Below are 133,413 nucleotides of genomic sequence, written 5' to 3'. Positions count from 1 at the left end.
ATGTATGGGGTTGCAAGGATCCATCTAAAGGGTAATTTTTTTCTTCCTCTCAAAATGCATGAAAACTTAGAGACTTGACAGGTTTTGATCATGTTGTTATATTTTTATAACCGGTTTTCATTATGGGTACATATCTCTGCTTTGACAGTCTCTCCATAAGGTGCTGCCAATAAGACAGTTCCCTGGATTGGCTGCAAAGCTCGACCATATGTCAGAGGCAAAGCAGACAGGGAAACTGCTGCGAAAAGTGAGATATTTTTGAACGCTCATTCATCATGTTTGACATGTCTGACTCTACACACAGACATGTCATGTCCTTTTTAAGATTAAACATGGTGAACAGAGACATTTTTCTTTATTCTAAAAAAAAGTCTAATTTCCCAAAAAATCAGCCATGCCTTCACTCAAACCACCCCCCAACCAACTCACCCACCCAATCCATTCAAGTGTGGAACAATCTGCATCAAGAGATTTATTATAAATGACAAAACTATGCAATGAAATTACCAATATTTTACAATAACAACAATCATATATATATACACATAGATGTATATGCACTAGTCCTTTAAAACAGTTTTTTAAAATAAATGATGAAGAAGAAAAGTTAGACGTTATTGAACGCCCATTCATCATGTTCACCGACTCAATTTCCAAGTCACATATATCACGTCGGATGAATGTGGAACAATTAAACTTTGTGGCACATTAGTAAGAAAATGTTCCAACAGATCCCACATGGGAAGCCAATATCTTAACTCGCAGATGTACAGAAAAAAGTTTCAACATTTCAATTATTGTAAACTTGTCAAAATGAAGCCCAGCCATAAATCTTCTCTGTAATTATCAATAGATTGAAGGAGCTTTCTCAGTGTGAAAAACATGGAAGCATGATGCATCAATTTTAATGGCATTTCTGAAACAGCAATCAGCAGAGACTAATCAGGGCCTGAGAGATTGAGACCCGCCGTTAATAATCAAACATGGCTGCTGTCCCACTGACTCCATTCTAAAAAGGCTGCTGGAGACGCTTAAGTGTTTCAAAGTGGAGAAACTGGCTGAAATATTTAAAACATGGAAAGCAAGGGTCTACCCCTTAGACTGAGTCACTTTGTCTCAGACACACTGTCCAGTAACCACTGACTGGTGTAACTACAGTTTAAAGATTTCATAAAACCAAAAGGCTTCTGTCGGAATGAATTAATGTCCTGAGAGGCAGAATGGATCGGCCTATCTTACAAAAGCAGAGAAATAAAAATGTCGGGAAAGCTACACAATTACACTGAGGCCCACAGGCACCGAGCGATGACAAAAGCTATCTTTACAGCGCCACCGTCAGCTGCCGTCGTATTAACATTATGGTGAGCTTTATTGTAGCCAAATGCCAGTGTGTCTTTGAACACTAGTAACAGACAAACCGCAACACATTAAATAATATGAGAGAGAGCGAGCAGAAACATCGCCCTTCATCATGTGTGTCCAAGCAGGAGTTTACTCCTCTCTGATTTTCACTGTTCACTTCTCCGGCTGCAGATATGAGCAGCAATCTCCTGACTTTGAAGTCCACTCCAGTGAACTGTGAGGATGTAAAGAGATGGAAATCATTCACACCAACTACAGTAGTCTTACTTTAAAATTAAGGCAACCCTCTGACAAAGTACACTTCATCATTCATTGTGTCTCAGTGGTACTCTGGTCATTGTGCTGCAATTATTTAAAGGGAAAATGTATACACAAAATGTATAATGGACCGATAATGAGTTCAGGAGATTACTTAGAAAGCCTGCTGGGTATAAAAATGTTTTTCAAATTTAATATACTTTGCGTTCTTGTAAATACTAAGACAAAAAAAAGGAAAATTCTCCACAGTGCAATTACAGAATCACCTAAACTATATACCAATGTTATATGGTGGCACCTCTCAAATGAAAGTTGAGAAGCTCAAATAGTTTCATTGTCATTTCTTGTGTTTCCTACAAGAAAGGCAGGAGGAGAGGAGTTCAAGTGACTTCAGTGACCGAAATTTGTTTTCCTCTTTAAGTAATTTGAAGTCTGGTTCACTGGACAGAGCTGGTTTGAGTCTGACATTCCACCGAAAACTCTTTCCAGCAGGGCTCCTTTAAGCTCCTCTTCTCCTCGAGGCTGATTCAATTATTCAATTTCAAATAAAGTATTTCATCATACATCCATGTCCTTCTAAGGACCAGTGCACTCTGATAAAGCTGGGTATATCCTGCATTTTTAACAGCTCAGACAAGAATAGATTTTATGTTTCATTATGGATGATGTTTGTTCCAAAGCAGAAATAATATAGTAAAATAGACCTTATTAAAATGACTGAGGTTCATAAAGGAGATGTCAGGGGAGCTGTGGCTGTCAGATAGCTGCTGAACAGAGATACTCCTGCAGCCAGGCTTAATGGGAGCCTGCATAAACAACAAAACATGGCTGTTGTGTTGGTTGTTAACTGCAAGATAGAAAAGATTTTCCATGCCCCCCTCCTCAAATCAGCCATGGCATCATACGGAGCTAACAGGCTTAACCTGCCCCCCATGGAGCCACTCACCACACAGCGGCCTCACAGACTGCAGGGGCCAAGACATTCACAAATTATGGTAATGACTTACATTTTTCTCACTAGAGAGGCTAACTGGGCTTCATTTAGCAGGAAACCAAACATTTTCAAACACAGCATGAAATGACTTTATGCTACAGCTATGGATGAATTTGGAATTGGGTCCCTGTCTGGTAATTGTGGCCCTTGGTCCTGGCTGTGGGTGTCAGCTTGCTCGCTCAGGGCCTAATGAGTCTCAGTGTGTTGTCGGGTAGCGTAGCTTGGCTCTGCATCCTGGAAAGACCAGCTGATGCACTACATACAAAAACATAAGGCCACAATAACACTAAATGCCACAAAAACATTGAAATGGAGCAACAACTCAAATCTCTACAGGCGTAGGAGGTTTAGAGCTTAGTGCATTTAGAGACCATTTGTGTCCCTGAACAGGGAAACTGAAGGCCTTTTAGAAACATGATACCAGCATCACTGGTCCTTCAGCGACTGTGTTCAGGAGGGCAGCTGAAGAGACGGCCTTTCATAGTTCACTGATCTCTAAAGAGCTCAGGAAGCACAGTGTTTGCTCATGGCCTTTTGCCCCATGTACAGAAGTGTATTATGCTTTTAATAACCTCTGATGCTAAATATTCAGCAGCACATACAAGCAAAGATATCACTGCCACCACAACCCAGAGCAAAAAGGCTGCTGTGGGAATACCAGAGGACGGATTCACTGTTGGTAAAGATAAAAGTTTCTCACTAAGAAGCTTGAACCATGAAAAAATCCATCTTTAATGTCCTTGGGAAAAAAGCTGTCTCAACTGTAAATAAACAGGGATATATATTGTGATTGTTCCTCAAATGTTACTTAATTGTAGGAATAAAAGTAAACACAAGCATCTTTTGTCCAAAAAGAAGCAACATCTCTCAACAGCTCAGTAAATCATGAATTAAGAATCTCATTCATCATGTTGATATCTAAACTGCACACCTGGACTTCCTGAGAGCCGCTCAGATCAATGAGAGACTGGATCTTTATAATGACTGAGGTGCTTTGGTGCCACATCAGAGCTATTAACCCACTGCAGGCTGCAGCAGTTGTCTCTAACAGATAAAGTTTGCTCCTGCTGTGACTGAGTGAATCGAGCTACTTGCGCTCAGTGTACTGCACATACACACAAATCAAATTATGATTTCCTCAACCTGCAGAAGAGCTCTCCTCCCTGCTGAAATGTAATAAATAACAAATGGCCTTGAGCTACAGCATTGTAATTTGCGGACCATAACAACGAGGCATTTATTCTTGTAGCCATTACTAATGGGATAAATACCTCTGGCTAATTTCAAATAAAGTCTCAGGCCAAAGCAGCTCCCCGGGCCAAACAAAACCATGTTTGATATAGAAGGATTATCCTTGATTGAGTTTATTGCAAAGAAGCTTGTGACAAACTGGAGAAATCAGAATACGTCCACAGAGGTAACACATGCCTGACAGTGAGGCTGTGTACTGTAGCTCACACAAACACATTTCACATCTCTGTATATTGGTGCTGATGCTGCTATGTAATCATCCATCTACAGTGACTGCTTATTCTACATATGCAGAGACAATTCTCCATCAGACACAGCGGATGAGCCGAGAAGACCCCTGCTAAACGGCCCCGGCTCTGAGGCAAACGCAACGTGTTACCTCATCGAGTGCAGAGCTGCTGCCTGTTCAGGGAGGACGAGGACTAAAGCCCTTAATCCCCGCCTTGATTCACGATAGCCTGCTAGGTTTTCAAATGTCATCAGTGGGCAAGTGTGTCCTGCTCCTGCTTTACATGGTCAGCCAGTTAACACATTAACAACACCGGGGTACATTAATATAGGAACAGGAACACATGCAGTCAAGCCGGGTGGCTGTGCATCTACTTTAATATAGCAACACACTCGTAAACGGGAATCAGTGCCAAGGCCAGCGAGGATTGACACGTGGTCTGAGAGTTGATGATAAATTGTGCTAAATATGGAGCACAGATTAAATGTGATAATACCACGACTAGTACCAGCCTCATTCTTTCATCAACACTTTCTCACATGGCAGGTAATAAATGAAACATGGAGACAAGAGATTTAGAGTGAAACACTGTCATGGACGAGTGTCAGCAGTAATAAATGGACTGATTCAGCATTCATCAGTGACTGTTCCAGGAAAAGGCACAGTGTTCTTTACAACCAGTGCTCTATTTCACATCCAAGGGTACAGCACTTCACTGTAACAACACATGGGACTTGTGAGGAGGAAGGCTTTGTTGTCTGGAGGATGAGTGTGGGCTACAAGTTATGTTCATGTGCAGAACATAATAATAGGATTTTATAAATACAATAAGGCACACTGCAGAGTTTGTGCACATAAAATAATATAATGTTAATATAGTATGCAGTGATACATTAAAAATATATGGTGTTAAAGTAAGACCACATAACATTGCTTACTATTAGTTTAGCCAATGATTTATTATGCACAGCAGTTAACTCCTAATTTAAGGCTTTATGACATAAATTAGGAGCATTTTTATCCTAAATTAAGTCAAGTTAAATTAGGAGAAATAATCATGTTTTGGTCCAAGCTTGTTGACCTTTATGCAGACAACTACTTCACTATTTTCTACCTTTTTCTGTAGCCTACCTGTTACAAGCTCTGAAACATGAAGTTAGTTTTTTCCCCTCTTTGCAGGAGCGCCTGCGCACAACTTGAGCGCCGTTTGACAGGCTGTGGTCCTCGCAAAGAGGTGGCACTGAAACTGATGATCCTCCTCTCATTCATTCAACACAGGACAGGAGCCCGCCTGCTGTCTAAACTCTCCTGCCTGACACAAAGCATAAATAAGCGGACATGGGAGTGAGCGTGGCGGCTGCTTCCACCTGCGCTTACCTCCCCGGCCGCTCGCTGCTCCGGTCCCCCGGCGTCTGTCCTTGTTTCGCTGCGTCGCTGCTCATGAATGAATGCTTCTTGTATTCCGCAAATAATGCTGTTGCATTTTACAGCAAAATGAAAAGTGTACGCTGGTAGCGGCTGTGTGATGGTGGATAATGTCCTGTCTGTTTACCGCGCTGCACGTTACACAGTGGAGTGTCCAGGATTTATAGCAGGCGTAGCTTTCTGAGCTCCCTGCGCGGCGGAGGATCTGAGATGTAACTGACTGTTTTGACAGACTGGCACGTCGTGTGGTCACTTTTCTCCCGATGCTGCCCCGCCCCTTCCACCGTGATTGGTTCACACAAGCCCCACAGCGCCTCCACCCGTCACTACGAGCAATTAGCGAAATGCACCTGCAGAGCTTTAACATCACAGCACCAGCATGGACCATGAAGCCGTTCTGATGAGCGTTTAGGGGCTCATCAGGGAAACTGTGGGGGTTTGATTGGGTGGTTTTTGCAGGTCCAAATGTGGTGACATTTTTGTTTAATTCTCAAGAGTTCAATTAGAGAATAAACAATTAACCAAAGGCATTCCCATGTGCAGTTATGTGAAATACTGGTTAAAACAATCACAAAAGGCTTTCCAAAGATTGAATTTCAACACAAGGGCAACCACTGATTATTTTTCCATTTTGCTCCTAAAGCACTAAGAGCACTTCTGCATATTCATCCTACCTGGTTTTTAAATGCTGGTAATTACATTCACTTTGCTTCACATACTTCACACACTGTGTGGAGTTTACATGTTCTCCCTGTGCATGCGTGGGTTACTCTAAATTGCCAATAGGTATAGGTGTGAGTGCGAAAGGTTGTCTGTCTCTATGTGTCAACCCTGTGATTGACTGGCGACCAGTCCAGGGTATACCCCGTATTTCGCCCAATAACAGCTGGGAAAGGCTCTAGGTTTTGCTTCATACAATGATAAGGTCAAGGAAACACACGAAGAAAGAATTATGCAAAACTAAATTATGTGTTAAGAAAGGCAGCAATTTGACATGTTACAGTTGGAATAGTTGTAAACTAAATAACTGACAACTGAATTTGATAAAGCAGCTTTGGTTTCAGCGTTTGAAAAGCTCTTATCATGCTAGCCTCTTAGATAAGCTACTAGCAGGACAATTAGCTTAGAAATTAACTCAGGAACCTTCTTAGCCACACGTTTACATACAGTCCAAATCGTCACAACCCCTTCTAAAGCTTTACAGTTTCAGCTTAACCAAACTATTTGTGCTTACCTGGTGAATTATCTTCCTGTCAGTGTTAAAAGATGTAGAGTCCAGTGGGGTCTTCTGGTTTACTGTTGTAATGCTCCTTTGTTGCCCCCTACTGTATGTACCCCTGTTAAAACCACACAGGTGTTTTCACTTCATGTGCTTGATTAGCTCGACTTTTTTAATGCATGTTTGATTGACATCTCTATCAATCACTTGTTATTGGTGCAAACTGTTTAGTGACATCACATTTTTTAATATTTAGCTCCGCCCATCTTTAACCTGAGCATGGGTCCAATCAGGCCAAAATAAATGAAGTGTTAGGTTCGTCTTTTTTGTTGGACTCTGGTTTGGTTTTTGGTCTGCTCTGCTCTGCTCTGCTCTCCCCTTTTCCCTGGTGTGTTACAGGGGGCGTGGCTGACTTCACCTGCAGCAGGCAGACAAGGCACACCTGATCTCAATCAGCTCATCAACCTCCCTCTACTTAAGGTTGGCTTCGACTTCTCTTCGACGCCAGATAATTCCAATTCATTTGGTAGAGCGGACACTCTACACTAGTGAGGTATATTCTCTTTTGTACTTTTTGATTGGTTTTTCCTGACTCTTGTTTGTCCGTGTTGGCAGGTTTTGGTGAGTTGCCTGCCGGCCTTTCGGTCCTCGTGGTGTTACCTCTGGCCGGCGAGTCACCGCAAGCCAGCCTGCCTCCTGTCGCCACAGCTTGCTCTGAACATTTTTTTTTTGTAAATCTGGAAATAAATCTTTTTTTTAAATTTTTTAACCGCTTTCCCGTCTCTGCTTTGGGGTCCAAACGGTACTAGGCTGTAACATGAAGTAAAATGTTCAACATTTCTTTCTGAGATGTGGGAAAATAGAATTACAAACTAATTTGGAAATATTAAGGTTTTATTTAAATAAAGTACTTGTACTACGATTACAATGTAACTTTCCACTACTTGGAATAACATGTTTTCTATGTACTGTTGACTAACATGTAGAGGCGTGTCAGTGCTCACAAGTATAAACATAAAAATCACCTCCAGCTGCATACAAGGTAAGTAAAAGCTCTCCAAGCTGCCTGGGTAAGATAGTTTAATGCTCTCCACTCCTGAGTCATCCAGCGTTTCATCAAAATGTCACACTTGGCAGAAGAGATAGTGGGCCTTATCAGGGGTCAAATTCTATGTCACAGTCATTTCAGGAGTCTTCAGCTGAGCCTCAAAGCCATGGCAGCATGTGAAATGATGTGCAACAGTGTGCACTAATTTATCATAGAGCCTTAATCTGAGCCAGCAGGTACTAGTTTGAATTAAAAAGGATTTTCACATTGTACAATTAAAGCTTCCTATCTGAGATCTTGGTTTTATGGAATGACTCCCTGAAAGGAGAATGAGCATCATGTTCAGTGACAGAGCAATCTCAGCGTGACTGTTTGATGAGAGGCTGACATTCAATAGTGTGACCCAGAAATCAGCAGGAGAGACAGACAGGGATGAGGAGGGTGTGCAGCACAGCTCCACAGTTAATGTTAGCCTTGATGAAGATGCAACAAGATGTGTAAGAAACGTTATGAGCTTAAGCAGATATACTGTAGTTACTTCTTGTCTTCATGAAAGAGTAAAAAATAGACCCCACCCTGGTTTGTAGACTTATATTGACAGTATTGATTTAAGTTGAATAACAGAAAAGGGGAGAGACAACACATTTATCCTGTTAGAGAGAAGTGAAGGAGACAGTGAGTCTGTGTTTATCCATCATGAAATCCATATCTGTCTGGAGATTAAACATCATAGCTTCAGTCTCCAAACCACTTCTCCTGTGCACATCAGTCTGACCACCTAATAGTTTGTGTTTATAAATTATTAATTAGCTGCTGTGATTCTGATCAGCCTTGGAAAAGTAAACGTTACAAAAATAATTGAATCACAGCATAAATGCAGAGTCAAGCAAATAATATACACAGGATGACTCAGCTCATGTGAAGAGATGAGCTTAGAAATGTTTTCAGATATGTAAATGTTGTTAAGGGAGGGCCTCTGGGTGGAGGTTCTTGGCCTGTGTTAAATCATAACGACTTTAATGCTGCTCACTCTCTGAATCTATCAAAGTTTTCTTTCCGTGTCTTTGTTTCAGACAGATTCTTTGATGTTAAATGTCTCTCCTGTCTGACAGGATGTTCCTTATCCTTGAGCTTGTCAGTGAACACAGGTGGTTACCACATGACTAAATGGCTGCCATTCTTGCAGTGATGTTTGAGAGGCTTTTTGTGGATGAAATGTGACTTAAATGGCCAGTCCTATAACAATAAACCCTGTTAATTGATCACAATGTCCCTCAATGCCAGCAGGTGTTTAGGTTTGAGGTGTAACTTGAGAGTAACTACAAATCGTATTGCCTGAAAACCAAAACAATTAACTCGACTGTTTCTGCTGGAGATGATCACAGACTCACTCTAACTGCTGCAGGTGGAGAAAAGCTCTCTTACATTTAACAAGTCTAATTACATCACATCTCTGCAGAGCTGTGGAGACTCAGTAAGGCACAAAACAACCTGTTTCACACAATCATGTCTCCCAGAGACAGACAGTTTAAAGCTTTTGGGGACCACAGGTCAGCTCACTATGACTGAAACTGCTCTGTGATTCTCAGCTGATATCCAGCGGTGTAAGTTACTTCACTAAAGAGAAAATAGTGTTAATTTTCTACATTTTAAGTCCTGCTTATGTTTAACCTGCAAAGTGACAGAGGAAGATTCTGAGAGCCTGTTCAGCAGATATATATAACACCAAACACACTGGCATCGGCATGTGCGGCAGACCGGGAATTGAACCTACGATCAATGCAAGGACTGTAGCCTCTGCATATGGGGCGCCTGGTCTACCAACTGAGCTAAACCAGCACCCTTATTAACACGTTTTCAATGATTGATTGGTTTTACAATTAAACAGACATCTGATTTGTATCACAAATATGGACTTTATTCACAGTATGTTTCTAAAACGACAGAAGGTGGTTTACACATATTTTAAACTAATGATCAGCAGTGAACAAACACAATGTCCGTTACAAACATGAAGGTAATCCTCACAAACATTACGTCCTGTAAAACTGACTCACATCGATTCAGCCCCACAAAGTATTTCCAATAATTGCCGCTTGACGTCGGGTGTTCATAAGAAGAAGCCAATGCTTCATCTGATTCCGACAGTCGGTATAGTTGTCCTAATGTGAGCGATGCCTACAGCAGACACAGATGTCCGTCGACTATACACTATATAAAGCCATGAATGGTTGATCAATGAGTCGAGTCACTCTGGATTGTTGCAATTAGAAAACAATGCCCACAAAAAGCTATTTTAAGTTGTGCACTATCAGAGGGAACAGAGACGGAGAGGATAATTGAGTATTGACAAAAGAGTGTGGAAAGCAAAGACAGCATGCAAGCCCACTCTCCAGTTTACTCTGTCGTCTTGAGGCTCTGATTATGCTGCTTACTGACCACATCATTGGGGAAGCTCTGCATAAAAACAAACATTTTAGTGGTGAAGCAGCTAATTTAATTTGGATGATGTTTCGTGAGTTCTTGCAGCTACTCATGAGGCCTGACAGACTTCTGACTGAATTTACTGTTGTTCAGTGGGAGGAGAAATTTTTTAAAGCACGGGGGGTTTCATGCTTTCTTGGGTGTAAACTGATACTAAATGACTTTTTAAGACTTAATTACCAGATTAATCATGGCCTCTGCTGCACAAGCTTTAAAAGGACAGTGATCTACTACTACTTCAATGCCTCTCTGTTGCTCTGTGCGTTTTGTAACCAAGAGCCAGCCGAGGCCTCGTGGCTGTGAGGAAGACAACAGAGTCCATCTGTTGTGTGTGTGTTTTCTTTGGTGACCTGCCACAAACGCTTCTGCCAGAACACCCAAGGGTGCCCATGTGCACCGCGCTGCGCCTGAGGACGGGCTCACTGAAGCACCTTTATTGTCTACTGGCTCTGTTAGGGAAGGCCTGTGTTCTGCCAAAGCTCAGACACAATAGCAGCGCTGAATGAAGCAGGATTGTTACACAACAATGCCATTAACCTTAACTGGAGCAGCTTGGTGGAACACAGAAAAACTTTCAGCGCTGTGAGACAGAAATGTTGTTCCTCTGAGTTACAGAAAATCTGAACTGATCTCAGGCTGAGTTAACTGAATTGCAGAAAACTTTTATTCCTGCTGAGGAGGAAGTGAAGACATCTTTCTGTGGTTCTGTGCTCTGACCGAAAACTAACACCATTAAACATGTTTTCAGGGTGAAAACACTTTTACTCTGACCAAACAAACATCAATTATTCAGCTCAATCAGAAACACAGTCAGAGATATTTTCAGTGTTTTCCAAGTCTTAAAAAAAGTTTGTGAATGTCAACAGCTTTCAGCGTCAGCCTGACAGATTGTGGAAATGCACAGCACTGACTGCACAGTGTAAACATGAGATGAGTCGTTTTCTGTCAACAGGACAAACAAGCGAGCAGGCCGGGACATGTGGCTGTCTGCAGCTCTGGTTTGGCTCAAACGAGCCTTTAAATCTCTTTCTTTGCATCCAGTGATGACTTCTGTATCTAGAATTTTCTAAATATATAAACATGTATACACCTGATCACATCCTGTCAGAAGCACAGATAGTAATGCAGTTTGTCTGAGGAGTATTGTTTACACTGTGAGGCTGCTCCTGTCAGGTCGTCGACTCAGCAGAAGCTCTTTAATTAGATAAGTTGCTTCAGAGCTCTGCTTTAGCGCATCTTAGCACTAACATACGTACAAAAATAGCATCAACACAAAAGAAAGTAAACTCACATTAAAGGGAGGTCCCCAGCCAAGAGGCTGCATGGCTCAAACAGCTTTATATACTTTCTGGTTAAACTACATTGCTACTAGCCAGCGTCAAGTTCAACAGATTATTCAAGCTCTTCAAATATTAGAGGTATCATTCTTTACATTTAGGAATTAAAATGTACAATGACTATATACTGTGTTTGTCAAAGTTACTCTGACTTTGGCTGGTCTGAAACAAAATATAAAAAACAGAGACCACCGCATCCTCCCCCTTTCCAAAGGTCAACTTGGTACAGTTCAGATCGCCAACACCTGATGGAGCAGGGTGCATTCATGTGCGCATTTCCATGAGAGCAAAGTCCTCAACCAGGAAGGTAACCTCTGAGAGAACTATGATTAGAAACCAAAGCAAACAAGAAAACAAAAACTTCAATGATCACACACTAAATAAAGCAATGTAAGAACTAAAGGGGATCTTAATATTAGCTGATAAATGCATAGCACACAACCACAACCAAATATTCAACTACATTAAACCACAAAGTAGAAAAATAAGTACCTGAAATTTACATTTATTTCCAACACGATAGTGGTAACAAATACATTATATGTGTAAAATACAACATACTTCTACTGACCTATTATTGTAAATGTAGGATACTTGTAACACAGTGTATTTGTATTGTGGTGTTGCTTCTTTTACTGTGGTAACACACCTGAATACTTTTCCACCACTGGGTGTACCTGCCTGCTTTTTAATGTAAAATATGTCCTTTAAAGGGGGCATGTACAAAGATCTGTAAATTAATCTATTCATACTTCAGGGGACGTATTTTCTATATGTCTTCCTATGAAGCCTATAAAGAGGTATTTGCAGGAAAGTAACATATTTATTTAACATATAAAAATATATATAAATAAAGCTCTTTCTGCAACAGTTAATATTCCTTCAGGTTTTCTCACAGCAACATGTTGACGTCCTGCAGGACGACCACAGGTGCTTCTAATAACATTAATAATGTCTCTGTTCTGCTCCAGTGTCTCAGTAAGACATTACTGGGAGCAGGAGCCTGAAACTAAACCAGCTTCAATAATTCATCCATCATTAGTTTAGTCATTAACAACCTTGATATGTACAGTAGGGTTATTATACTGTGCTTAAGGCTGATTTGAACCCTGCTCAGGTTGAAAATGGGCGGAGCTAAACAGGAACACTGTGATGTAACCAAACAAGTGATTGATAGAGACGTTCATCTCTCATCTGTAGAGTCTGTACACTCCCACGCACGCCCAGGAGGAGAGCTAATCAGGCACATTAAGTGAAAACACCTGCGTGAGGGGACCATAGGTAAATTCATTCAGGGGCAATTAAGGAGCATTACAACAATAAAGCAGAAAACTCTGATGGATTCTTCATCGTGTGTCATGACCAGGTGATAATCCACCAGGTACAGTCAGCAGCATGCCGCTCACTTTAGATCATCCTGCTTATTACAGGGCTACTTACTAAAGAAATCAATGATCTGACAGAAAATATTGATTTGAAATCAGTTTTATTGATTTTAAAATGATTTTATTCCTTCTGTTAAAAATATAGTTTGTTAGATTCTACGGTTGGAGCTATATCCATAGCAACGGTTAACTCTTACCCTAGTTACAATGAGCCAACTGAGCTGTTATAAGTGAACATTTCCACAGAGGGTGAAGATAAACAAGGTGAACGGGACCGCACGAATGACCGTGACACCTGATTGAAGTGTTCTGCCTCATCACTGTCACAGTCTATGGACATTTTCTTTTCCATTCACCATCAACACTGTTGTATCCCATAATGTGTTCTATTCAGTGTTTACTTCATGTGCCTCCTTCAATATTGTCTCTCTCAGTAGTCGCCGACAGCCGTCTCTTTTTTCCCACAGTAAACACACAAACGTTAAATTTACAGGACTTCTTTTGACAGATTGAAATGATGACAGTTATTCCTCCAGAGTCTGTTATCAGAGCTGCGTCTCTCACAGTCTGTTCTTCAGAGCAGAGGTGAGACACTCTGCAGGTGAGACACTCTGTAGGTTTCTGCCTGACGATGTCGTGGATCAGGCACTTGGCCTTGGGTGTTAGCATCTCAGGGATGTTGAAGTGGGACCTGCAGATTTTACTGAACAAAGAGCTCAATGTCATGGAAAGGGTAGCGCCCCATGAGGACAGTGTAAAGCATGACGCCCAGTCTCCAGACGTCAGCTGCCTTCCCTGAATAGCTGTCGTTGGCATGGAGGACATCAGGACTGATGTTTGCTGGGCAGCCATGTTTGTCTGACAGGGAGTCATCATGACGTCCAGGATATAAGTGTCCTCGAGGCTCTCCAGCTTCACAAGGCTTCTGGAGACACACAAGAGAAGGAAAACACATTAAACATGACGATCCTGCTTTACTAAACAATGTTCATTTGGTATCATCTGATAATGTCACTAAATGATAATTACATTTATCATCTTTGGATGCCAATGAACACAAAACTAATTACAAAAGACACTAAAGGGGGTCATTTAGTCTGATCGTCGTCTTAGGTGTTTTAGATTAATCACTTTTAGATGTCAGAAGAAGTAGAGCACAACATGCTCTGGGCTTAAGTTTGAGATTTCCTTTCACTGACATGAAAGCTCAGAAAGCATCAATATACAAACAGTCTGATCCTCTTACGTTTAATATATACCCTATAGATATAGGTATATATTTATATATATATATATATGTATAGTTTATAGATACCCTAGAGTGCTGATAATAATGGCTGGTTGTTGAGAGGTCAACCTTTGACCATCACTGTTTGCAGGCTGCTGTTTGGTCAAAGGCTAACAGCAGTATGATAAAACTGAGTCAGGAAGCTAACCCATGTCAAGGAGGCCTGCTCAGGTATCATTTTGAGTCTGTTCTTGTTCCTCTCCTTCTCCATGAGGTCACCATAGTCTTGTGTCACACACTTGGGTTCAAGCCACATTAGGTCCCTGTGTGTCGCTCAGTAGAGCAACTTTGTCTCCTCGTCTCTGCAGCTAGGAGGACTGAAAAGATGTAAGAGGATTCTTGACAGGTTATATAGTCAATGCGACCCAGCACTGTCCTGCAGAACTCACCTACTCTCATTCTTGAAGACAAACTTCCTCAGTTTCAGGTCATGGAGGACCAAGTCCATCATCGTGGCAATGTGTCACAGCCGAGGCTACCTGATTGAGTCTGGCAGCTTCGTCCTCCCACAGCTTCTTGCAGGTGTGAACAAAAGAGTGCATGTGGCTAAAGCTCTTCTTAAAGAACACGTAGGCCCGAGTCTCCTCGAGAAGATCTCCAGGACATGTTGGTGCTGGTCCAGGGAAAAGTAGGCCTCCAGGGACTCCTGGTATCAGCAAATGTCAAATACCTGCAATGATACAGATCTTCAGTTGTGACCCGTGCTTCACTCACATATGTCCTAAATGTAATGCACATATGTTAACATACATATTTAGGATATGTTCTGACATAAAGCACATCCTCACACAAAGCAGAGCTCAGCTGGTGTTTGACATCAAACCCAGTGTGATCTGTTCCCAGCCGCCCTCAGCTGCTCTGAATGTACTTCTTGATGACCACACAGCCGTGTCTGAAGAGCGGACAGGGCAGGGACTGCAGTAGCGTCCACTTGTTGGTGCAGGGGTCAAAGGTCTCCATGTTGCTGAGGGCGGGACCCTCGCTGCTCACTATGCCTCCTGTGGCGTAGATCTTTCCGTCTAGGATCACAGCGCTGCAAGGACAGACAGAGTTTTGTATATTTCAGTTATCTCCATTTAAAAGCCAGAAACCATAAAGGAATAGTTTAATATTTTAGGATCTACAGGTATCCACTTGTAGGTTACATGAAAAGATCTGTCTCTTAAATATGAGGCATCTACTACTACACTCAAGCAGGGATTTTTTTCCTGATACAAAATAAAGCCCCCAGGACTTCTTTTAGACCCTGGTCCCTGCGGTGGAAATAAACTGAGTTACTCCTAAGGTCCCTACTTACTTGGGAAAGCTCCTGCAGTGGAAACAGCTAAAATCACCTCTACAGCAGTAACTGAGAGGAACATGTCTGTGTTCAACAGATAAGTGGGTGAATGCAAGTGTAAGAGGCTTTGATATGAGATATCTGTGACTCACAACAGCAGGAATATTGCCGTTCTTGTTAATTGTGATTAAACAACAAAGCAAGACAGGAGAAAAAATCTCCCTAAACAAGCTGATTGTCTTGCTGGGGGACACGCCTGAGTCTGACATCATTCACACACACAGAGTGAACCAGATCTAGTCCTATTGCCACAAATTCACAACACAGTTGGGACTGAAACAGATTATTACATGAAGCCTAAATCTGTTCAGAGAGAAAGCACAGCTGATCCAAAACAGAGAGCGTGCAGGGCAAAGCCTGGAGCTGCTCCTCCTGATAAACAGAGGGGAGGTGCAGGCCTGCAGAGAGCCGGACGCAGCGGAGGGAGAATATCAGCTCTCCTGCACGACGACCCTGCTAGACTTCATCCTCACACACTGGAGATAGTTCTGTTTCTGAGTGTTTGTGTGTTTTCTCTTCAGCAGCTCCGTGCTGCGTTCACTGTCCTCCGTCCTCTCCTGCATCTCTTCCTCTCTCTCGTCAGACTTAGTTAAATGTAGCAGAACAGCTGCCTGGTGTGTGCTGGTGCAGCTTATCAATAACTCTGACAACATGATTTATGTTACACATTTCACACATTAGATCACTGCCTGTAATTGCTTCCCAAATGTATTTGCTTCTTTCTTTCTTGGCTCCGGCAAAAAAAGCAAAAAGTCATTCAGGCCCTGTAAGCAGTGGGTTCATTATCCAGCAAACTGCACACCTCAGTGGCTCGAGCTGAGTGGTATATTAGGATGTGATTCCACTGTTGTTATTTATCACCATTTATTAGTCATGATGTGTCCACAAATTGTATAAAAGTTATATAAGCTGTATAAAAGAAATGCACGTAGCCACTGTCATGTCATCTACCTGTATGTATTCCACATAAACTTCCATGTGTCTCTCAACAGTGTCTCACCTGCAGAACTGTCGAGAGTGATTCATGTTGGGACCAGCCTTGATGTTGCCTTTGTCTGGGTCATAGATGGTGGTGGCTCGAGCGTAGGCTCCTCCCAGGATGAATATAAAACCGTTTAGACTCACTGCAGGGGCGTATTTGTTATCTAAAGACATGAGAGGAAGAGAAGGAGAGACACAGAGGAGAAGAAGAGGAGAGATATTTGTTAAAGAAAGCACAAAGCTATTGTTTGAATGTCATTATCTCACACAGAAGAAATTTACATTCAGTGTAATGGCATCAATTTGTTTTTATACATTTTCATTTTTCCCCTTCGGTCTCCAGGCTGCATCATCAACATTCATCTTATCATTTTACAGATGTGTCATTCTCAAGACTGCTTTGGAAAAAACAGAGAGAAAACACAGAGTTCATGAATCAGTGTGGCTTTATTGGGTTCTGCTCCACAATATGTTTGAGCTCTGCAGCAATATAAAAGAGTTACCTAAGTCCCAATAATTCACAGTTTCATTACGCCCTCTGACACGTCCATAGATTTACTGAGACAAATATAACAGAAAAAAACACTGTGCATGTGTTGGAAATACATGAGTGAACAGGTGAGATAGTGCAGACTGTATAATTCATCTGATACAGTATACAGCACATGAGGACAACAGAGGCATTGAAGCAGCTCCTCTGTAGAATTATAGATAATGGGAAACTGAATGAAACAGCGGTTTGTGCAGAACGATGCCGTTGGAAACCTGCAGCTTGTGAGCAGCGGCCCTGCTGTGTGGGAAGAAGAAGAGGATTTCTCCTGAGCAGACTGCAGCTGGACACTTTACAAGCAGCATGAATAATGCACCGACAGTTGGCCGGCGTCCTCGCTGTTTGCTGCCACAGTGGACGGACGTCCCTCATTGGAGGCGGGAAACAGGAGAAGTAACGTCTGACGCCTCAATAATGGCTCCTCGTGTTGTAGAACCACCTCCTCCTTTCTCTGGCTGTCCCCCAGCTGCTGAGAGGAGTCGACATGTTTAATGAACAGGTCACCTCTGGAGGAGAGAGGTGCTCCTGCTGCCCCGCACACTGACACTCTGAATGGTGCTTTCACCTTATAACAGTCTTAATAAAAGGAAAAGGGGCCTGATGCATAAAACCCTCTCATCATGATTCATCCTCTGGGACTATAAGTGGCAGATCATCATATCATGGTAATCCTTCCAGAGCTGTTGAGATGTTTCAGTTTAGACCAAAGTGATGGACTTTCTGACCAACAGAAACACAAAACCATCAGAACACAGAAACAGAAACAAATGACTCTCAATGACTTCATGTTTTATATGAAAACAATGCAGTCATTTACACTGAAATCCAGTCTGAGCGTCTGCTGCTCCCTCTGAGGCGTCAGCTTCAGTTTCTGCCCTGAGAAACGAGCTGCTCTGATTGGTCCTCCTCACTTTCTGCCTGACGAGTTCATTTTCTTCTTCTACGTCTTCATCTCATTGACATGCAGCTGCCAGTCTTTCCCAGTATGTGTGTGTGTGTGTGTGTGTGTGTGTGTGTGTGTGTGTGTGTGTGTGTACATGATGTTTTGTGTTTGGTCTCATAAACACAGAACACTCATTTCTCTCTGCTCGGCGCCTGAGCAGAATAATAACAGGACGCTCTCAAAGGAAAAACCTTTCTCTCTTTTCCCCACAGAAACGTTCACCAAATTATTCTGCTTTAACAAACCTGAGATACAGTGAAGGGAGCAAGAGGAGCGTCTGGCTGAAAACTTTCTAATTCTGAGGAGAGCCTCGTTATTCTTTAAGCCTCACAGAGGATTTTGTCTGGATTTGCAGCTCTGAGGTTAAAAACTCAGCCTAAACATCAACTAGTGACCACTTTCTACATAAAACATGAATAATGGAAGGTTTGAACACGTCTGTGGTGATAGAAGAACAGCTGAGCCTGCGGGGCAACACGGGCGGACACAGCCTCTCACACTCTGATAAAACAGCTTAGTCATAGAGTCTGTGCCCCCTCAGGCAGAGGTCAAGGACAGGTAACGAAGACACACACACACACACACACACACACACACACACACACACACACACACACACACACACACACACACACACACACACACACACACACACACACACACACACACACACACACACACACACACACACACACACACACACACACACACACACACACAGCAATGATGCAATCTGTGGCTGCTGTCTAAACAAACACCTTGTTGTTGCCTCACATCCTTTCATATCTGATTCCTGCGGCAACACAGCAGATATCTGATTCTATAAAACAATGAACACACACACACACACACACACACACACACACACACACACACACGCACACACACTCACAAATATATCACAACTCACTGGATTATACCAACCCTGCACACTGTACAGATCCAGATAAGACTGCTCTGTCTGATAAAGTCTCCCAAACAGCAGTCGTCATCACATCGCTGTAAGGAAACGTGCGGTCAGCATCAACAGAAACAAGAGATTCTCCTCTGAAAGATGACCTGTTAGGTATCTATGGAAACATCTTCTCCACCATTCTCACTCCCTCTCTTTCCCCTCCTCTTCCTCTTCCTCCTCCTCCATCATGTCTCTCATGCTGTGCCTGTTTGGCCTGTGTCATTTGTGCGACTCATTGTTCTGCTGTCGATTTTCCGATAGAGCAGTCTGTGCTCAGAGCTTCTGACGCTCGGGTCCTCAGAGCTGACCAGTCGATGGAGACCCATCAGTCAGCAGGAGACGCATTCTGGGTGGAAACTGGAGGGTGCTGGGTGGAGTGTGTGTGTGTTTGCAAATGGGTGTGCCTAAGAGTGATGTGATGTATGTGTGATAGCGAGTCACTTTTTATATGTATTTTTAAAGGGTCATGGATTCTCTCTCTATAAGCTTCTGTCTTAAAGCAATGGGGTCTGAAATTAAAACACTTTTCTTCCAACAGTTTTGATTGTTTTACATGAAAAATGTATTAAGAGTCTTTAGAATCAGTTGTTTCATGATTCGAAATGTAATTTGCTCTGTTGGTATCTGGTCATACACAAGTGCATTAGACAAGGCAGTTTTGGCCTGATGGACTGACACGTTTCCCTCGAGTCATGCAGCGAGCAGGTCAAAAAACAACAATATGCTCAGGCTGAGTGAAGAGTTACAGAAGTTAGGACCACTTTTACTTTTTGAAGTCTGTCATCTGTCATGTTTGTAAAAATGATAATAAGAAGACTGTCTGGTTGATTTAGAGTTACAATGATTTTGTTTAAAAAAACATCCCTCCCTGAAATCCTAAAGTAAATATTTAAAAAACTGAAATATCAAAGAAGCTGAAGTTTATAAAAAAAAAGTGATATACGCTGTGAATCAAAAAAAATGAAGAGGCAAGTTTTAAGGATAATAGAAAATGTATCACACTGCCACAATATGTGTAAGGTGTAATTTCAATTTCATTTCTAAATTCCTCTTGCCTTCATTTTGCTGCGATAGAGGGAGAGAGATATCTTAAACCTTTTGCATTAAGGATATCTGTTTGAACTGACATTTTAAAGAAGCATTGTGGCCTCATATTTACACTGAACAAAAATATATATTTTATAATTATATATATAATTTTTTGTTTTTGCTACCATTTTTCATGAGCTGAACTCAAAGATCTAAGACTTTTTCTATGTACACAAAAGGCCTATTTCTCTCAAATATTGTTCACAAATTTCTCTAAATCTGTGAGCACTTCTCCTTTGCCGAGATAATCCATCCACCTCACAGGTGTGGCATATCAAGATGCTGATTAGACAGCATGATTATTGCACAGGTGTGCCTTAGGCTGGCCACAGTAAAAGGCCACTCTAAAATGTGCAGTTTTATCACACAGCACAATGCCACAGAGGTTTTGAGGGAGCGTGCAATTGGCATGCTGACTGCAGGAATGTCCACCAGTGCTGTTGCCCGTGAATTGAATGTTCATTTCTCTACCATAAGGCGTCTCCAAAGGTGTTTCAAAAAATTTGGCAGTACATCCAACCCGCAGACTACGTGTAACCACATGTATTTGTGTCAGTTGATAAGACAGAGCTGAGAGATTGCGAGAGAAGTGCAAAGAGAGAGAGATGAAGAGGGAGATTAGAGAGGGAGAGCGAAGGAGGGAGGCAGAGTGTTGATCGAGAAGCGCTCCCCACCGGCTCACTAAAATCTTCGCTGGTCGATTTCACAGGAAGCACGAAACCCGTCCATTATCTGTTGGCTGGTTGGCAGTCAGACACAGGCTCATCTACACGCTGACACATGACGGTCTGCCTGTTTGCCTTGGCCCTTTAGACACAGACTCACATAAAAACCTTAGGCACAAACACGTGGAGTAACCTCCAGTCTCATTACACAATTCATGCGTGTGCATGTGTGTGTGCGTGTGCATGTGTATGGTGCCCCTGGGGGATATATATATATGAGGTAAGGAGATGTTGTGTGTGTGTGTGTGTGTCTCTCTACATGTGTGTGTGTCTCCTCTCCCCTCTGCCAGCTGCTCTGCCAGCCCTTTAATACCATTCAGCTTCACCAAACACACACGTTACATCATCATAATGTTGCTCACAGTCGTCTTGCTCTGAAAAGGCACTAATAACAGAGAGCAAGTTTCTGGGCGACAGAGCTGAGGGGAGAGCCTCCACGCTGGAGCTTTAATGACACCAGAACATCTTGTCAGGAAACATTTGAACTCAAACACATTTTTGACCCAGTGTTTCTCTCTGATGCCTGCTGCTCTGAGTGCTGCCTGCAGCAGCAGTGTGCCACAATTTGAGATAATTTCCTTTTTCTGAAAGGCATTTGGACAGCTCTTTGCCCTGAGACTCCATCATGTGCCAACAAGTTAGATGTTGTAATCCTGCATCAAATATTGAATCTCTCACTGTGTGGAAAATGTATAAAAATGAACACAAACAACTTTTTTTTCTGTTGCAGCTTAAAATATATTTGAACAGTTTGAGACATTTGCTTATTAGATTTCTGGAGGAGAGTTGGTAAAAAGGATCTCTATATTTTTTTAAAATATATGGGTACAGCCAGCAGCTGGTTACCTGCCTCAATCATGGCAGGATATATTTTAGTTAAAGACCTGCCTGTGGATAACATCTCTGCACAGGAACACAGCTGTCAGTGTTTTGAGTCACGCTGAGTTGTACACTGTGTGTATTTCCTGCTACCTTGGAGTTCTGGCAGCTTGGTTAAAGTGTTTCTTCTGTTGCTGCGTCCTTCACAGGTCCCCGGTGGCTCCCACTGGAATGTGGCTGCAGGTTTGTGAAGTGAATAACTACAGAGTTTGGCCAATAACACGTCAGAGGGTTTAGACTCACCCACCTACCATTTCAGCTGGTCTCTTCATTACAAAGATAGCATTAACATTGTAAGAGTGGGGATAGTGGAAAATCTGATGAGACGAAACAACAGGAGTGTTGACAGAGTGTGTTCACTCTTTCTCTGATACAAACTCCAATATTAAAGAATATTTCAACCAAATTAGTAGTTGTGATGAGATATGATCATAGATATTCAGCCAACATTTTTTAACCTTTGCTTGTTTTATTTCATAGATGTATAACTGTTGGACATCCTTATAAAGAATTTGGCTTCATCTTCATTGATATAAACTATATACTAACACTATATAAAATTGAACAACAGGTGAAAATGTTATGTCCACACTTGTGCATGAATGAGTCTGAAGGAGATTCTCTGTGTATGAAGTGCAAAGTGAACATGAAGCACCAACAAAAGATTCACCCTCATACAGTCGTCTCCTGTATGACAGGATTTTACCTTGAAATGGCAAACAGGACTTTACGGTTTCAACAGGAGAAGTCAAGCACACGACATGAAGTTGTTCAAGTGGGTAGAATAGTGAGAGAACTGTTGCTAGGCAACCATCAACAATAGTGGAGGCCCAAAAACACCTGTCTTACCTATCATAGGTGATTCAATGAAGCTCCAGGTGTTGCTCTGAGGTACGTAGGACTGGAGGACCCCCGCCGAGCGCCCGGCCTCGTTCACACCTCCGAACACGTAGACCTTCCCTCCGCACACTGTGGCTGCTGCTGAGTGGACCGGCTTAGGAAGAGGAGAGACCGTCTCCCACTGGTTGGTGATGGTGTCGTACCTGGAGAGGAAAAGGGAGATTTTTTAGATCAGATTTTGATGTTACAGTAATTTCAGCGCTGCATGAAGAACAATTAAAAAGCAAAGAGACACAAGAGGAGAAGCAGAGAAGCAGAATCTGCTATAAAGTAAAGTCATGACCCCACTTTCATTTAACAAATCCACTATGAGGAGTCTCTGCATCACTTCTGAAACCTCTAATGATTCATAAACTATGTGAACACTTTGCAGTCAGTCATTTACACCCACACACACCAATAATATACAGAAACACTTCATTTAAAGTTCCCACTGCGCTGGAATCACAGTGAAATGCTGCTTTTGGCTGCAGGGCTGACACATATAATTAGCAGAATGCCAAGACCACCAGGGAAGAGGGAAAAGACCAACCATTACGTACAATGACAGCAATTAAAGCAATTACACAAAGCAACATATGTTGGGAGCTACAAGCCATTAGTCTCTAGAGTTGGGCTGTGTGTCAGCGCCGAGCTTTGGACCTTTCTCACTGAGCCGTCTTTGGCAGAGACTTCAACACCGAGACTAAAACTCAGCCGACCCAAACAGACACAAACAGACGCTGCAGATGAAAGGGCCTGACACAACGTGAACAAGACACACAAGACACTGGCTGATGAGATTGTGTGCTTGTCAGAGGTTAAGTCTGTGTTTTTGAGTACATTTCTTGACTTTTCATTTGTGTGTGTGTTTTGCCTCCTGGCTCCATTAGCGTGGTGTGTCAACAGTGTAATCCTGTGTCCACGGGCCACTGATCAAAGCAGCCGACAGCCTTCCAGCTGGAGAAGGCCTCATTAAAGAGCCACAAACAGATCCTGGATCTGTGAATAAAACTCACATCTATTCAGACTAAAGCGAGCCGTCCTGATCAAGGTAGTCTCTTTGTTATAGACGAAAAACACCTTTACATGAAAAACTGAAGCCAGCGTCCCCCAGGACGACAAGCCGTACACATCAGACGCTTAAAGAAAGAGAAAGTCCCAAACTGTCACTAAAAGAAGTTCTTATTCAAGAATTATTTTTTCCACTGTGACTGAATTGAACAGGTGTTTTTTCTTGTCAGATGCTTTTCTTCTGCAGGCATTCCTCCTGTGGCATTTGAAGTTTGAATGACCGCTGGAAGCGCTGGTTGCATCCACCTTGCTGTGAGAAGGTGGCTACATAAAGTGTGAGACGAGACGGGTGGATTAGCCTTTGGGAAAACTCTCTCTGGGGGTCTGATCATGTTTGTGCATCAGCTGCTGAGGGGAGGGGTTTAAATCAACAGGCAGTCTGAGAGAGAGGTGACACAGAACTCACTGTTGGAAAGGTGGATAAGACACCCAGGTGTGCCAATTAGCCCTGTTTAAACAGACACACACACACCGCTGAGAAAGAAGGACTAACACGTGTTTCACTCTCTGGCAGTTGTAATTACCTCTCAGACCACATCAGGGAGGTTCATAAATGAAGGATCAGACACTGCTGAGTGAAGCTGATTAAGGGATCGACACAAGGCCAACAGGACTCCTGCAAACAGCTGCTCATGATGAGAAGAAACAACTAGAACAAACACAGACTCTTTACCGTTAAAGTGACCTAGAATATGTTCTCTTGCTTTTTCTCAGATCCTCCTTATCAAGAAAATAGGTTGTAATAATTGTAAACACTGCACAGCTCTCATGCAGCTATCAGCAGTTCTGATGAAGAGGAACACGTGCAGGTCAGAAGAAACTCAGTCTCAGACAATCTCAGAGGTCAGGAATCTGATTGTATTCATTACACGTGTGATTCACCATCAAGCATTTAAAATGAAGTGTGACATCAGGACTGACAGTAAGAAGATCCTCAGAGTGGGTGTTTATGGTTTGATTGTATCTCCAGGGCAGAAGAGACGGAGGAAGAAGAGAGGGAGAAAAGAAAACACTGCGTTCATCTCAAAGACAAAGACTATCTCTCCTTTTCTTTCCTCTGAAGCTCTCTGTCAGACACATTTCCATTGTCACTTCATCGTCTGCAGCTCCTGACAGGCTCGCTTCATCACACAGGGACAATCATCTCAGAAATGAGGCTGCAGGGTTACAGTGGAACAAACAACGTAGGATTGTGTTCTTTTATGTAGGAGAGAGACAGAGAGAGAGACGGGTATGAAGGGCAGACACATTGTGAATGAAAGAAAGAGGACAGACCTTCAGATTTGCCTCTGAATCTGTAATCTGGATGAAGAAAAACAAGTGAATGCTGGCAGCAGCACTGCGGCTGACATGTCAACAAATCACAAGTGTAAGTCGACGTCTGCAGGTGGAAGAGCGACCCACGCAGTGAGACTGTGTTGGTGAAAGAAAACCAGCCGATGTTTCTCTGATCTTTGTTCTTAACGACCCGTCTGCTTACAAACATCATGTTTAATAACAACAGGTGAAATTAGACGGTTACCGTGGAAATGTACAGTCACACCTGCCATGTTTGTTTATGTTGACAGCAGATGGATTTGCCGTCTCCACACCTGCTTTCCTGCTCCAGTGAGTGTTTACAGCAGCAGGACAGTATGTATAAGGCATTCACTTCAATTCAACTACAGCGCTCATGTTCATTGTAATGAACAAACATATCAGCCAGTGCTAAAGTGTGACCAGAGACTATATAAGAAGTGGATGCAGCCTTCCTACACACATTTCCACAACAGCAGCTCTGCGACCTTTAAAAAGTGAGTGTGTGCACTGGAATGCAATGATAGTTGGTTTAAACAACACACATTGCATTAATCGCCTGCAGAGAGAAGCTGATGCTCTAGATTTTATCGAGCAGCAAGTCATGCCTTTAAGTTACAAATTCACAGTAATCCCTGCAACTCCCAAGATATCTATCTCACAAACAGGAAGCCTCCCTCTCTATCTCTCATCCTCTTCCTGCTGAAAACATGCAAGCTCAGATGCATGCACGCACTTTAACGTGGATCTCTCAAATTGTGTTCATGTGGGCAAATTTGACTTGTTAGGTAAATAAAAAAGGTCAGTTTGAAACCAAATTAAAGTTTCATATTTAGTTTGATTGCTGAAGCTTGAATTTTTCACATAGATCTGTTCACTGCCATGCCAGCAGTGTAGCTTGAGGAATGGTGATAGCAATCAGTTGGTCCAGTACTCTGCTCAAGACTGCAAAATCTCAACAGCTGTCCTGTCAGCAGTAATGGAATGAGAGGTTGTGATTTGGCTTGAGGAAAACAAGGGCACTACGTGAATCAGCTCCAGCCTGGAGGGCATTCAAAACTATGTGCACAAACATATAGGCATAATTTGCTTACATTAACATTTTTCACTTTTGCCAAGGATGTTCATTAGGAGCCAAATGAGGGGAAATCCCAACAGAATGACATAAAATACTCTAAAGCATCCTGGTAAGAGAAAGAGAAAACTGTCTGCTAAGCTTTAAATTAGAAAGATAATTCAGCTGCACATTTGTAATCCGGCTGATTTTAGAGATTAACCTGCTGACAGTGTCTGTGGATGTTCATGTGAAATGACTCAAGTGTAACTGTGCTTCTTTGCATATTTGTGAAAATCTAATCCAAAAATTGTATTATTGTATTTCTAAAGTGAGGGAGTGAAAGGAAGCTAATGCATGGGTTGTAGTTAAAATATTTCTAATAGTAGCAGCATGGTTTGTTTGTGATGATGTCAGGTACACTGTCTGCTAAGCTTTAATTTTAAAAGATAATTCAGCTGCACATCATCAAACTGACATCAGGTAAACTGACATCATCACTAACATGCAATGGACAAAAGTGAGAGGACAGAGAGAGACAAGGAGACAGAGACGTTACAAGTGAAAATCAACATGGACACTTCATAAGGGTAATGAGGGTGTGTCAGAAGTGTGAGGGTGGTTGGTGGGTGGGTGGAGGGTGGAGGTGGCTTGGGTAGGGTCGGAGGATGAACCGGTGCCTTGACAGCGCAGTAGGAGCCTGAACTGTGAAGTCGGTTGATCCTGAGGAGAAGGGGATTAACTCAGCAGGGGGGCAACCGCCTCTGCAGGTGGGCTCTGGGAGCCTGTTGTCCGCAACCACAGTGTCATACTGCGAGGGCTACTGGGGCCGACTGTCCCAACCATCATAGGTCCCCACCTGAGGCTGTCAATAGAGGGAATCTTCTTCATTATTAGCATCATTGCCCTGCAGATTATTTCCCTACTGCCTCCAAAATAGAGTGCTGTTGGGCAGGAAGCTGAAATGGGCATAGAATAATCACCATGCCTATTTTTTTTGTGTGTTGTACATACAAGAGCTCCGTATGAACATGTAGAGTGTGTGTGTTTAAAATGCATCTGCATTCAGGGAGTAAGAGCTAAAGGTGTATGGTTATTATATGTGTGCTGAGGAAGTTTGAATGGACCACATCGCCCATGATCCTCTCTGTCTGGCTGCCTGGCAGCTTCTACACCTGCAGACAAAGGAGCAGATCCCTGTCAGAGCGTCCTCACACAGCAAACAGGAGACAAACCATTCCTCACCACAACTCAAAGAGCAGCTGGAGCCTCTACTCCATGAGAGCGACGTGGGGTCTCTCCCACCCCTGGTGTCCCACAGAAGGAGACCTCTCTCTGAGTGACTGGCACCCCAGCGTGCAAACCACCCGCAGACATCGAGTAGTTAAGGACATGTCAGTTCATGGAGCAGCCCACAGAAGACTTGAGTGTGTTCAGTGTGAGGCCTGATGAAACCTCAGGCTGGAATCTCCATCTCACTGTACCTTCTTTGTCAAGGTTGAGTTGATGAAATTTCCCAGGAGCAATTCAATGCTCCTTGACAAGCTCTTAGAGGGTATACAATTGGCCTCAAACTAAGCCATCTTTTTTTTTTAAATATCCCATTGTGCTAAAACACCACTTGATGTAAAAAGTAAAACTCAAGGAAGAGATGGAGGAAGGTTGTGTTAAGAGGAGGATGAAGGCATTTCTTCAGTCAGAGCGAGGCTGAACACTCAAGAGGAGCCCAACCATCTTCAGGGCGATGGAGGAAAACAGAAATCTGCACTAGATGATGCCTGAGTAACAGCACATGGCTGTAAAGTGCAGGGAGGCTTATGCAGCAACAACAAATGTGCCAGTTAATGAGCCTGAAAACAACACATGAACAATGCAGCTCTCTCCACAGCTTTTCACAGACACATATATTTATGTTCTACAATCCAAAAGGTCATTTAAAGCCATAAAAAAGCGAGAACATGATGCCAAATTGCTCCTCTCTCCTCCAGACTTGTCAGCAAACAGCAAACATCCCTGATGAGAAAGTTGCTGTACTCAGCGTCATGTTGCTAACAGTCTTCATGCAATATTAACTTGCAGTAGAGCTCATAGGACGCACAAACCTGGGCACACTGTGCAATAAATAAAACAAAACCATCTGTGATTGACACATCATCAGACACCCATGAATCATTCAATATCTGCAATCATATTGGTTTGTCAAAGGATCAACATGCACAGGAGCGAGCGGGCCCAGGGTACCTGACTGCAAGTTAAAGCCTCCGAACTCGACTCGTCCCTAAAACTCTGTCAGTCATTAGTGTGAGAGCGGAGACAGGAACGAGCCCGCTCGCTCCTCTGAGTGTTGATTTGGGCCTCCTGCTGTTCCCAAAGAAAGGATGCATCCAACCAGCTTTGAGACGGCTCTGATTGAAGACATAATTGTGAATGTGGGTGAATTTCATGGTTAGGAGCGTGAAACCCTCAGTGAGATGGACGGAGAGATGAGGGAGTGAGGGAGGCAGGAAGGACTGCAGATTAGGAGTCAGGGTGCTGCGAGGTGAGGAGCCCTGGCTGAAGCTGGCTGATCGGCTGTGTGTGTAAACAATCTCTGCCTCAATCACTCTATGAGCAGAGCAAATCAACTCTGTCTGTCGCAGTCTTTCACGTTGTACCCCAGCCTTCCGATACAATCCTCACCAGCCATCTGTATATCAAACACGGCAGCCATTCACACACACTGACTAATTCCTGAATATTATCAGCTCTCCATGTTACAACTGCCTCCCTGCTGGAGTCTCGACTATCTTTAGAGTTTTGGCCCAACAATGCTGAGCTGCAGCTGAGCCAACTGAGTCTCATAGCACAGACACACCTGCCAAATCCGGTGGTTAGCTACAACATAAAGGATCAGCAGTTAATGGGGCTCATTCATCAAAGCAGCGAGGAACAAATGTGTTCAGAAATGACCTGAAAGAGATCTTGATCATCTTCAACACCTCTGAGATTCATGTAACGATTCCAGCAATGACTCATACACAAACTTCATGGTCTTCTTCAGTTAAAGTCAGAGCAGTTCAGAGTAATTCAGTTAAACAGGAAGTTTCTACTTGGAAAACACTTCACAAAAATCTTCATATCTGTATCTGTATATTACAAGATAAACGATGATGTTAATCTGTCGAGCTCTTGTGAGCTGTAGAGATTGTTGATGATTTAAAGCACCTGTCGTTGAGTTGATTTGACAGAGCAGCTGCCTGCTGTACTAATCTTCCTTCAGCTTTTAAAGTGTTCATTCTTCTAATGAATATTCAGACACAGTGGCATCTATGCATGAATGGTAAATGCTTCAAAGCCGTTACAATGACTGAATAATGTCTGTTAGATAACACTATCTGACTCAAGTGAGTTTACTCTGCAGCTGAGAGTATTGAAAGACGTTCGGGAGCATTAAACTGAAAATAAATCTATAATCTTATATGTATAAAAAAAAAAGCTCAAGTTGTTCTTCTGTAAGAAGTTGGGCTTCATAGTCTGACTACATTGTAACAATGTTTTCTAAAGTTGCCCAAACCTGACTCGCAGCTCTGTTGAACATGGATGTGAGGTCTTGCCTCAGGCTGGATGAAGGATTTATGTGACGTTGTTGTTAGTAGGAGGGATTATTCAGCTGCAAGTGTTGTCTATCTTTTAAAAGGAGCTTCTTTAAGTGGTAGGATTATTGTCCAAAGTAAAGCAAAGGTGCTTTTTGGCTTGAACATGGGATATTAATGCTTGTGAAAGAGTTGGCCTTATTGTATTCATACCATGTTTTTGAAACTATGTTGGAGGCAGACAGCTCTGTTCATACAAATTCAGCCTCCACAAAACTTTCTTGTGAATTATGCATCATGCAGCACATTAGTTTTGCTTCACAGACTCAACAAAAAGAACATGCTCTTTATTGCTGGTGGCCAACAGGCTGACATCTGAATGTTTCAATTGTTCCTAATGTAATAAAGCAGTGAAATATTTTCACAGAACATATTTCAAATACAAAACAGGTTTTATCTGCAGGATGAAAAATATTTCTAACCTTTACAGCTCCTTTGTTCTTCACTTTTAATAAAGTTTAAAGATATTCTTCTCTCCATAAAGATGCATGCAGCTCACACTGAAAGTGTTTCCAGCTGAGTAATCTATAATTCATCAACACAGTCGCTGCTAAAGGCTTTCACAGCAGGTCAACACGTCTCGTCAGGAGAAAAGTTTCACCATCCAAATAACACATTTGAAATGGAAACTGAACCAAAACCATGAATAAAACCTTAGTAATCACTAACAAAAATAATGACAATAATTCCAGTTATACGACTGTCAGGCATAAATTATCCAGTCTGTGACCTCTCTAAAAGCACATCACCTTCAATGTGTTTACGCATTCATTTCTAAGAAATGTAACTCAGACTCAGTTTTGCCTCTCCCACCACAAAGCTGTTTCTGAAAGAGACAAACTAAAAGCCTGGGTTGCTGAGAAACGAGCCCTTTGACCTCTTCGACATTTTGCCCAAACAGCCTGAGAGACCCGTTAGCTTTTAAATGATCAGGCCGCTGAATACGACCCTGACCTTGTGTTACTAATGGTTTGCTTCAGCCCGAGCACCGTGCATTTCCTTCCTCACTATTAGGAGATCAACTATTCTGCTCGGTGTGTGGGTTATTTCTCCCTCACTGTTACAGCCTTTGTAAGTGCAGCACGAGGGCAGTGATACCAAGCAGAGGAGGCCTCTGGCAGTTCTTGGAGAGAGGCAAAGTAGTTTTACAGTGCTGATAACTGAGACAGACACACACATACAAACACATCACACAGTGAAACACTGATTTCTTCAGAGCCCTGATTCCCTCGATGCACCGGCAGCTCTCAAATTAAGCAGCTCAGAGACAGAGGAATCAAATGCGTATCCATTACGGGGCAAATATTCCATCTACCCTTCATAACGACACTGTGTGGCAGCATTATGGGAAATATCTAATTATCCTGTTTCATTTGTGCATTGTTTTGGAGATCAATTGATCTGCTAGGTAATGAGCGGCAGCGGCCTGCTCTAATATACCCAGTAATGTTCTTTTGATTGCTTTGGTTCATCTCGCTCTGCCGTGCAGGAGGAGGAAGCTTCTCTGCTGAAACAAACTCCTCAGACCAGGTTAGAGAAAGAAATGAGGAGCAGAATTACAAAAGTCAAGAGATATGAATCAAACTTTTGAACTAGAACAATCTCTATTCATGTTTATTACCACAAGGAATTAATTGTACTCCATGAGGAAACTGTCTTTGTTTGCTCTGATGCTGAAGAGCTCTAACAAAAAACACAGAAATCAGAAGAAAAGAGGCGGCTGAAAAGGCCAGAGGACGACCTTCACATGAAGTGGATGGAATCAGATACAGTATGCCACTCTGCTCTCTGAAAGCAAATCCTCTCACTCATGGCCCGCTCACAAAGACCAAAGAGGTGCTCTGTCGCTTCACGACAACGCTCACAGCTCACATTTATTCCTCTGCACCTTTCTGCTCTCAAAAATTGCTAACAAAACCATTTGCTCAAACTGGATCGCTCAGCATCCACCTACTTTTGCAGAATCATCTGCACACACTCTCTGAGATGGCTGTCACATCAGTTAGAGCTGTCCTCACTGTTCAGACACCAGCTGGGTGCTGCTGGAGGTGTCTGTTGTTTGGAGACAGGCTGCTGTTGATGTTGTGTGACTCTCACCTCTCCACATGGTCCAGGTTCCCTGACACTCCCAGTCCTCCGATGGTGTACAGCTTTCCGTCGTACACCAGGCTGTTGTGTCTGCAGCGAGCCACCGTCATCCGGGACACCAGACTCCAGTTGTCCAGCAGGGACATGTAGCACCAGACGTCAGCCATCATCACACCTGTCTCAGTGCCACCTGAAAGATAGAAGAAGGATTATTTAAATGGGTATGCCCGGTGATTTTAACGGTGTTTATACTGTAGGAACTTTCCCAGGGAACCAGAAACCTTTAAAAAAAACAGGAACTTAAACAGATAAAACTAAAGAGTCAACCTGCTGTTTGTTTCAGCTCCATTCCAGCTCCCTGTTAGCTGTGCAGTTTGACAGGTAACACCAGCAGTGACTCAGTGACCCTGCTCTGAGTCTGAGGAAGGTTACAGACCGGAGCCTGTTGATCAGCTGACTAGAACACTGATTTCTCCACTGGCTGTCTGACTCCCAGCGAACACATGCAAACCTGTTCCAATGCCCAAACACAAATTTACATTTATATGAAAAGAGGGAGAGGAAAGGTACACGCAGGACAAATCCTGCTGCATTTCCACGCTGCAATGTCAAGGTGTGAGCACCGTGCAGGATTCAGGCACAAATGGAGCGTGGAGAGAGAAATTCAGTCTGTCTCTGGAGAAACAACTTAAAGGTGTCTCATAGAGGGAGTCACAGAGTGCACAGTGTGCCACCATGGAACTAAATCGAATGCAAAACACTGCAGCGACTGTAAAGCCAGAGAGAGAGAAAAAGTCACGTTCAGATAAATGCTCCTCAGAAGGTAAACAGAAGAGACGTTAAGGAATCTTAAAGGTCATCAAAGATACCTGTAGCGCTGAGCATTGACACATTTTCAAACTAACAGATGAGTGAGCTTTGAGGGCGGCAACCTCTAAAACTGTTTCACAAAGGTCACAAGAAGCTGCTGATGATCTGGGCAGGTTCATATCTGTCGGAGAGTGAAAATGTCCTCACTGAGAGATGATGAACATCAAGTGTGGAGACCTTTGTCAGGACTCATTATGAAGAATGTGCCTTGAACAAAAGACATTCTGTGGTTTGCTCTTCTTGATTAACACTTTCAGACACTACTCGGGTTATTTTCTCTTCACCATTAATTACTACTTTGCTGTTTTTTTTCCAGCACAATGCATTCTGGTATATAGAGCTGGGTTTGTGACCTTAAGTTAAACTCCTCTTTTCAAAATGCATTGTGGGATACTTTGAGTCGTTGAGTTGAAGGAGAGATGAAATGTTCCTGATGCAGGAGTAACCTTTCACTACTGCAGTGTGATAAACCCATGACATGGACTGTCCTCCTGCTCTGTGCCACTAAATGACTACAAAAGCTACAGTTGTGCTGCGGTACGTGTAGCTCACCTGACAGGTAGATGTTGTCTCCGGCCGAGATGACACTGAAGAACTCGCGGTCGTAAAAGGGCAGGCTGGCCAGCGGGTACCACTTACTGTTCTGGGGGTTGAAACAGGTGACTGCTGTCAGGGAGCGCTGGTTCATCCCGATCGTCTGACGCCCTCCCACCAGAACTATCACCTCCGCTACACCTGGAGAACAAAGGAGGAGGAGGATGGAGGAGGAGGATGATTGGGGAGGACAAAGGAAGGAAAGAGATGGGAGAAAGCAGCCATCAGGAAACGTTTCCACAAGTTTATAAGAGCCAAGATTTAATCAAAGCCTCTTTGAGATGCCAGAGTGCTGCAGAGACTAACAGGTGTCATGTTTTGTAGCTTGTTGCTTCATATATAAGTATGTTTATATGGCTTTCAAGAAAGAGGTGAACATTTTTATACATTTAATAAAGGCATCCTTTAGAAAAACGTTTCAATTTCCTGACAGGAACCTTGATCGCCTGCGTGAACACTGACTTACACAAGCAGCCACAGATTATAAGTCTGCTGGTTAGAATTCAGAGCGGCCTTGGCTTTCCCTGAGTCAATACGCTTGTCTGGAAATGCAAAACAAAATGCAAAATAGAAAAGTTTCCTCTTGGTCACAGGAAACTACTTAAACAGGAAAGTATAACTCAATTACAAAGACTGATGGTGCTGCCAGTCGTTGTGATGCTGCCCAGCTTTCTGACTCTCTCTTCCTACACATGATACAAGCACTAACCTACACATTCACTCGTCCACACGCTCACTGTGAAACATTCACTGTTTGGACATGAGAGACTCACATAATCAATAAGTGAGGATCAATTTGTGTACGCGTGTTGGTGCAGATGTGTCGTGTCTCAGATAAACACACGAGCTGTGGACCTTGTGTGATTAAGAAGATACTTGATACTCATCCCTGTTACTCCTCACCCGATCTGTTCTTTCAGACACAGACACGCACACACACACACGCACACGCACACACACACACACACACACACGCACACACACACATACGCAGACACACACACACACACACACACACACACACACTCACACTCAGAGCTGCTGATAAAGACACCAGTGATCCAGAACACACACACAGGTTGGCAGGCTGCCACGTGTGTCTCAGGTCCTCTCAGACTTCAGCAGCAGCTCCAGAGAGCGGACAGGACGACAAGCCAGCAGACAGAAATGAGCTGTGTGTAAGCAGCAGGAAGGCGGGCAGAGGGAGGAGAGCCAGGGAGGGAGAGGATGATGGGAGGAGATAGAGACAGAGTGAGAGGAGAGAGAGGAGGGAGAAAGAAGGGGATATGATACAGAGGGAAGAGACGGAGAGCTAATCTTTACACTCTCTGAACCAAGGCTAGACACTGGTTCATCTGGAGTGATCGATAGCACACAGACTCTCTCCTGTCAGAGACATCCGTAGGTGGCTTCTTTCTGTTAAAAAATATATTTCATTGAAAGAAAGAGGGTAAAAAAGGATAAAATCTACAATGGGCTTTGGTGAGGCTGCGCACACAGAGCAGTAAGGACTGTCTCAGACACATCGTGGACACACAGCTTAGACTTAGTGGACAGTTTAAAGCTGGCCGGCTCTTTTACTACAGTAAGGTTTTAAGTATGTGTTCTTTGGAGGGCAAAAAGAAATTGACAGCTCAAGGAGAAATTGTGACAGTGTCACTGCAAAGATGAAGGTCTGGTACCCGAGCCAAGAAAAGGTCTATCATGACAAAATGTGGAAGGTGTAGGAGTCGTGCATGTTGCCGCCCTTTCTGGCAGCAAGTAAAAGATGTTTCAATTTGAGGAGGAGCCTAAAATTTGCCGCGCTGACACCATTCCCATCATGTGCTCATTTTCACATTCAGTCGCAGCTACGGCGGCTGTTCTTAAGAGGAAACAAGCTCTTTGTCTTCCCTCCTCTGAGCCTCCATCCACACATTCACACACACATTAATTATATTGACTTTGTTCTGCTTTTGTTCTTCATGATTAGTTTGCTGCTACTGCTATACGTGTTTGCCTCCATTTCTCTTCATCACTTGTGTTTTTAATGTTTGAATGTTTTCTGCGCCTTTTAGGATTATATTTTTCATCTCTTTTCATCTCCTTTTCTTTCATCACATTAGCTGTTTCAATTTGTTTCTGTGTTTGTGTTAAAGCCAATTTGGAAATATAAACTTCAATTCCATCTTAAAACATGGTGGAGGATGTAGAAATACTAAATTCCCGACCATGTGACAAAGTGTCTAATCAGAACAACTTTGTGCAACAACCTGGTGCACATGTGCAGGTTGTTCTCAGAGCTTTCTGCTTGGTCAGACACGTCAGGGAGAGTCCACATGTGGGTGTTGAGGCTGCTGTGCTGCTCTAACCCCTGAAGCTCTGAACACATTCACAAGCTAACACAACCCAACACCGGCCTGTCAGAACGCAACAACACAGGAGAGCAGCACCGCTGACGGGGAGTCACAGCATCGGATCAGACTGATGTGTGTGTGTGTGTGTATGTGTGAGTTTCAGCTCAGAAACTGCCACTGTTAAACTACGATTATACTTTAATATGAGTACTGTATTTAAATCTTTCTCTATCCCTGCATACAGACTTCACAGAATTTTTTAATGTTGTTTTAGTGCTGCGGTTGACTTGAAGTTGTAGTCCCCTTCCATGTGCTGTATGGAGACAGAGACACAAGAGACAGATACCTCAACACCAGGGCTTTGGGTCTGAGCAAGAGCTGCAGCTCGAGGAGCAGAGTGAGTCAACTTCTCAGGCTCCAGCCAAATAGACCAGCCTCTCCATCTCCCTCCCTCCCTCCCTCCCTCCTTCGCCATCTCTCTCCTCCTCTGCATCTCAGGCTGACAGTAGTCACCAGTCAAAAGGTCAAGCGGACTGAACCTTAGCTTTAGCTGCAGCCCTGCAGACTTTCAGACCAGAGGTTATGTAATCTGGATTTACAGCCTCCATGTAACATTTATGAGTGAGAAAAATGTGTGAGTTTTTGATATTCCTGCAGCTTATCAGTGAAATCTCCAGAACAAATCAAATTCTCTGGTGAACAGCTGCATCCATCCATCTCTCTCTCTCTCTCTCTCTCTCTCTCTCTCTCTCTCTCTCTCTCTCTCTCTCTCTCTCTCTCTCTCTCTCTCTCTCTCTCTCTCTCTCTCTCTCTCTCTCTCTCTCTCTCTCTCTCTCTCTCTCTCTCTCTCTCTCTCTCTCTCTCTCTCTCTCTCTCTCGTTTCTTTCTCCTCCCTCAAATATCATCTCCGACTCCAGAAATAAAATTGTATAAGGGTCTGCTGAAGGGCACTTTGCACATAGAGCAACAGTATTAAAACATTTCTGGCACACTCATCCTGCTTTTCCAGTTTGAGAGGTGAACCACAGAAATATCACGCTGCATTGACTCTTAAAGACAAACCAGGCTGAATAATCACACAGAGCCGGACAATAATCAGTCAAGTCATATATATTCGTGTCAAGTGCTGACAAAAAATAAAGAATGGTTAAGCTTATCATTTCCTTTCCAAACGTGATCACCTGCATAGCAGTTAGTGCCGAGGCTGTGCAGCCAGAGAGGACGATGACAAATAAATCAAATCATTCTGTGGACTGCAGTTGACGAGGAACAGTCGAGGAAACATCGAGGCGGACAGCGAGACAGAGAGTTAATTCCGCAGCCAGAAGCAGTAGGTGTCAGACTTTACTGTTCTCTGAGCTTTAAACTGAGTGATCCGGTATAAGGAAGGATCACACAGATAAAATGTTAGAGCCGAAACTCTGGAGTGAACCTGCTGCATACTCAAACTCTTTTCTCACCCCTGCTGCTGTGTGTGCACTTGTGTGTGTGTGTGTGTGTGTGTGTGTGTGTGCGTGTGTGTGTGTGTAAGCGAAACGGAAACAGTGTGAGCCGAGCTGGACCCCTGTGTCTCCTCGTCATTACAGCTCATTTGTCTGAGAGCTATTCCACTTGGCTGGGTTGAGTTAACAGTTTGCCCTGGCGCTCTCCTCCCTCCTGTGAGCCAAGCTCAGCGTCACATGTGGAGAGGAGGAAATGGGAACGAACACACACGCACACGCGCGCGCACACACTGAGCATGTAACCTTAAACTTTTCTTCCTCCATAAAACACACAAACGCACATATAGATGAAACAAATCAGAGAGCATCTTCTGAGTTGGTTTGTGAGTAAACTCTCAGCACCAGCAGCTGTTTGATCCCCCGGACAGTCTAATGACAGATAATCAGATGCACATCCACACTCTAATTAACCAATTAGCAGCTAGTGAAGACACATACAGTACACAGAACACTGTGGACTCATTATGAGACTCTTTACCCAAGACACTTTTCTGTCCAAATGAGAAGACGGGAGCCTGAGAAACACAAAGTGAAATACCGAGCCTCTGTTTCTGTTCTGAGTTTCTATTTGTTGATCACACACGGCCAATTTCACTGCTGAATGTTTTTGGCTCTGTAATTAGCATCTAATAAAATTAATGGGCGAAGCATCCGCTCAATAAAACGCTCCAGAAAGTAAAATATGTGCCAAGTGAGACGGAGGAGACGTCTCAAAAATTAACTTCATGGAGGTTTATTTCAGACTTTTATGACTCCATCTTTTAACATTAAGAGTTAAGAAAAAACTGAGTCGAATTCCTCGTGTGTGCCCACAAAAAACTGATCCTGAAATTTAAAAGAGCTCAGTCCAAATGTTGTCCAGCATTGTTATGTATATTTAATTTAAACCATTACCTTTGCACAGGAGTGAACCAATGTGGTGACATGAGGACTGATGTAAAAATAGACCATAAAAAAACGGAGATAATACTTAAAGAAATACAGTACAAGAAAGCAGCACAGCAGGATTCTATATAAAGAAAAACCTGAAAAACAAGACAATTAAAGTTTCTGTGGAAACCATCTACCTGGTAAAATTCAGCCGCAACAGAAACAACTTATAAAGAGGACAGCTGATGGAGCAAGAACTCATTAAGATGTTAAACTCAAAAAAGTTAAAGTGATTCCATCTCATTACAGAGTGTATCTTCATAGACCATTAACATTCATAGAAATGCTTCATTTTATCCCTGACATGATAAATGAGCTTAATTTAGCCAAAACATGAAACCAGTAAATTAGCACATAACCATGTTTCCTTGTTTTTATAGCATCATGATATAGTCTACAAATCTGCTCTAATCAGATATCTATATTAACAAAGGATAAAGTTACTTTGTGTAAAAGAGCTCACTTGTGTTTAGGAGACCATAGAGCGTTTAGCATTTAAAGTGACAAATATTTGTTCATGGGAGAGCAGATCCATCTGTTTGCTGAAAGTGTCAATTAGACATCATTTGCTGACATGTTAAGTATGACAACTTCAGATTATGATACGTCAATGTTGTGTTGTGTCACAGGTATATTGGTGTTGATGTATATTCATCCCTGTCTGTTAAATAAAAGGCTATATGAAGCACTTAGCTTAGCCTTAACAAAGACTGTAAATGTGGAAAGCTAGCCATGCTGTTAACCTGCTCCTCTGAGCTCATTCATCTATAAATGTCATATTTGTGCCATTCAGCCAAAAAAGAGAACAAACTACAAGAAGCATATTTACAAAAGATGCAGCTATATATCTGATAGCGGCCATAGTATAAATACATATCATGACTTTTAAATATTGATAGTGGCCTAAATAATTAGTAAAAGTATTGTTGGTCTCTAACAGGGTCCAAAATTTACTATTAGGGCCACATTAAAGAAGAAAAAAAGTAAGATTTCAAGAATAAAGACGTAAATAAACTTGTACTCCATGTACAGTCCATCATCAGAACAGTTTGTCACACTTTTCTTGCTGAAACTGATGCTGAGCTCATATAATGTCACAAATGTCTTTTCAAAAAGAACAAATGATTCTTTGTAAATCCTCATGCGTCTGAATTACAACCAATTAAAGATGGGAAAATATTCACCTAACAAAATTCCCCCAATGTTTGTTTACTGTCAAATAAAGTGTCTGGACAACAGTGTTGGCCAGTAAACTGATCTCTCCATAAAGTGCCATTTGTTAGGCAATTATCTTTATCCTACCAAGCAGAAAATAACCAGAATGGTGAGTTGTGCTGGTGCGAGGCTCATAACACCATGCAGACACTATAATGAGGCAGCTCTTTACAGGGGGAAAGAGGGGGGTCCTGGCCCACCTGAGGAAAATCTAACAGCCAAAGACAATTTACAGACGCCTTCAACTTCCATGATGATTTTTTGAGTTTTACAATGGAAACAAACACAGTCTTCAATGGCTGGATGTCGGTGTGGGTCAGACAGTCAGTGGTTGGCTGGTGGCTTAGAAATCAAGCACAGACCTGACTGTGCTTAGCTGCTGTTAAAAAGTAGTTAGGAGATGTTCATGTGCTGGTTTTGCTGTAACAGAGTTCAGAAGCCCACAAGAAGCCGTTAAGGTCGACCACTTTGTACTTCTCATGGTAACAACAATCAGACTCGTCTCCAGCAGTCATTTGTTTGACTGTGGAAAGAAACAGCAGAGCCGACATTTGGAAATATGACCTGAGTGAGGATTTTAGTGTGTTTAAGTGTTTTCAGCAGCTGTGTGGAAACATGATGGAGCTCTAAATCATTGCTTTCCTGTTGTGGGTTAAAATCAATACGATTGAGTGGCAAGTCAAGTGTGTGTGTGTCTGTGTGTATGTGTACCAGCAGATAGCCTCGGCCGAGTCCTGGGCGTCTGCATCTCCTGCCGCGCGTGGGGCAGCATGTGATAGCGCTTGGCCTCGTTGACCAGATCACGACACGCCTCAGATGATTTGATCAGCTCCTCGTTATCCACCACGTTGAGCAGGTAGGACGGGTGGATGAAGGGAAGACGCACCACCGCCAGAAGCTCCGACAAATTCTGAGAAGGCACACATGAAAGGAGAGAGAGAGAAAGACAGATTAGAGGTTGAAGGTTGAAATGAGTGGTGCTGAAAAAGCAAAAGTAAAGAAACCAAAGCAAACAGTGATAAAACTGTAGACTAAAAACACTGTCAGGGATGATCATTTTACATGAACAACATAAAACGAGACAAAAAAAAACAGTGGATCAGACGCTCACAGCTGGATTTACCTCCAAAGTCATTATAATTCTCCTTGTTTAGCTGAACAATAACATTTTTAATAATATCATAAAGAACACAGTAAAAGCAGCTCTCATGTTTGATAAAAGCCTGGGCTGTTAGAGAGAGGAAACCTGATGTAGTGAGACCATTAGATCAGTTACTGTCAGTGTCAGACTCTCAAAGCTTCAGGTCAACACTCTGGTTGTGTAAGGTTTCCGTTTCTATAAATGTGCAGGATGAAATACTTTGGCAAAGATGAAAGAAAACATCTCTTTATGTACAGAACATGATAGTTGTTTTTTAACAGCTCTAGAGAAGTTCAGTCATTAAAAGTTCTTCATCATTGAACAAGAAGCCACAAATAACAATTTTCAAAGTTTCCAGTAAGATCTGCTCACCATCTAAATTTCATACCTGCATTCGGTTACTCTGTAATGGGAAAAAGAGGCCACATGGGGAAATCTTACAGCTTCCACCTTCTGCTTCTGATTTTTCCTCTTCTCAAATTAAATCCTCAGACAGACAGCTGATGTGTTTCTGCAGCTACATTAAGACCAGTTCTGGTTCATCACAAACTATTCAAGCTGGGAGACGACCCAAAGCAGGATGCTGCAAGAGCATCAGCAAAAGGTTTTAAGGGGTCTTTAGAGGGGAGCACTTCAGCAATGGCTGTGTCATTGTTGTCTGTGCATACATCCATGTGTACTTATACTGTATAGGTGTTCAGACACAAAGGCAGGACAGACTGTTGCCATGGCAACCCTGTGTATAACTCTGCCTGCTTTTTCTTTTGTTTTGTTTTTTTTGTTTCTTTTTTTTTTTTTGAATTGAGTGTATGTGTTGGTCTGCGCCCCCGTGACAGTCTGATCTATGCCGGCAGTAAAAGCTGTAAACAAGCCTGGACAGAGCGGGAGAGGTACGAGGAGTAGGACATAAGGATAAAGAAAAGATGAGGGAACTAAAGTGAACTGAAATGAGAACAAGAAGGGAGAGAGGATGTGACGGCAGTCTGGGAAATCTGCTGATGACATTTCCTCTCGGCTCCGGATCGCTGGGAGCCAAACTCCGTCCTGCAGATGGGACTGTCTGATTCCCTCCTCCATGAACGTACACAGCTTACCCAACAGTTTATCAAACAAACAGCTCAAGACCCTCAGAAACACTGAAGATCGCTCTCAGTGCCTCAGCAAGAAGGTAAAGTCATAGCAAGCGTAAGACATACTGAGATATTCTTCAGGGAAGAGTCTCTGGCTCGGGAGAAGCTACGACTTCCAATTAAAGTCCCCCAAGTGCCCCACTAGTTACTGAGTCATGTCACACTCAAATGAAGGAGATTCCAGCTTCAGGCTGACTGCTCTTACTTTTCTATTTCAAGTTACTTTTCTAGACTGTCATTATGACACTGAATAATTAATGCCAGTAATCTAGTGTGGACAAATGATAAAAACACATATTTCTTACTTCAGTCGTCTGAAATAGGTCCACTACTGACCGTTCTGACCCTCAGAGCTAAATTAAAGCTGTATGTGGGCCAGCTTCAGCCAGGTGGAAATCTTGCTCCTATTTGGAACAGCAGGTGGACAGACTGATTGGATCCATATTTTCCGGCCTCCTCTGCTGTCCAGATAAGGTGGGCTGGAGACTATGTTGATAATTTAATTGCCTATAATTTACAGTCAGCAGGTCAAAAGTTCAAGCCATGATGGACAGACTAAGACACGTGTGAGCTCCGTGCACATGTGTTCTCATGAGCAGTCTTGTCTTGGTGCACTGTAAACCACACTGAGATCAATACTCTGGCACACACACTTTAAAGTAAAGACAAGCATCCTATGGTACCATCTGCAAATCGTTTCTTCACACAAACCCACATCTGTTGTCGGCTCTTTCCGCTTGCCAAATATCTTTAAAACGGCAGTAAATCTACCTCAAAGAGAGACAGCATCTGGTCTCTGCAAACAGGTAAGGAGTGCTGCCATATAAGTATATACCTGAAAAACACACCCACGTACACACATACAGTTAAGAGATCAGTGCATGTGAATGCAGAAAGAGACAGATGGATGCACTTCAGATACGTTAATGCAGCTCTGTTCATCCATCTCCCCCTCTCTCCCTCTATTTTTGAAAAGAAAAATCTCTCATTCTAACCAACTCTCTCTCGCACACTTATATTTCACTTTCTGTCTCACTCTGCACCTCCTTTCCTGCTCCTCGCTCTTCCTCCCACACATGCATATATATCGGATGGAAAAGAGGGGAGAGGTGAATGCTCGCTGCTAATATTCAAATCTAAAGTGTCAGACTGCAGAAAAAAAGGATTCCTGCTTTGTAACAGACATTGAAACTACTTAAGCAGGAAGGAATGTCGATACGGTTTACTCAAGGTTCTTTTTTTGAAGTGAAGAGTTTACGAAAGAAACTTGTTTGATTGTTTTATAAGCTACTTTTTATTTGCTTGCAGTTTTAGTTTTGCACACTGTCCATCATACATTATGCAAAGTATAAGGCAGGTGGATCAATTATTGTACCACCTTGACTAATCCAATGCATTTATGCAAATCTAATTCATGTATAATGTGAGACTTGGCAGTTCACTCTATTTATTCTTTGTGTTGTTAATTACAATGTTGTCTCTATTCAATCACTGTCACTTAGTAAACACACTTAATCATCATGTGTGGGAGGATTCATTTAATGTTTGCTTTGCACAGCTTTCAAATACCCCTGTGTACCTGTGCCTGTAGCTTACCAATCAGTTTAACAGGTTATTGTTCTAAAAACATACTGTATGTAACAGGTGAGTGTATTAGCCATGCTAGCAAAAAGACTAATTTTTTATGACCTGAAATGCTATTTGCACTTTGTACTAACATGGAAAATGCTCATGTCTATGTGTGTAAAACAAACAAGGTAAATGAGAGTCCTACACCACTCAGATGGCCTGAGTGACGTGCCTGCACTCAGCAGTGACAACAGGCAGCACGTATCCGACTCCTCTCCAACAAGCTCTCGAGCGATCACTCTCTCATGCACAGGCAGCACAGGGAATGTGTCCCTGCAGACGAATGGTGTGACCTGTCATTTCCATCTTCTCGCCTCCTCATGCGTGAAATCCTTCTTTGCTTCTAAACAAAGATAGAGACTAAAAAAAGCAACTGTGACAACTGAAAGATATCAAGCCTTCTGTGCATTTAAAGATAACATGCCATGACCTTCGGTTTCATTGTTAATGAGGAGTACAGTGCTTTTTTAACACCTGAAACATATGGAAAGAGTATCCACAAGAGTCTGAGGACAGATGGAGATGCTACTGTTAGTTTGTCTGCCCACACACACTTTTTTCCCATTCTCCCTGGACATGGGTAATTTATGAGGACCCTGTATGCTCTTACACTTGTATTCTGATATGCAACCCTGTAAGCATAGTGTAACTTCACCTCTGTAATGGTTTCTATGTTGCACACAATCACACCAGGTCAACAGTCTCAGTGCCAGTGGTTGCACTTCCTGCAGTCCCATCAGAAAGCATTTATTGCAAGGAAGATGCTGCTGCACAGCTCCAAAAAGTTTTTTGTCCTAACTCGCACACTCACACACATTGAGGCAGGTGGACAGGGTATGTGAATGGGCTGAGCCTGGTGAAAGGCAGGGATAATGTGTCTCACAGGGAGCCTCTCAGATCTGTCAGAGGCAGCAGAGAAGCAGCCGGGAAGCCGACATCGCCTAACATAGATGACAAATGTCCACTGAGCATTTCCCATCCGACTACTGTCAGTGAGGACTAACACCTCTCACTGTGTGTGTATGTGTGTGTGTGTTTTGACTCTTGACTCAGTGCCATGGTGGCATCAAAATAATTATACGAGTGGTCATATCCATTTGCTTTGCTTTGAGCAGATAGGAGTATTTGTCTGCTTAAAATTAGAAATGGGTAATCTGATGCTTCAAAGGCAGCTCTGTATGAACGATAAAAACACACTCACTGACTCACAAGTGTGTGTTCATTGGAGCGCATGCCCATGTTAAGCCTCACAGCGCTCCCAAACCCTCTCAGCTGAAATGACCAGTGCTCAGTGTCCTTTCAGTGTGTGCAGGTTTATGTGTAAAAACACACGTGTGAGCTCCTCAAGAGTATATATCTGTCACAGATCACACTGGTCATAGTCTACAAGTTCATTTTGTCTCACTCCACAAAAGTTTCAGTTTCCCTCTTCAAGCATGATCAATGTGACATAAAGCTCCTGATCCCAAAAACACAATTAACCTTTTCTTTGGGTCCACGATGATGAAAAGTTCCTGTTTTGAACTTGGAGCTTAAAAAGAGAACGACTTAATTAAAAGTGATGTTTGTGGTGAAAGGGTCATTCGTTGTTTTGAAGGTAAATGAATCGTAAAACTGGGAGAAAAACTCAGTTTATATCTTCACACAGCCTCAAAGCATTTCTGTCCTTTGATCAAAATATTTGCTCTGACTGCAGAATGATGACATCATTTGTTCTGGATGATGATTTTTCTCCTCTTAATGAGAGCTGGAGGCTAAAATCCAGCTGGAGGGAGCTGCAAGTGTCCGGGCAGGTCATTGTTGTTTGTGATGAGTGGACAGCGGGTCCTTGCTGATGGCATGGCTGGCCTTTTTTAACTGTCCTTTTAGCTGTTACAGTAGTCGGCCACTTTCCAAAGAGCCAATTAATCAGCCTCTTTTGTCAGGTTGAGTCACCTGGTGAGATAGGATCCTTTCTAAAATGTGTAGAAGTGAGGCCTAATGGAGGTCCTATTCAGGGATTTGGCAGAGCCCGGCCTGTTATAATTGGAGCCATGTGTCTGTGGTCGTCACACTAAAGACTGCTGGCTGAGAGGAAGGACAGGTCTCCGTCCATCAGCACCTTCACAGAGGAAACATTAAGCAGCTTCCAGCCTTTTGTTTATGTAACTAATGGAGCCACTGTCTTTAAGACTGAAATTGTTAACCCATTTGTCTCGCGTCACACAGTTCTGGCCTCCACGTCGCCCATAATAACCTGATCATGGACACCTCGTCGTACCTCGTATCCCGAACATAAAGACACAAGAGGAAACAGTTAGCCTCACTCCGTCCAAAGGTAAAAACAAAATTCACCTGAGATTAAGTGTTTCCTTTTCTTCTAAAGACTCTGTAAATCTACTCCACACTAAACTCCACAATGAGACAAATATAGACGCATGCAGGGCGTCACACCTTCAATGATCTTCAGTCACAGAAAACTGAAGCAGCTCTCTTCCTTCACTCAGTGTCTTTGTGTCTCATCACAAACTATTATTAACGCTCAAACGCTCTCCCTCTGTCTCTAAGCGATGTCCGGGCCTCGTTTCCTGGTGCCATCAGATGTTAGTGACAGCCCAGCAGAGAGAGAAAATTGCATATTATTTACCCAGCGCCTTCAATATGCCACTTTTCCACTCTATAGCCTGCAGCTTACAACTCACAGCACATGCACAGACACACAAGCCTACAGAGACACAAAGATGAATGCAAACGCACACAAACTTAGCTGAAGGCGGAAAGCTTTTCCTCCGCCTGCCTGAGTTTCTCAGCAGTGCTGTGACTTTCTTCCTGACATGTCATTAAAAAGTGTCACAGGTTCTGGGGGAGTGATTTCCTGCTGCTCTCTGACTCCACACGGGCTGAAGGGATGCAGGAGAGGGAGGGTGGGAGTGATGAGCTGATGCTGGACCACGCATGTAAACTGAACCTTCAGGGTCACATAACCTCCTCCTGAGGCATGATGGGAGCAGACTACACTCTCTCTGCTCTCCTCCTCTCCTGTCCTCTCTGCGGGCTGGCTGGTTGTTTTTCTCGGTCACACAGAGATGGGAGATTTGAGCTTGACCGAGAGCTCAATCACATCTCTGCTGCCTGGATGTCATGGCTGAGCACAGAGGACCCATCCGTTAGATATCAGATTAGAACACAGAGGCTCTTTTTCCATTTATTTTCTTCTTTTCTCCATCACTGCTCGCTCCTTTCTGTCCTGCTCTGCTTCTTCCTCTCGCTCCAGCTATCTTCCCGTCTCTCTCTCTCTCTCTCTCTCTCTCTCTCTCTCTCTCTCTCTCTCTCTCTCTCTCTCTCTCTCTCTCTCTCTCTCTCTCTCTCTCTCTCTCTCTCTCTCTCTCTCTCTCTCTCTCTCTCTCTCTCTCTCTCTCTCTCTCTCTCACCTCTGCACCTCTGCACCTCTGCACCTCTCCATCAGAGTGTGAGATTGCAGGAGGTTTTTCATGCAGATGACAGAGATCACATGTTCTCCTGAAGACTGTGCATCAGCCTTGTTGTGAATCGACAGAACGACAGTGTTAAATATCAGGCCACCAACAACTTCCAATTTTAGTCATAAATATGTCATTAAACTTTTATTTGTACTTAGCACCTAATGTCTGCTGCTCAACATCTGTTTTTAATGGTTATCTGTTTTGTGTCTCACTCAATACTTCACTACAGAACACTCAGTAGGCCTGATGGATTTAACCATAATCTCACAGTGCCACATATCAAACTATAACTGCTAAATGTTTCATCCAAAAGGTAAAAAGATCTAATATTGACGTCCCACCTCATTAAAGTTGGTGCCAATAAAGCAGCATTGATTTGGGAGGTCTGCACTGAATGTGATCCAGCTGATACGAGGCAGTTCTTCCTCTCTTGCTGCTTGATGAGGAGTCATTACTCTGAATGAACGACTCCTCCACTGATGGACCGCTGTAATTTATCTGATATTAATCTCATCTCCACTTTAAGCAGCTATAAAATACTTTAAAATCATCAGTTTAAATTCATCGTTTTGTGTCTGAATCCATAAAAATCTCATGACTGAGTTTTTTTACCTGCTGGATGGATATCCGTCTACAGTGAGTCCATTTTCTTTTTCATGGATTTGGGCCGACGCTCTGACCTCGAGGCTTATCGATTCCACGTTTGTTAAAAGTTGACATGCTGTATCTCATTGAGTTACATATCTACAGGAAGAAGCCTTTGATTGTGATGAACAGCCTCCAGGAATAAATCAAACAGCTGCAGTACATTGTGTCACAAACAAATGAAGTGTACCTCTCAGAGCTGACAGGGAGAGTCGATAGAACAAACACACTAATACAGCTCTGCAGAGATACAGTATCTGTACTGTCAGATGTAACAAGGGCTTTACCTCATGAAACACATACATGTGCTCATTTTAAAGTACACTGTAGCATCTGAGCAGAGCAGACACACGCTTCACAAACACAGTCATCAGCTCTCTTTTTATTACCTGCACTCTGGAGTCGGGCTCTTGTTTGACCCATTTGATGACCGTCTCGTAGACCAGCTCCTCAGCCTTGGTGTTGAGACTGTCGTTGGACAGGTAGGACACCAGGTCCTCCTTGGACACACTCAAGATCTCTTCCTGTCCTGCAACCTGGACACAAACAAACTCGTCATTACTCGTCACTGCTCGTCCTCATCACTTGTGAAGAAGCTGTAAAGGTGCCTGTAGGCCTGTTTTTGAGGTTTGGACAGAGCTAAGCTAGCTGTTTTCCTTTGTTTACAGTCTTTACACAAAGCTGAGCTAATGTCTCCTGGTTGTAGTTTCACTTTCATGGTCATTCTTAAGAGTGGTATTGATCTTTTCATCTACAGAAACTCTCAGCAAGAAGCCAAAAGCTGAACTTAAAGAATGAATGAATGGATCGTTGGAAAGATGATAAATCTGTACCCACCTCGGGGAAGTTCTGCAGAGCAAAAGCTTTGGCCATGTTATGGAGCTCGGTGCAACTCATGGCTTCAGCCATAGCCAGCACTCCCAGGCAGTTAGCTGCAGTCAACTGTTTCTCTGCAGTCAGTAAACCAGGTCAGGGACAGACAGAGAGAGGACAGAGAAACCAAAGAGAGAGAGAGAGAGACAGAGACACAGGCAGATTGATTAAGACAGAGAAAAAACATCATCAGACATCCATAAAGAGATCACAGACGTATAAAAGCTAACACAGATAGAAAAAGCAGCTGCAGGCAGCACAGACTCAGAGCCTAACAGGGTGTGTATCTGCCTGACACTAAGAGGCAACAAGTATAAGAACTCAAAACAGCTCAGAGAACAAACAACAGGGAGAATCGATCGCTCACAGCCCAGGCAGGAGGTGCCAGATGTCAGCGAGCGGGATTTGGGACTAGCTGGGCCACTTTAAAGAAGTCCAGTCAGATCTTAGAGTATAATACACAGACACACACACACACATACACACGCATACACACACACACTGCCCTGATAGCCAGGCCAGCAGGGAGAAGACTTGCTGCGGTCTGTGATCTCTTGTAAAAGTGTAGCATTTAAGGTGCTGTGTCTGTAATTCAAGTTTTTTAACACAAAACATCATTTAACACAAGAGAGGGAAATGTTTTGGTCGTGAAGTACACAAACATCTGACACAGTATCAATTTCTCTTCTCTCAAGGACACAACACACACACACCTGTATTTCTCCCCTCAAATCAGCTGAAATGTCACAAATCTTGTTGAGGAAGAATTGATGTCTCACTGGTTATAAAATCTACAAATGGCATCCATGTTTCCTAATTTTCAAAAAACAAATCAATAACGTGCTGCTGGTTCTCTTTTACTTTCTTTCACTGCTTTCCTGCTGCTGACCTTTTAACTAACATGCACTTCCCTTGTGATACAGACACAAAAAACTATTCATCAAAAAGAAAGCCAAACCTGACATTTGCAGCTTTGGGGTGGGTAACCCACTAAAATCTGGAACATGCCCTTTGCTTCATGTGACCCCCTGATGCTCCCGAAAGCCCCCCCCCACCACACACACACTTTCCACACCTTGTCAAAGCATCAGGCCAGACGAGTTGACATTTAAGTGACAATTGTTCCCTGACCCTTTTATAAATGTGCCCCTGTGTTTGGCCCCCGTCAAAGATCAGAGGCACCGTGCCTGACTGAGAGCGTCAGCAGGCAGGATTCTCACACGGCTGCTCGCTTTGGAAACATTTTTCCAGCACAAGATGTTCTGTGAGGTTGTGCAGAATGATGCTGAACAAAAGGGAGACTACGCAGACCTGTAGACGCTGCATGTAGTTGGAAAGGTTGCACAGGAATATCTGATGTATTAAGTTTATAATAAGCATTACATCTTGCTGGTATAAGCAAATAACACTTGAACACACACACACACACACTGCTCCTACCGAGGAAGGAGACGCAGACTTTACAGAAGGTGTTGAACTGGAACTTGTTGGCGGCCTCCAGCAGCGTCTTGGCGTTGGCCGAGTCGATGACCAGCGATCCCGTGTAGACGAACTCGAGCAGCAGCTCCAGCACGTCGGCACTGATGTTGCTCATGTTCAGCTCCAGCACCTTCCCGCTCCTCGTCTCCCCCGACGACCTGAGCAACCAATCAGGGCAGAGAGAGGTGAGTTAGGGATGCTCTGACAGGAGAAGTGAAGAAACAAACAAACAAAAAGAAGAAGAGGAGAGGGACACAGATACAACACGAACACACAAACACAGCTGGGCCAGTACGAGAGTGGGGAGAAAAGAAGAGAATCGTTACACAAGAAGAACTTAAAGTGAAAAAGGGACAGAAACACAACTTTGGATGGTTTCTACTTTTCTATGGAGCGAGCACATTTTAACTATGTTGCTGCATCTGAAACAAAACGTCCTCTCTGAACAAAGATTAAGCAAACACACGTTATTGCTTTGTTTCATGCTTTCCACATGTGTGTCTTCATGTATGCAGAGTTTTAGAGGTGGACATGCATACATGGCAGGGTACATCTGAGCTATCAGACAGAAAACAGAGAGACACAAAGTGACAGCACAGCTCAAACACTGACATGTGACAGAATGTAAAGGATGCTGGTTAAAGCGTGTTGGACTGGAGAGCTCTCGCTGTGTGTGAGTCTACAAGCTGCTGCCATGTGCGTGTTGGATATCAGAGCGGGGTATCCACTCAGACTGGTGTGGTGTAAGAGGTGCCAGGGAGTGCTTGTGTGAGCAAATTAAACAGAATATGATCCTTCGTAATGCAGAGCCTGAGATGTGCAGGGGGAGGGGGGGGGTGTGCTGTCAGAACGGGGCCACGTTGTGACTTCAGCCAATCCTATGTCAGAGATGAGTTCACATTCAGGATCCCCCCGCTGAGGTATGAGAGTTAAATAACAGCTCACCACCCGTGTTTAATGTCCCATGTGAAACAATAATCCACTCAAGGGCAAAATAAATGGAATCAAAGCTCTGCCCCCACGACTATGTCTCTCTTCCTGCAGCTACGGACATCAATATGAAAAGTAGCCTCCATGAAGATGGATGGACGCTGTTTGCTTCTGTCACTCACGTTGGCACACAGATATGGCTCTGTCTGTTTCTGTGTGTGTGTGTGTGTGTGTGTGTGTGTGTGTGTGTGTGTCTTTAATTTTCTGTTGGACCCAGTTTGCTGGATGAGAAGTCCTGACAAACAGTCAGCATTTAGTGAGACACAGACAGCAAAACAAACACGATGAGACAGGTGGATGAAATGTTAGAGTGAAGATGAGAGAGGAGAGGTTGGAGGCAGGGTGAGACGGTCCTTCCACAGGGAGCCAGCAGCCATCCTTCTGAGGGAGGGGTCGGGTTGTTCCATGACTGTGCCTTGGTCTTTTAAATAAGAGATAATCCCACCTCCAACAAAAATCCACCATCACACCTAAACAGAACTTTGTCCCCGCTGCAATACTCATCAGCAGCCTGTAGTGTATGAACTGAGACATTAGTCGTCATGTTAAAGCGACTCAGGAGGTGAGAGGGGAGAAGGACATCCAGAAATAAACTCAAAGACAAGAACATTTGTCTCTGGATGGAAAAACCAACGTAGTGACTCTTTTTCCTCCTGCAAAGCAAAAAGCCACAGAGTGTTATTGGGGGAGGGGGGTAGGTAGTGAGACAGAGAGAGGGGAGGGGGAGTGATGTTCAGGGTGATGGAGGGAGAAGAGAGGTAAAAATAAAAGAAGAGCTGCTCATCAACCTGCTCAATTAGTGCAACAGGAAGCAGCTCGAGTGGCAGCTTGTTTTGTCTGAGCACTTATGTTATGGACTTTTTCCTGAGCTTCTAAAAAGAGGTGGATATTTATGCTGCGTCTGATAGAAGACATGAGTTTAAATAGTGAGATAGGGAGTCAGGGAGGACAGGAGAGATAGAGGAGGAGAGTGAGGAGGAGAGAGGGGAGGGTGAGGGGGGAGAAAAAAGGATGGGCACACTCAGGCAAAGAAATGTGTTTGTGAAAAATGCTCCAGTTATTCAAGAGGAAGTCTGAAAATCAGCAGAGACCGTCAGAATGGTGGTGAGCAGAGGAGGAGAGGAAGGAGGGGAGCTGTAACACACAGCACACACACACACACACACACACACACACACAGCACACACACACACAACACACACACACACACACACACACACACACACACACACACACACACACACACACACACAGTCTTACAAGACCATCTATTCTGTGGAAGTACACACACTACAGAGATATGTGAGGATAATATTGTTTTTTGTTATTGAGGACATTGTGTTCCATCTATAACATCAGGTTTAATAAAGGACACTTTAAGTCTATCTGTTGAAGACAAAAACAAACATAGCGAGAGTCACAAGAGGTAAATGAGAGTAATTTGGGTGAACTGGCCCTTTAAATACAGCGAGTCAGAACAATGTCTTAATTGAAATCTGAGGGGAGTATTACAGAGTCCTGTCTTCCCCTCAGGCTGAGAGGAGCAGCAGAGGGCTGTGCAGTGCACTCAGGGCTCAGCTGCAGTGCTCACACAGGGCTGACACTGTAATGGGCTTTAACACAGCTCTCTACCAGCTCAGAGTCACAACACTCTCTGACTCACACGCAGAGAAAACTCCTGGTCTGACACACAGAGAGGAACAAATGGCATGAAACTGTGGTGCAGAGATGCAGGAGCAATAAATTAAATGCCTGCAGAGCACACTTATTGGAAAACCTCGAGGGGTAAAATGGAATTACAGGAGACGATCTGTCTCTCTGGGTTTTTTTGGCGATAAGTGCGTATATTTAGAGGTGACATTACATCCTTAAAGTATCATGGGATAAGATGGCAGGTTAAATAAACACATCTTGCAGGAGAGGCCTTAATGCTTTAGTGAGTGTTAATAGAGCTGGAGAAAACTGAAGATGAATAAAGAAAATGACCACATTTCTCCAACAAATCTTCATAACTTCCATAATAGTTGCCGTTACGTGCAGATCAATTTCAGCTTTTTGCCAATTAAGTTTATTAATTTCTTAGGTCTAAAGGTGTCATTGGGTTGGTGTGTGTGTTTCTCTTTAATGGCACACACACATAAGTATGCATGCAGTAAAATACGCATAGAAGCTTCACTAAAAGTACATTTGCACACGCACACGCACTGGTTTGTAGGGAGCTGACAGGGGGTCTGAACAGCAGTGAACACCACCGGAACCTCATTTGTGTCTCTCTCTCTTATTTGACCTCATAAAGATGTGGACATGAATGTGAGCCAAGTAGATTCTCAGTTTAATTCCAAGTGTATTAAAAAAGTGACCCGAGCTGCAGACATGACGCTGTAAGTCAATGACAGACAGGCCTTTGGCTCTCTTTGCTCCACTCTGAGCGAGCCTGCATCACTCTCCTGGCTGATGAAACCTCACAGCTACAACTAAAACTGTCTTTTTCTCTGCTCATATAGCTCTCAGCTCTCTGTTGAGCTTCACAGTGGAGGCAACACGGCTGCTGGGCAAAGTGGCAAACTTCCCTGAGGTGTTCCGGTTATGGCTAGCAACTTTCTGTTTGTCTTTGTTTTGCACTTCATTCCTCACAATGCAAACACGAACAAGCAGACACACACTCGCACACACAAACACATGCACACAACAAGACAACTTTGATTCCAGGGGCTTTTAAACAAGCTGAAAACACCTGCAAGGATTTGAAGTAAGGATGAGGACATGAGGGAATTATGGCATTCCCTCTCCGGAAAACAAGGAAGATAAAAATATGTATATTTTCACTATAGGACTTTACACACTCACACTTGTGCACAACCATCTAGAGCCACTTTAAATGTATCTGACGCGCGTGCGCACACACACACACACACACACACACACACACACACACACACACACACACACACACACACACACACACACACACACACACACACACACACACACACACACACACACACACACACACACTGTGGAAGTACTCACACTACCGAGATATTTGAGAATAGGACATCATTCAGATGCAGAGCCTGCACTTTCTGCACTAAAAATGGCTGCATGTTCTGTAACATCATGGATCAGAAACAAACTTAATGTTCTTTACAACAAAAACAAAACAACCCATAAAGACAAAAAATATGGAGTATGAAGGACAGAATACTCGGGGAATTCTTAGATCCACATCAAATGAACAAATGAGTGAAAGGTGGTGTTAACCTGTGAAAGTGGAGCTTCAGTAAGCTGTCTGAGATGTGCTTTTTTGTCCTTTGTTTATGACTCTGAAATGTCTTTTTTATTACACTAACCAGAGTTACTAGCATATGAAAAGGCTGTGTTGCAGCATAAACTGAAGAATTATCAACAGAAAAATAAAGTACCTTTAGAGACTAAAACCCCTGTGCCCACAGAAGACAGCGTGTCTTTGGTGAATTACCACCCAAAGTGTAGAATGTGTGATTCTGTTGTTTTGGCCCTTTGGTGAGTTTTCAAACATCCCCAGTCATGGAACATTTTCACTGCTCATTAAAATGGAAATGAGGTTAAATGGCCCTACATGTGGAGGAAAGGTAATGACCAGGTTTGACCTTTATTCTCTGCTTTCAGATACATTCATTTGAGCGGGAAGAGGAAGGAATGGCTGCTGGCCCTGTGCTAGGAACCAAAGTCTTCACACACCTGCAAGAGAGAGAGGGGAAGGGAAAAGAAGCGACACAAATGCGCCCTATGAAAAGAACAGATTGGATCAACAGCTGGTGGGAGGGGGGAAGAGAAGGCAAACCTTTTGACCAGGTCCTTGAAATACAAGCTGCAGGAAGCTACAACATTTTGGTGGACTTCAAACTCTTTGCCTTCAACAATTATTTTCAGGTCTGTAAACTCTTTGGCTCTGCGCTGCTGGTTCAACTCCTTCAACATCTCTGTAGAACAAGAAGAACAAACAGACAACGCCACATTTGGGTTTAGAAATGTTTCACTCTTCTGTACAAACATGAGCAACAATAACATGACAACAAGAAACAGAACACAATGTTGAAAAGTGCAGATTGTGAGACACAATATTGCTGACAGTCTAAAGAAACAACGTTCATTATCTGATAGAGAAGAAGTGATGTGTGCAGGTCTGATCAAACGTTTCAGCAGATGTAAAATGAGGTATGAATATAAATATGTAACAGAAAAGCGTGCATGTAAAAAAGGAAATAATTAGCTCTTATATTCTATAATGTACTGAGACATATGCAACACCCAAAGCATGCCGTGAATGAGATCAAAAGCTGTCATTATTATGGAAAGACTCTTGAATAAGTGTGTTTGACCTCTGTTAATGTTCACTGCAGAGCGACAGCTTCAATGAAGGGAAGCTGAATGAGATTAAAAAGCGTCTAAAAGAGATGTGGTCTGAAAACAGAGACACTGTCGATGCATTATTCACACTGAAATTAATTCTTTGGATTCTCACAAGCGCCCTACTCAGAGAAGAGTTGACCTTCAAACGTCGCTCAGTGAGAAAACAACTGCTTATCCACAAATCCAAACACCCGCTTCTTTTCTCTCAATCGCTTTTAGAAAATCACATCCTCACCAACACACCCAGCCTTTTCTTCAACTCTGGGAAAAACACACAATCTGTGAAAACATGCTCTGAGCAAGCTGTGTGCTGTTGAAGGCCGCGGTACACAATGAGCTGTATAATGTGGTCCAGCAGCTCCATGTTAGGCCTGGCCTTACTGTAGCGTTGGGTCGGAGGCTCTTGTTTGTCTGTGTCTTAATGAGGCACCATGAGGGGAAGCTAAGAGGGAAAACCAGCGGGAGACGAGCAACTTGTTCTGCAGCCTCAGGAGGGAGAACCAACACTGTAGCTCTGTTAATCTCCTATCGAGAACGCCACTAAAAGAGAACGCTGAGAGATTCAAATGGAGAGCTACAGACACAATAATGTGGATGATTATAGAGGGAGCCAGCTTCCATACTGTCCTCTTAGAATGAACAGATTTTATAGAGACTGCAGGCTGCAGGGGAAACATCTATTTGGCACAAAGCACAGTCTGTGTTAAAGGCACATATTCCCTGCTGGGGAAAGATAAGAAGGAGATACATGATGATTTAGATCAGGAAGGTGGAAAATCCTCCCCTGATCAGCACAAAGGCTTACTTTGCTTTCTTTTAACTTGTCTTGAAACTACTTTCATAATTCTTTGCAAATCTGAACAGAAGCAAAGCGACTCATTTGTTCTCAGGAGTAACAAGCAAGGTGTGCATGTGAGGTGTAAAATACGTATTTTACTCATCAGTCCAGCCATTAAATGTAGGAAAACTGATCAGACTTGTGATTGTATTGGTGATACCTGAAATAAAGGAGTTTGTCTTTATCATCCTGAAAGAGGTCTGTGTTCACGTCAGACTCAAAGCAGAGATTTAATTAACCCAGAATGACTCTCTCCCTCTGTTTGGCTGAAATATGCTCTCATTTAGCTCCTTCCATTCTCCTGACTGACACTGGGAGCTCAGCTCTGAATTCATTCAGCAGATTAAATTATACAGAATAAAGACTCATGACAAATAAGGTGCATTCAGAGGCGTGTTTGGTAAAAGCCTTTTCTCTGAGCGCTGCATCCTTCACAGTTTTTGCATCAATGAATTAATGAGCAGAAAGAAAATGAGCTGGTTATTAAACATGCTGAATACCAAACAGGAGAAAAACACAACAACGGATCCAGTTTTTGACAACATGTCTGTTGTGTTTGGACTCGATGCACAGCAGCATGAGTTAGAGCGAGCCGTACGTACACATGCAAACACAAAGGCTGCGTTTGCCTCGTCTTTCATTCGTCTCTCTCTCAGCTCTCCACATTCCTCTCCACCGCTGCTGCCTGTCAGTCGGCCAGCTATCTGATCACTGTGTGGGCATGGACTGTGAATAGTGAATACACACCAAGTTTGAGTTTGCATTAGTGAATCTTCAGAGACCGACATGGCTCTCACCTCCAATCAGCCACAGCGCATAGCATCCGTTTGCCCCGAGAATAGAGAGAGTGAGAGGGGGAGACAGAGAACTCAGTGTGTCAGCAAACAATGGCCGCCTCCCTCGGAGCCGTGCAGACACACCTGAATGCCTGATGGAAAAGATAATCATGGCCCCCCAGAAAACCTCATCAACACCGGGGACCATGAAACTGCACATGGCGTCCCCATTCTCAGCTTTGGCATGGAGTGTGTGGAGGCACAGCCGTGTTCAATGGGACCACAGCGGCTTTGAAACAGCAGACGTCTCAATACTCTGAAAGAAGAATCTCCTGAGGGGAGTCCACATGGAGGAAACAGTTGTGGGGTTGTTTTGTAGGGAGTAAACAGAAATGCTCATTGGGAATATTGTGCGACAGTTCTGGAGAACATCACGGGCTGTAGACAGTGATTGCGTATGTTAGCGTAGTTTCCTTCCTCTAAGCTGTTCACTATCATACTGAGGGCCTGAGCTGGCTCTTCCTGATTGGTCGACACAGCGCACAGGGGGAATGAAAACAGGGCGACTCTGCTGCTCAGCCTCGTAACTCTACTGGAAAACATCTGAGCGCTGGGGCCAATGGGGTCCTCGGTGAGGTTTCCAGTAACCTATCAGAGCTTATGTGAAGGTGTAGTCGTCTTCTCACTGATCTGTGATCTGGCCGCTGTAAAAGGGCGAGGCAGCATATCATTGGCTGCTGAAATTTGAGCCATTTTACATGGGATGCTGTAGATGCACCATTTTGTGTTTGCGCCCAAATCTAAATGTGATTTTTGTTCATAAACTCAGAATATTTTTTATCAGCTTTGTACAACATGCAGTCAGGAACAAGTCAGGTTAAAAATCTGATTAAATGTTAAAATCGCAGCAGAACACATTGGTACAAGGCAGGGTGGCTTTTAAGATTTTTATTTTACCTTGCCCACAAAATCTCTTTCTGGCGACACACTGTGTCACAATGTGTTTTACATATTTAACCTAACTTCTTAACTATCATCTAAGATGATTAAAAAAGGAAAGCAATCAGTCCACAAAATACAAAATTAAGAGTAAAATGACAAAAAAAAAATTTTTTTAATCAATGTTTGTTTTGTTTTTTTTGTTACAATATGTTTATGCTGGTGTTTATTTTGTCTTTGGTTGATTTTTAACACCTAAATGTTTTTGTTGGTATCATTTTTTGATCAGTTTTTATTTTCATCTGTTTGTTCCCACGTAAAGCACTTTGGGGCAGCATGTTTGTACAAAAGAAGCTATATAAATAAATTAGCTAGCTATTGCACCCTGTGAAAAATACTTGAACAATAAATACAACAAAAATACTCAAAAAGTCTCTGCAGCTCAAGTGAACATCTAATCATCCACTTTTATGTACGACTGGATGACATTGGATGTGTTGCAGCAGAAAGGACTCTGATGGCTTCACTGTGACCTTTTTGTTCTCTTTTAAACTTTCGACAATCAATTCACAGCAACGCTCACAGTTTAACTACCCAGAACAAACCATGCTAGCTGATCAATAACTCCATGTACAACCCTGACACAATGATTTTATTAAGCTTGGACAAAGACTTCAGTGCAACACATTTTATACTGGAACAATGCATGAACATTTTCAACACTATGTATGAAAATGAAATTAATTTTTTGTAAACAAAGAGAAAATATGATAAAACTATTAGGCTGTTTTTTTAAAATCAATTTTCAAATTTCTTACTTTTGCAGTTTGAGAGCAAAACACAAAATGATACAAATTAGGCTACAAAAAATAGAATCGTTAGTTGACTTGAGTTCAATTAATGCTGCGTCTGCATTTGATATAAAGCTAAGCTAATTATCATTAAATGTTAAAGAGAAATATGAATTAAATGCTTTTAATATGTGATATTATATTATATCATATTAGACTGTATTATATTATATTATCATTTGTTCAGGATAAAATTAAAAGATATAAATCATTAAAAGAATTATGCATGTATCGCTTCTTAGATCAAATAATAATTAAATGTTATATTTGTAAAAAAGAAAAAAGAAAAAGAAAATCTAAGAATTTCTTTAACTATGCGACATGATCACTATGATTACTATTAATTTAATGAGAATACATTTGTAAGATAAAAAGAATCAATCTGTTTACAGCTCATATTAAAGCAACACTTTCCCTATACTGAAGCTGATTGGACTGAGGGAGATCAAAATATTCTTCCTCATACAAATGTCTTTTGATGAGTCGGGATGTTTGAGAAATTCCTTTTCAACATGCAGCAGAATAAGGAGAGTGAGCCAGGAGCAGATTCAGAGTAAATGCTCACTAAAGAACTCTTTCCAAGCAGAAAGCTTTCAGTGTTGGACTCCAACTAAAAATGTGTTTCCCCTTTAAATGCCTGATGTGATGCTGTCAGAGGACTGATGAGATGTTCACATGTGAAGTGGAGCACTAATAACCAAGATTATCGGGTTGAATAAATGATCAGATTGTAATTATGAGTTCAGTTGTTTTTTCAAATAATACGCTACATGACAAAAAATCCTTAATGCCTTGTCTGAATGAGATATTTCTGTATTTTGTTAAAATTATATTTGTGTGCTGCTAAACCTTGCTGAGTTAAAACCAGGTCACAAAATCCTCAGATAGCCTCAAAAAGGGGGGAAAATATTTTTGAAACCTGCAAACGTGCAAACGTGTATTTCTGTTATGTATAACTACAAACAGTACAGGTATAATTACAATTGTAAAAAAAAACTACATAAATCCTCAGTGACGTTTTACATGTTTGTGTAGGTTTCAGTTATTTTAGACTTTCATTAGTCTTCATTTTGTTTTGCTCCAAAGTTATTTGTTTAAACCAAGAGAAACAAAAGGAGGGAAACTTCATGGCAATACACAGAAGTCTGAATTCTATTAAATATAATTTGCATTTTTAAATCCCCCTACTCAGCTTCTTCTACTACAGATCACATCTCTATGAAATATAAAACATTTAAAAATATACGCAGTGGGATATTCTTATTACTTTACCTGGTTAATTTTTCTGGCTTACGAAGTTGAAAAAAGCTCACTGGGCCAAACAAAAGTCATGCAATTCTATTTCAAACATATTTATGATATAATAATGTTGTTTATATATGGTGTAATTATTTTTGTATTATTTTATGCCGTTGCTTTGGGAGCTTTATTAAGTTGCTTTACTAAGCATTGAAAGGCCTTCATCTGATGTAATCAAGTCATTTCTATATGAATGGGTTTTATGTGAGATTAGCTCAACAAATTTCCCTCAAATACACTTAACTTTAAATATAATTAGTTTTTTGCATTTATAATGTATTTCTCTGAGCATTTCAAATGTTTGTATTTTTAAAATGTTCCAAAGGAGAATAGAGCACACTGTAAAATCACACTGATTTGTGACCTACAGTATGTGTATGCACAAAATTAACCAAGGATTTTCCACTTTTTAAAACAATTGTTTCATAAGCCATTATTTTTTACAGTGGTGAAAAATCCGGTTTTAAAAGCTTTTACATGTCATGAACACCATCAGGCCAGACATCTAGATGCAATCTTTTAAATCTTTTTTAAATTACACTTTATAAGGATAAAAGCTTACAGATCTTTGTGCAATCCAACCTGGGTTTCTGTGAAACATACCTCTAACAATCACAGCCTCATTCATTCCTGCAGACGTCTCAACAGTTTGAGCGACACCCAGCAAATCAGCTCATCGAGGCATCAGGAGTCCTCGAGGCCCCTCGAGTCTCTCTCTGTCCTGATTTCAGTCTGTAGGGCAGCAGTGGCACCATACAGCCTTATAGAATAGTCCATGATGAGGACGCTTTATATTCCCCCTGCTCCATCTGCTGAGCTGAGCTGCTGCAGCCTCAGCACTGCTGTCAACCAGGCTGGACTGAGCCAGGGGAGGGAACAGGGGACACAGAGAGAGAGAGAGAGAGAGGAGCTTGTGCCCCTCAAAGATGCCGTCTGGGCCTTTGTTGCCTTCTTCAATCAGCATGCCAGAAAAGATCTGCAGCAGCAGAAAGCTCAGCTCTGCTCTGTCCTGTCTGCACACTCTGGACCAAGGGTCAGATGTGAACGTATAGTCGAGGCAAACACAAAAGAAGGCTCAGGGCAGGAGGAAAGGATGTCATGTAATGTTCTCTTGTTATTTGTTTTTGTGTGGAGTAAAAAAAGAGGAGAAATTCTCTCTCTGGTCACGGTGGGTGCAGTGGCGTCCTCATTAACCAGACAGAGGGGACAGAAGGACACGAGTGGTCATACTGTCTCAAACAGGTTTCAGTGAGAGGAGACTCCTGTGGCCAGCAAACAAGAGCACTGTCACATCTTGTGCTGCCTTCAGGTGCTACAAGAAAAAGGAAACACTGCAGACATTTTAAAAAGTGAAGTGGCAAAAGTTGCCTAGGCTTGAATTCCGAAGACAGAAAGTAGGAAAATACAGTATGCACATGCTGGATGTTACAAGTGAGGCTTGTTACAGTTCACAGGAGGTTAAAATGTTCTATTAGTTCCTGAAGCTAACAACATTTAGAGTGTTTTTTTAGGAAACGGTTGCCTAAGAAACTCAATGGGTCTCAACCTGTCCGTGTTATATTAAAGTCTGCATAAGTTATCAGTAAAAATAAGAAAGTAAAACATAGCATTGAAGAAAGAAAAGATGTTTCTCCTGCTGTGGTCTGTTAAAATGTACAGCTCCTGCGCTCATGTGTCAATTTTTCAAAATTTTTTCCGACTCTAGGTTTGTTTCTCATACACTTTTCTCCTCCCTTTATGCAGATAAATGATAACAATAAAACCAAAAATGTGCAAATCTGTCTCCTCTCTTTGCAATCAGTGTGAGTGAGTCTAACCTACAACAGATGCACACCAGGAATAATCCTCCACTAGAATAACTGGGACATGACTTCTGTTGCGAAATAATTCAAAGAGAAGTGTAACGTTTATTCGACTGTGAATATTTTAAACTAAAAAAACAAATCCGGTCATGATGCCTGTTTTCACGTCCAATTAAAATGTTCCAGGAGAACCAGAGGCACTCAGAAGTATTTATTACAACATGGCAGCGTGCTTCTCCTAAAGGGAGTATTAGGGAGTACAGAGGCAACACCTGTCACCTTGTCAGGTCACATGACAGGAACAGAAGGAAGCGAACTCAGTCAGTGAAGATCTCCTCTGTGGCTGTTTTTAAGCTTATTTGTGGACCTGAACAAAATGTGAATGTCAAAATGTTGCCAGCTACCAGATATTATGACTTTATCCAACAACTGATGAAGTTTTTGTGCTCTGTGTCATAAATGTCACATCTCAGTGGTCTGAGCATCAAAGCAGATCCAACATGACATATTTCCCCTCTCGCTCATATGATTCATGAAATGTGAAGTAAACAGTCTGATATTATCCCAACAACACCTTGAAGCCAGCTTCATGTTAATTTGTCAGATTAATTTGGTCACTAATTTATTCTAAATTCCGTCTGTCAGTCTGGTTCTGTCAGCTCGGCATAGATAGTCACCACCTATTGAATAAAGGCTCTGATTGGTGCACCAACGACCAATTGCAATGCTGGCCAGTGACAGCCAATTACACGATGGCATTTACCATAACCAAAGTGAAGAGCTGTGTGACTATATGTCGTGGGTTGCTTATTCATTGTATTAAATGAAGCAATCATTCTCCATGTCAGACCTGAATGTCCAAAAGCTGTATTTACATTTATTGTACAAGAGGCAGCAGCCAAATGTTTCCATAGCAACAGCCTCTGATTGGACCGTTTATTTTTCCAGCAGTGCGATACAATGTGATAGAAATTCTTCCAAAACCAACTTGTTATTCTGATTCATTAAAACACGATGAGTCAGTTTGGTTATCAACTCATTTATCTATATCCACTGTTGGTTTTGGAAGAATTTCTATCACATTGTATAGTACTGCTGGAAAAATAAACTGATTTAGATAAATGAGTTGATAACCAAACTGACTCATCGTGTATTAATGAATCAGAATAACAAAAATGCCTTAAGATAAAGATTCAGTGTCTCTGTGGGATTTATTTTCCTCTGCAATAGTTTCTGATTATAAGTTGGTTTGGAAGCTTAATAAATCCAAAACTTCTTTTTTCTGCTAAGAACTGCTCTTGGGAACTGAGATAAAATGCTTACAGGACTACAGGCCTGAACGATTAAAAAAGCCACTTTTTTCCCCACAGGCTGAGCTTAAGCCTTGAATTTGAGGGTCGGCTTATTTGTCAAAGTGCCAAAGGGGCAAAATGCCAATAAGGATTTGATTTATTTGTTGTAAAAGTTTGTCACATGAAATTTTAAAAGTAGACTGGGTCCCATCACAGATTAGCAAACATTTTGCTGAAGCATTATGCAAGACATCATTGTCAAACTCTGCTCAGAGTTCAGTAATTCATCCACAACACAACAGATGACTTTGCCATTGTGCAGAAACACAAGAGCACTGATGCAGAGAGACACAAGCACAGCAATGCATAAGCAGGAGCAAACACACATGCAAATGTACCTACAAACGCACGCACGCACGCACACACACACACACACACACACACACACAGTTTTAGGTGAGACAATGTCATAGAAGAATAATCCTGATAAAAATGTGTGTTTATGAGAAGTGGCTGGTTTGTGTAGATAACATGCTGTATGCTTGGAGGGGATTTGATGAACTGAGTGGGTGTGCAACACTCCATCCTCCTGTTTCATTAAAATTGCTCAGTTACTATTTTATATAAATTACAGTGAGGGCCAGAGTTCTGCTACATAATAAACCCCAGTGGATAAACAAGGCTAATGAGAGAAATGACTCATCTGGACACAGGTCTTGTGTCTCAGTATGAATGTATCCTTTAAGAAACTACTGACACAAATAATTTCATCTTTTCATTCGTTCTTCCCCTTGAGACAGACTCTGGATGATGAAATGCCAGACTGGATCTTTTATCACCTCAGGCACTGGTAGCAACATTCATATATTGTCTTTTAAAAGTCTCCACACAAACCTAAACTTAACTATCGACCATATCTGTTGGTTTCCTTGGACAGTTTACAGTCAGTAAGCAAAGCACCACCATGACAGGACACATGGTTGTTGTTGGGAGCTGAGCCGATCATTAGACAGACATTAGCAACATGTTAAGTGTTAGGAGGTGTACTGAGCATTTGAGGAGAAAATAAACCTAAGATAAAACAAAGTGCAAACACACAAACATATTAATTCACAGTTTAAAGTTACTTTCTCCTCCGCTGCCTCCAACTGCAGCCTGGAAGAAGCAGCATCAGCTGTCTCAAGCCCTCCTCCACCCTTGGCATTCAGGAAGCAGACACACACTAGTGGTGGAGCAGCGCTGCCAGTGTGTGTGAGAGAGAGAAAGTAGATCTGCTCCCCAGCTTGTGTTCACACCTCGGCTGTGTTTATGAGTTTGGTTTGTGTACATTCTGTACCAGCTTTGCACTCAGAGGATACTCGCCTCTATGGGCTACATTGCCTCCATGTTGATCCTAAACAGCAGGACAACTACACACTCTGACACACACACAGAAAAACAACAACAGCTAATGTCAGCAGTGCAGCCTGAGATAAATGTCACATCTCCCCCTGAAGACAACGTGTGTTTACTGGGTAACTTTGTGAAAGTCACAGCAGCCCGAGCAGAAAGGTTAGTGCTGGGGTTAGCTTGTATGTGGGAGTCTTCTCAGCAGACTGCACACCTGAGATGAGCTGCTGGAGCCTGAGGTGGAGTCAGGCCAGTCATTCTGATAATCACACTTCAGAGCTGCAGCCTCTAGTAGAAATAACACATTCTGTAATTGTCATTGTGTTAAATCTTATTGCTAAAGAAGACTTTGAGTCTTTGAAGCTTACACGGTGCCAAAGATCTTTTGAATGCAATTCAAGTCATTATCATTTGTCTTTGTCACAGAAGAATGATCTGCTCAGCCTGCTGCTCTGCTACAACTCTGAGGAATAAAGAGTTTGTGAAAAGGGTGGAGTTTATTGTGGGAATGCTAAGGTCTCATCGAGTCATTGGTATTTATTTGATTTTCTGAATGCATTTAAAAGTTTAATGACAAAGTGAGACTATCCTCTCAGATAACGAGCACACTGTGAACATCAGCGAGCTAATACTGCTGAACTTCTTCTGGATGTTTCTGCTGAGATGTTGCAGCACGTCTGCTGCTGTTTTGGATCCTGAGTTCTCTCCCTGTTACGATTAAACTTCTCATTAGAGAGAAACATCCACTATTGACTGGCTTCCTGCTAACATCTGCTGTGTTTACACTCAGCCTCATTGAAAATGCATTAGCACTTATTTCATGGCTGATGTGAGGAATAACACATCGACATCTGACTCGTGCTGATTAATCCGTGACATCAGATCGTCTCTGACATGAGGTGCTTGAGATTCAGACACATTTAAGGTGGAACCTCTTTTCACTTTGACACTACTTTACACCCAGATCAATTTGCTCCAACACACCTGAGGGCAGTGAACACCTCATGTAGGCAAATGGCACTGTTCCAGTGTGAGATCTGGGAAAGCATGGGAATTAAACTCGTATTTTCTGTCCCTCTAATTCATCACAGCTCTGGCAGATGAACTATTTGACTTGAGAGTGTTTTCACTTCAGTAGCAGATTATTTAAATGTACAGACATAGATTTTGCATTAAATACTGAGTGCTAGCTCAGACTTTTCTACAATAAGACAAGAGAGAGTCTGATTTGGCTTTTTAGATGAAAACAGCCATCGGAAACTTGGACCAGCTGTCAGAGACAAATTAGCAATCTGGTTAGCCCACTTTGCTAACCAAACTTCCATGCTTAAAAAACAACACATTAAAGAGAACAGCATCAACAGAGTAGAGAAAGAAGGGGTGGAGAGACAAAAGTTAGAGAAGTATGGAACAGGTGGCGAATAAAGTGAGGGAGGAGATACAGAAGATGAAAAAAAGAGAGAGAAGGCAGGAAAAGAAAGCAGAGGCTATAAGTGGGTATGTGTAGCAGGTGGATGTTAGCATGGCAGGGGGGGCTGGAGAGGATGCTCTGCGTGAGAGGAGAGTGAAAGAAATAGACAACTAAAGAAATAATACAGTGAAGAGGACAGGAGTGGGGGAGAAGAGTATAGGGTGAGGAGAGTATATAGGAGGGAGGGAGGTGTGGCAGGGAGCCCAGCGGCTGCACCACTTATATGATGATGCACATAGGAGTCGAGGCTGTCAGGCTCCCGGTCCTGCCACTGAGCTTTATCTTGAAAATCATGGTGATTAATAAAGCCGGAGCTGCATTCAGCATGGATGAGGATTGATGAATCTTAATGAGCTAACCACCATCCCTATTTTAACAATGGGGGGATATAATGTATGGGGCTCCTGACGGGGCTCCTCTCTGGTAAAGTACGATAACGAGGGAGAGAAAGAAGGAGGGTGAGAAGATTGCCTTCTTCGGCTCATGACACGCCGATACGGCACGTCTCATGTTTCTTCCCTTCCTTTCCTTCTATTTTTGCTCCCTCCTGAGAGCCTGAGTCGTACTAGAAACTGTGAAAACATCTCAATGGAAGCTGTTCTTAGAACAACTAAAGAGACAATGTGAGGAAGATGTTCAGCTACATGTTCAGCTACACCTGCACACTCCCTGCTGAAAATGAGATATTTGAGTCAATATCATTAATATGTAGCTCCCATATAAACCCATGTGCCAAGACTATTCATAAGCATATCACTGTGGTACTGCATGAATTCATTTAAGAGAAATACCTGCTCACAGTGAGTCCACAGTGATTGGAATAAATCTCAACCTCATTAATAATTTGCCACATCTGCAGCTCTTGTGGATTCCATATTATAATAAAGCCACTGAGAAAACACTTAAAAATTCATGCATTTCTTATTCAAAGTTAAGCCTGTTTTTGGTTTTCTGCTTTAGCTAATCCTGACGTGGAGCTTTAGGATAATCACTCAGCACAACACCACAGACACTTCAATTAATTTACCACAGATGCTGATCCCAGTCAGCATATTGGAAGTTGAGTTTTTCAAATACAATAGCTTAAAGATTCAGTTTTGTATTTGTGGCGTTGAAAGACTTTTGTGTAATTAGCAGTGCGGATTGGTGGAGATGGTCTGCACTCTATCAAGAGAAGGAGAGACAGAGGGAGAGGGAGAGGAAGGAGAGGGGAGGGTTTAATGAATGTGCTCGCTGTGATTAATGCTCTCAGTGCGGCGATCACAAAGTGGCTGTGCTTTTTTAATAACAGCCTGTCATGCTGGCCTTGTATGCCTAGTGGTTGAATCAAAACAAATATTTATGCATCACTAATAAGACGATAATAAATGTGAGCTTTATTGTAGCTGCTTCACTCTTTAGACGAGGTGAGAGAGATGTAATCTGTGCAACATTTCCAGAAATATAAAGCCATTATAAAGATACATCGTAAACCAGAAAAGCAAATTTCCTAAATTAACTTTTGATAAGTGTCAAGACAAGATGCAGATTTCTCTCTTGAATAAACAGCACCAGCACACACACAACTTTGCCTTGTAAACAGCCACTATCTTATTCATTTTGTCTTTATAATTTCCTTACTTAGGGGTTGCATTATAGCTAACGTGCAAATTACTAATACACTAGTGGACAGTAATTCTGGAGAACAAATATGCTCGGTCCAACAGTAAACAAACCAGAGGCCAGAATTTGAATACGGCCGAGACGGCAGATGAGACGGTGACAGCAGAGGAAAGGTGAACCAGCTCTGGATGTGAGGCCGTGCTGGTCTTGCTGTAACAAACTAACACACTGATATTAAACTAAAAGATCTCAAACTTCAATCTGAATCTCATTCTCTCTAAGACTGCCCTTCATCTGCAACATGTTTAAAGGCTTTTACAAACAAAAATGTTTTCACAATGTGCAGCACAACCACAACGCAGCTACAAACAGACCTCCAGCTGAAAATCAAATCAAAAATATAATTTGAGCGGTCGCTATAGGTGACAGTGGTAACCATTGAAAAACAAACAGGCAAGGAAATGTAGAAATAATAACTTCCAATTGATATTTATGTGTTTTCCAGTCATGATCTGCCTTTAAAAAGTACTCAATCAGGTCTGCAGTGAGCCGGTCCGTCCCTGCTGAGCTCGGCACGAGCTTCTCCTGGCTGATATTCATCAAGACAGACATCGATTGTAACGACTCGGTCAATAGACACACCAACTCCTCTCTCAGCATCTCTCTCTCTCTCTCATCTTCAGCCTCTCTCTTCTTCTCTCGCCTCCCTGTGTCCTACTCTTCTGTTTGTTTATTGTCATTTTAAAACAACAATGCCTGTCATCCTGTAATCCCAAGTTTGACAGAATGTGCTGACAGCTGTGATCGCTGCGGCTCGAGCTGCAGACGTGGAGAGATTATTTAAGAGCTTGAAAGCTCGAAAAGAAGACAATAGAAAAATGAGCGAGGAGTGGGAGGTGTGACAGAAAATTAACAATTGAAAGAAGGTGTGGAGTTTGATTTGTTCACTTTGACAGGCAGCTATGATGAAAAAGCTGCTGTGGATGGAGGAGGCAGATCTCATATCTCAGGAGGTGATGAGGTTAAAGCTGCCCTCAAGCTGCCATGTGGGAATCTTCATACAAACAAACGCATGGCATTTGCACAGAGATATACGAACACACACGCACTATATAATGTAAACAGAAATGCAAAAAAATCTGCACAGACAAACACAGCCATGCAGAGAGGAGCACACAGTTGTTGATGTGCCCACTGATGCAGAGCGGAGACAAATTGCTCCCTTCCAAGGCAAAGCCAAATCAAACACAGAGTCTGATTTCTGTCACTGAGCTGTTTGGCTTTAAGGCTGCAAGGCCGACATCTGACAAGACATGCATGCAGTCACACCCAAGAAGCTGGGCAGGCGTCTAACTGCACACACATTTGTAGACAAACACCGAGAGGCCCCTTGCAGAGCTGGACTACGGCTGAAGAGCTCCGTCAGCTCCTCCAAGATCCAGGACTTCAAAAAGCCACAAAGCCTCATCTGCATATCAGCGCCTGCTAGCATCGTAAGATGTATTCCTTTTTAGCTAAGTAGTGGCTTTAGTGTTTAAACTGTTTGTTGTAAAATCCCTTCTGAAAACCCTCTGACGTGACCCACACGACATCTCACTGTTACAGTCTCTCATGATTTAAACACCCACAAAAAGGGAACAAATTCTCCAAGTTAATGCCTGAATTTGAGGATATTTTGGACGTCTGTCAGGATGATTATTCATCAGTAACTCAATCAAAGTATTCCACGTCAGTGCCTGGTACAGTGTGAGTTGGAGCACCATATTTATTACTTTATTTTGGCTTTAACCTTAGAAGCTCTGGCTACTTTCACCCTGAATGAATGAGTGAATTGTGTGCATGCCAGTAGTATATGAGGGGTTTGTGTGTGGATGCCGTGACTTTATTTGCTGCCTAGTTTGATGCCAGATGTGTGTGTAACTAAAAATCTCTTATCCTCACTTCAGCCATTAGAGGCTGCAGAAACTGAACTCTAACCTGTAGCTGCTTCCTTTCTCTTCACAAACTTAATATAGTTTGTTTTTTGTCTCAGCAGAAGTGCAAACAGCAGGTCTGAGATAAGTGAAACAGAAGTGAGCCAGAATGCAGGTCGCAAGAGCTCACTGTCCAGATTTAAAACAGAATGTGGAAGAGTTAAGAATGCCTTTGACGTCTAGCAGAGGGGGGGAGAAAAGAAATAACGGAAATGGGAACTGTAAGAGAGATAATCAGAAATACAGAGAAGCAGAGACACAGACAGCAGTGAGCAGAGACGGAGGCTCAGGGCCTCGGTCGGGGCTGCATTGTTGTGATTACAGCAGCAAAGTGAAGTGTTCCTGTCAACAAAGTACTTTTCACTGTTCAATCTATTCAAACATTAAAAAGAATACATGAAGATGTGTCATTATAATTCAACTCGAGCTTCTTAGGTGATTTAGGTCAATCATTAATGTATGAAGACAGCCTATTTGAGCACAGAAGCTAAGAAGCTCTCATTCAATAAGACTGGACCAAGCAGAGGAGTCTAATTATCCATTTCCAATTCTACCTGCAGTCTCATTTCAATGTTTCACAGGCAGCCCCCAAAATAATTGCTTTTCTGCAATCTACAAGTTCATTTGCACATTTTATTGATCAAAACGAGTCAGGACAAAGAAAACAATCCAAACCTAAATTAAAAGCTTCATTAAATGTGAAAATTGGTCGGGGGATTGTGAACGTCTGTTTCTGGTGCCCTGCATCATAAACTCCCAAGGTTAAACCAAACACCAATTTACAGCTCGCAGACTCAGACATGAGTCGCAGCTCTGAAGCACCTTCACAAACACAGAGCGAGTCAACAAGGCTTCAAACGATTGAGAGAGAGAGGAGAGGGCAGGGACTGAAAGCTCTTCCTGCCTGGTGTTTAGGAGGCTTTGTGAGCCGTGCAAATACGCGTACTGCAAAGAGAAACCTGACACGCTTCAGAGCACAACAGTACAGAATGATGTTGTGTACTAGCATCAAAACAAAATGTTCTTCTTTCCAAAGAATCCACCTTACAGCAGCAGTATCAGAGGTTGTTTCAGGTGCACCTCCGTTCTCTGCGACCTTGGAGCAGCTTTGAAGTGAATTGGCTCTGGTTGTATTTTAACAGCCCCGTGCTCGACTGTTTGCCGTCTTGTTTATGACTGTTGGCATCTGAAAACTGCTCTGGTACACAGACAGAGAGGGCAGGAGAGGGGACTATATGCTTCATTCAAGCGCAGCCCCACATAAGGGGAGGTCAGAAGAAACAGAGAGCTTAGAGTACATTGATTTAATACCTAACAGCTCCCTTGCTTGGATTCTTCTCTGAGCTCAGGTTACCGGCTGAACAGATCTGCTTTGATTCAGCCTTTAAAAGGAGTCGTGACAGGTTCAATATCTGGTGAGTCTAAGAAACCTGTGAAGAGTGCATCAGCTGAGGCTGTCTGTGCTTACCTTTAGGATGTCCCGGGTCGCTGAACTCGTACTTCCCCATCCCAACTGTCCGCAGCATTTGCAGCCTGTTAGGACCGTCCTGATTGTCTGCAGCTGAGGGCGGAGCCTGTGCTGCTGCTGCCTGTCCATTGGTCAGAGGTAGGGCGGGGGGCTGGATGAGGCCGGGGTGAGAGGTTAAGTGTCCGTTGCCAATCACGCTGTGAGGGTTCGGATGCACCACCTGGTTAGCAGTGAGGGAGGAAGGTGCGACTGTGGGCTGAGTGGAGTGGTACGGAGACTGACTGGGCATGCTCAGAACCATTGAGGGTGGCTGCTGGGTCGACTGTGGCGTCAGCTGGAAGTGGGCGGTCATCAGTGGGTGCTGTAGAAGAACAGGTGTCTGGATGGATGGGGTGACTCCTATGATGGCCGACTGCGTGGTCACGCTGTGGCTGAAGGAGGGCGGCTGGTGGAGGGCGTAGGTGTGGGGCAGGAGGCTGGACTGGCTCACTGCTGCTACTGGTGCAGCCCAGGTCGGACCTAGAGAGGAAAAAACAGAAGGAAGAGTCAAAAGATATCGATTAATCAACTGTATATAAAGCTGTAAGACCATTAAAGCAAAATGTTAAAGTAGATATATCCTGATGGGGTATTTGGTAAGTGCAGACAGGCCAAAAACAGGAGTGCTGATATTCTAAAATCAAATAGAGACAGAAAACTGCAAATTCTTTTGCTACAAGTTGAACAAATGTTTCACTGAATTTGAAAGCATACATGCTGCAGTCAACACTATTATCTGTGTAGGAGTCTGTGTTTACCCAGACACTCTGAGCCAATCATTTCTCTGCCCTGAGGCGCTCAATGCTGAGGCTGTGCTGGTGAAGACAAAGCCATATTGGATTTGACTGCAGCCTCCCTCCTTTATTCATCGGCTCCTACTCCCTCATCTCTAGCTCCCCCTGCCAGGGTCCAAGTCCAAAAATAACCCACTAGTCTACAAAGGGGCCAAAGGCTAAATCTCAGCATGCAAAAAGCTAAAAAGAGTAAAAAAGGAGCTGACATTATTCATTTATTCATTCATTATGCATTCTCCCTGCTGATATAATAGCCAGAGAAGAGACTGATGGAGAGGGAGGGAGAGATAAAGAGAGATGGAGAGAAGAAAAGAAAGAAAGAGAAGAAGACTCTCGAGGAGAGGCCAGTTCTGTTCATAATTCACTCGTCATCTTTACCAACACTGTGTTTCATTTCCCTTCTTTTGTGGCTCATCTTCATAAAATGATCCTGATCAAATGGATAAAAATAATTCTTATTAAGTTTTACAGTTTTAATGCAGAGATGGCAATGATAAGAAATTCTTATTTATTATTTTGTCCTCAAATTCTTTGTTTCTGTCCTTCATAATTTCTTCAATGCTTTAGAAAAACATGCAGCATATAAGAAAAATAATTTCATAATCATGACACAACATTGACCTAAATTCAGAGGCCTGGTCTGCAAAGGTTAATTAATGGAAATAAGTGCATTAATATTTAATGTATTCAAAGGTTGCTTCTGCTGTCTTGTATCTCAGAATGAAGATTTTCAAAAGTGCCACATTCCCTTTTAAAAACTATTTTATTTATTTATTGACTTCACAAATTGCTGAACTCTAAAGAGGCATCAAACTATAAACTAAGAACTATTTTTGCATAAAGAAACTTTGGATGAAACAAAAGTTCTTCTTCAGGGACAAACTTTGTTGAACAAACACAACAGTGAAGTTTCTGTTAAAAAGAGTGTTGATTAATTCTGGCACAGTTGGCAGAGAACTTTGTGGAAACAGTTCAATGAAGTGTGGAGAGGAGCTGGCTTTGCTGCAAACGCCAGTCACAGTTTGGAATAGCGCACACACGCAAATCAATATGCAACGCTATGCTGGGATTCAGAGTGTCATATGTGACAGCGTGCTCGGTCTGTGACATCTCACTCTCCTCACGCTGCACTCTGAGCTGCAGTGTGGCAGTGGGGAAGTTGGGAGGGGGGGCAGGAATTGAAGGCTTACACACAATCAACTGGACCCTCAATGCACAGCAGGAGACTGTGGCCACACTGCAGGGGGTTGCAGTGCTCCGTATAATCCCATCAAAACTGAATCTTTTTCTAATAATGTAAATATATGTGAATTCCAATTACAAGACAAGTTATATATACCTTAGCAGGAGCTGAATCGTTGTCTTGACCATGATGCTTTGCTCCCACTGAGCAGCAGCTGTCTACAATCTGGATTTGTTGAGTTTCCACAGGAGCGAGCTGTGTGCCAGTGTTCTTCTTAAATGAGACACGTTTGTGATGAGCAGGAGGCAGAGGCCAGCGGAGCAATGGAAGGAAATTAACTGCTGTAGGGCAGAGCTATTCTGGGTGAGTTCATTACAATAAGAGTAACAAACTACAACACTGGCTTCACTCCTCAGTGTGCGCTGCAGAACCACTTCTGCTCTTTTTAAAGGGGCAGGAATAGAATAAGGTCGACATCTAAATTAGACCTGGTGGAGATCATTTAGAGGACGTTCAGAGTTTCACTGCATTTAAATTAGACTGAATCAGCTTCAGTTAGTGACAGAATAACATTAACAGGGACGATAAGATGAGAGAAGAGTGGAGAAGGAATCATGAGGGACTGGAGGACTTGTGAAGGTGGATTTGGATTTAAACTTCGCATCATTTTTTTTTTACTTCTTGATATCAAACTGAGATTTCTCTGATTGTGTGCATAATTAAGCTGATTTATGTAAAGATGCTGTTTGTGGATGTTAATTATGCATGATTGTGTGTAAAGTATGCATGTTGTTGAGGTTAGCATGTATTTTATGTAGGCCAAGTCAGCCAAGATGTCTCATTAGCATTGGATGCTGGTGTAGCAGGCCAGAGCCATCTGGGGTGCAGCATGTGTGTGTGCACTATGTACATGCTTATATCTGCCATGTGCAGGCATAGTGATGATGTAAAACTGGTGGAGTAAGAACATGGGTGAATGTGTGTGTTTTAACTTATATTGTGTGTGTGAATCATTACCGCTGGGCTCGCTGTCACGATGCTGCTTGGCAGGGGGCTCATCTGTATCCCAAGGTGTGAGCTGGTTAATGGGTGTCTGTCCCCACCTCACGCCTGGAGCCAGCAGCAGTCCTGGGGTCTGGTTGTCTCCAGGAGACAGACCTGAGACCTGCAGCACACAGAAAACATCACTGATTAGATCGTCTCATGGGGATAAACAAAAAACAAAACAGCCCGTAATATTCAGATCCCATACAGTGCAGCTTACAAACAAGGACCCTTAAATATTTGGTGTAAATATAATATTTAACAGCTTGAATGAAAATCAGAGTCACCAAACCGTTCCTAAGGACTTGAAGTGAGCACTGATGATGGAGTCCGGCATATATATAGCAGTGAGTGCTGATTACAGCCTGTATATAATGGGAAGAGGAGACAAATACATCTTGCTCAAATGTCTCAAGAGTCGTTGTAGAAAGAACAATATTTCTCCTTTTATATACTAATAACAACTAACTTTGTAGTGTTGGATTCATACACATTTGGATCCTTCCTCCTGAGACTGTGGATATCTCAATTTTGCAATGAATTAAACATTGTGTTTAGTCAAGTGAGAAAATATAATTCTGAAAACAAATTCAACAAATAGAGTAAATAGAAAGAAATCCTTTTGCAGGGTTGAGAGAAATGAAAAAAAGGGATTTAAAACAGAAAATGAAAGCGAGGTGACAATGTGTGTGTTTGGGGGTAAAGCCAATGAAACCAAACTAAGCCCGTCTTTGCAGCCGTATCTCTAATATTGTGCTCTGGTAGGGGAGTAAGAAGTGTTATCAGGATGGCCCAGGCTGATGAAAACACAGGGTCAATCACCACTGGACCTTTGAGCAATATTCTCCTCTCCCTCTCTGCAGTTTGGACGTTTGGTCTAACAAGCAGGCAGGGAGAGGCAGAGCCCAGCCTGATTCCCCCGCTCGCCTCAGCCTGCCTCCTGAGTTAATAGAAAAGACCTGGTCACCAGGCCCCTCCTGTGTCCTCCTGGCTGATCCCTCCATCCCTCAGTTCCATTATCCTCCCTGACCCGCCGTTCACTTCATCAAGCTCACTATCATGCATTCAACTGCTGTGTCAACAAACCCTGACAGAGTGCAGGCTGACCAACACGACACAAATACAATCCAAATTATTCGGAACAAATTTCATCATCAATTTGTTGGGTCTTTGTTATGATGTGCGGTATGCGCTGTGAACACAGGAAGTTACAACATCTCCGGTCTTCTTTGGGATAAACATTGATTATTTTTCAATGAGGAGTATCCGTTTGTTGTGCAGTGCTGATGATGTGTCTGCCTCCGGCAGATTAGCGTCCGTTAACACAGACAAACGGACGATTCCTGTTTCTAACGTTTATTTAAAAGCAAACTTAAAAGACTGAAACTCCGTCTATTTTCTCTCTTCTCTGTTTTGTGATGGGCCCATAGCTGGGAAGCGGAGGACAGCAGAGGACAGCGGAGGACAGTGTACCGTGGTAGTAAAGCTGTTCGTAAGCTAACGCAACTCGTAAAGCTAATTTAACGCTAACTCTTGATAAAGCTAATGCCCTGCTTCATTAAACCATCATGAAATAGAGAGAGAGCTGAAATTCGGTCGGAGAGACACTTGGGTGTAACATAACATTATGAAGTTTTTCAACATTTCATGCTATTAGTCAGATACAACCTAAAGTGAATCTTTTATTTTTACACAACAGAAATTTGAGCAATATCTGATTAAATATCTATTAGTTAATTACATTTCCCTCTTACACTCAGTTCATGGCTGCATCCCCAATGTTTTTTTATTGTAGTGGCCTTGTCTGTACTTTCCTTTTTCATGTGAAATTAAGTAAATCATCAAGATATTACCTGAATTACATTATTGATATATTAACATTGCATTGTACAAGAAAATTAGATATATTATATTATATTTTTTGTTTTGAATATAATGGTAGATACTACAATTTTGCTTTTTTGATTTTTATCCGAAAGAAATAATCAACAGATTAATAGATTATCAAAATAGTTGTTAGTTGCAGCCCTATATTGTGCAATTGAATAATCCTTGCAGCTATCCATGGTATTAATGCAGCACAACACCTGCTCTGTAGTAAACAACTTCTCAATAGCAGACATGTTCACTGAGCGTCACTTGATAAATCTATACTGAAAGTTATCCGACAGTTTGTAAGTGCTGGGGGCAAAAGAAAAAAAACATCCCAAGGCAAAGCAGCAAACAGAGTGATGGAGTGAGAGGATGAAGCTGGGTGGAGGAGGGAGACAGGCTGTCAGCTCTTTTTGTCCGGCTCCACCTGTCGACTTCACAAGAGAAAACTGGAATGGTTCACTCAGAGACGCCCTCAGCGCTCAATTCCACCTGAGAGCCCTGGAGACTCTGGGAGGGAAAATTCAGATCGTTTTCAAGCTGAGGAGTTTCTATCTATCGCCCGCTGTTTGTTTTAATGAGCGTTTCTCCTCCTCTGCTCTGTGAGCTTTACTGTATTCCTCTACAGCCATGCTTCACCTTCCCCTCTATACATACAACTCCTCATTAACTCGCAGCATTGACTCTCCTGCTTTCCTTCAGCCCTGCACCTGCCTCATAATATTCCCTCATTAGTACTCCCACCCATTTACACAAAACAGAGACAGAAACAGGAAAAATCTCTTTTTCTGGAGGCAATCCATCTGTCACAATGTCACACATGCAGATACACATGAGCACACACATGCATGCACAGCAAAGCTAGACGGATCTTTCCCTCCTCTCAAACCTCTGAGTGTTGCAGAAATGTCAGAATCAGTGTGTTGAAGAGAGGAAGATAAAATCAAGATGCATCAGGACTAAATATAAACCTGTCCTCCTCTGTGCGGGCAGAGACAGCAGTCCTATTCAGGCTGGTCTATCAGATATTTTCTCAGACACAGCAAACTCTGACATCTGTCACTATGTGTGTTTTACTGTCTCGCAGTAGTAGGCAGCATTACCTCTCACCACTGGCCTCCATCTGCTGTGGGCTCGTATAGGAGGGGCCTCGTGGTGATCCAGGGCTCTGGGCTTTGATTGCTTTGAGTCATCCACAACATCCACATCCAGATAAACAGAACGTGTTTGCTCACAGCTTTGTGTGTGTCTTTGCACTTTGCTTGAGACAGCCCTTGTGTATGTGAGGTATGATTTTGAGGCCCCATCCAGTTTTTCCCCAGAGAAATTATTTTATTGCTCGACTCGGGGAGAAAAAACAAGAGGGATAGAGATGAGTATGTCTATAACATCCAGGTCCCACTGGGGTAAACAATGTTACAGCGCACACTGATCAGATCAACTAACTGCTCTGAGGTTTAATAACAGGTCCGAGTGAAATAAGAGGTGTACTGTAGTGAGAGAAAAGCTTGAAGTGAAAAAAGAGAGAGGTGGGTTGAGGGAAAGTTTGGGTCTTAAATGGAGAAAGGCGCTCACACAAACACACACAGAGCAGGTCAGTAACAACAGCACTGTGAAAAGCTAATCTCACCAAATGTCATTAACACACCTGGCAGACACAATGAGATGGCAGTGTGCAGGGTGCAGGTCAGTGCTACACAGGCTGATTATGTTCTACCTTTTAAGGTTCAGTGTTCCTCTTTACACGAGAGGAAAATAACAGACTGCAGGAGAGGAGGAGGTTTACTGCTGTGCGATCTCACTCTGCTGCTAATCAGGCCTGTTAATGTGCACTTTGTATCCTGATAGGTTGATCACTTCATCTCTTCCACACGGATGAACCAGGATTTCTGCTGGTCCGGTGTTGGAGCTGCCATTACTGTTTCATTTAAATGCATCCGAGAAAGAAAATTCACCTCCACTATCAGTGAGGGGAGATGCACGTACACAAACTTTAAATAACAACAGTCACTGCAGCGCGATATAGTTATGTTGTGTGCAACAGAAAAATAATTTCAAAATCTAATTCCACACCACGAAGCAATCATAAAAAAACTGTATGTGCGAGCGAGGAAATGAAATTCAGCTCCGAATGGTTTTTTCTTCCCTTTGGCCAGGCACGGACAGATACAGAGAGTTTGGCAGAAATGTGGAGGGTGATGGAAATAATGGCTTTCCTCCGAGAAAAGAAACAGAAAGAATGGCAGCGAAGGAAAGAGAGAAAGATTGAGAGGCAGAGTAAGACAAACCCGTCCATCACATCGCCCTTTATCCTCCTCCTGCTCTGCTAAAAGCTCAGACAGAGAGTGGTCTGAATCTGACCAGGAGCGCTAACGAGTGCACAAAAGCACATTTTCTCTCCAACATTATTCACTTACTGTACAGAGGGATCTCTTTTCCATGACAGCGCTGACACCTAACTGTGAAGTGGATTTGTTCTGGACTCCCGTCATAATGGTGCTGAATGCTGGAGCCGGACCATGCGGGCGGCTGTGTCCAATCTGTTAGACTGGAACATAGCAGAGCATCGCACGGGGAAACAAAGAGACGACTGCGCCATTTCTGGCAGCCATCTTAAAGTTGAGTGGTGTGTATTCAGTATGACAGCTGCATACTGAAGAGACAGGAAGGAATCGAGCTATTATTTCTTTTTAATCCATGGCTGTGTCCGAAATCACCCACTACTCACTATAAAGTGCACTATATAGGGTATTCGCCATTTTGTATTGCTGTCCGAATCCTGAGTGAGAATTATTATACTCTATATAGTGGACTCATTGTATCCCACAATGCACTGTGAAAAGTAGTATATAACCAATGGTCACTAACCAAGCAAGATATACCATAATGCATTGCAGCACAAGAGGAGGCAGTAATGCTAACATTAAGCCAGACAGGGGCTAAATGTTTTTATTTCGGCCTGTAGAAATATCAGTTAGTTTATTCTGTTCAGGGAGCGACGACGATGTGGCAAAATTGATTCTGCTGCTGCAGCTGGATGAGACATGTCAGATTCTTCTTAATGGGTTTCTTGTTGTGATGTGTAATTTTATCATAGCTACAATTTACATCAAAAACATATTGATAAATGTATGTCTTGTTTTTAATGTATTTGTTACTTGTTCTTACATTTTGTAGAGCTGTGTTTAAAGAGATGGATATAAACAAATGAAATGTGACGTGAAAATCTGGTTTCATTTTTTTATTAGCACTACAGTATTTTATATTTATGAAGTAGTATTTTATTTTGTGGAAATACGCTCAGTATAATATTAGTTATTACTGAAATTCAGATTTCTTTATTTTTGATCCCAACCGGCCTTGAGCTGCATGTTTTATGTGTGCGACAGCAATGACGTCATCATTGGCGTCCGGCGGTGAGTCTACTTTCTAGTCCACTCCAATCAATTCACTATGTAGTAGGGAGTAGTGAATAAGTGTGTGATTTCGGACACAGCACGAGTCCACTGCACCACCGTTTAAAACGCCTGCCTCGTTCTTAAAGAAATACAGACATTTTAAAACATGTTGTATCCGTAGTCCCCTTCTGCTTTGACGAAATATCACAGTGAAACATGTCAGCCATTACTGGAGGTTGACTCTTCATGACCGACAGTTCACTGTTGACGAAATATCACAGTGAAACATGTCAGCCATTACTGGAGGTTGACTCTTCATGACCGACAGTTGCCATAGCCCTGAGCCATGGGCTTCAGCTCGGTTGTACTCCGCCTCTTTGTCTGTCTCTGGATTAGCCGGCTCTAGCATTTCCAATATGGTGGCCGCCAGCACCACCGCAATTCAGGCTTCAAAACGCTTCTTCAGAAACCAATGGGTGACGTCACTACATCCATTATTTATGCAGTCTATGAGTGCTTCAAGTTCAGAGCTGTGACACTGTCTGAACTAAAGATTTACTGCTCTGTTCACGCATGAATGTTTCTGTCCTTACAGGAGCAGTGAAGGTGATTCATAAAGTCGACATTACAGGACATTTTCCTGTAAGTCGTTTCAGTTTAGAAATTAAGATGTTCACATCAGTTAATGACTGATTTACATTTTGTCCGCTCCTCTCCTGTATTCTGTTTGCTTCACTATAGCCTCACACCTCCACATATTACTCGCCAACACTCCCCCCTCCCCTCTGCACTTATTTCTCCTGAACAGTTACTGCTTATAGGATGTGATGTGGAGGAGATGTTGCCCCTGAGAGGTAATTACTCCACGTGTATTGAGATTTTTAATTAAATTTGGTAGCCCGAGAGTGAAATAAGAACAATTAAATGTCAGCAGATCATCTTTAAGGATTTGCTTTATAGGACTTCTGCTGGACTTGATGTGAACAATGCGAGACCAAAAAAAAGGGGAAAAGATCTGACAATAGAATCCAATACTGGACTCTTGCAGGTCTTAAGCATCTCTCAAGTGCTCAGCAGGTAATTTGATCCTGCTGTTGGAGCTGCAGCTCTGCTCCCCCAGGGTTTGACAGCAGACTGAAAGACTGGTTTATCCCACAAGATGAAGAGGTCAGTGCAGCTTTGTGCTCCTGCAGACACAGGGGGGAGTCTGCACAGCGCTCTGCTTGGGGTAAGATACACACTGGAGAGACATGCTGGGATCATTAGACACTAAAGACTCTTAAACAAAGTTAGAAACAGCCATGAACTCCACTGCGGCAGGTGATAAAACAGACCTTCACTTGTCTGTTTGGAGCCTTTCAGCTGCCTGTGAATGAGCTCCTCTTGATTTCGTCTAAGAAGACACATCGCACACCCTCTGATCAATACAAAGAAGAAACAGAAACCATTAGCAGTTAAATAGTCATTAAATGAAACAATCATGTATATATTATGTTGCCCTGGGCAACAGTATTGCTGAAAATGAGCAGATTTTAAATGTGCAATTCAACAAATGTGTCTTGAAAAGGAAAATTATCTCCCTGAACTGCAACATTTATGTAAATGAGTTCATTTGCAGCAGCTAATGCAGATAGTTTATGAGTTAAGTTTTTATGGACTTGATACAAAAGTCTCTCTTCTTGTCCAGGAGTGTGCACAGCCCCTTTACAGTATCTGAATGAGGTAATGATGCCACAAGAGGCTTCAAACACACCTCTGTTGTACACAGATTCATGTTTCCCTTAAACAACCCTGCACACTGGCTCCCTGTGCACTTCTTGACAGCAGTTTATAATCTGAAATAGTCTGCAGGTTGAGCTGTTGAGTCCCTTGCAGGAACAAGATATAGTTATGGTAGGAAGAGGAGGAAGAAGAGGGAGAAGAAGAGGGAGCAGCTTCCCTCTGAAGCTTATTGAGCTGTCAGGTTTCAGTCCCGATCAGAGAGCAGTGATTTCCTGTCACATATTCCACTGTTTGTGCTTTACATCCGTCTTTGACAGAAGCCCTCTGCATAATGTGGCTGCTTTGGTGGTTATGACCACATCAGGAAGCCCGTCTGCATATTGATCTGTGTTGACGCCGAGCATAGTCCTTTATTTAAATTGATCCATAACAGAGTGTTGCAGGTCTGCTCTCACACTCTGATCTTTAATGGAAACGATCAGACTGCACGATGAGCGAGACACAGCGTCTCAGGTGAGGTGACACAGAGAGAGCTGATTGTGATAATGTGTCTGGATGTGCAGATTTAGTATTTTTCACTTTTGCAGAATGTTCTCTTTGAATTGTGTCGTGCTATATTTTGGAATTAGTCTTTAAGTGACCTTTCCAGCACTCAATTCAGCCCAAAAACTACACAGCTGGGAAGTAATGAATTAAGGGAGCAGGTTCACTTCAAAAAAGTGATGAAATGGATGTGTTAAACTTTTTTGGCATTTACTAAACACAACATTTTGCCGAGTACGGCTGCAAGAAAATTATGTACAGCACAAACATTAATTTAACTAAATTATGCTTTGAATTACCCCAGGACCTGTAACGTGTAAACTGTACAACAGAGGAGCCGCTGCATTTTATTAATCTGAAACAGAAAGAAGACAGATTGTGTTTTCCACCGAGACCAGGCCTCATAATGGAGATACACAGTGTGCATGCAGAGGACACTGCTTGTGAGAACAGTCACAATCTCCTGGCCGTGCCCGGACGTCAGTGAGAGTCATCAGGCTCATTTAAATGAGGTCATTAAGCCGATGAAATGAGACCGTGTATTTGAGTGCAGAGAAAAAAAGGATGAGCTTCCTGTTTCTCATTGGTTCAAAATCTAGTCTGAGTCAAGTACACCATAACTCTGTCTGGAGCTGAGCCTGTGTGAGACATTTAGGCCATGTCTGCACGTACATGGGCATCATTTAAATCTGCCTCCTTCGTTTCCAAAAAAACCCCTGTCTAAACAAGCACAGTTATAAAAATCCCCATTCAAATGAAAACGCAAAAACACAACAGAAACACTGTCATGAGAATGCCACACCAACAGGCAGCGATATAACCCGGTCATGCAAAGAAGAAGAATCGCGGCCAATCAAAAATCTATCCCGACACCTCTGTTCCTCAATACAGTAGATGAGTAACTGTACATAAATGTGTAAAGATGTAAAAATCCTGTTAATCACTGTTTATGTTACGTCCGTCATTTTGCAAGGATTGTCGCCTCATCTGTGACACTTCACAAAGGAGATAACGGCGCACAGCCCAATGTCATGAGCAGCACTTGATAATGCAGCCATTAGGATGATTCAATTAGAGAGTTGTATTTTTCTCCCTAAAACTGATATTATCAAAGCTGAGGAACTTATCCAGGACTTATACCGGTCCAGGATCACTGCAGACCCATCACACTCCGGGCACAAACTGTTAAAACTTCTCCCCTCTGGTAGGCCTTACAAAGCACTGTACACCAAAACATCCAGACACAGGAACAGTGCCTTCCCCAGGCTGTCATTCTGATGAACAGTTAACTTAGTCAAAGTGTTAATTCACATTAAACAACTCCAAAATGAACGGTCATTCACCCACTCTATTCGTTGAAGAAGAGCACTGAAACAGTGACAGGAGCCACAGGACATCAATCACACACAAGTCACGATGACGAAATACACAACAGCGGCACCAGTTTACTCCTCACACAGTGTTCTAAAGGCAAAAGAGGGTCCGCTCCGTATCGCTGACATGAGACGCTCTCTGTCCACACAGAATCATGTGGCTCTATTACACAATGTAAACAATCCACGTGCAGCTGTGCGTTCAATATCAAACTTTCAGCTCCCTGGCGATGTCCCTCCAGCCAGCTGCCACAATATTGTAGTGAAATACATTCATCAATTCATTGATTGTCGCTGTTTATAAAGCTTGTAAAAGGTGCAGATGTCATTTGGTAACAATCGATCGTTTTGAGACGCTTCGTCATTAATAAAGTCCCTTGTGCACACGTGGCTCACGTGCTGGGAGAACTACGTTTTTTGACTTATTTTAACAGACTGCTGATGAAGACAGTCAACAGAGCAGACAGAGAGACAGACAGAAAGGCAGGGGCGGGGCCAGCAGCTGTGCAGAGAACAGAGGTGCAGGTGTGTTGGGGGAGTGAAGCAAAGCAAAGTGATCAGATTAAAGTAGATTGTGAATTAAAATTTAATAAGGTGAAGAAGAGAGTGCAATTAAAGTGTGAATGTTAGAAATAAGCATCTAGAAAGAGGGTAATCCAGACTGAGTAAGTCTACATGTGATGTGCTTCTCACAGAAATCATTGATATATGCGATTGATTAATTAATTACAAAACATGTAATTAATGAGATACATTTTTTGACCTGACAGCAATAAGTCTGATATGATGCATGCGCACATACCTGGTTCAACAAAGCCTTCTACCCCCACTGCTGAAAAAAATCAGAGAGGAAACACTGCCTCACATTTTCATTTGTGTCCCATCATGACACACACATTCCCTCTCTTCCTTTCTCTCTCTCTAAATAACAGGCAGTGACAGACAGTAGCTGCTCCTGGCACAGCAGGCGGAGAACGACACTGAATCAGACAGACATCCACTGTTCTTCCACAAGTGTCAAAACAAATAAAGGTTTAATGAAAAATGGATTCTGTGACATGTTACTGAACCTGTTTCAGACTACCTACTAAAAATTGTCAACCAGTGGTGTAATCCAGCAGATTAATCAAATGTAGTAATCGTAATCTAATTGCTTTCAATCACTTTCAGATTGTTTTGCCTCCAGACTCAGTAAAATATTATGTTGAACAGACAATTTGTTCCTTTCCAACTAGCAGACTAATTTGAGCAGGGACATTATCCTCCTCTTCAAACATTATCAGCTGTGATTTCCCACAAGTATCTCATCTCATTACAGCTGAAATATAGTCTGAAATATAAGTGTTGTTATTACAGCAGGAACACAAACTGTGTGGTCTCTGTTGTTGATGTGAAAGTATTTGTATTTTGTGGCTGCAGAGACTTTTAAATTATTCGTCAGGGATTCTGTGGGGCTTTAAGTTGTCGCTAACTCTGATGGACAGTTGTTCACTTTAGTAAAAAAGAAACTTAAAGACTCAGACATGTACTAGTGACCTGTCCAGGGTGTGCTCCACCTCTCAGAAAGCATGCTGGGACACCCCTCAATGTTCAACAGGATAAGCAGGTACAGAGGAATAACTGGCTGGATGTTATGATACTGGGAAAGTTTTAACTGACCTCAAATCTGTGATATAGCTGATCAAGTTTATTGAGCGGTTTAAAAGCTCTAACTTTTATCTGCAAGCAAAGTAAGAAGCGACTGCAGCAATAAGTTCTCATGCCAACATCATATAAAAAAGCCAAAAGGTTGGACCAACAGACAGACATGAGGGTCACTAAAGCAACACAGAGTAAAAAGATATATCTATTCTGCAGTTCAACAAAATCTGTACTTCAACTTGTTCTTCAGTGGAGACACTGAAACTAAACAGAACGTGGCTGAAGTCCTTCACAGATATCAGCTCAGGGAGGGAGAGGAGCACAGAGTCAATCTGATGATGATTTTGTTTCCAAGTATTTTCATGAAGCCTCTCTTAAGCCTCTTATTGTCTCTTTTGTGCATCCAACTGAAAACATCAGACATTTCAAAGCAAAGTCTGTCACTGTTTGCAGACACATAAAGTGAGAGCTCTTTTGTCCTTCTTGTTCAAATAAGAATGAAGAGTAAACGTCTCACTTTCACCAGCAGTCAGGATTCAGCCTCAGGCAGCTTCTGAGGGCAATCGTCCACAACTCCTCTTTTTGTAGGCACAATTCATTTGCACAAATATGTCTGAGAGGAGAAGCAGCCAAACAGAAAAACACCTCAGCTTCTTTGGTTGCATGTAACTGTTGCTGAGAGCAAACACAGACCTTAATACCAAGTGTGAGAGAAGCTGAGAGAAGTGTCAGACACACTGCAGAGAGACAGGCTGTTTACCTGTGCATCTTAAACGCTCCTCCTCACTCATATCTGATATTCCACATGACACGACTGATGCTTTAAAAGTCTGCATTCACCATCACCTTTCATATAGAGTTAACCTGAAGGTGGAAGCGCTCTGAATGTCAACCCCTCCACATGTGGACCTTTCAAATGTCACCGCTCTTTATTCTGCTGCTGTGGAACATAATAGTGTTTTCTTTTGTCATGAGATTTGCTGAGAGCATTTCCAGTCTTGAAGAGATGAGGATGAGGAGTTAAGCGTCATCTGTGATCCGTCGGTGTCCTGTAACAGCTGTCTCTGGAATCACAACATGCAGTCGCCGCTATCCCATATTACATCTCTGCCACTCAGCGCCGACACATCAGCAAATCAATTTCACACAAGCCCGCTCAGAGGGAGGTGACGCTGACGCAGGAACAAGAATTTTGCTTTAACTAAGACAAGAAGGTGTTTGAAGTGGCTGGAGGGGTAGAGGAAAAAAATGGACTGAAGAATGTATTAAAAACAGTAGAAAAGAAGTGTGATGGAGGGAGATAAAGAGCTGGTGTCATTAACTGGCTAAGAGGTTTCAACTAACGTTAATTTCATCAATGGAGCTGCTACAGAGTGAAGAATAAGTGCCTAAATTTCCAACCCGACAGAGCCTAGGAGACAGACAGACAGAAAGAGAAGAGCGAACCTCACAGACGAATCTGCACTTTGTAAACACAACACAGTGTGTTTGTGTAGTGACGTTAACCGTGGCAGTCTGTGCTCAGAGATCTCTTTGAACTGCTGGGAGAGCAGATGTACAGTACTAGATGACAACACACTTTGCGGCCCTTTTAATATCACACATAACTGCAGAGTCATTGTGACATAAATATAGACGAGGCTCACATCTAATTTTTCACAGAGGAGAGGTATACACCTGATATCCAAAGACTGCTCATTAGATCAAGACGTCAGGCCGACAGATTGGAGCCAGACTAAGAAAACAGCCGATGTCTTCGGGAGGCTGCTTTTCATTCCCCCTCGCACGGAAAACCTAGCTGAAAAAAGAGGAGAACAGACCCCTTCTGGACCATCTTCTCTTCTCCTGCCAGAAATGTGCATGCAGTCTGTTGTAAGGCCCACTGTATTCAGCAGAACCAGATCCCTGAAAGGTCTCCGATTTTGGAATATCGCTGGTTTTCAGGACAATAACCTGTCTATGTGTCGGTTTTATTTTTCAAATCAAACTCTGATGAAGCAGATGCATCAAAACCAGAGACAGAGAGAATAAAGACTTGGCCAGGTTTGCAGAATTCTGACAGACAGGTGGTGGGATGGGTAAATGCAGCGCTCCATTGTTGATACAAAAGGTCAACCAGGATGCAAACCCCGACAGAGAAGACAGAAAGACAGACGCGGGAGGACCCACAGAAGGATACTGATTGAATGAAACAGGTGGAACATCCTGTCACAGAGAGATTGACAACACAGACAACAAAGATAACATGTTCCTGAACCTGCTCTTTGACACTTTCAAAAGATGTTGGAGGATAACGATAACAGGTCAAAGTTGTAGATTAAATCCAAAAAGGCCGTTGCCAATATTTGTTATTGATGTTAAAAAAGATGACCTTGTAACTTTGAGTGTGTGAGAATTCTGATAAATCTGTCATCAGGTTCACGAATCCCATTTTCCATCCATCCCATTTCAAATGCTGATAACAAAAACATGAAGTCTGACACTTCTCTTTTCACAGTGTCTTCCTCTGACAGTTTGACAGTGCAGTCGTCATGACTGAGGTGTCTTTCCTTATGTCTCTCTGTCTGTCTGTCTCACTCTGAATCTCTGTCTGTGATTAGCAATCACTGCAGCACAGCCCGGTCTGATTCAGAGTGGAAAGCTTTAATTCTCCCCACATGGTGACGAGACATCCAGACCCCAATTGCTCCTGGTAAACACACAATCACAGCTTTGCGTTAACACTCAGAAGTTTCCATGTTTCATCTGAAGGATGCTGAGTGCTGCTCTGCTCCCTCGAGGTCCACTGTTTCCTAATGACTCTGTTATGGACGCCTGACAGCACATTTGTTTGTCCAAAAAACAGTTTGATGATGTTTGTGTTCATGGGAAATAAGATTATAACGAATGAATGCATGACTAATGGTGGAAAACAGTGTAGTTTTGATGGTTAGTTCAGTTAAATCAGGTGTTTGAGTCTAACCAGACAAGCTATGACGGTCTTCTTTTGAAACAGTAGGATAACAATAGTACTAGATTGTAAATAAAACTCAGATCAATCCAACCAGAAGCAGAGAAAAGAAGGCACAGTTTACATAGTGACATATTTCATATTTCAGGTCGTCTTTATCTAAACTGACATTTTCCTTGGAAAAAAAACACGGCAGACAGCCGACAGGTTCGTCTCAGCTCAGTGTCAGACAAGCTGACTTTTAGCTCTAAAATATCCCCCAACACACGCACCCACTTAACCACTTACAAAGAACTAAGATGTGCAGCGGACCTCTGGCTCTACGTATTTAAAATTGCATAAGTGTTCAAACAGTGAAAGTCAGGTAAAGAGACTCTTGACTCTCCTACAAAAAGCTTCAGGTTTTACACGAAGGCGTTTGGATAATAAATGAAGCTACGGTGGGAAATTAAGTATTTCTAATCAACCCGTTTGGTCGACTTCTCAGGGAAAATCCTCTGAGGTGGAGTTTAGAGACATTTTCACTGTGAATGTAAATGACACACAGCGAGTGTGTGATAGGACGACAACACATACAGTAGTGGTGATAAATCACATCCAGGCAGCAGAAGATAGTTTACCTCTCTGCTCCTCAGAGGAAAAGAAAAGCAGCTTCTGCTGAGACATTTGAGTGAAGAATTTAAATTTAAGTTAAAATGTCAGGAATAAAAAATAATATCCCTCGACAGTTATACAGAAGCTATAATACAGAAGCCTTTATTATATAATCGGAGTGGATGAATCATCAGTTTATGTCTGCATGAAAATATTTCAAGCTGTGAGGAAATCATTTTTCTTCCAGCTTTGTTCAGTTTTCTTCTTTTCTTCATAATGTAGCAGAGTTTTCTTTAAGACCTAGAGTCATATCAAGCTGTCGATCCACTCTTACTTTAGTTGCCTTAAAAACACTGGATGTTTCAAAGAGAATATATCTCATTGCAACTTGTCGTGCAATAAAGAACGAAAGAAAAAGAAGAATCTCTCACAGGAGTCCTCCTTCTTGTGTGTTTTATTCCTGTATTTGACTGAGTCAGAGTGAGGCCATGACACCTGCTGTGCTCTGATACCATGCTGTGTTGGACACAGTTTGGGCTCTGCTACAATCCACTGTCTAGCTGACCTGCTGAAATCAATAAACAAAAAGTCACAAAGTCTGATTTTGTTTCAACACGAGCTCTATTGATCGGTGCTCTCACTGCTTGGGAAAATGTGATTTCTATTTTTCCTGATGCTGACCTGAGCTGAAAGAAAAACTTTTTGGGATATATAAAAACAACTTCTAGACAGATATGTTTTAAAACATGCCGAGTATTGATATATAATTCAACATACATACTTCTACTGCTTTTAAACATGCATTCGGTAAGAGAGTAACCATTGATTATTATGTAATATCAATAAATTAGGTCTCTACTGGATAACTGCATCAAGATGATTCTGTGTAGCAGACAAGCTGCTGTTTTACCATTTAATGACTGAATTATTCACAACCTCCCTTGAGGCATGTGTCACTATTTAGTTGTTACTTAGAGTTCTGTTGTTCTTTATCTCCCTGGTGCAACGGCTTTTATTTTGCTGATGCATAATTCACAACTTAGGAATTATTTAAGTTAGGCTGCAGATACAGATCCAAGCTTTTATTGTTTCTTCAGAGATTAGCCCTGCAAGCTTGTTGATAGACCTATCCCCTGGCACGAAGGAGCACGAAGGAGCACGGAGAGAGCGCTGCATCTATCGTTCAGACTCTTTGTAACCCGTGACAGCTTTGATGGAAGATGACAGAAAGAGTGAGAGAGCAAGTGAGGACATCTGACAGCTGGGAGGAAGAGACAAAGACAGGCTTCTGTTGAACTGGCCGGCTCTTAAGGCCTCTGTATCATCTCTAAGTGGATATCTCACTCTTGGTATTTTTACCCTTTTACACACAATTCAGCTCTATTGCCTGCACTTACAGAGGACTGCCAAAAGCAAGACAAAGTGAACAGGAAAGTCCCTGATGACAGCTATCAGAGCGGCATCTGGGGAAGGATCTGCATTACATCTGCTTCACACACACACACACACACACACACACACACACACACACACACACACACACACACACACACACTTTACCTTTAAACAACTGTGCCCTGACATGCGAGGCGATGCACTTAATTGCTGTGGCAGCCATTGAATGATGACAATGGCCACAGTGGGAGTTGGTGAGACTTTGTTGGGTGTGTGTAATTATTCAGACACACAAAAGGAGGGGCCGACGCGGTGCCAGAGCAGATTTACTATGTCTGTGGTCAGTGCATTCAGCAGGGTATCTAATGATGTGTACTTACAGGCTGAATAACCAGAGCATTGTTTACCTCTGCTCTGAGAGCGCAGGCCCCACCAAGAGCAAGAAGGAGCCGGGGAGAGAAAAAAGCCCACATGGATCTGCTGAAGTTCAAATTAAAGCAAATGATCTGATAGAGAGGACGAGTGCTGAGAGGAAGATGAATGGTACTCATTCGAATCTCGATTCAAACCGATTCCCGATTCACAATCAATTCCCTATTAGCTACAAAGGGGTGATTATTTCAGGATTTACTCCAGTCTGCTGTGTGCTAAGAAAACCGCAGTGGCAAATTATTATATGACTTTAAAGCCCAGTGAAATCTGTTCCAAGATTATACTGCTTTTATTTTTGATACAATAATGTAAATACACAAAGGCAAACCTTAGACAAAAGAAGTATTATATTTTTGATTAACTTGCAAAATAAAACATTCTTAAAACAAGTTCAAGTTATGTGAAATAAGAAATACTTGAAGTTAAATAAGGCCAGCTATTTATCAGAAACTTGCCATTTAAAATCATATTTTTACAAAAATAACTGTCATGTCTCTCATTTTCCTGTAGTTAAATTTTTGTCTCGTTCTTTCATGTTTTGTCATTTCCTGTTTTATTTTGAAAGTAACCCTGTCTCCCTCTTGTTTCAGATCACTTTACTTCCTGCCCCTGTGTTCCCCGCGTCTGGTGATTGTCTGGCCCCTCCCTAATCGGTTTCACCTGTCATTCCCTTCCTCGTGTTCAAATAGTGGCGTCTACCTTTGTCCTGTGCCAGTTCGTAATTGTCTCAATGTCAGTCGACCCAGCATTTCCCTTAATCCATGTTCCATGTTCCTGTTCCAAGCAAGGTCTGTGAGAGTTCTAACCAAGATAGACTATTTTGTTCTTGCAAATTTTGTCAGCTTAGAGATTTTCTTTGTTGGAATAATTAGTCAGGTTTTCCTCTGTTTAGAGTGATTTTCAGTTCTTTATTTGATTAAGGTATTTTGGTTTCTGAATTAGAGTTTTCCTCCGTTAAGAGTGATTTCTAGTTCTTTATTTGATTATTTTGTTTTTGAGTTTTTGTTCTTTTTATGAGAGATTTTCGGTTTAATAGTAGTCAGGTTTGATGTCAGGGTAAGTTCAGGTTATCATTATATTTTCATTGTCTTTGGTTTATGTGATTTAATTGTAAATAAATATTTTATATTTACTTTGATATCTAGTCTGGTGTCATGCATTTGGGTTCTCATCTGTCTAGGCAGATCGTTGCAATGACTCTGTTAAACTCGACAGCTCTTTGAGACATCGATTTTCAGCTTGTGTGGGCAACTGCAGATTCACATTCACAGCTGCGTGACTTTGTATACAAGATTTGAGCTGCCAGGCATTCGCGATGTAGTGAGCGGTGAATGTCACGAATGACTGGGTGGCTCAAGAGGTCCACGCATCACAGGTAAGAGCTATTCTGTGGGTGTTGGTCAAAGCTTCCTCCGTACATTACCGATGCCAAGAAGCTAGCTAACGTTAGCAGCGACACTGACTAGCCAGGACTGACACGCTCCTTGCTGGAACTGTGTACAACTGAAGCTGGAAATGGTGCACAGCAAACAGTGCATGCAGCTGGTTTGCCGTGCGCAAACTGGCTTATGTTGAACATTAACTTAGGACAAAATGTACTGTAGTGGTCAGACATTTATTAGGCTGCACTTTTTAGGATTATTTTTTCCTCTTTCTTTTGTTCTATATTGATGCGGTTCATCGTCTGTTTGCTTGTTAGGAAACGCACCACCTCTAACCATCACTTCTGACAGCAGCAACCATCTGGGGTGAGGTCATTTACATAATGAAAGAAGAAAATTACCAAGAAGGCAAAGTCAGGACGAGACTGACATTTGGCACAGAGAGGAAATGGAGATGGAAGGAAAATGGTTTGGCAAGAATGGGGCATTGAACAGAGAGAGAGAGAGAGAGAGAGAGAGCAACAGAACTGGAGAAAGAGATATAGGCTGTTCAGGAGGCAGCAAAGGGAGTGAGAGAGAGAGAGAGAGAGAGGGACAAAGAGAGACAGAGAGAGAGCTGAGGGGCTTGAAGAGCTGAGACAGCTGAACCATGGGGACGAGCGTGCCAGTGAGCTGGACGGTGCAGAAACATTTGGTGAAAGTGAGAGAGGAGGAAGCTGAAAGCCTGAACAGCAGGAGAAAGTTGGAGATTATGTCCAGTTGGAGAGTTTTTACAGATCCAAAGTTGAAACAGGCAGAGACAAAGACGAGAAAGAAAGTTGAGAGAACAGGAGGAAACACTGAGAGGTTTCCAACACGAGTCAGAGAGAAGCAGGTGTTGCTGAATCTAACTGAACGAGGCTCTTACCTTGGCCGAGGACGGAGCCACCGATCCTGCTGTCGTGATGCCCCGCTTGACCGCTATGTCGCCGCTCGATGTTGTAACGGCAACTGTAACCGGGGCGGGGAGGAGGGAGGGGATGACCGGGAGGGGGAGCAGCCCCGGACGTTTGTTGCCATTGACAACGGTGGAGGTACAGCTGTGAATGGCTCCTCCATTGTGGAGGCCAGAAGGACGGATGTCTCTCCGCTCCCAGGGTCCCCGGTAGTCCCTCTCAAAGCGGTGGTGGTGGCGTGACATCACTTCCTCTTCCTCTCAGAGGGAACAACGAAGGTAGGCCTGCAGGAGACAGAAAGAAGAACAGTATAGGTCAAGTGGATTTTTTGTTATTATTGAGGCTGCAAATGTGGGCAGTGTTTCAAAGACAGCAAGAGGCAGCAGGACAAACATGAGGAGCCAACATGTTGACGTTAATGTGTAAGTGCTCACAGCATCTGGTCCCAACTGACATGAACACACTGCTGCTCATTTGTTGCTTTCATTCCTTTTCTCTCAGTCATTAACGAGAGCTGCGACAAGAGGGAGAGAAACGAGCACTGCTAAGCAGGTCTATAAAAACACAATCAGTGTCAAAATTTTAAGGAGCTAAATGTGTCATGTGAGGCCTCTTCGCTCAACAACGAGAGGCTACAACAAAGCAGCAGAGTTAGACACAAACAGGTACATGCTCAGGTAAGTGTTCCTGAGGACAGCGCAGCAGCATGACCTCGAGGTCAAAACTCATTCATTTGAACAGACAAATAATCCTGAAGTTACGGCTCATCTAATTTAATTAAATCACATGGCCCTTGAAGTGCATGTGAGGGTTCTCCCCTTTTTCCAGCAGAGGAAGCTGTGATGGGCAAAGAGGCGACAGTGAGCTGGAGTTACATCAGTATGGGGTACAGCTGCTATTGTGTATCATGAGCAGTGGATCACTCTATATTATATCATAAATCAAAGCGGTGCAGGATCTGAGCAGTGAAATCCAACACTGAGGGGATTGTAGCTCATTCTCCTCACCAAAGGCATGTTAAGTTTCCTGAGCCCTCGATAACAGATGAGATGAATAAACAACCTTTAACCAGGTTCAGCAAAATCCCAAGGTCTGTGAGGAGAGAATGACAGCAGATGATAGGTCTTTATTCTGCATGCTGGTGTCTGTCACGCTGCTTCTTGCCTCACAGAGGAGCGGAGGCCTTGGAATGCAGACATCTCTGTGTGCAGCTCTGTTTGTGTGAGTTGTACAAAAGCAGCGCATTCTACAAGCGAATAGCAGTGTGCAGGTAATGTTTTGTAAGATTTAATGAGAGCACACATACAAAACTCCAGCATAGTATGTGAGGGTTTGTCTTCACACATTGTATTCCCTCTCTCACCTTCGATCATTTCTCTCTCTATGTATTGGGAAAGCGGTCATGTATAGGCTTGTACAGTTGGTCTGCACTAAAAAAAAAACAAATCATGATTAAGTTGGGTAAAGTGTTAGTGTTGCCTTATCATGTCCTTTCCCATGAGCTCTCAATGCATCAAAACTGCACTCCTCATAACAAGAATCCACTACAATATGAGAATTTCAATACAGGAATAAAAACTATCCCTCTGCTCTTAGGATATTGAAGGCAGGGCAACTTTTCCACCTTGGCCTCACGAATCTGTCTCTGCTGGTTAGCGTCCAGAGAGCCACCAGATTACACAATGCCCTGACAGGTTGACCTTCACTTAACTCTCTGACCGCTGGGCCTCTCCATGAATTTTATTGACTTGTTTCAATCTCATCTTCTCAACTGACTTTGGTCCCCTTTAAAGTGCTGCTAAATAAGTAATGGGGTGTCTCATCTGCTCTGGCTGGCCAGTAGCTGGATGGGTTACAGTAAAGGGAGATTAATGGATGGGCAGATGGAGAGAAACGTATGAGATAAATGGAAGCACCCGACCTGCCGGTGATGGGACCCAGTGACATATAATGTCAATGCACAACTGGACAGCAGAGACGGTCTATGTTGATTTAAGGTGCAGTGAAAGATACAAGTGGACTGATCATCCTTCTACTGTTTCCCATTCATCTGTTTTCATACTTGACAGATAAAAGATATCAGGAAAATCTCTGCCTGACAGTGAGGAGGAAGACAGCTCCCTACAGATGGATGCATTACTCACAGAATGCACATTTATTACTGTTGGAAATTATCAAGCTGAACTATCTGAGCTTCAGCATAATTAAGGATTTTGTTCATGAGATGCTTGTTGTCCACCATCTGTTATAGTTGACACTACTGTAGCAACTAACTCCACCAATTTAGGAAATGAAAGAAGTTATTTCTCCTAATTAAAAGAGTGTAGTCAGATTTCTGAGACTCATTGGGGGGTTTTGTGGCCTTGAAGTCAAGCTGATTTTTTAACCAATTAGCCTCCTACAACTCTGTCATTGCATCTCTGGGTTTTTCTGCAGCCTGAACAATTACACATATTTTAAAAGCCCAGAGTTTTGTACAAAGCTGGTAAGAGTGACCTGGGAGTATTTTTACAAGCTGTTTTACTCATTTTGAATAAAAAGCAACTTCTGGTGCTTCACTTGGCATGATTCACTTCCTTGTCACACTCACTGGTCAGGGCTGAGACACCGACAATCTGGCAGGTAGATATGACTGTCTGTAATTAAAGTAACTGCAGCAATCAGCTGATGAGTTGTCCTCTCGCCAACAGGCCGAGGCTGTTCTCACCTCGTCTTCTTTCCTACAGTCTTCTGAATTCTCTGACCGTGCTGATGCCAAAGCAAATGCAGCACAAACCCGCTACAATCAATTCACTCATTTTAATCTTCATTGACCACAAAGAGCTGCACATTAGTCCTGATGCAGTGAGGCTTCTTGCTCTCCCTCGATCTGCGTCTCTGTTTAAAGACATCTTTCATGTTGTTTGAATTTCACATGAGGGGGTAATGATCTGTGTTAAGTCGTAGCCTGTGATAAACCTGTGACATGCGGCCAAGAAGCACCGAAATCGTGCATTTGTCCGTGTAAACGCACACTAATCTGCCGGAGGAGGACACATCATCAGCATTGCACAACAAACGGATACTCCTCATTGAAAAATAATTCATGTTAATCCCAGAGGAGACCTGAGACGGCGTAATTTCCTGTAATTCATCACGTGAACTACACAAGTCGCGGCATGGCTTGCTGCCCCAGTGATGTTTTCACAGCGCATGCCATGCATGATAACAAAGACCCAACTAATCGATGATGAAATTTGTTGACTATTTTAATCATCGATTTTAATCGATAAGTTGTTGCAGCACTAGCTATGACTGTAGCATGGAAAGACATTACTGAGCAAAACATACACTGGCTGTTTACTGCAGAGCTAAATTATAAGGTTGCTGGAAGACTATATATTTGTAGAAACAAAGAAAGTTGAAGAAACAAAAAAGGATGAGACAGAGGAGGTAAATAGTGTGTGTGGGGGAGCCTTCTGAGCGGAACAATAACTTACAGGTATTGTAAAATCAGGGCTGGCGGGACGTCAGTAAAACAAAAAAGGCAAAACGGCTCTCTGGAGGAAGAGCAGCTTTATACTTTTTCTACAGACATTTTTCATCAGGTCGTCCCTCCAAAACATTCAAGTAGAGCAAAGTGCTTTATGGAGCCATTTTTATTTGCCCTGTAAAGTTTCATTCAAAAGATGCTGATGGAAATAAGTGAATTGTAAAGAAAACAAACATATAATTCAAAAATAATCAAAATGTATTTTTATGCACAATTCAACATATTGCCTATAATACAGATCCAATAATTTAACAAGATTGCTATAGTTTTGCATCTTTTCCCTGTTTATGTGTTCTTCATAGATGCAGCTGACATCGGCTCACACTCTCCCCCCCTCTACACCTCGTTCCCTCTGAAACCCGAGCACAGAGCGATGGGTTAGGAGGTGATGCTATTTCATTCGTTCCCTCAGGCCCTTCACTTTGATAAAGGTTGCATACCTCTGGGCATTTTTCAGAACATTTCCCGCTCTCTCCTGACACTTCCACCTTACAGCCCCCTGTCCCCTCTCTCAGAGCGCCCTTTCCCTCCGGCACAGAGCAGTTTACTGAGCGTGACACAGCAAGCCGGTTGGATAATCCCAGCGGGACTGAAGCACCATTAGGAAAAAGACGCCACTTAAATGCCAAACTATATTACTGACTCCTCCTGCTCACCGTCTCTTTCTCACAGAGGGCACCTGGTACCACATCTCTTCAAGAATGTATTGAGACCAATGACTGTATATATAGATAGACGACGCAAGCTGTATTTGTCAACAGAGCTGTCAATCATTTTGACAGCATCAAATAACTCATTAAAATTAAACTTGTCAGAAAAATTAACACTTGGACGTAAATCAGAATGATAATGACTAGCTATAATGAAGCTTCTAAAAAATCAATGCCGTTTTAGAGGCATATTTCTTTCATTTTCTAAACAAATATTCAAATCAGATCAAACAAGCAGTTATGTTGACAGCTTTCAATTCAATTTCAATTTGAATTTTTATTTCGGTTCATTTTCAATAGACAAAACAAAATACCAACATAGAAAATTCAATAACAGAAGCATCTAGGGCTGGGTTTAAACAATCGATTTTTCCGATTCGAATCGATTCTCATTTAAATGACCCAATATCGATCATAAATCCCGAGATCAAGCTTAAAAAATATGTAAAAACGTGTCTGATCACTCACATTTCTGAGCGCTCCTGAACACAGCCCGACTCAGCACATTCCCTCGAAACACGGCAGTGAGGGAGACATGCCTGGACTTGTTTACTACAGCTACTACGGAGACATCAGTGATCACAGACGTACTCTTTTTATCGTGTGTGCGTCCATGAATATGTAAGTTAGTTTTGCACTGATGTTTATGTTACACTCTGTTAGCGTCGGCTTTGGCTGCAAGTGTATTTTCGGCATGTTGTTATACAGTATGCCTTTCACTATAACTCTCGCGTGGCTTTGTTCTTCGCGCTATGAGATCTCGTGGCCAGATCTCGCGCAAGTTGAAGCCCAGTTTGTTTAATCAAAACGATGAGCCAGATGTACAGACTAAAAATCTGAACTGGAAAAAAAATGCTTATAAGCTGACTAATTCACTAAATTGTTAATATTGTGTTGACTGCTGTGGTCATGATAAAAAGTACATGATGTAACTTCTTTGGGGTTAATTCTTATTGTAAACATTACACATTTTGATAATGCACCAGGTTAGAGGTGCACTGATATTGTAACTGAAATACCCCCAACACAAATCGAATCAGATCGAGAAATCCATATCGATACCCAGCAGTAGAAGCGTCAACAGTTAACCTTTGGGTAGGAGAAAGCGGGCAGCTAAATTATGCAAATGTCTGTCAATTTAATGAATCAGAGGCAGAGAATTAGCAGCCTGTTAGTCTCTCTTAGACCCACAAATGCTGCTAATACAGATGAAGGGCTGCAGCCTCATTTCATTATCGCTGCTCTGAAAAAGAGAGGAAGGAGGAAGAGAGAGGGAGAGAGAAATGAGAGATCAGGAGATAGAGACAAATGTAGGTGAAAACATAGGATCCATTCAGAGCTCTATCAAGTCCAAATATCAAATTAGCCAAATGAATGGTACAAGATTAACCATAGTGTGCATCGGGGACAGGGACATGAATGAGGCAAAGAGAGAGAGATAGAGAGAGGGGAGAGGCTGCGAGGGCGTGTTAGGAATGTAAGGGATCACAGAGTATTTCAATAATCGATGGAGCATGAAGTAAAGACAGAAATAAAGAGACAGAGGAGCAGGATATCACAGTTCATTAGTCATTGCTGGTGACAACTAGAGACTGTAGCAGGAAGATTGTCACTGGGTCTTAATCAGATGAGAAACGATGGAACGCCAGTCGTTAATTCCAGCACCAACATAGTGTCTATTGTCTGCCTCTGAAGGGGCTTATCGCAATCTCTCCACCTCCGACTGCTGCTGCTCCTCCTGCTGCAACGCCAGCAAACAAGCTGCCAGCCGACTCACCAGGAGACTCTAAAGAGCTGAGGAGAAACTAAATCTCCCTGTCTGCAAAGTCTCACTCTTTTATACTTTTCTCTCTCAAAACTCTACTCCCTCTGTTCTCTATCTCTTCCTCTCCACACATTCACACAAAGTAAAATACATGTAATAATACAGCCTTTGGTGCTACACTGAAGCATCTCTGAGGCAGAAACCAGGAAATCAATAAAGTATGCTAACCAGAAATGCAAACACACAGATAATAAAATGTCCTCCTCTCTCTTCTTCTTGCTTTCTCTTGTACACAAACACAAATAAATACTGCAGCACCTCCTTAAAAAGCTCATCTCCTCCATGTTCTCCTCTCACAGGGTCTGTTCCTGTCAGAACCACGGCCCAAAACTCTCAGTCAGCCAGCTCAGCTTGGGACAGCCTTTCCCACTCAAACAGCTTCCCCTGCCTGGCTGGAAGTGTGTTTACTGTGTTTGTAGCACTACGCTGCACTACCTGCATCATTCACCACAGCACAAACTAATACTATACGGCCAGCGCGCGGCTGCAGAGTGTAAGCTCTGTGTAAATTCTGTCTGCAGCTCTGTTTGGGGGCATGTGCTGGTGTGCATCCTTCTTGGTTCTCTGTGCAGGGGTCAGACGGAGAGTGAAGGTTTTAATAAAAGAGGAGGAACTTTACAGACAGAATAAAGAAGGTGGCTCATGTGGGGTCACACAAAACTCATATAGTGTATTTGATCAATTTTCTTAAATCTTTGATGATGCATTTTACATTATCAGTTTTATAAACACACATACAGTCTACATGCACACACATATGGCCACGCACATGCAAGAAACTTGCACATAACCCAAGGCTGTCCATAACACATGTAAGCTCACATTACATGTTTGAACCAATGACTGCAGATAACGATGGACGACGCGTCTCCATCTGCTCTCATTGTACGAAAGTGATGCGAAAGTGATAGCCACTTCCGCTAACCAAAACACTTAACTTACAGGAAAAAACAGCAAGGATCCCACTCGCCAGCCTATTTAACAGCAGAACAGCTTCTTGTATTGGTCTGAAGTTAACATTCATAGATGTGGAAACTTCAATGCCTGTAGTGATTGTTTTAGTTCTTGAGTTTGTTTAGACTCCTCTCGCCGTTCCTCCTCTACTCTGCTAAGATGGAACAGATCAGCTGCAGGAGCCGGATTTGTCAACACCTTTATATTTTTTGTTGCATTTCTTTTTGTATCAGGTGAGTGCAATAAACATTTATATTGAGAAAGAAAAGTTGTCAGAGAATCGTGATCTCAATTCTAAGCAAGAAAATCATGACTCTCATTTTACCCAGAATCGTCCAGCCCTATTATATACAGCAGGCTTGGAGAGGATCTTGAGTTGTCAGGTGTGCAAGTAAGTAAGGTTGACTCACTGTTTTAAATAAAGTTTCAAAGAGGTTATAAATGTGGCCATTACACTTTGCAAATGGTGGATACAGTAAGTCTTCTAATATGAATAAACTCCTGGTATGTAACTGCAGCATTCCCACTCAAACGTATACTTTCAATATGAATCATGTTTCCAATTATAGATTCAGCACTTTGCCCAGAGGGGGGAAATGAGGAGAACTTAAGTGAGGCTCTTCCATCAGCATCAGCAGCTTTAAATACTTTATTTCCAAAATGTCTAAAGTGCATTTGGCTGAGAGGGCTGTACAATCAGAAATACATGTTAAATGTATTAATATATGCAGTAAACAAAACCTCCCATCAAAAACAAGGGAGAGATTGAATTGGGTTTTTCCTGAGAGCAAAATGTAATTACTAAAGCTGCTTATGACAAAATAAATAAATAAGGCAGTAAAAGAGTGTTTGACTGACAAGATGAGTAATTCCCTGCCGGGGTTATGGCATCAACTGACTGTCTCTCCTCTGGACTTCACTGAGTAGCTTTTTTTCCACGGAGGGCTCCTTTCTGTCCAGATACAACTCATGGCCACAGCTGAAAGGTCACTCAGTCCCACTGTGGAGTCTAATTACCATGTATTAAACAGCCTGACCCCTCCTCATTTGCATCCACCTCCGTTCTTCCCCTGCTGTTTTATCTGCTCAGAAGCTTTTGGAAAAAGATGAAACTCGGTGATTCACGTGGCGCTCTCCAATGGAAGGTGAGCTCAGGACATCATTTATTGCTGCTTCTTTCCGATGCAGATGCAGTGCATCCATAGAGTGTATAAAAGAAGTGGACCTAGCTTTGATTTCAATATTTTGGCATTGCAGTCTTGGTATTTTGGAGCAATCAGTGACCATATTTGGACTTTTCAAATTGGCTTCACTTAAGGCACCAAGACACGATGTCCACTTCAGTCTATGATGATGATGTATTAACTTCACTGTTATATTACCACACAGGCCATAGACAAAGTAACCTGCGTCAGCAACATCAGCTACTAAAACAATTAGTTTATCCAACCAATTATGTCCAAACTGCTGAGACAGGTCAAAATACAGTGAGGGGTGGAGCCGTGGGGACGAGGTGGAGGTGGTTAGCTGCTATAATGAAGAGTAAATTCACACGGCACATCACAGAGCCAGGAGCCATCTTCAGGGCAATAATGCAACAATGAAGTTCTATCAGAGTTTAGCACAGCCTACATGAGAAAACAAAACTAAGCGCAGAACTACAGTAAATATGAATGAAAGAGTATTGATTGTGGCACTGTACAGTCCACAGCTCTGTTGAGTTCACTGGGGCGCTCCAGTGTCTCTTATTGTTCAGAGAGCTGAATACGAGCTTTGATGGAGCAAAACTCTGAGGCTGGCACTGACACCAGAGCAGCAGAGTGGAAACTACAAGAGCTCCCTTTAAAATCCCAGAATCACTTCGACCAAATGAAAATATACACACTGTTCTACATTATTACTCGTCACACTGAAGCAATAAGTGGGAGAGATTTACAACAGGCAGAGTAATACCTGCTAATGTTCCTGCGCTCCATGGGGAACATTTCAGCCTGAAATCTCCCTGTAAAGGAGCCTCTACATTTCCACATGACTGCAGTTAGTGGAGCAGATTGGATTTAATCAAACATAGCACAGAGGTGAGGCTGAAACACTGACAATTCAGAGTTTGAATACAAGTGAGAAAGACATACAAGTTTAAGCTCTCACTAACTGGTGTTAGTTTATCTAACTCAAGCATCTCATGATCATTTCTCCAAATGACAGTGAAATATTATCACAGGCTCAGGGATTGACGTTACCTCTGAATACTGAACCCTATCAGCTTCTTGCAGTTATAGCCTGGCTCTGCAGCGTACTCCTAGGAAACTCTCATTTCCCCTGAAACATACTGACATTTAAAAAGCTGCACATCTTAGCTTTGCTATGCACGCTTTTTATTTTCCTCCACAATTTTCACACGTAAGCACAATATGTTGAAATACTAATAAATGCTGCCATTTTTCTTGCACGTCTGTGGAGCCTCAAAGGGATTCTTGTGTTAATTAAAGCTGTTACAGTCGCTGCCCTTTGACTGGACAGCAACTATTGTGGCAGCAGAGACGGCAAATAAAGAAGAGGGCTTTTCTTGTGTAGCACATTCTCTAACAGTCTGATGAAAGGTGGTTCACAGCCTCCATTATCTTTGTGACGGTTTATGAATATCTCAGGAGATGAAAGAAATAAGGCTTGAGGGAGCAGCAGATGGAAAAATTCCATCATGTCTCAAGAGGAACAAACACTGAATCTCTCTGGCACTTTGGCTCTCTGAAGTACACAGGGCAAGCACAGGCGCAGATACACACACCATTTTCAATTTGCAATCATACCCAGAATGCTGAACTCTCCATGTTCGCCTCCACTGTCCTTTGGATTTAGCATCACAGTATCACACTGCCATAAAAGCCAAATTCTCTGTGACATAGTGGAGATTGTTCTGTCCAAAATGCAATCAGCCAAAGCCGCCTCAAGTGCTGATGAATTACTGTGGCTCAGGGAAAGACAATGACTCGTCTTTTTTTGCCTCCGTTGACTGACAAACAACTTGGGGTGTTTTCCAATTCAAGAAAATCTATCCGTTGGAATTATTAAGATAATAGAGGACTGACACTGTTTAAGGGGCAGAAGAAATCCCCAACTGACCACTCAGCTTCAGAAATAGAAACTCTGTGATTCAAAAGTCCTTTTAAAAATGGAGGACGGAGGGGGTCACCAGGAGTTGTTTTGTTTCAAAGCACCATTCAACATCAGCTGGAAAATGAAAACAGATCTACATGGTGCAATAGCAAGAAACTTCCCTTTTGTTCTGAGCATGTGTGTCTCACATGTTTTTTTTCTCTGTGTTTATCAGCTGATTATGTGAAGGTCACCAAGCAAAGCTCATGAGAGAGGAAGCATCCTTTGAGCTCTTGTGGAACGATAAAGCTGCTGTGTGTGTTTGTCAGTCAGTCACAGTGGAGCAGCCCTTTGCAGAGCTCGACTGTGGAACCAAATGAAACACATCTGTAAAGTGGAAGGGTTTCAGAGATGTGTTCTGCATCAAGGAAGAATTCTTACTCATAACAATTTTCACAGCCGGCAGATCAATTCAGTCTCTTCCATAATTCTGCTGTTTCTTTGCACTGAACACACCTTCCTAGCACCGCCCTCAGACCCCATGGCGAGAATCCTGCACGCTCAACATTTAACCAGCGAGAGCTGAATCAGTGAAGTGATGAATGACTTCCAACACACTGTGGACTCAGCAAATGTTAAATATCCTCATTAGCTGGTTGAGAGATCACACACACTCCAGCAGCACTACTAGGGCCTGTAACTACCAGAGCCTTAGGCGGTCCAAACCAACCCCCAACTCAATTGTGCTTTCTTCTCCTCCTGTCTTCATCACCTTCTCTTTTTCTGTCTCCAGCCATCAGTTATGAGGCTTCAGCAGAGCGACAGGCAACACCAGCGTCTGAGCTGTCATACATGTGTCTGTCACAGCAGAAGCAGCGGGGAAATGTAGACGAACAGAAACCTGATCTGTTGTAAGTAGTGCTCCCCTTTGGGACGACTGATCCAGGTTGTTCGCAAGAAATTCAAGATTAACAGAAGCAGCTCTGACATGACTTGAGCTCTATCCTTGACTTCTGCTGGATCAACTATAAATACACTAAGTAAATAGTATAATAGTTTCTTTCATGTCCTACCCGTAAGAGAAACAGGTATCAAGACATATCTGGCTCTATTTCCTGCAGTATCAAGCTGCCAACAATGGGTCTGTTTAGGAGGAGGGTCTGGGATAAAGAGCCGAGAGCAGCAGGAGAGACGAGCAGAGCACACAGCTCAGGGCAGAGGTGGCTCCTTGCCATCCATCTCTAGTTTCAGGATTCAGAGAGTGCTGACAGGTCCGGGTCCCCCGGCACAGGCCTCTGGGCTGTAACCACGGATACCCAGACAAACCAAGAGCTGTCACTCAAGTGGGACCAGCCAGACAGAGTCACAGGAGATGGGACAACAGGATAGTGAGACACTGAGGCTGTGTGTACGTGCTTATACCTTTATGTGTGTGAAAGACATAAGGTACAGAATATGAGACAGGAAATGCAAAAAGAAGAGAAGTGATCCAGTGAGATATCATCAGTCACTCTAGGTAACACACATGCAGAGGACACAGGAAAAACTGATTCTTGGTACTAAAGAAGATTTGGGGGAAACTGCGGGAACAGACAAACATTCACAAACACTGCTCACATTTCTTTCTAAGGACCAGAAAAAGATTCTGCTCTTTCCAAAGGCAGTTATTGATTTGTATGAATATATAGCAACTTCCCCAAGGTTTTAAAAGTGCACTCATCACATTTACTTTGCAGATGAAGAAAAATTACAACAAAAAAAGACTGAACAAAAAGTAAAGAGTGTGCTCTAGTAAAATATGAGTCACAGAGTGTGCGAGTGTGTGGATACCTGTGAGAGCTTTACTCCCACCAGTATGGTGGTAGAAAGGACGAGAAAACAAGAGGGAGAAAAGACACAGACAGTCCGCAGCCTTGATTCAAAGCTTATATATTGTTATATGTAATGACCAAAACTAGCAGCATTCTATTATTGCAATTATGCAGTAATGTGCATCACATGCAAGCATTTCTGTCAGGGTGTGATTCTGCGATCAGGTGGATAATTATGTCTATATTTTCCTCCCTTTTTACTCCAATCTTGCATTTCATGCTTTTTCTGAGTGCACGTACTGTATATCTGACTATGTGCTATAGTGTGATAGTAGTAATGTTGAGCTTTTTCTCTGCTCTTATGCCCCGCAGTGTTCCTGGCTGTGCAGCACAGCAAAACTGGCCTGATAGGTTTGGGAACATTTCCCCCTTACAAAAAGGGCAAATCAATAACGTCTCGGCTGAGGGAACTACTCTCCATATGAAGGTGAGCTGACTCAGCAGTCCCAGCAACCTCAGGGGGGAGAGAGGGGGGATATGGGATAAAAATCATTGCTTTACAAGCAGTAAAATATGTTGTTAAGAAACCCTTCGTGGATACCATGCTACATACCTTACCAATCCTCTGGTGGAGGAGCGGGAGAGGAGAAAGAGTGCACACACACGCTTAACTTGTGAATACAATATGCTGCTCCCTTTTAAGCTGTGAGTGCAACGAGCTCTGTTGGTTTATCTTCCTTACTCATACTTGCTCTCTTTCAATCTGCTGTAATACAGCAGCCTGGTAAACTCAGGTTTAGCCTTTGCCAAGTCAATCACACTCTACTTTAGCACCACGAGGCCAGAGAGCGGAGAAAATATTTAAATCTTCTCTCTGGTCCAGCTATCATTACGCTGATGAAATGGATAACTTTGCCAATAACAGGGTGATCAGGCAGGAGGACGAGCAAGGAGAGGGTGGACATCACAAGACGCTCAGATGTCCTTCGGGCTTGGCAGGAAATCTGCAACAGCAGTTGTTGGCAGTGGAGTGTATCAGGTATAATCTGTCCTCAGAAGTCCTGAATCATCGCTCATCACAGACAAGTCCCATCTATTTCCTTTCATCTATTCATGTCCATTGCCTTCATACAAGTGAAATCTGTATCGCCATCAATCTTACATTTGGAGGATAAAGGATAATACAGGTGATTATGAGGCATGTTTTAGCCTTCAAATTAAAAAAGACATCATTGCCAAGCACTGTCCAAATCATGTCAGTGAAAACTGTTTTCTCTTCCAAGGAGAAGTTTGTTGTTTTGGTTCCTGAAAAACATTTAATTGCAGAGACCTCCGCTTCAGTCATCCATCACACTCACCATAGTTCTTTTGGCCAAAACTTTGCTATGGCTGTGATGTGGGATAATGTATGGACCTTTAGAAAAGAAAACTCTCCTTGTTGGTGTGTTGTCAGGATGTATCAAACGTTTAACAACCATTTGCTAAGAAACACTGCAGATTGTCAAGGTTAAGGTTTTAAACACATGGTTGAGGACCCAGGTGCAGACTGAAATAAGAATGTATTTAAATAAAAAGGCACAAGGAAAAACAAAAGGCTTACTCATATGAGGAATCCAAGGGGGGCAGGCAAACAAAATCCAATGGTAAAAAGGTCCAACAGAAGTAATCCAAATAAAACAGAAGGTGAAAAATCCAGGGAACACTGAGATCACAGAGAATAACAGGATGCATGGACATGAACAGACGACAAAACTCCAGAGGAAGGACGACAATGAACAGGCAACGAGACAGGGGAGCACAAAGACTAAATAAACTTAGGAGGTGAGGCTAATCAGACACAGGTGAGACAATCAAGGGGCAGGTGAAAACAATCAGGGCAGGGCACATAATCAAACAAGCCGGAAACACAAAGGCAGAAAGTGGACCAACACGAGAGACAAGGTGACAAAGTAAAACAGGAAATGATCCAACCAAAGAGACATAAGTGAAATAGTTAACAAGACTAAATACTTACAAGAACACAGAATAAACTAAATACAAAACTAAACGATGAGAACTCATGACAAGGGACAAAGTGACAAGGTAAATCAAGAAATAATAGCTAAACACCAAAATACAAGACAAAACCAGAACTAAACTAGAAACTCCTGACACAGATAACAGATATGTCCTAAGAAAATCAAACCCAGGGGAGAAATATAGGATGGAAATAGTTGGAAATGTCTGTTAAGTCACTATCTATCGCTGAATGAGGTAACACAATGGTGATTGAGCCTATGGCCCATTGATGAAAGCCTTTGCATTTGCAGTATTATGGACTGGATGTCTACTGCAACATTCACGGAAAAAATCACAAGCAGCGCCCAGTTAGTGACGCGTTTTCCATCAGCCAGCAGTGGTTGGTCTGCCAGAGAGGGTAGGCGGAGCTAAGCGGCTTCCTTTCCGGTCTCTGCAAGTGTTGTGAGTAAACAGTAGGGGTGGGCGATACTGGGAATAAAATACAGTGACAACAGGACAACATAAATTATTTCCAGGATATTTGGTCATTTTAAACAATTTCCAGGTGTTTCCAGGACTGGAAAACTAGTCTCTAAATTTCCAGGACGCGTGGGAACACTGCACATGTTTCCTGCATCCTGGTGGGGGTTAAAGCAGGTCTAACATGGTGCCGTGTCATAAACACACACATAAATGATGGTCTGAAAATAGTATTATACATGATAAAATAATAACACCTCATACAGCAACAGTTCTAAATAAAGCATGAGGTCTGTATCTCTGGCTTTTCACTCCATTCTGGCTGATAAAATCATGCAGGATTGTTGACAGTGTGAGAACACTCGGTGCACACAGCCTTTATAGCAGCTGTTTGCTCTGCTGAGGGCCCAGATGAGCCGACCGAGGTGAATATATTACTCTCACTCAGTGAATGTCACAAATGCCATTTCCAACTGCTGAATGTCACAGAGACTGTTGGGGTGACTGCTAACGCCTCGGAGCGCCATGACGTCTATATTCCTGCTGTTAACATCCTGTATCCCTGCTTTTTAAATATCAAACCAAATCCCACTTTGCTGTGAGCCAAATAAATAACAATAAGCCAGAGAGACTGAAGACAACTGGTTGATGCAATCTTGCTGATTACTGCTAGAACTTCATCAATGCTCGACTACATGTGGAGCTTTTATAACTGGATGAGGAGCTTTGACATCGATTCCTTCTGAACAATATAAGTGGAGGAGCAGTGTGGCTTTATTCCTGCAAAAGAACAAAGATTGCAAAAAAAAGCTGTAATTTGTTGGTGGAGAGGCAGCTGATTATACCCCACATTTTTCGATATGAATGTTTGACGCCAAGGTCATTCCTACAGCGATCCATACCTCTGATTCTGTCATTCACGACAGCCATACATCACCTCTTCCACTCTCCCCACTCTATATATCTCTGCATTTGATTAAATGAATTCAGAGAGGAGTGCCAAAACTGTAGCTTCATTTTATTGCAAATCAATTTGGAGTTGATAAGGTTATAATTAGGAAATATCTTAAACCTGACAGAGAGAGCGAGCCCCAGATTAAACTCATCATTGTTTGTTGGATTCAAGACTGATTCAATTATTGCTTCCATTAAAACCGAAGCTCCTGTTTAATTAAAGGTTCTTATCAAATCTAAATAACCTGCATAATTGGCTGGAGTATTCTGAGTAATTGTTCAAAGCGCACCGTTAACACCTTCTTACAGCAAATAAACTACAACAATACAGCAGCTAAAAACAGGAATACGTTTGTGAAATTGTTTCTGTTTCTGTCTTCTTCTTGACAACTGTGTCACAAGAACAAACAAAACTCAACTCAACAAAAGACACCAAACCATCAATATAAACAATAGTTATTCTTTCAGAGCGCTTGAAGATTATACACATAGCAGACAACTAATTTAATGAAACCTGCCAACATAGACTGTATTCAATCATAAAGCAGCAATCAATCTTTGTACCAGGTCAAATTGTGTTTGTCTTCAACCTTTGTGCATCAGTAGAGGAGAAACACAGCACACCGTTTTCAGAGAAGAACAGGGGCCACTGTGCCGACCAGCATGAACAACTAAAGAAAAACATTTTACAGTAATTGCTGCCATCAAACTGAGAACATTGATTCAAAACACAGGATGGAGGGAGGGGAAGGCAGCGAGTACTGCAAACCAGTCAAGGACATTAGAAACATCCATCTTCCAGAGCTGATCAGAAAGGAGAAGCAGGGCTGATGGAGGTGCTGATAGTGTTTCCAGCCAGACACAGATCATTAGAGCTGGACATGACACACACACTAAATAATGAGGAGTTAAGAGACTCGCCTGCCTCTGCAGAAGCTTATTGATTTCAGATGGTTTATCTGTATCACAGGCAGCAGCCCACACAGATTGCATTAACAACACTTTGACCTGTCAGGATCAGGTGTGTAAAGCCGAGCTGACAGAGACAAGATGAGCATAATGTAAACACGGACACACGTCTGATATCCATCCATCTATATATAGGTTAATTAAAGCAGCTCCCAGAGCTTCACTGTGAAATAACTGATGATGCACAAAGACAACTAAACTCCCTGGATTGCACATAAAGTCTACTGTTTGTGTATGCAACACATTCAGTCATTTACAGCAAAGACTGTAGACCTCAGTGCAATGTGAATTCTTTCTCGTGGTCAATGTTAAACATTTCTGATCAATAAATAGATCCAACAGCAAGAAGTCCTGTCTCACCATTTTCCTCATTATCTACCCTTTAAAGAATAAAAGAGTGATATACTGTATGTCTAAGCCTTCAAAAAGCAATACAAGTCATTGCTTCTGATTCAACTTTCAGGTTAATCAGACAGAAATGTAATATCTCTCGCTCGTTTGTCTCAAAGGAGCCTACAGACATAAAAAAATGACTGGTCACTTTGATTAGTCCCATCATAAAATATATGAGAAATCTATTTAACATGACTTGAACTAAATATAATAATCATTAAATATCACTTGCAAAAAATTGGGACATTGGGCGCCGGTTTAGCTCAGCTGTTAAATCGGCAGCCATGTACAGAGGCTACAGTCCTCGATGTGGCGGCCCCGGTTTCAACTCCCGCCCTCGGCCCTTTGCCTCTTCCCTTGTTTCCAACACTATCCACTGTCCTCTCAATAAAGGCATGAAAGGCCAAAAATATAATATTAAAAAAAAAAAAGTGACATTGAAATGTGAAGATTATGGTCATTGCATAGACGTACGCATGTGTGTGAGTAGGGTTGGGTACCAAAATTAAGATTCTGACAGAATCATTAAGAAATGTTCATTTCGATGCGGTTTATTGATGCCTAAACAAATTTCCCTCAGGCAGAGCCGTCGCAGGGCGGGTGCAAGGCTCCGCTAATTGACATGCATGCGCATTAATCAGTCACACGCACGGAAATGCAGACAAATAGTGTCTGTATTTATTCAGTAAGGAGACGGTTTATACGTTTTTAACCCGCGAGAGGGAGAGATGACGGCAATACTGTAATCATGCACCACAGTGAGGACACCGGTCTGTGTGTCTCTCTCTCTCATGCTCTGCCCCTGACTTAATAGGGTCGCGATCTGTCCGTATTTCCGTGAACAACCTCTATAAAACTTAAAAATCTCCACATGCAGTGGATGAGATGAACCAGAGGTGATCCCCACGTAGTTTATCATGCCGCACAGGGGACTTTAGGAGATGAGCAGATATGACACAGATCTGTGTGTGTTTCTCGTGCTCAATAATGTCACAATCTGTCCGTATTTCCACACACAGTTACTGTCATATAAACTCTGTCATATGTACATATGCCGTGTAGTTCATATATTTCGCTGTGAAACACAGAGCTGTGGAGGAGTATCATGCTTCATGATCAAAGTTTCATATCATGTGATCACTGGGTGATGCGAATGTCACTCTGTGTGTCAGGACTGATTTAAGCTGAACTACTTATTTTATCTACTGTTTCCTCACAGCTCTCCAAATACAACTGACCAAAGGTTGAATCAAAGTATTTCATTCACCTCTTCTGCTTTGAGTATAGTTGAGCACAACATGGCCCTGAGTTTGACGTGAGCCAGTGAACACAGAATCGCCTGCATAAGCACAAACATCTTTAAAAGGTGTTGTTGTGTTTTGAGGTTTTTGTCAGAAAAACATGATTCTTTCATTCCCACACTTTAGTCAGTGAAGCGACTCCTATCTACAGACTGATGGGAGTCAACAAGCCGTGAAAAATGTGATAACTGGCAGTTGGCTGCACGTACATATATAAACTACTCACAGATGAATCCAGGCTGAAAAATAAATGAAGCCATTTGAAAAGCAATAGAAAGATGATCCTAATGTAGCCCTGTCATCAACTTCACTCCCAGATACTGCTGTTTATTTTCCCCTGTGAGGCTGTGGCCGCGCACAGAGAAGAAGACGCCTCTCAACAAGCTCATCTTCAAAATGTGTTTACCAGGATGCAGAGCAGCAAAGGGGGAAATCTGACTCACAAATTCAACCTCAGAGTGTTCATGTCACTGTCTTCCTGTCTGATTGTTTTGGCATTCACATCAGAACAGGACTGGGAGTGCGAGGCAAACACTGAAGCTGCAAATGCTGCTCCAGTGAGAAAGTGAGCGGCCAGCAGACAAGCTTTTGGCTAATCAACATGAGAACACAGCCAAGCCAAGCCGAGCCTGTGTGCTGGCTGGGCACAGAGGAGATAAAACATGTTGGACGTATCAGCACAATTTCCTGGACCCTTTTTTCTCTGCAGTCTTCTGGGTTCAGTATTTGAACAGTTTTGCAGGTACCTCGCCATAAACCAAAGTACGAAACGGATAAAAATTTGCAAGGTTAACGGGTCATTACAGTCATACATTTCATATTGAGAGGGACATTAATGCCCGTACCAAATGTCATAGTGGGACGTGCGATGACCAATAATGAAATTCAGTAAGAGGAAACAGGTATGAGAGTCTGTCTGTGTGAGTCAAAAGCTCATTAGTACCAAGTCTGGATGAGGTTTGAACAGTGACACCACAGATCTGTGAAATCTGGGCTTTATTCCCAACAACAGCAGCTCCACAACAACAGGCCTTGAGCTGCCCAGAGGGTCTGCTTCTGTCCGCTTCACAAGATCCTCCAAAGCAAACAGTTTAGGTGACAGCTGGACTTTCACTCTTTACCATGAAGAGAAGCTTCGTCTCCAGTGTGTTTGGAATCTGAGACTGTGAGCCAACAGACACAAAGATTACAGCCCACCAGGGGACGGTGATGTTGTTAAACCTTTGTCTGCTCTCACAGGGAGACAGTTGGCCTATCAGAGATGGACTGGAGGCAGATGAAACGGAGTTGACCAGGGCAGGGGCAGCTCACCTTGGCCCTCACACGCTCCATTAAACCGGGAGTAGAGGGAAAGTATGAGGTCCTGACAGTTCCTGGCTCATAGCTCTGCTGTTGACACAATTACTAGCCCCTCTTCCCTCAACCGTGTTTCGCTACCATGTTTAAAATGGCCGCCTGCAGCCGCAACTACATATGCTGTACCATGATAACAACATAGATAAATAGCGTGGAGCGCCATTCAATTTTATTTGAAATCTAAAGGGGAAACAGATATGCAGAATTATAAGTTACCCCAGACAAAAAAAGTGCATTGAACCATAAAAGACTGACTCACATTGAGATTATTGCCATTTTCCCTGAGGCAGAAAACAGCTGGTCTGTGCTTCATCCTCAACACTCACATCATATTCTCCCTCTCCCTCAGAAACACAGACTCCACTGAGCCTCCTTTCTTTAGCCAGCAGACAGTTTGCCAAGTAAAGCTGAGAGGGAAAATTAAGTTTGATCTCAGAAAATGTTCTGTTATGCAAAAACTACTTTAACTAAATTAAGTCAATGACTGATTTGAGACAGAGCACCACAACGTGTTTGGAACAATAACCAGGATGCAGTTAGCTCTCCAGACTTCATGAAGCTAATATGAATGGAGGATAAAAGAGATTGGATAAAAATGAGTTGTCGCATGACCGACACAAAGCAAATACAAGTCTGCCTCAAACCTCTCACTGGTCAAAGGGTTTCGAAACATCTACTCATCACTTTAACAGAGGGTATCAATGGAATAGGGCTTTTACATCTCTACATTTGTGTCCTATTGTCCTGTAAATCATTTTTTACCAAACAAGTCCTTAATTTCCTGTAACAATAACAATAATAATAATAATAATAATAAGTCTTATAGTCAGACCTAAAGGTGCAAACAACAGAAAGGTGGTCGACAAAGAAAAAGCAGATCCTGCATCACCTGAGGGAAATATAAAAGGTTAATTCTGGTGAGACTATTTCTATCCCAGAATAGAGCAGGGTGCAGAAATGATCATCTACTGTAAATGAACATGCTTCTGATTGCATTAATCCAACCACATGTCATATTAGAACAAGGAACAATGTGTCTCTCTCATAGTCCTACTGTTTGTTTTTTTCTTCTAACTGAGATGAGCCTAAAGGGAAAGAAGGAGAGAAGAAGGCAGAGAGAGGAGGGAGATCATGGAGAAGCACAGCCTGCAGTCAGCTCCAGCAGAGGGGCCTTGCTGACCCAGATCCAGGCTGAGTGGGGATGATATTAGCAAAGCAATTAAGAGAGATGACAGCCATCAGACAGGTCACACTGACAGGGAGAGCAGTCTCTCTCTGTTGATTTCTCACAACCAAAACACGAGGCCCCTCTCAGCCCACAAGTGGAAAAATAAAGTTTTAAAAGTAGAGTGGGTAGAAGAGAGGAAAGTGTGGATATCGTGGGTGTGATGTGAGGGAAAGGGACAGAGGCTCACAGGTGGGTGACCCTGTCAGCTCTCAGCTTGGATGAGCTGAAATCACTGCAGGCATGTCACAAACTTCATTCTCCAGAGATGATAGGGAAGTGGAACTTTTAGATCACAAACTTGTTTTTGCCAATGGGGATTTATAAAATTATAATATTTGGGGGAAGTGATGGAGATTGAAACGAGACATGAGAGTTAACGTACTTTAGAAAAAATAAAAGCTAAGTATGTCCATACATTTAAATGTGAAATCCGACTAGAGAGAGACATGTGCAGCAACAATCTGAGGGGAAACTAGATTAAAAACAGATTACAGTACGTCCACCAACCATACGTCCGAATCAGATTGTCAGCAATCACAGAAACAGCAGCACTTAAATCATCGGCCTGTTCAGCTGTCACAGAGCAGCAGCACACCTTATATGCCACTTCTCCCAGCATACTCTAGGCGTGCAGCTCGATGGTCTTGTGTTCGACATGTCTGCTTTAATCTGATCTCAGTGGGTGGTTGTAAGTTGAATAACAAGCAGAGGAGGTAGACCAAACTGTACACAGAAACAGCTGAGAGGAACAGAAGTGACGTGATGAGATGAAATGGCAGAAAAAGGTTTATGACAGACTAAAGGGAACGCATGTTGGCTCATTTTAAATCCCACAGTGTGCTGTCACAATACAGTCAGTACAATCTGTAGGAGGCATCTGAAGCAGCACCTGTGAGACAGCTGCACAATTACTGACAGAGCCTCCTGACTGCATCATATACGCCTGACAGAAGCTGAAGAACAAATCTTTGTTGTCAAGAGCCCGGCTAAATGTAGAACAGCTAATGACCTGTAGCATGCCGCTAATCGTTCAGCTACTTCATGTCTGTGCGAGCTCTCTCATCTCTGCTCAAAGACTTCTGCAGTAACCATTGACAGACACAACAGCAGACTCTCAGGTTCTGTTTGAGTGGAAAAATGCACTTTTAGTTTCTCTCTGCCTCGTGCAGAACAACCTCAGTCACGCTTGTGAACGGCACTGTGAAACACCAACAGATACTTCCCCTACATATGCGTAGACAGAGACATGAGCCATAATGAGCTGCACTCTGCAGATGGTCATTAAGGTTTATGTCAACATGAGGGAGATATCCAAATAACAATTTGGCAGATGATACTCGCAATTAATTCAGAGTAAATTTTCCTTCAGACACATTAAACACAGATGATAAGAAGGTACATCTGAGTTCTTTGATAAGAGTCCCTGTTGGGAAATGAATTTCAGCAGAAGACATTTGGTCCCTCACAGATCAGAGATGTAATGAAGGTTAAAAAGGAGTGTTCATACCAGGCAGAGAAATTGCTTCCTTTTAAATGTATATTTGGAAATCTGACACTGTTGCTACTCACAATGTCAGAGTGTTTTTGAACTGATGCTGGGCAGGAAGCTGCTGCTCTGTGCAACAGCTCGACCCAGAAGGCAAAATGAGGAAATGAAAAGAAACAATACACGTCATCTGCTTTAATAATGATCTTACAATAGCTTGTGAACTAATGACACACACTAAGCTTTGATATATTGGCAATAATATAACCTCTCCATGGCCAGATCTCAGATACACAGTATAAAAATCTACTTGCATGGAGGCCGAGCAGCACGAGGGGACGCTCAGGTGGACATATTCTTAAATAAGACAGCTGACATGACAGACTCACTGTGCACCCTGAAATGCCTGCGTGATATCGTCGGGCTGCAGGACATCTTCACCAAAGAGGAGATGAAGGTTTGTTAACAGAGGCCTCAAACATGGCTGACAGGATCTCAGGATGAATAGATGGTGATGCTAAACACTTTCAGGTTTCTTGTCAGGTTATGTCACCGTGTTTGAGTTACATCTCTTTGCTAAACTGCAGATTTAAAATATTAATAGGGGAAAATATTTATATATAGCCCATCAGTAAACAAATATAACTTGGTAAAGATCGTTTGTTGATGTCTGAATGTTAACTCATTTTATTGAAAGCCTGATTTTGTGAAGCTCAGCATTTCTGCAGCTCCGTGCTTCTATCAATAAATTGCATCCAACGGTGGAAAAAAAAGGATGTTTTATACTTCAGACATTTACTTTCAGTGGAAGGCCAGCTGAATTTTTCAATTTAGTAAAAAAATCGAAGTTTTTTTATGTTGGAAAGCTTCTCAAAGCGAGAATAAATTAAATCGTTTTTTTGGAGCCTGTTCGAACTACAATGTGCTTTTTGAAATATTGCACATAAAAATATTTTAAAACGGGGGAAATTTGTCGCAGCTTTTTAAAGAATTATTTAAGTTATAATCTCAAAGATCTCAGTTTATGAGGCAAGTCCAGCCTCAACGGATGCAAGTCCAGTTTCTTTGTCTGTAACGCAGACGGCGAAACCTCCAGAGCAGCTCTCAGTGCATCCTGACTGCCTTCAGTTTGCCACGGGATATGCACGTGTGGTGCTAAGGCCAAATCCAGCTTTTGTACCAAAGAATCCTACTTTAGTGTGTCTTCCACTTGACCTAGCTGCCTTTTCACCTCCTCCTTTTTCCACCTCGGAACAGGAGCGGTTACACAAATTGTGCCCAACCTTTTAAAGTCAAGCTAATAGACTTCGGCTTGGCCTTAGAAAGATCTCAAGCCAGGCCGGGAATGACTCTGCAAACTATTTGCTTCAGGTAAGAACCAGAGAAATGACAATTTTCAATTCATTCATTCGATTTGTGAGATGTTCTCTCTGTGTGTATTTTGAATCCTAAAATATAATGGTGTAGCTCATTGTGATTCGTTCTTCCACAGAGCTCCAGAGATTCTTTTGGGCCTACCATTTTCAGAGGCCATTGATATGTGGGCATGCTCTTTAATTGTCTACGTATCAGAGCAAGGTCTGAATATCAAGCAGTAAGTAATTTGCTACTCAACCTTTTTTTTGTCCCCTCTTTCTTAAAAATTGAGTACAGCTTTTGTCTTGAGCTACAAATACAAGAAAGTGATTTGTCCATTGTTAAAGTTAACTTTCAGGATGATTGTTAGAGATCTTTGAATGTTAGCTATTGCACTAGTTACTAGCATTAGCATGTAGAGCAAACGAGAATCAAAGCGGTCCTGCTGCATTTCCTGACGTGACACTCTTTTATCTCCAGATGAAGTTAATAGTTGATCTTCTGGGTATGCCGTCAGACGATCTTCTCAACCAAGGGATAAGGGCGCACCTCTTTTTCATAAAGACGGAGTCTGACACCTGGAGGTTTAAGGTACTAAAAGTTGTTTCATCTTTACCAGACTTTAAGTGTGTTTCCATCAACCGGTTTGTAGGGAAAGAGCTCATTCAACATATTCACACAGTGGATATTTCCTCTGACGTCTTGCTCAGGGTGGAAAGCACAAATGTTGTTCTAATGCTGTAATCTAGTTTTGCTAATCATATTTACTTAATGAATCTATTTAATGATCATTTCACTGCGTTGAGATTGAACAGAAACTGTAAAGACAATGGACTGTTAAGAGAAAAGTTAAAGTCAAGTTGAAACACCTTATTACTTATTACCTATTTAACAACAGTTAAAAGTACAATTCAACCATTTCCTAGCCAACGTTACGGTTTGTTGCGTTACACCACAAGATGGAGAAGATGCCACTTCCTAGCTAATGGTAAAGTTGGCTAATTAACAGTAACGTTCGCTAGAAAAGGGTAGCCTACGAGTTATGAAAACAACATATTTGCAAGCTCATTACGACAGCTCATTTAAATCAGCTAACACTTAACCAGATCCTAGCTAACATTATTAGGAATTCACATTTTTCCAATCCTGTCTTATAACACTACCAAATGGTGATTTTAGTGAGGACATGGCCGAATACTAGCTGATGAGTTATGAAATTAGTTGTTTTAATAAGAACATTAAAATCAATTCATTGAACTTTTCTTTTAGACACCTGAGGAGTATCGCGGGAAAGCCCCTGACGTCACATTCAGTGGATATAGATTTTCCTCCCTGGATGACTTGAAAACAGTAAGTGTGAAGTCCTTTCATTTTTAGTTTAATGTCTTTTCATGAATCATGAGGATCCCTTGATTGATGGTGGATTTGACACTTTCCTAAACTAGATCTATCGGGACAAAAGAAACGACGATGTTGAGGCTGGGCAGGCAGAGCAGTGCATCGAGCTGTTGAAGGCCATGATTACGATGGATGAGAGCCAGAGGATCACTCCCCTCGGAGTCCTCAGTCATCCATTCATCACCCAGGACAACCACCAAGACCACCAAGACCAACAAGCCCAGCAAGACCAGCAAGACTACCAAGACAACCAAGACCTCCATGACAACCAAGACCTCCAAGACCACCAAAACGACCAAGACGACCAAGACCAGCAAGACGACCAAGACCTCCATGACAACCAAGACCTCCAAGACCACCAAAACGACCAAGACGACCAAGACCAGCAAGACGACCAAGACGACCAAGACCAGTAAGTAGAGTTTTTGAGTATTTCCATGTTGGTGGACCATTTGTATTGCAGTGTTTAGAAAGGTTAAGACCTTTTCATCAGACTAACAGTGATTGTTTGTACACAGGAAGCGTACAACCGATGAGGGAACCGTTCCACCTCCCACAACCCCTCCATCACTTGTAATCCAGGTCCAGCCTGCAGCAGCCGAGAACAAGCTGCAGCTGGAAGATGAGGAGAGAGCCGACAGGTAAGGGACTTTTACTTTCTGAACTGTAGAATAACTGCTTCAACTTAAAGATCAGAGAACTTCTACCATCTCTGTGTTTATGAGTTCATGACAATCACAGGAACAAAACTCTAACTGCGCGTGTGTGTGTTTAGTTTGCAGGAAGGGCCCAAAGAGACATTCGAGGTCTCGCGTGACACATCACCGACTCAATCACCAGCGATGACTTCGGGGGACAGCGAGGACGAGCAACAGAGGAAGAAGAAGAAGAAGAAGAAGAAGAACATCTGCAAACGCATCTGGTCATGGATAAAGAGGACCTTCCGCTGCAACCGGGTCGGCGTCGTTGGGAATGAGGAAGGTAAGAAGTGAAGCTCTGTGAAGGTTTGTGCAGCACGATAACCGTGCTGCACAATCCTTCACAGAGCTTCTGAGGGCAGCACGGCGGCTCGGTGGTTAGCACGGCGGCCTCACAGCAGAACAACTTTCTGTCTGTGTGGAGTTTGCATGTCCTCCCCGTGCATGCGTGGGTTTCCACCGGGGGCTCCGGTTTCCTCCCACAGTCCAAAAACATGCAGCTTGTAGGTCAATTGGACACTTTAAATTGCCCCTTAATCTGGTCAGAGAAGAAAAAATAAAAAGTGAATTAACAATCTAAAAAGAATTTGAACTCGTGTTGTGACTTTGATGCAAAATAAGTGAATGCTTTTGAACTGACTGACTGTGTGCTGGTCATTATAACAAGTTATTTCACTGTTTGGTAACTGAATCAATAATAATACATCATATTTAATAGAAAGCTGATATCATTTGTGTTTTAATGTTTCCTTGTTGGAAACTGCATTGCTGTATTTATAAGAGGTGTCACGCTCAGACTTTCCACCCATCATGGAAACAATTCCACCTCTGTGTGACCTAAGAATCACAATCCTGTGTAAATAATAGTTTGACATTATTAAATGTAAAATCAGGGGTTACACTCGCCCCGGACAGTCACACTTTCCCCAATGCTTGGAGACAGTATGGAGCCGTTACAAAGGGCAGGAGAAGAGAGGAGTTATATCTGGTCGAGCTGCTCTGGAGGTTTCGCCGTCGCTTTTTAAGTAAATGACTGAAGTTTAATCTTGTGAGTAAAAACTGATCTAAGTTACTGAAATGATATTAAACACAGGAGTGTTGTCCTTATTCCACTTATCTCCTCCTCAGTGAGGCACTAAAGATAAAGCTGTTTCACACGCGCACACCATTTTTATCCTTAAGGCAGCAGCTGGGTGCGCTGCAAGGGCTGCAGGTCGTGTCATGAAAGGCAGCAGGGGAGGCTTGTGAAAAGCGTGACCTTGCTCCCTTCCTGCACACCTGATCGCTCTCAGCAGCAAAGACAATATCAAACATGCACCTCATGAAGGTGGGGTCAAAGGTCACATCATTACATCACTTTTCTGCTTAGAACAAAGCTTTACTCAGAACTCACCCCGTCATTTTCTGTCTCTTCAGCTCAATACTTCACTGCTCTGTGTCCAGATAAATGCCCTTCAAGGCTTTTTCCCCCTTTGTCAGCAGGTGGAGGCTCCTTCTCACCTTAATAATGGAGGGAGGGGAAGACCAATTCAGCTGACTCACAGTCAGGGTTTTACAAAGAGCATCTAACATTATATAAAGCTAATCCTGCTGTATCTGACTGATGTTAAAACACTGTGGCAGTAGGGGACAACAAATGACAGGCCATGAGCCATGGCTAGAAATGTACATAATTTACAGTCTTTATCTCCTCACAGCAGGATGGTCCATTAGGCAAAGGCAAATGTGTACATAAGCACAACCTGCACTTATGAATTTCTGTCCCTGTATATGACGGAAAATGTATTATTTTAATGCAAATATAGTAATTCTGTGTTATCAAATATTAGCAGTACTCTAACAATTTTGGCTATATGACAGGTCAAATGGATTGTAACGGAAATAAAGTGCAGGAAGTGTGAAAAACTCCAGAACTAAACTGACCACATGTGGTGGCATGTTCAAGAGGAGTGAGATGATAATGCATGTTTGATACATTAAAAAGGAAAAATATTTGCTCACCGCTCCCAAACAGGTGCTTAACATAACTGCACACAGAAAAATGAGATCTGCACAGTGCATATAAAATGAATAATAAAGTAATACAAATTAAATGGTTAGTCAAAAGTCAAAGTTAGGTCTTTAGACGAGCATAAAACTTCTTGCTCATATTCAGCACCACCCCCCCAAACTTCCCTCCACATCTAGCGCAGCAGGTCGGCTGCCAGCTGATGGCAACTTTGTCTGAGAGGCTCTGCATGCTACCAGGAGACGTGTTTTCCTCCTCGCAGAAGTTTGTCATCTATCATTACCTGAGGAGGCCTTGAGAATGATTCCTGCAGACAGCTCTATCTTACTGTCTGGGGGCCAAACGTAAACAGCACACTGCTGCGCAAACAAGGGCGATGATGACCATTACTTCCCAGGTATTTGGTAAAAAAAACTGCTTGCTGTGATGTGATGTGATGTGTTGTGTTCCAGCCTGAACTCAAGAGGCAGGCTTGGCAGGGAGCGGGCCTTTGTGATTGTTTGGATTTTGTCATTTTAACACCCTAAAGATGATATTTAGATCATATTTACACCAAGAATGCTCAGAATATTTAAACCAACTCTGGATCACTTACTCTCTTTAGTTCAACTAAGAACAAAAGCATTACATTGGCTCTTGAACAAATTACTACAATATATTCCAAACAGCATGTGGTTCAGTTTGTTTGGAGAAAGAGCAGTCATACCAACTAATGGAAAAACCCCAAACCACTCTGAGCTTTATGAGTACACAGAGTTGGTCAGTGACAACTTTTAGCTGGCGGGTAAAAAAAACTATTCGTGGTCTATGAGCTGTCTTTTTTCACTTCAACACATGATGGACGACAGCCTACAGGATCATTATGAATGTGGTTCAGACTACACACACGCACATACACACACACACACACACACACACACACAAACTGCATATGATCGCAGGTGAGACTTTTTAAATGTATGCAGCACTACAGTTAATTTGCCAAGCTGTGAAAGCTGAATGCAGCATGAAATACCACAGGTTCAGACCATGTAGGCCACCGTATGAGCAACCTTGCACAGCGCACAAACACCGAAGAATGATTTTAAAGCTGAAGCCCCGCAGTTAGAGTTGAACCCCAGCAAGGAGCACACAGAATGAGTCCTGTTCATCAGTGATGCGCCGACCCAGGACGGGCACACAGACACTAATACACAGACTTTGTACCCAACCCCACCCACACTCAGGTGCCTGTGGCGCCCGGTCACCTCACTCAGGGATCCAAGCAGTATGTCGTTCTAATCAGTCCTCGCAGTGGGCAACCCCATTAATTCAACTCTATTTCATCAGCAGTGAGCAGACCACCAGAGGGGTCTGTACATTCTTGCGTTCCTGCAATCCAGGAGTAATCCTATCTCTCACTTACCTTAGATCAGGCTCTAACCCCGTAATTCTTTAGAGACTGACCTGGGGTCTCACTTATAAACATTACGTACGCACAAAACGGGGCCTAAAAATCCCGTAAGCCACTTCCCACGCAAAAACAAACTTGACAGGAAAATGTGCACACCGGTAAGCAAACTGTGACCCCTGCGTACATACATTTTGAAGACAGGGGAAATTGGCAACACAGAATGTGGGGTGAACTGAAGCCAGGCTGTATATTGATGCACATTTAATTCCACTAAATATCAAATGTCATTGAGCGATCCACGTCAACATTCATACCAGCAATGTTATTTGTACTTGTGCATATAGTGAGCCTTATTAAATAAGCACCTTCCAATTTGAAAAGATATCAGCAAATCTTAAATTCAAGTCCTCTTAGTATGTGATCAGCACTGTCTCACCTTCACAGCCCCCCCTGCAGCGCAGAGGAGAGACCGTCTCCTGAATCGTCAGAGAAATCCAAAATAATATCAAAAGGTGTAAGAGTTGAAGAACAGATCGTCAGCAGTTTCTTCTAATACTGTGTTAATATCAGCAAGTAGGATTTTTAGTTTTATTAAAGATATTCTGACTTAATTAACAGCAAAGATCACGGACCATGCCATCAGGTGCTCAGTGCGCACCTGAGACTTCTTACTGCACATATGGATCATTTTTGGTGCAATGTGGGCGTATGGAGGGCGGAATAAGAAGCTAATTCACGTGCACACATTTCAGGGTGGATCGTGATTTATAAAGGGAACGTTGCGTGCAGGTGTGCATGTGCACGGTTTTAAAAATCTGAATTATTTTTGGCACACGCCATTTCTGGGATTTCTCGGTATGGACAGTTTTAGTCTGGATTCTACGCACTCTTTTATAAATGAGACCCCTGGTCTCGCTCGCTAACAGAATTGTGAGATCTTTGCAGGAGGACAAACAAAGCCACACAGAGCTCATTTTGAGGACACAGCAGGAAGTCAAGCTGAATTAATGACGCCGTGTATCAAATGATTCCAGACCATCAACCCCCCACTAAAGCAGGCCAACAGCACAGAACATGTACATATACAGACAGTAGGCCCAGTGTATCAAAGAGTTAAGTGCTGCATATTAAGAGTGAAAGAGCGGAGTTAGTCTGGTTATGCTAGTGAAGAGTTTTAGTCTTTGTGATATTAAATTCGTAGAACAATAATAATTTTAGAACAGTTACTAAAATAGTTTCCATGTGAAAACAATAAAATAATGAGGCAGAATCTGACTGACTCATATGTTATTGTGCTTTTGTATCACACTGTGTGTCTTGTCTGTGGTATAATGAAATGTTTACTGGGACGTAGCATAATGAGCTTTTCATAGCTTACCGTACCTTTGGTCTCTGGTGGATGGGGATGCTCATCACAGACAAATTAGCTCTTTGGAGTATTGCTGTCTACACCTGCAGAAACAATAACAGTTGGTGAGTATGGCGAGGCTTTAAAGGAGAAAACAAAATGAAAATGTCCATTATTCTGGTCCTCATATTCTTGTGCTCGCTATCTGTTCACAACGATGAAAATCAGGCATGCCTTCAATCAAAAAAAAAACAATCCATTCAAGTGTGGAACAATCTGCATCAAGAGATTTATTAGCGTAATCTTTGGTCTGGAGAACAGATAAATGTCTCCACAGAGACTCACGCTGCTCTCCAACTGTGCTGAGAGAACATTAGAGGTCAACAGCGGATAACTCGGCTCAAACTGAAGGCATATGGTTGCAGTTGGGAAAGCTCTCGGGGACTGGTAGTAAATAAATTCCTGAGTGGGAAAAAAAAATGACTACAGTTGTATGTAAAACTTAAAGCTCTGCTCTCTTTAAGATAACGACAAAGGAGAAGGTTTGCATTGAAGATGACACTTCAAAGGCCTTCATTGTTGAACGAAACAACAGCACTGATGTTTGTACAAAAAAAACAATCATGTGACTCGTCTGCGGTGGCAGCCTTTGGAAGTCACCACATCTTGTTCTTTGTGTGCGCCTGTCTGTGTGTGAATGAGTACAATGACATTTCTTCAGTACAAGGCAACGACAAATATGAAAAAAGGTATCCTCGTATACTTCCTTAATTAGACTGAGGTATGACGTGATCACTCCAAAGTAATTCTGGGAAATATAGGCAAGTTCTTACTCAAATACAAGTACACTAGAAAGCTTGAGGGAGATGTAAAGGGAGAGTTAGATCCATTTCCTCTGAAATGTTTTGTCTTCCTTTCAAACTACATGAAAACTGCACAAACAAAGAAAAAAGCTGGCGTGCTCAACTCAAAAACTCTACAGTTATCAGTGCCAACTCGAAGGTAATACTATAAGCACAAAGATGTCAGCACTTGCAATATAGTATATAACTTTTAATGAAAAATTATAAACAGCAGCTGAATGAAACAAACGAGTTTCAGCCCAAGGCTTTCGTCAGCATTTTGTAATGAAATACAGCTGTTCATTGAAGCATCACCAAAAAATATCTTTACAAGAAACAGAAAGTAAAGATTGCAAGAAAAATCTGTTACAAAAGAAAAACATCTGTTACAAAAGAAATTATTTTCCTTTCTGTCAACAAAACAGTACTCTTTTATGCAAACCATACAAGTGACCAGTACATCGCAACAGAAAAGCACACTTCGCAAAAAAACATCCATTTTAGTCTATAGAAAACAAGAAAATAAATGCTTGGGCTGGAACGCGTTGGTTTCATTCAGCTGCTGTTTGTTATTTTTCCATTATAAACTTAGAGACTGACAGGCTCTGATCATGCTGGGCAGTTACATTTACGCAACCTGTTTTTCCTTTTGGACAGGCACATATCTCTGCTCTAACCGTTCTCCTTAAGGTGCTGGTGTAACCCGTGTGTGCGTTGTGTTCTGGTAGTCAATGATGGTTCAGGAGAGAGTAAGCAGGTTCTGGGTCTTTTTACTTTCAGCTGCAGCCATGTCACAAAATTATGCATTAAAATAACCAATATTTTACAATAAAAACAATTAGAGATTTACAAAAATGCACTGGTCCTTTAAAACGGACAGTCTGACAAACTAAATATGACAAATACAGCTTGGAAATATATATAGTACAAAAAAAGATTAAATTAGAAAGCCAGAAAAACCATATTTTGTCATTTCTTCTGCACAAGATCACAACACAGTTTAATATCAAAATGTATATGCATTTGTTTCCACATTAGCAGCTATCAACATTAACATTCAGAAAACACAGCTGCTAAACTACACAGTAAAACTCAGCAATTAACACTTGAAAATAATATTAAAATATGTAAAAAACAAAAAACGTTTCCCTACCTGTGGTAACAGACAGAAACAGTCTGAGCTGTGTGTCGTGGATCTGCAACTTCTCCCCTGATTAAAGAGCAAACGCGCACCATTAACGAGGGATGGCGGAGCTTGTTGCCTAGCAATTAAGCTAACTTAGTAGGCTAGCATTAGCTTTTTAACTTCGAAACAAAACTCATTAAAAACTGAAATTTGCGAACTCAAATCTCTGCAGGACTGACACACGACGAGTCTGATATTAAATACAACATAACACATTAGTTTGGACGTGTCCAAATCACAAATAACAACTTTTATACATATTTATCGGCGGAGAGTCACTTAACGGTTACCTACCTCCGGCCATGTTGAAATTGGCTTTGGCCAGAGCGCGCACCGCGCACGCACGTAGCTGCGTCGTCACGCCCGCGCACACACAGACCCCAAAACACAGGCAGATGAAGGAAAATCCAAAACAAGAATTATAATGAAAAACAAGTGTTTTGGTGGAATTCGTAAAATTAGTCCATCTCAAACTGCTACACTGGCAATAAAAAAAAAACACTGTCATTGACAGCTCCCTGGATTGGCTGCAGAGCTCGACCATATGTCAGAGGCAAAGCAGACAGGGAAACCGCTGCAAAAAGTGAGACGTTATTGAACGCTCGTTCATCATTTTTCCTGACTCTACTTCCAAGTCAAATATATCACGTCGGACTAAATAGTCTGCAGAACATGATTCTTACTGCATTTGTTCCTTTTAAAAGATGAAACATGGTGGATGAAGGCATTTTTCTATATTTTAAAAAAGTCTGAGTCTTTCTATTGTGATGATTGCGCACAAATGGAAACAGCTACCTTCACAAATCTTCCTACAGAGGATGAGAAAAGACAGAAGCTTGCTGATATAATTCTGATTTTTTTTCTGCCATCAGTATATGAAACTAAATAGCGTCTGCTGTTACACAGAGAGTGAGTTTAAAAATAGTACGGACATGTGGGTGTTTATGTAACAGTGCAAGAAAAAGTAAAGTGAAAATGTATTTAAAGTGGAGCAGTGAACGAGTACAATTGAGCATATCTTAGAAATATTTTGTTTTAATGAATAATGCCCCTAATTGTTATATTATGTTCTTCTGCCACCTCTTTATCATATAACAAAGTATAATTATAATGCAAACTACAAAGACACAGAACTCTCCATAAAAAAACAATAAAGCAGGGTTAAATGTGACAGAAATTCAATATAGCATTACCAGGTATTATACTGAGCTTCAACACTGTTTGGCACTCTGGTGTGGAAAAAAAAACCTAAAATGTATCTTCTTGTTGTTTTTCACTAGAAAATGAGCTTAAACTCCTGTAGGAAAAATGTTTACTTTTCCATGAAATTAGAGATGTCTTCCATTAACTCCACACAAAGTAAAATCATTGACTGCCTCATTGACGGCTCCCTTTAAATTTATATTTTGTGTTCTCTCCCTCTAATTAACTCCTGGCATATACACAATGACAAACATCCAGTTTGTGTCTACAAAGTCACGAAATATATGATAGTACAGTAACTTATGATAAATACTTTATCATAAGATAAAGCTAACACTGAACCATTCATTTTCCAGGATCTGGATAAAAGCGTTCAGAAAGAAGTTGTCAAAATGAAGCCCAGCCATAAATCATCTTGTAATTAGCAATTGATTGAAGGAGCTATCTCAGTGTGAAAAACATGGAAGCATGATGCATCAATTTTAATGGCATTTCTTAATCAGAGTTGTCAGCAATCAGCAGAGACTAATCAGGGCCTGAGAGACAGAGACCCGATGCTAGTAATCAAACATGGCTGCTGTCCCATTGACTCCATTCTAAAAAGGCTGCTGGATAATTTTTAGGTGGACTTTTAATGTCAGGGTGAAGTAATCGCTCAAAATCTAACATTTATAATAAAAAAACAAAGCAAAGGTCTACCCCTTAGACTGCATGACCACTGACTGGTGTAACTACAGTTTAAAGATTTCTCTCATAAAATCAAAAGGCTTCTGTCTGAATGAATTCATGTCCTGAGAGGCAGAATGGATCGACCTATCTTACAAAAGCAGAGAAATAGAAATGTCTACCCGAGAAAGCTACACAATTATACTGAGGCCCACAGGCACCAAGCAATGACAGTCCACTCCAGTGAGCTGTGAGGATTTTCTCACCCTTTACACTAACAGCAGGATTATTATTTATATTTAAGCATCCCTCTGTCACTCAATTTGATGAATGACAACCTGCAATCATTCCCTGTATCAGTGGCAACAGCTGGACCCCCCCTGACAGACAGCAAGAGCACATTTAAGCAAATAAAAACTGCCTGCTTTCTTTATTATTTCTGCCAGATGTCATGCAGTAATTACTAAACACAATTAATGATCCTGGTCATTCACTGTAGTGGAGGAGAATGAGCTCTCGGCAGAGGTACTCGCGAACGTGCACATACGTCACATCCTCTTGTTTCCCGTCCCGAGTGCTTTACATAAAAATCAGCCTACAGGTTGTTCATGCCAATGGAGGAAGTTGGGGAAGCTCTCAATTTATCAGTTCCTCTATTATCCCTTCACACACTGGCAATAAAAAAAAAAAGATATTTGATTGATGAATACATGTAAAATCTTACATATAGCCCCTTTAACAGCCCAGATATACCAAGAATAGATTTTATATTTCATTATAGATGATGTATTTTACTACATTATGTCTACTTTGGAATAAACACCATATTAAAATGACTGAGGTTCATAAAGGAGATGTCAGGGGAGCTGTGGCTGTCAGAAAGCTGCTGAACAGAGATACTCCTGCAGCCAGGCTTAATGGGAGCCTGCATAAACAACAAAACATAAATGTGGTTGTGTTGGTGGTTATGAACTACAAGATAGAAAAGATTTTCTTGTCACCCATGTCTCCCCCGTAGACGGAGCGAATCAGCCGTGGCATCATATGGCGCTAACAGGCTTAACCTGCCCCCCATGGAGCCACTCAAAACAGCGGCCTCACAGACTGCAGGGGCCCCGAGACGATGCCTCACAGGATCTCACGAGAGACGCTAACTGGGCTTCATTTAGCAGGAAACCAAGTATTTTCAAACACAGCATGAAATGACTTTATGTTACAGCTATGGATGAATTTGGAAATGGGTCCATATCTGGTAAGTGTGGCCCTTGGTCCTGGCTGTGGGTGTCAGCTTGCTTGCTTAGGTTCTAATGCGTCTCAGTGTTGTAGGGCAGCGTAGCTTGACTCTGGATCCTGGACAGACCAGCTGATGCACTACAAGGAAAACATTAAGGCCACAATAACACTCGGACATTGGCTAATGTACAGCTCTCAGTAATATGGCATGTTTGTGTACAATACCATGCTTTAAAAATACAGATGGATTGATTTGAGTATTTGCTTCATCACAGCTATTGTCACGTTTTTGCTTTTATCATTTTAAGGAAATATTAACAAGCTAATGGATTACATATGTATAAGATAATGGAAGATACATTTGCAATTTCATTTGCCTGATTATTCATAAAATATTAATATTTTACCATCCAAAAACACAAGATTTAAGCGAATGAAAAGTTATGCAACATATTCAAATTTAAAAAACCTTATTTTAAATGCCACAAACTCACATGTGAAATGGAGCTTTTAACTGTCGTCTCCACAGGGCTAGGAGGTTTAGGACCATTCGTGTCTCTGAACAGGGAAACTGAAGGCTTTTTAGAAACATGATACCAGCATCACTGGTCCTTCAGCGACTGTGTTCAGGAGGGCAGCATAAGAGATGGCCTTTCATAGTTCACTGATCTCCAAAGAGCTCAGGAAGCACAGTGTTTGCTCATGGCCTTTTGCCCCGTGTACAGAAGTGTATTATGCTTTTAATAACCTCTCATGCTAAATATTCAGCAGCACATTCAAGCAAAGATATCACTGCCACCACAACCCAGAGCAAAAAGGCTGCTGTGGGAATACCAGAGGACGGGTTCACTGTTGGTAAAGATAAAAATGTCTTACTTAAAAAGCTGTCTCAAATGTAAGTAAAAAGGGATGTATCTTGTGATTTTCCCTCAAATGTTACTTAGTAGTGGGGCTAAAAATAAACACAAGCATCTTTTTTCTGTAGCAACATCTCTCGATAGCTCAGTAAATGTCATGAATAACGATCTATGATGAGATATCAGTATTAACAGAAGATAATAAGAAAGTTTGCGTTATATCCAAACCATCTTTGACCAAAACCTCCATCATGATTATTTCCAAACAGCCAACCAAATTCAACCTTTAATTCACTGGTAAACATGAGCTGAGGTAAACTGAGGTGCTTTGGTGCCACATCAGAACTATTAACCCACTGCAGGCCGCAGCAGTTTTCTCTAACAGATAAAGATATTTAAAGTTTGCTCCTGCTATGATTTAACTGCCAAGCTTGACACTTCAGAATGACTGAGTAGAGCTACTTGCGCTCTTCTTCATCCAGTGTTACTGGAAATGGCTTCATCTCATACAAACTGCTTCCTTACAGCAGCCGAGATGACATTATGTTTATCTGACCATTGCATGAAAGACAAGAAGAACCTGGTTTTCTGCAGTGATGTTTGCTGTGGAGCCTAACACAGCTTCTGTTCTCATCACCAGAGGCAACAACAGCAGATAACAACTTCATCCAAGTAGAAGAATATATTGTGCAGAATTTTATTTGTCTCCGTCTTAGCCTGTTTTTACAGGCCAGAGTACTATCCAAATAAATTATGATTTCATACCCTGCAAAAGTGCTCTCCTTTCTGATGAAATTTGAAAAAAGGCACGAGCCTTGAGCGACAGCATTGTAATTTGGTGACCACAACAACAGGAGTCATTTTTCACTTGGCCTTTTCTAATTGGATAAACGCCTCTGGGTAATTTCTAAATGAATTCCTCAGGCCAAAGCAGCTGCCTGGGCCAACCTAAACCATGTTTAATGTCGAAGGATTATCCTTGATTGAGTTTATTGCAAAGAAGCTTGTGACTTCAGTGACTGTGTGCCAGAAAAAGGCACAGTGTTCTTTACAACCAGCGCTCTACTTCACATCCAAGGGTACAGTAATTCACTGTGACAACACATGGGACTTGTGAGGAGGAAGGCTTTGTTGTCTGGAGGATGAGTGTGGGCTACAAGTTATGTTCATGTGCAGAACATAATAGGATTTTATAAACACAATAAGGCACACTGCAGAGTTTTTGCACATAAAATAATATAATGTTTAGTATGCAATCATAAATTAAAAGATGTGGTGTAAAACCAACACAGCATAACATTGCTAAATATTAGTTTAACCACTGATTTATTATGCAAAGCAGTTAAGTGCTGATTGGCTTAATGGCATAAATTAGGATATATTTTTTAATTAATGTAAGTTAAATTAGGAGGCGTTTCATAAGCGTTCTATACAATCTAATAGTCATGGTTTGGTCCAGGCTTGTTGACTTTTATGCAGACAACTACTTCACGATTTTCTGCTTATTTCTGTAGCCTACCTGTTACAAGCTCTGAAACATGAAGTTAATTTTTTCCCCTCTTTGCAGGAGCGCTCGCGCACAACGTGACAGCCGTTTGACAGGCTGTGGTCCTCGCAAAGGTCTGGCAGTGAGACTGATGATCCTCCTCTCATTCATTCAACACAGGACAGGTGCCCGCCTGCTGTCTAAACTCTCCTGCCTGACACAAAGCAAAAATAAGCGGACATGGGAGTCAGCGTGGCGGCTGCTTCCACCTATGCCGACTAAGCGCTTACCTCCCCGGCCGCTCGCTGCTCCGGTCCCCCGGTGTCTGTCCTTGTGTCGCTGCGACGCTGCTCATGAATGAATGCTTGTTATATTCCGCAAATAATGCTGTTGCATTTTACAGCAAAATGAACAGTGTGCGCTGGTAGAGGCTGTGTGCTGGTGGATAGTGTCCTGTCTGTGTACCACTCTGCACGTCACACACTGAAGTGTCGAGGTCTTGGCAGACGCGTCTTGCTGAGCTCCCTGCACGGCGGAGTATCTGAGATGTGACTGACGGCATCTCCCAGGCTTGCACACCGTGTGGCTAGTTTTCTCTCGATGCTGCTCCGACCTTCCACCCTGATTGGTTAACACAAGCCCCACAGCGCCCCCACCCGTCACTACCAGCAATTGAATGCACCTGCAGAGCAGTATTCGCACTACAGCTTCTGCATGGTCTACATTTGGTGACATTTTTGTTTAATTCTCAAGATGTTCAGTTAGAGATTAAACAACTTGAACAAAGCCAGTCCATATGCAGTTATATGAATATATATAATTACAGTTAAAAAAAGTTGGATTACTGAAAATTTTGATCTACATTATGATTTGGTACCAGGACCCCTTGAGGACATTCTGTTTAAAGAAGGAGAAAGAAACAACTAATTGGCAACGTATACAACATGCTGCTGAAGGAACAATCTGAACAGTACCTATCACAAAAGTTCTCTGATAAATGGAACAAAGATCTCCACTTTAAAGAAGCCAGATGTTTATATCTTACCAATAGCATTACCACAAGGAAAATCTACAGTTAATACAATACAAATTGATGACCAGAATATGTTATACAAGAGATAGACCCCATAAGTTTTATCCAGGTTCCTCTGATCAGTGTGTGAAGTGTGGCTCTCATGACTCCCTTATGCATCCCTTCTGGCTTTGTATAAAAGTGAGCAAAGTGCGGAATGAAATTCAAGAATGGATATGTAATATTTGCAAAACAAAAATTCAATTCTCAGCTGAGCTGTGTATCTTTCAGGATGCTGAAAAATAAGATATCCTACGGGATGGCAGATTATGTTCTCCTCCCTTGTTTATAAGAAGCTCATTTTAAAACACTGGACAAATACAGAAGCTCCTACTTAACACATTTGGAAGAACTGATGAGATATTATTTGGCAATAGAAAAGTCATCATCTGAGGATAACAACAAAACAAAGCAATTCAGTGAGGTATGGAAGTACATTTGTTAGACCCCATAAGATAAGGACATAGAAAGTGTGTGTGTGTGTGTGTGTGTGTGTGTGTGTGTGTGTGTGTGTGTGTGTGTGTGTGTGTGTGTGTGAGTGTGTATGTTATGTTGTGGTACTCACTCCATCCTAAGACAGTATACAGCATCTTATACTATCTTTTACATCATGGTATTAATATGTATATGTGTGTGAGTAAGTAATTGTAAGCAAAGCCCCATTGTAGAAAGCATGAAATTAAATAAAGATGATTATACAAAAAAAATTGAAGGGCACACATTTGACTGAGTTTGTTCTTTGAGCATGTGTCTGCTTGTGTGTGTTTGAGTGTGTGTGCATTTTATATGCGCACAAGCAGATGGGGCCCCACCTGAGCTCGGTTGATAAGTCTGCCAAGCAGAAGAAGAAAAAAGTTAAACTGACGTCTGTGAAGCACTTCTTGCTGAGCTCAGTCCATCTGTCGACGTGTGAGTCGTGTGCATGTATGTGTGTGTATTATAGTGTGTGTGTTTGTGTTCATAGACAGTGTGTGTGCTGGTGTACATGGACATCGATCAGAGTACCTCACACATTCAGTCTTTGCGTGACAAAAAAGAGAAGAGTTACACTTTTTCAGCCCAGAAATTATACTTACTCTGTGAGACAAACTTTTAATGAACACTCTTTCACATTTAGACTTAAGACACAGGCTTGCTTTGTTGGGGCTAAGCATTAGCCTTATAATATTAAGATAATATTTATTTGACTAATTTTACGACGGAGTATTAGGGCCACATTGAGGGGGAAAAAATCTCTAACATTTCGAGAATAAAGTCATAATATTACGAGAATAAAGTTTTAATTTTAGGCCATGGTTAGCCTGTATCTTATTTTGAAGGGTAATATCAGAAGAGCATCCAGCTGCCCACGCTAATATGACTAAGCTCACGTGTCATTTAAAATAAAATCACTTTTCAGAGTCCTGATAGTTATGACAAAGTGGTGCTGAGGTTCCCGAAAGATATTTGTGAAACATATACTAATGTTTTGATATATAGCTGTTTAGTATGTTTGCGTATTACAAGGTAGAAGATCTTGCATGTTCTCGCGAGGTACATGTATGCTATGCTTCCATGCTACCGGGTGTGTTCAATAAATACAGCTCTGGCCCAAGTTGTGTTAAGCCTCTGATGCGATCATTTACAAGCATAACTTCACAAGGTGTTCACACATACTTCACACATTCCTCATTTTAGTGCAGGTGGCTGGCTGCTCTTCTGATATATGTAATAATTAGGCGAACAGTAGTCTACAATTACGACTTCTTCTAATAACACAACGACTTCATTCTTGAAATACTGCGACTTTATTCTCATAATATTAAGACTTTATTCTCGTAATCTCTATTTCTTTTTTTCTTTAATGTGGCCCCAATACTCATATAATTTAGATCTAGTCCTTTAAAGGAAAAAACATATTTCCCAAAATATCAAACTTCTACTCGAAAGGAAGAGCATTAAGAAGGACGGGACTTGTAACTAGAGTAATTTGATCTTCTCCTTTTAGCTTTGTTTTGTCTCCTGAATTTTACCAGTCAGATTGTTTCCACTCACAATTTGATTGTCTTGTTTTCCAGGTTTGCCTTTAATAGAATCCTGCTGTGCTGCATGATTGTAACGTATTTCTTTATGTAATAGCCCAGTTCTTTTGATAGCCCTCACATGCCACCACGTTGGTTCACTTACATACTCCTGTGCAAAGGTAATGGTTTAAATTAGAAATGCATAACAATGCTGGACAACATTTGGACTGAGCTCTTTAAACTTAGAACAACAACAAAGAAAGAGTCATAAAAGTCTGAAATAAACCCCCATAAAGTTTATTTCTGAGATGCCGCGCTGACTGGAAAGGAGACTTCTCGCTTGGCACCTATTTTGCTTTCTGGAGCGTTTTATTGAGCGGATGCTTCCCCCATTAATTTTATTAGATGCTAATTACAGAGCCAAAAACATTCAGCAGTGAAATTGGCCGTGTGTGAGCAACAAATATAAACTCAACTTTTTACACAAACAGAGGCTCAGTATTTCACTTTGTGTTTCTCAGGCTCCCGTCTTCTCATTTGGACAGAAAAGTGTCTTGGGTAAAGAGTCTTATAATGAGTCCACAGTGTTCTGTGTACTGTATGTGTCTCCACTAGCTGCTAATTGG

The 133,413-nt window shown here is 42.2% G+C and overlaps 1 protein-coding gene across 1 annotated transcript; it reads right to left on the bottom strand.

The window, feature by feature from the left end:
- Positions 1 to 14,845: 14,845 nt before the first annotated feature.
- Positions 14,846 to 130,105, bottom strand: LOC138585127 (kelch-like protein 29). The gene is made up of 15 exons (XM_069657383.1): positions 130,003 to 130,105; positions 91,921 to 92,232; positions 73,685 to 73,832; positions 70,652 to 71,170; positions 54,383 to 54,521; positions 49,531 to 49,727; positions 48,055 to 48,167; positions 47,607 to 47,753; positions 39,923 to 40,121; positions 33,187 to 33,369; positions 31,774 to 31,954; positions 22,591 to 22,784; positions 16,620 to 16,764; positions 15,069 to 15,313; positions 14,846 to 14,950 (listed from the first exon to the last, which is right to left on the bottom strand). The coding sequence occupies exons 2-14, from the start codon at positions 92,191 to 92,193 to the stop codon at positions 15,130 to 15,132; spliced, it is 2,622 nt and encodes an 873-aa protein (XP_069513484.1). The 5' UTR covers positions 92,194 to 92,232; positions 130,003 to 130,105; the 3' UTR covers positions 14,846 to 14,950; positions 15,069 to 15,129.
- Positions 130,106 to 133,413: the final 3,308 nt, after the last annotated feature.

This window comes from Semicossyphus pulcher, unplaced genomic scaffold, assembly GCF_022749685.1.
Source record: "Semicossyphus pulcher isolate SPU_LCO1_2020_fin unplaced genomic scaffold, fSemPul1.0.p SCAF_11, whole genome shotgun sequence".
Lineage (NCBI taxonomy): Eukaryota > Metazoa > Chordata > Actinopteri > Labriformes > Labridae > Semicossyphus > Semicossyphus pulcher.
This window is presented reverse-complemented; position numbering and strand designations above follow the sequence as displayed.

Coding starts and splice junctions, on each gene's coding strand:
- LOC138585127 (XM_069657383.1), bottom strand. CDS start 92,193: ATGTCACGCCACCACCACCGCTTTGAGAGGGACTACCGGGGACCCTGG. Junction 54,522..70,651: donor CGACCCGGGACATCCTAAAG/GTAAGCACAGAC, acceptor CTTGTTCTACAG/AGATGTTGAAGGAGTTGAAC. Junction 48,168..49,530: donor AGTCTGCGTCTCCTTCCTCG/GTAGGAGCAGTG, acceptor TACTGACTGCAG/AGAAACAGTTGACTGCAGCT.